Source organism: Procambarus clarkii, unplaced genomic scaffold (genome assembly GCF_040958095.1).
Source record: "Procambarus clarkii isolate CNS0578487 unplaced genomic scaffold, FALCON_Pclarkii_2.0 HiC_scaffold_126, whole genome shotgun sequence".
Taxonomy (NCBI): domain Eukaryota; kingdom Metazoa; phylum Arthropoda; class Malacostraca; order Decapoda; family Cambaridae; genus Procambarus; species Procambarus clarkii.
The window spans coordinates 1,722,189-1,866,367 of NW_027189159.1; positions in this window are offsets into that span (position 1 = coordinate 1,722,189).

Genomic DNA, 144,179 nt, shown 5'->3' on the forward strand with positions numbered 1-144,179 from the left:
GGGAGGTTTGGGAAATATGTGACCAAACGCCGCTTTCAGTACTTGGCATATGTTGGGTATAAAAGTCGTAATTTCAAACTGCGAATAAGTGCAGAGAACCTGAATTTGGCTCCAAAATATGGCTCATGCCTCGAATTTGGGATATTTGGGATATTTTGAAAACTGCAGGGGACTTTGTGCAAAATGTGACTCACTGCCGCCTTCAATACTTTGCATATGTTGGGTATAAAAAAGTCGTAATCCAAACTGCGAATACGTGCACAGAGCCAGAATTTGGTTCCAAAATATGGATCAGGCCTCGAAATTGGGATATTTGGGATATTTCGAAAGCTGCAGGGGAGTTTGTGCAAAATGTCACTCACTGCCTCTTTCAGGACTCGGCATGTGTTGGGTATAAAAAGTCGTAATTTCAAACTGGGAATACGTGCATAGAGCCAGAATTTTCCTCCAAAATATGGCTCAGGCCTCGAAATTGGTATGTTTGGGATATTTTGAAAACTGCAGGGGGGTTTGGGAAATATGTGACCAAACGCCGCTTTCAGTACTTGGCATATGTTGGGAATAAAAATTTGTAATTTTAAACTGCGAATACGTGCAGAGAGCCAGAATTTGGCTCCAAAATATGGCTCAGGCCTCGAAATTGTGATATTTGGGATATTTTGAAAACTGCAGGGGAGATTGGGACAAATGTGACCAAACGCAGCTTTCAGTACTTGGCATATGTTGGGTATAAAAAGTCGTAATTTCAAACTGCGAATACGTGCATAGAGCCAGAATTGGCCTCCAAAATATGGCTCAGGCCTCGAAATTGGTGTGTTTGGGATATTTTGAAAACTGAAGGGGTGTTTAGGACAAATGTGACCAAACGCCGCTTTCAGTACATGGCATATGTTGAGTATGAAAAGTCGTAATTTCAAACTGCGAATAAGGGCAGAGAGCCTGATTTTGGCTCCAAAATATAGCTCAGGCCTCGAAATTGGATGTTTGGTATATTTTGTAAACTGCAGGGAGGTTTGGGAAATATGTGACCAAACGCCGCTTTCAGTACTTGACATATGTTGGGTATAAAAGTCGTAATTTCAAACTGCGAATAAGTGCAGAGAACCTGAATTTGGCTCCAAAATATGGCTCATGCCTCGAATTTGGGATATTTGGGATATTTTGAAAACTGCAGGGGACTTTGTGCAAAATGTGACTCACTGCCGCCTTCAATACTTTGCATATGTTGGGTATAAAAAAGTCGTAATCCAAACTGCGAATACGTGCACAGAGCCAGAATTTGGTTCCAAAATATGGATCAGGCCTCGAAATTGGGATATTTGGGATATTTCGAAAACTGCAGGGGAGTTTGTGCAAAATGTCACTCACTGCCTCTTTCAGGACTTGGCATGTGTTGGGTATAAAAAGTCGTAATTTCAAACTGGGAATACGTGCATAGAGCCAGAATTTTCCTCCAAAATATGGCTCAGGCCTCGAAATTGGTATGTTTGGGATATTTTGAAAACTGTAGGGGGGTTTGGGAAATATGTGACCAAACGCCGCTTTCAGTACTTGGCATATGTTGAGTATGAAAAGTCGTAATTTCAAACTACGAATACGTGCAGAGAGCCTGAATTTGGCTCCAAATTATGGCTCAGGCCTCGAAATTGGGATGTTTGGGATATTTTGAAAACTGCAGGGAGGTTTGGGAAATATGTGACCAAACGCCGCTTTCAGTACTTGGCATATGTTGGGAATAAAAATTTGTAATTTTAAACTGCGAATACGTGCAGAGAGCCAGAATTTGGCTCCAAAATATGGCTCAGGCCTCGAAATTGGGATATTTGGGATATTTTGAATACTGCAGGGGGGTTTGGTACAAAAATGACCAAACACCGCTTACAGTACTTGGCATATGTTGGGTATAGAAAGTCGTAATTTCAAACTGCGACTACGTGCAGAGAGCCAGAATTTGGCTCCAAAATATGGCTCAGGCCTCGAAATTTAGATGTTTGGGATATTTTGAAAACTTAGGGGGGGGGGGGGTTTGAGCAAAATGTGACTCACCGCTGCTATCAGTACTTGGCATACGTTGCGTATAAAAAGTCGTAATTTCAAACTGCGAATACATGCACAGAACCAGAATTTGCCTCCAAAATATATCTCAGGCCTCGAAATTGGTATGTATGGGGTATTTTGAAAACTGCAGGGGAGTTTGGGACAAATATGACCAAACGCTGCTTTCAGTACTTGGCATATTTTGGGAATAAAATTCGTAATTTCAAACTGCGAATACGTGCAGAGAGCCTGAATTTGGCTCCAAAACATGGTTCAGGCCTCGAAATTGGCATGTTTGGGATATTTTGAAAACTGCAGGGGAGATTGGGACAAATGTGACCAAACGTAGCTTTCAGTATTTGGCATATGTTGGGTATAAAAATTCGTAATTTCAAACTGCGAATACATGCAGAGAGCCAGAATTTGGCTCCAAAATATGGCTCAGGCCTCGAAATTGGGATATTTGGTTTATTTTAAAAACTGCAGGGGGGTTTGGTACAAATATGACGAAACACCGCTTTCAGTACTTGGCATATGTTGGGTATAGAAAGTCGTAATTTTAAACTGCGAATACGTGCAGAGAGCCAGAATTTGGGTCCAAAATATTGCTCAGGCCTCGAAATTTAGATGTTTGGGATATTTTGAAAGCTGTGGGGGGGGGGTTGAGCAAAATGTGACTCACCGCTGCTTTCAGTACTTGGCATATGTTGGGTATAAAAAATTCGGAATTTATTACTGCGAATACGTGCAGAGAGCCAGAATTTGGCTCCAAAATATGGCTCAGGCCTCGAAATTGGGATATTTGGTTTATTTTGAAAACTGCAGGGGGGTTTGGTACAAAAATGACCAAACACCGCTTTCAGTACTTGGCATATGTTGGGTATAGATAGTCGTAAATTTATACTGCGAATACGTGCAGAGAGCCAGAATTTGGGTCCAAAATATTGCTCAGGCCTCGAAATTTAGAAGTTTGGGATATTTTGAAAACTGTGGGGGGGGGGGGGGTTGAGCAAAATGAGACTCACCGCTGCTTTCAGTACTTGGCATATATTGGGTAAAAAAAGTCGTAATTTCAAACTGCGAATACATGCACAGAACCAGAATTTGGCTCCAAAATAAGGCTCAGGCCTCGAAATTGGGATGTTTGGGATATTTTGAAAAGTGCAGGGGAGTTTGAGACAAATGTCACCAAACGCCGCTTTCAGTACTTGGCATATGTTGGATATAAAAAAATCGGAATTTCAAACTGCGAATACGCGCAGAGAGCCAGAATTTGGCTCCAAAATATGGCTCAGGCCTTGAAATTGGTATATTTGGTATATTTTGAAAACTACAAGGGGTTTGTGCAAAATGTGAATCACTGCCGCTTTCAGTACTTGGCATATGTTGGGAATAAAAAGTCGTAATATCAAACTGCGAATACGTGCAGAGAGCCTGACTTTGCCTCCAAAATATGGCTCAGGCCTCGAAATTGGGATGTATGGGATATTTTGAAAACTGCAGGGGAGTTTGGGACAAATATGACCAAACGCCACTTTCAGTACTTGGCATATTTTGGGTATAAAAGTCGTAATTTCAAACTGCGAATACGTGCAGAGAGCCTGAATTTGGCTCCAAAATATGGTTCAGGCCTCGAAATTGCGATGTTTGGAATATTTTGAAAACTGCAGGGGAGATTGGGACAAATGTGACCAAACGCCGCTTTCAGTACTTGGCATATGTTGGGTATAAAAAGTCGTAATTTCATACTTCGAATACGTGCAGAGAGCCAGAATTTGGCTCCAAAATATGGCTCAGGCCTCGAAATTGGGATATTTTGAAAACTGCAGGGGAGTTTGTGTAAAATGTGACTCACTGCCGCTTTCATTATTTGGCATATGTTGGGTATAAAAAAGTCGTAATTCCAAACTGCGAATACGTGCAGAGAGCCAGAATTTGGCTCCAAAATATGCCTCAGGCCTCGAAATTGGGATATTTGGGATATTTTGAAAACTGCAGGGGAGATTGGGACAAATGTGACCAAACGCAGCTTTCAGTACTTGGCATATGTTGGATATAAAAAATTCGGAATTTCAAACTGCGAAAACACGCAGAGAGCCTGAATTTAGCTCCAAAATATGGTTCAGGCCTTGAAATTGGTATATTTGGTATGTTTTGAAAACTACAAGGGGTTTGTGGAAAATGTGACTCACTGCCGCTTTCAGTACTTGGCATATTTTGGGTATAAAAGTCGTAATTTCAAACTGCGAATACGTGCAGAGAGCCTGAATTTGGCTCCAAAATAGGGTTCAGGCCTCAAAATTTGGATGTTTGGGATATTTTGAAAACTGCAGGGGAGATTGGGACAAATGTGACCAAAAGCCGCTTTCAGTACTTGGCGTATGTTGGGTATAAAAAGTCGTAATTTCAAACTGCGAATACGTGCAGAGAACCAGAATTTGGCTCCAAAATATGGCTCAGGCCTCGAAATCGGGATATTTGGGATATTTTGAAAACTGCAGGGGAGTTTGAGCAAAATGTGACTCACTGCCGCTTTCCGTACTTGGCATATGTTGGGGTATAAAAAGTCGTAATTTCAAACAGCGAATACGTGCAGAGAGCCAGAATTTTGCTCCAAAATATGGCTCAGGCCTCGAAATTCGGATGTTTGGGATATTTTGAAAACTGCAGGGAGGTTTGGGACAAATGTGACCAAACGCCGCTTTCAGTACTTGGCATATGTTGGGTATAAAAATTCGTAATTTCAAGCTGCGAATACGTGCAAAGAGCCAGAATTTGGCTCCAAAATATGGCTCAGGCCTCGAAATTGGGATATTTGGGATATTTCGAAAACTGCAGGGGAGTTTGTGCAAAATGTCACTCATTGCCGCTTTCAGGACTTGGCATGTGTTGGGTATAAAAAGTCGTAATTTCAAACTGCGAATACGTGCATAGAGCCAGAATTTGCCTCCAAAATATGGCTCAGGCCTCGAAATTGGTGTGTTTGGGATATTTTGAAAACTGCAGGGGTGTTTAGGACAAATGTGACCAAACGCCGCTTTCAGTACTTGGCATATGTTGAGTATGAATAGTCGTAATTTCAAACTGCGAATAAGTGCAGAGAGCCTGAATTTGGCTCCAAAATATAGCTCAGGCCTCGAAATTGGATGTTTGGTATATTTTGTAAACTGCAGGGAGGTTTGGGAAATATGTGACCAAACGCCGCTTTCAGTACTTGGCATATGTTGGGTATAAAAAAGTCGTAATTTCAAACTGCGAATACGTGCAGAGAGCCAGAATTTGGCTGCAAAATATGGCTCAGGCCTCGAAATTGGGATATTTGGGATATTTTGAAAACTGCAGGAAACTTTGTGCAAAATGTGACTCACTGCCGCTTTCAGTACTTGGCATATGTTGAGTATAAAAAAGTCGTAATTCCAAACTGCGAATACGTGCAGAGAGCCAGAATTTGGCTCCAAAATATGGCTCGGGCCTCGAAATTGGGATATTTGGTTAATTTTGAAAACTGCAGGGGGGTTTGGTACAAAAATGACCAAACACCGCTTACATTACTTGGCATATGCTGGGTATAGAAAGTCGTAATTTCAAACTGCGACTACGTGCAGAGAGCCAGAATTTGGCTCCAAAATATGGCTCAGGCCTCAAAAATTTAGATGTTTGGGATATTTTGAAAACTTAGGGGAGGGGGGGGGTTTGAGCAAAATGTGACTCACCGCTGCTATCAGTACTTGGCATACGTTGCGTATAAAAAGTCGTAATTTCAAGCTGCGAACACATGCACAGAACCAGAATTTGGCTCAAAAATAAGGCTCAGGCCTTGAAATTGGTATATTTGGTATATTTTGAAAACTACAAGGGGTTTGTGCAAAATGTGACTCACTGCCGCTTTCAGTACTTGGCATATGTTGGGAATAAAAAGTCGTAATATCAAACTGCGACTACGTGCAGAGAGCCAGTCTTTGCCTCCAAAATATGGCTCAGGCCTAGAAATTGGGATGTATGGGGTATTTTGAAAACTGCAGGGGAGTTTGGGACAAATATGACCAAACGCTGCTTTCAGTACTTGGCATATTTTGGGAATAAAATTCGTAATTTCAAACTGCAACTACGTGCAGAGAGCCAGACTTTGCCTCCAAAATATGGCTCTGGCCTCGAAATTGGGATGTATGGGGTATTTTGAAAACTGCAGGGGAGTTTGGGACAAATATGACCAAACGCTGCTTTCAGTACTTGGCATATTTTGGGAATAAAAGTCGTAATTTCAAACTGCAACTACGTGCAGAGAGCCAGACTTTGCCACCAAAATATGGCTCAGGCCTCGAAATTGGGATGTATGGGGTATTTTGAAAACTGCAGGGGAGTTTTGGACAAATATGACCAAACGCTGCTTTCAGTACTTGGCATATTTTGGGAATAAAATTCGTAATTTCAAACTGCGAATACGTGCAGAGAGCCTGAATTTGGCTCCAAAATATGGTTCAGGCCTCGAAATTGGGATGTTTGGGATATTTTGAAAACTGCAGGGGAGATTGGGACAAATGTGACCAAACGCCGCTTTCAGTACTTCGCATATGTTAGGTATAAAAAGTCGTAATTTCAAACTGCGAATACATGCAGAGAGCCAGAATTTGGCTCCAAAATATGGCTCAGGCCTCGAAATTGGGATATTTGGTTTATTTTAAAAACTGAAGGTGGGTTTGGTACAAATATGACGAAACACCGCTTTCAGTACTTGGCATATGTTGGGTATAGAAAGTCGTAATTTTAAACTGCGAATACGTGCAGAGAGCCAGAATTTGGGTCCAAAATATTGCTCAGGCCTCGAAATTTAGATGTTTGGGATATTTTGAAAACTGTGGGGGGGGGGGGTTTGAGCAAAATGTGATTCACCGCTGCTTTCAGTACTTGGTATATGTTGGGTATAAAAAATTCGGAATTTAAAACTGCGAATACGTGCAGAAAGCCAGAATTTGGCTCCAAAATATGGCTCAGGCCTCGAAATTGGCATATTTGTTTTATTTTGAAAGCTGCAGGGGGGTTTGGTACAAAAATGACCAAACACCGCTTTCAGTACTTGGCATATGTTGGGTATAGATAGTCGTAATTTTAAACTGCGAATACGTGCAGAGAGCCAGAATTTGGCTCCAAAATATGGCTCAGGCCTCGTAATTTAGATGTTTGGGATATTTTGAAAACTGAGGGGGGTGGGGGGTTTGAGCAAAATGTGACTCACCGCTGCTTTCAGTACTTGGCATACGTTGGGTATAAAAAGTCGTAATTTCAAACTGCGAATACATGCACAGAACCAGAACTTGGCTCCAAAATAAGGCTCAGTCCTCGAAATTGGGATGTTTGGGATATTTTGAAAACTGCAGGGGAGTTTGGGACAAATGTGACCAAACGCCGCTTTCAGTACTTGGCATATGTTTGATATAAAAAAATCGGAATTTCAAACTGCGAATACGCGCAGAGAGCCAGAATTTGGCTCCAAAATATGGCTCAGGCCTTGAAATTGGTATATTTGGTATATTTTGAAAACTACAAGGGGTTTGTGCAAAATGTGAATTACTGCCGCTTTCAGTACTTGGCATATGTTGCGAATAAAAAGTCGTAATATCAAACTGCGAATACGTGCAGAGAGCCAGACTTTGCCTCCAAAATATGGCTCAGGCCTCGAAATTGGGATGTATGGGATATTTTGAAAACTGCAGGGGAGTTTGGGACAAATATGACCAAACGCCACTTTCAGTACTTGGCATATTTTGGGTATAAAAGTCCTAATTTCAAACTGCGAATACGTGCAGAGAGCCAGAATTTGGCTCGAAAATATGGCTCACGCCTCGAAATTGGGATGTTTGGGATATTTTAAAAACTGCAGGGGGGTTTGGGCAAAATGTGACCCACCGCTTCTTTCAGTAATTGGTATATTTTCAGTATAAAAAGTCTGAATTTCAAACTGCAAATACGTGCAGAGACAAGAATTTGGCTTCAAAATATGGCTCAGGTATCGGATTTGGGATGTTTGGGATATTTTTAAAACGGCAAGTGGGTTTGGGCAAAATGTGACCCACCACCGCTTTCTGTAATTGGTATATTTTCAGTATAAAAAGTCGGAATTTCAAACTGCAAATACGTGCAGAGAGCCAGAACTTGGCTTCAAAATATGGCTCAGGAATCGGATTTGGGATGTTTGGGATATTTTGAAAACTGCAGGGGGGTTTGGGCAAAATGTGACCCACCGCCGCTCTCAGTAATTGGCATATTTTCAGTATAAAAAGTCGGAATTTCAAACTGCAAATACGTGCAGAGAGCCAGAATTTGGCTCCAAAATATGGCTCAGGTATCGGATTTGGAATGTTTGGGATATTTTAAAAACTGCAGCTGGGTTTGGGCAAAATGTGACCCACCGTTGCTTTCAGTAATTGGCATATTTTCGGTATAAAAATCCGGAGTTTCAAACTGCGAATACGTGCAGAGAGCCAGAATTTGGCTCTAAAATATTGTTCAGGTATCAGATTTGGGATGTTTGGGATATTTTGAAAACTGCAGGGGGGGGGGGGGTTTGGGCAAAATGTGACTCATCGCCGCTTTCAGTAATTGGCATATTTTCGGTATAAAAAGTCGGAATTTCAAACTGCAAATACGTGCAGAGAGCCAGAATTTGGCTCCAAAATATGACTCAGGTATCGGATTTGGGATGTCTGGTTAATTTTAAAAACTGCAGGGGGGTTTGGGCAAAATGTGACACACAGCCGCTCTCAGTAAATGGCATATTTTCGGTATAGAAAGCCGGAATTTCCAACTGCGAATACGTGCAGAGAGCCAGAATTTGGCTCCAAAATATGGCTCAGGTATCGGATTTGGGATGTTTGGGATATTTTGAAAGCTGCAGTGGGTTTGGGCAAAATGTGACCCACCGCCGCTTTCAGTAATTGGCATAATTTCGGTATAAAAAGCCGGAATTTCAAACTCCAAATTCGTGCAGAGAGCCAGAATTTGGCTCCAAAATATGACTCAGGTATCGGATTTGGGATGTTGGGGGGATTTTGAAAACTGCAGGGGAGTTTGGGCAAAATGTTACCCACCGCCGCTTTCAGTAATTGGCTTATTTTCGGTATAAAAAGACGGAATTTCAAACTGCGAATACGTGCAGAGAGCCAGATTTGGCTCTAAAATATTGCTCAGGTATCGGATTTGGGATGTTCGGGATATTTTGAAAACTGCAGGGGGGTTTGGGGAAAATGTGACTCACCACCGCTTTCAGTAATTGGCATATTTTCGGTATAAAAAGTCGGAATTTAAAACTGCAAATACGTGCAGAGAGCCAGAATTTGGCTTCAAAATATGGCTCAGGTATCGGATTTGGGATGCTTGGGATATTTTGAAAACTGCAGTGGGGTTTGTGCAAAATGTGACCCACCGTAGCTTTCAGTATTTGGTATATTTTCAGTATAAAAAGTCGGAATTTCAAACTGCAAATACGTGCAGTAATGCCAGAATTTGGCTCCAAGATATGGCTCAGGTATCGGATTTGGGATGTTTGGGATATGTTGAAAACGGCAGGGGGGTTTTGGCAAAATGTGACCCACCGCCGCTTTCAGTAATTGGTATATTTTCAGTATAAAAAGTCAGAATTTCAAACTGCAAATACGTACAGAGAGCCAGAATTTGGCTCCAAGATATGGCTCAGGTATCGGATTTGGGATGTTTATGATATTTTAAAAACTGCAGGGGTTTTTGGGCAAAATGTGACCCACCGCCTCTTTCAGTAATTGGTATATTTTCAGTATAAAAAGTCGGAATTTAAAACTGCAAATACATGCAGAGAGCCAGAATTTGGCTCCAAAATATGGCTCAGGTATCGGATTTGGGATGTTTGGGATATTTTGAAAACTGCAGGGGGGTTTCGGCAAAATGTGACCCACTGCCGCTTTCAGTAATTGGTATATTTTCAGGATAAAAAGTCGGAATTTCAAACTGCAAATACGTGCAGAGAGCCAGAAATTGGCTCCAAAATATGGCTCAGGTATCGGATTTGGGATGTTTGGGATATTTTGAAAACTGCAGGGGGGTTTGGGCAAAATGTGACCCACTGTTGCTTTCAGTAATTGGCATATTTTCGGTATAAAATTCCGGAATTTCAAACTGCGAATACGTGCAGAGAGACAGAATTTGGCTCTGAAATATTGCTCAGGTATCAGATTTGGGATGTTTGGGATATTTTGAAAACTGCAGGGGGGGGGGGCAAAATGTGACTCACCGCCGCTTTCAGTAATTGGCATATTTTCGGTAAAAAAAGTCGGAATTTCAAACTGCAAATACGTGCAGAGAGCCAGAATTTGGTTCCAAAATATGACTCAGGTATCGGATTTGGGATGTTTGGGTAATTTTAAAAACTGCAGGGGGGTTTGGGCTAAATGTGACCCACAGCCGCTCTAAGTAATTGGCATATTTTCGGTATAGAAAGCCGGAATTTCCAACAGCGAATACGTGCAGAGAGCCAGAATTTGGCTCCAAAATATGGGTCAGGTATCGGATTTGGGATGTTTGGGATATTTTGAAAACTGCAGGGGAGTTTGGGCAAAATGTGACCCACAGCCGCTTTCAGTAATTGGCTTATTTTCGGTATAAAATTCGGAATTTCAATCTGCGAATACGTGCAGAGAGCAAGAATTTGGCTCTAAAATATTGCTCAGGTATCGGATTTGGGATGTTTGGGATATTTTGAAAACTGCATGGGAGTTTGGGCAAAATGTGACCCACCGCCGCTTTCAGTAATTGGCTTATTTTCGGTATAAAAAGCCGGAATTTCAAACTGCGAATACGTGCAGAGAGCCAGAGTTTGGCTCTAAAATATTACTCAGGTATCGGATTTGGGATGTTTGGGATATTTTGAAAACTGCAGGGGGGTTTGGGCAAAATGTGACTCACCGCTGCTTTCAGTAATTGGCATATTTTCGGTATAAAATTCGTAATTTCAAACTGCGAATACGTGCAGAGAGCCTGAATTTGGCTCCAAATATGGTTCAGGCCTCGAAATTTGGATGTTTGGGATATTTTGAAAACTGCATGGGAGATTGGGACAAATGTGACCAAAAAGCCGCTTTCAGTACTTGGCGTATGTTGGGTATAAAAAGTCGTAATTTCAAACAGCGAATACGTGCAGAGAGGCAGAATTTTGCTCCAAAATATGGCTCAGGCCTCGAAATTCGGATGTTTGGGATATTTTGAAAACTGCAGGGGGGTTTGGTACAAAAATGACCAAACACCGCTTACAGTACTTGGCATATGTTGAGTATAAAAAGTCGTAATTTCAAACTGCGAATACATGCACAGAACCAGAATTTGGCTCCAAAATAAGGCTCAGGCCTTGAAATTGGTATATTTGGTATATTTTGAAAACTACAAGGGGTTTGTGCAAAATGTGACTCACTGCCGCTTTCAGTACTTGGCATATGTTGGGAATAAAAAGTCGTAATATCAAACTGCGAATACATGCAGAGAGCCAGACTTTGCCTCCAAAATATATCTCAGGCCTCGAAATTGGGGTGTTTGGGATATTTTGAAAACTGTAGGGGAGATTGGGACAAATGTGACCAAACGCAGCTTTCAGTACTTGGCATATGTTGGGTATAAAAAGTCGTAATTTCAAACTGCGAATATATGCAGAGAGCCAGAATTTGGGTCCAAAATATTGCTCAGGCCTCGAAATTTAGATGTTTGGGATATTTTAAAAGCTGTGGGGGGGGGGGGGGGTTGAGCAAAATTAGACTCACCGCTGCTTTCAGTACTTGGCATATGTTGGGTATAAAAAATTCGGAATTTAAAACTGCGAATACGTGCAGAGAGCCAGAATTTGGCTCCAAAATATAGCTCAGGCCTCGAAATTGGGATATTTGGTTTATTTTGAAAACTGCAAGGGGTTTATTTTGAAAACTGCAGCACAATCGACTTGAGAATGGTCCAGGACGGACCGAAACGTCGTCGTCCCTTCAATTTCTAGTGTGTTGTCTGGTCAACATACTTCAGCCACGTTATTGTGACTCATCGCCTGCACTGCAGGGGGGTTTGGTACAAAAATGACCAAACACCGCATCCAGTACTTGGCATATGTTGGGTATAGATAGTCGTAATTTTAAACTGCGAATACATGCACAGAACCAGAATTTGGCTCCAAAATAAGGCTCAGGCCTCGAAATTGGGATGTTTGGGATATTTTGAAAACTGCAGGGGAGTTTGAGACAAATGTGACCAAACGCTGCTTTCAGTACTTGGCATATTTTGGGAATAAAAGTCGTAATATCAAACTGCGAATACGTGCAGAGAGCCAGACTTTGCCTCCAACATATATCTCAGGCCTCGAAATTGGTATGTATGGGGTATTTTCAAAACTGCAGGGGAGTTTGGGACAAATATGACCAAACGCTGCTTTCAGTACTTGGCATATTTTGGGAATAAAAGTCGTAATTTCAAACTGCGAATACGTGCAGAGAGCCTGAATTTGGCTCCAAAATATGGTTCAGGCCTCGAAATTGGGATGTTTGGGATATTTTGAAAACTGCAGGGGAGATTGGGACAAATGTGACCAAACGCAGCTTTTAGTACTTGGCATATGTTGGGTATAAAAAGTCGTAATTTTAAACTGCGAATACGTGCAGAGAGCCAAAATTTGGGCCCAAAATATTGCTCAGGCCTCGAAATTTAGATGTTTGGGATATTTTGAAAACTGTGGGGGGGGGGGGGGTTTGAGCAAAATGTGACTCACCACTGCTTTCAGTACTTGGCATATGTTGGATATAAAAAATTCGGAATTTCAAACTGCGAAAACACGCAGAGAGCCTGAATTTGGCTCCAAAATATGGTTCAGGCCTTGAAATTGGTATATTTGGTATATTTTGAAAACTACAAGGGGTTTGTGCAAAATGTGACTCACTGCCGCTTTCAGTACTTGGCATATTTTGGGTATAAAAGTCGTAATTTCAAACTGCGAATACGTGCAGACAGCCTGAATTTGGCTCCAAAATATGGTTCAGGCCTCGAAATTTGGATGTTTGGGATATTTTGAAAACTGCAGGGGAGATTGGGACAAATGTGACCAAAAGCCGCTTTCAATACGTGGCGTATGTTGGGTATAAAAAGTCGTAATTTCAAACTGCGAATACGTGCAGAGAGCCAGAATTTGGCTCCAAAATATGGCTCAGGCCTCGAAATTGGGATATTTGGGATATTTCGAAAACTGCAGGGGAGTTTTTGCAAAATGTCACTCACTGCCGCTTTCAGGACTTGGCATGTGTTGGGTATAAAAATTCGTAATTTCAAACTGCGAATACGTGCATAGAGCCAGAATTTGCCTCCAAAATATGGCTCAGGCCTCGAAATTGGTGTGTTTGGGATATTTTGAAAACTGCAGGGGTGTTTGGGACAAATGTGACCAAACGCCGCTTTCAGTACTTGGCATATGTTGAGTATGAAAAGTCGTAATTTCAAACTGCGAATAAGTGCAGAGAGCCTGAATTTGGCTCCAAAATATGGCTCAGGCTTCGAAATTGGATGTTTGGTATATTTTAAAAACTGCAGGGAGGTTTGGGAAATATGTGACCAAACGCCGCTTTCAGTACTTGGCATATGTTGGTTATAAAAAAGTCGTAATTTCAAACTGCGAATACGTGCAGAGAGCCAGAATTTGGCTGCAAAATATGGCTGAGGCCTCGAAATTGGGATATTTGGGATATTTTGAAAACTGCAGGGGACTTTGTGCAAAATTTGACTCACAGCCGCTTTCAGTACTTGGCATATGTTGAGTATAAAAAAGTCGTAAATTCCAAACTGCGAATTCGTGCAGAGAGCCAGAATTTGGCTCCAAAATATGGCTCAGGCCTTGAAATTGGGATATTTGGTTTATTTTGAAAACTGCAGGGGGGTTTGGTACAAAAATGACCAAACACCGCTTACAGTACTTGGCATATGTTGGGTATAGAAAGTCGTAATTTCAAACTGCGACTACGTGCAGAGAGCCAGAATTTGGCTCCAAAATATGGCTCAGGCCTCGAAATTTAGATGTTTGGGATATTTTGAAAACTTAGGGGGTGGGGGGGTTTGAGCAAAATGTGACTCACCGCTGCTATCAGTACTTGGCATACGTTGCGTATAAAAAGTCGTAATTTCAAACTGCGAATACATGCACAGAACCAGAATTTGGCTCCAAAATAAGGCTCAGGCCTTGAAATTGGTATATTTGGTATATTTTGAAAACTACAAGGGGTATGTTCAAAATGTGACTCACTGCCGCTTTCAGTACTTGGCATATGTTGGGAATAAAAAGTCGTAATATCAAACTGCGAATACGTGCAGAGAGCCAGACTTTGCCTCCAAAATATATCTCAGGCCTCGAAATTGGTATGTATGGGGTATTTTGAAAACTGCAGGGGAGTTTGGGACAAATATGACCAAACGCTGCTTTCAGTACTTGGCATATTTTGGGAATAAAAGTCGTAATTTCAAACTGCGAATACGTGCAGAGAGCCTGAATTTGGCTCCAAAATATGGTTCAGGCCTCGAAATTGGGATGTTTGGGATATTTTGAAAACTGCAGGGGAGATTGGGACAAATGTGATCAAACGCAGCTTTCAGTACTTGGCATATGTTGGGTATATAAAGTCGTAATTTCAAACTGCGAATACATGCAGAGAGTCAGAATTTGGCTCCAAAATAAGGCTCAGGCCTCGAAATTGGGATGTTTGGGATATTTTGAAAACTGCAGGGGAGTTTGAGACATATGTGACCAAACGCCGCTTTCAGTACTTGGCATATGTTGGATATAAAAAAATCGGAATTTCAAACTGCGAATACGCGCAGAGAGCCAGAATTTGGCTCCAAAATATGGCTCAGGCCTTGAAATTGGTATATTTGGTATATTTTGAAAACTACAAGGGGTTTGTGCAAAATGTGAATCACTGCCGCTTTCAGTACTTGGCATATGTTGGGAATAAAAAGTCGTAATATCAAACTGCGAATACGTGCAGAATGCCTGACTTTGCCTCCAAAATATGGCTCAGGCCTCGAAATTGGGATGTACGGGATATTTTGAAAACTGCAGGGGAGTTTGGGACAAATATGACCAAACGCCACTTTCAGTACTTGGCATATTTTGGGTATAAAAATCGTAATTTCAAACTGCGAATACGTGCAGAGAGCCTGAATTTGGCTCCAAAATATGGTTCAGGCCTCGAAATTGGGATGTTTGGGATATTTTGAAAACTGCAGGGGAGATTGGGACAAATGTGACCAAACGCCGCTTTCAGTACTTGGCATATGTTGGGTATAAAAAGTCGTAATTTCATACTTCGAATACGTGCAGAGAGCCAGAATTTGGCTCCAAAATATGGCTCAGGCCTCGAAATTGGGATATTTGGGATATTTTGAAAACTGCAGGGGAGTTTGTGTAAAATGTGACTCACTGCCGCTTTCATTAATTGGCATATGTTGGGTATAAAAAAGTCGTAATTCCAAACTGCGAATACGTGCAGAGAGCCAGAATTTGGCTCCAAAATATGGCTCAGGCCTCGAGATTTAGATGTTTGGGATATTTTGAAAATTGTGTGGGGGGGGGGGGGGTTGAGCAAAATGTGACTCACCGCTGCTTTCAGTACTTGGCATACGTTGGGAATAAAAAGTCGTAATTTCAAACTGCGAATACATGCATAGAACCAGAATTTGGTTATGAAATATGGCTTAGGCCTCGAAATTGGGATGTTTGGGATATTTTGAAAACTGCAGGGAAGTTTGGGACAAATGTGACCAAACGCCGCTTTCAGTACTTGGCATATGTTGGATATAAAAAATTCGGAATTTCAAACTGCGAAAACACGCAGAGAGCCTGAATTTGGCTCCAAAATATGGTTCAGGCCTCAAAATTTGGATGTTTGGGATATTTTGAAAACTGCAGGGGAGATTGGGACAAATGTGACCAAAGGCCGCTTTCAGTACTTGGCGTATGTTGGGTATAAAAAGTCGTAATTTCAAACTGCGAATACGTGCAGAGAACCAGAACTTGGCTCCAAAATATGGCTCAGGCCTCGAAATGGGGATATTTGGGATATTTTGAAAACTGCAGGGGAGTTTGAGCAAAATGTGACTCACTGCCGCTTTCCGTACTTGGCATATGTTGGGTATAAAAAGTCGTAATTTCAAACAGCGAATACGTGCAGAGAGCCAGAATTTTGCTCCAAAATATGGCTCAGGCCTCGAAATTCGGATGTTTGGGATATTTTGAAAACTGCAGGGAGGTTTGGGACAAATGTGACCAATCGCCGCTTTCAGTACTTGGCATATGTTGGGTATAAAAAAGTCGTAATTTCAAACTGCGAATACGTGCAGAGAGCCAGAATTTGGCTGCAAAATATAGCTCAGGCCTCGAAATTGGGATATTTGGGATATTTTGAAAACTGCTGGAAACTTTGTGCAAAATGTGACTCACTGCCGCTTTCAGTACTTGGCATATGTTGAGTATAAAAAAGTCGTAATTCCAAACTGCGAATACGTGCAGAGAGCCAGAATTTGGCTCCAAAATATGGCTCAGGCCTCGAAATTGGGATATTTGGTTTATTTTGAAAACTGCAGGGGGGTTTGGTACAAAAATGACCAAACACCGCTTACAGTACTCTGCATATGTTGGGTATAGAAAGTCGTAATTTCAAACTGCGACTACGTGCAGAGAGCCAGAATTTGCCTCCAAAATATGGCTCAGGCCTCGAAATTTAGATGTTTGGGATATTTTGAAAACTTAGGGGGGGGGGGGGGTTTGAGCAAAATGTGACTCACCGCTGCTATCAGTACTTGGCATACGTTGCGTATAAAAATTCGTAATTTCAAGCTGCGAATACATGCACAGAACCAGAATTTGGCTCTAAAATTAGGCTCAGGCCTTGAAATTGGTATATTTGGTATATTTTGAAAACTACAAGGGGTTTGTGCAAAATGTGACTCACTGCCGCTTTCAGAACTTGGCATATGTTGGGAATAAAAAGTCGTAATATCAAACTGCGACTACGTGCAGAGAGCCAGACTTTGCCTCCAAAATATGGCTCAGGGCTCGAAATTGGGATGTATGGGGTATTTTGAAAACTGCAGGGGAGTTTGGGACAAATATGACCAAACGCTGCTTTCAGTACTTGGCATATTTTGGGAATAAAAGTCGCAATTTCGAACTGCAACTACGTGCAGAGAGCCAGACTTTGCCTCCAAAATATGGCTCAGGCCTCGAAATTGGGATGTATGGGGTATTTTGAAAACTGCAGGGGAGTTTGGGACAAATATGACCAAACGCTGCTTTCAGTACTTTGCATATTTTGGGAATAAAATTCGTAATTTCAAATTGCGAATACGTGCAGAGAGCCTGAATTTGGCTCCAAAATATGGTTCAGGCCTCGAAATTGGGATGTTTGGGATATTTTGAAAACTGCAGGGGAGATTGGGACAAATGTGACCAAAAGCCGCTTTCAGTACTTGGCGTATGTTGGGTATAAAAAGTCGTAATTTCAAACTGCGAATACGTGCAGAGAGCCAGAATTTGGCTCCATAATATGGCTCAGGCCTCGAAATTGAAATATTTGGGATATTTCGAAAACTGCAGGGGAGTTTTTGCAAAATGTCACTCACTGCCGCTTTCAGGACTTGGCATGTGTTGGGTATAAAAAGTCGTAATTTCAAACTGCGAATACGTGCATAGAGCTAGAATTTGCCTCCAAAATATGGCTCAGGCCTCGAAATTGGTGTGTTTGGGATATTTTGAAAACTGCAGGGGTGTTTGGGACAAATGTGACCAAACGCCGCTTTCAGTACTTGGCATATGTTGAGTATGAAAAGTCGTAATTTCAAACTGCGAATAAGTGCAGAGAGCCTGAATTTGGCTCCAAAATATGGTTCAGGCTTCGAAATTGGATGTTTGGTATATTTTGAAAACTGCAGGGAGGTTTGGGAAATATGTGACCAAACGCCGCTTTCAGTACTTGGCATATGTTGGGTATAAAAAAGTCGTAATTTCAAACTGCGAATACGTGCAGAGAGCCAGAATTTGGCTGCAAAATATGGCTGAGGCCTCGAAATTGGGATATTTGGGATATTTTGAAAACTGCAGGGGACTTTGTGCAAAATGTGACTCACTGCCGCTTTCAGTACTTTTCATATGTTGAGTATAAAAAAGTCGTAAATTCCAAACTGCGAATACGTGCAGAGAGCCAGAATTTGGCTCCAAAATATGGCTCAGGCCTCGAAATTGGGATATTTGGTTTATTTTGAAAACTGCAGGGGGGTTTGGTACAAAAATGACCAAACACCACTTACAGTACTTGGCATATGTTGGGTATAGAAAGTCGTAATTTCAAACTGCGACTATGTACAGAGAGCCAGAATTTGGCTCCAAAATATGGCTCAGGCCTCGAAATTTAGATGTTTGGGATATTTTGAAAACTTAGGGGGGGGGGGGTTTGAGCAAAATGTGACTCACCGCTGCTATCAGTACTTGGCATACGTTGCGTATAAAAAGTCGTAATTTCAAACTGCGAATACATGCACAGAACCAGAATTTGGCTCCAAAATAAGGCTCAGGCCTTGAAATTGGTATATTTGGTATATTTTGAAAACTACAAGGGGTTTGTGCAAAATGTGACTCACTGCCGCTTTCAGTACTTGGCATATGTTGGGAATAAAAAGTCGTAATATCAAACTGCGAATACGTGCAGAGAGCCAGACTTTGCCTCCAAAATATATCTCAGGCCTCGAAATTGGTATGTATGGGGTATTTTGAAAACTGCAGGGGAGTTTGGGACAAATATGACCAAACGATGCTTTCAGTAATTGGCATATTTTGGGAATAAAAGTCGTAATTTCAAACTGCGAATACGTGCAGAGAGCCTGAATTTGGCTCCAAAATATGGTTCAGGCCTCGAAATTGGGATGTTTGGGATATTTTGAAAACTGCATGGGAGATTGGGACAAATGTGACCAAACGCAGCTTTCAGTACTTGGCATATGTTGGGTATATAAAGTCGTAATTTCACACTACGAATACATGCAAAGAGCCAGAAATTGGCTCCAAAATATGGCTCAGGCCTCAAAATTGGAATATTTGGTTTATTCTAAAAACTGCAGGGGGGTTTGGTACAAATATGACGAAACACCGCTTTCAGTACTTAGCATATGTTGGGTATAAAAAGTCGTAATTTCAAACTGCGAATACATGCACAGAACCAGAATTTGGCTCCAAAATAAGGCTCAGGCCTCGAAATTGGGATGTTTGGGATATTTTGAAAACTGCAGGGGAGTTTGAGACAAATGTGACCAAACGCCGCTTTCAGTACTTGGCATATGTTGGATATAAAAAAATCGGAATTTCAAACTGCGAATACGCGCAGAGAGCCAGAATTTGGCTCCAAAATATGGCTCAGGCCTTGAAATTGGTATATTTGGTATATTTTGAAAACTACAAGGGGTTTGTGCAAAATGTGAATCACTGCCGCTTTCAGTACTTGGCATATGTTGGGAATAAAAAGTCGTAATATCAAACTGCGAATACGTGCAGAATGCCTGACTTTGCCTCCAAAATATGGCTCAGGCCTCAAAATTGGGATGTATGGGATATTTTGAAAACTGCAGGTGAGTTTGGGACAAATATGACCAAACGCCACTTTCAGTACTTGGCATATTTTGGGTATAAAAGTCGTAATTTCAAACTGCGAATACGTGCAGAGAGCCTGAATTTGGCTCCAAAATATGGTTCAGGCCTCGAAATTGGGATGTTTGGGATATTTTGAAAACTGCAGGGGAGATTGGGACAAATGTGACCAAAAGCCGCTTTCAGTACTTGGCATATGTTGAGTATGAAAAGTCGTAATTTCAAACTGCGAATACGTGCAGAGAGCCTGAATTTGGCTCCATAATATGGCTCAGGCCTCGAAATTGGAATATTTGGGATATTTCGAAAACTGCAGGGGAGTTTTTGCAAAATGTCACTCACTGCCGCTTTCAGGACTTGGCATGTGTTGGGTATAAAAAGTCGTAATTTCAAACTGCGAATACGTGCATAGAGCTAGAATTTGCCTCCAAAATATGGCTCAGGCCTCGAAATTGGTGTGTTTGGGATATTTTGAAAACTGCAGGGGTGTTTGGGACAAATGTGACCAAACGCCGCTTTCAGTACTTGGCATATGTTGAGTATGAAAAGTCGTAATTTCAAACTGCGAATAAGTGCAGAGAGCCTGAATTTGGCTCCAAAATATGGCTCAGGCTTCGAAATTGGATGTTTGGTATATTTTGAAAACTGCAGGGAGGTTTGGGAAATATGTGACCAAACGCCGCTTTCAGTACTTGGCATATGTTGGGTATAAAAAAGTCGTAATTTCAAACTGCGAATACGTGCAGAGAGCCAGAATTTGGCTGCAAAATATGGCTGAGGCCTCGAAATTGGGATATTTGGGTTATTTTGAAAACTGCAGGGGACTTTGTGCAAAATGTGACTCACTGCCGCTTTCAGTACTTTTCATATGTTGAGTATAAAAAAGTCGTAAATTCCAAACTGCGAATACGTGCAGAGAGCCAGAATTTGGCTCCAAAATATGGCTCAGGCCTCGAAATTGGGATATTTGGTTTATTTTGAAAACTGCAGGGGGGTTTGGTACAAAAATGACCAAACACCACTTACAGTACTTGGCATATGTTGGGTATAGAAAGTCGTAATTTCAAACTGCGACTATGTGCAGAGAGCCAGAATTTGGCTCCAAAATATGGCTCAGGCCTCGAAATTTAGATGTTTGGGATATTTTGAAAACTTAGGGGGGGGGGGGTTGAGCAAAATGTGACTCACCGCTGCTATCAGTACTTGGCATACGTTGCGTATAAAAAGTCGTAATTTCAAACTGCGAATACATGCACAGAACCAGAATTTGGCTCCAAAATAAGGCTCAGGCCTTGAAATTGGTATATTTGGTATATTTTGAAAACTACAAGGGGTTTGTGCAAAATGTGACTCACTGCCGCTTTCAGTACTTGGCATATGTTGGGAATAAAAAGTCGTAATATCAAACTGCGAATACGTGCAGAGAGCCAGACTTTGCCTCCAAAATATATCTCAGGCCTCGAAATTGGTATGTATGGGGTATTTTGAAAACTGCAGGGGAGTTTGGGACAAATATGACCAAACGATGCTTTCAGTAATTGGCATATTTTGGGAATAAAAGTCGTAATTTCAAACTGCGAATACGTGCAGAGAGCCTGAATTTGGCTCCAAAATATGGTTCAGGCCTCGAAATTGGGATGTTTGGGATATTTTGAAAACTGCAGGGGAGATTGGGACAAATGTGACCAAACGCAGCTTTCAGTACTTGGCATATGTTGGGTATATAAAGTCGTAATTTCAAACTGCGAATACATGCAGAGAGTCAGAATTTGGCTCCAAAATAAGGCTCAGGCCTCGAAATTGGGATGTTTGGAATATTTTGAAAACTGCAGGGGAGTTTGAGACAAATGTGACCAAACGCCGCTTTCAGTACTTGGCATATGTTGGATATAAAAAAATCGGAATTTCAAACTGCGAATACGCGCAGAGAGCCAGAATTTGGCTCCAAAATATGGCTCAGGCCTTGAAATTGGTATATTTGGTATATTTTGAAAACTACAAGGGGTTTGTGCAAAATGTGAATCACTGCCGCTTTCAGTACTTGGCATATGTTGGGAATAAAAAGTCGTAATATCAAACTGCGAATACGTGCAGAATGCCTGACTTTGCCTCCAAAATATGGCTCAGGCCTCGAAATTGGGATGTACGGGATATTTTGAAAACTGCAGGGGAGTTTGGGAAAAATATGACCAAACGCCACTTTCAGTACTTGGCATATTTTGGGTATAAAAATCGTAATTTCAAACTGCGAATACGTGCAGAGAGCCTGAATTTGGCTCCAAAATATGGTTCAGGCCTCGAAATTGGGATGTTTGGGATATTTTGAAAACTGCAGGGGAGATTGGGACAAATGTGACCAAACGCCGCTTTCAGTACTTGGCATATGTTGGGTATAAAAAGTCGTAATTTCATACTTCGAATACGTGCAGAGAGCCAGAATTTGGCTCCAAAATATGGCTCAGGCCTCGAAATTGGGATATTTGGGATATTTTGAAAACTGCAGGGGAGTTTGTGTAAAATGTGACTCACTGCCGCTTTCATTATTTGGCATATGTTGGGTATAAAAAAGTCGTAATTCCAAACTGCGAATACGTGCAGAGAGTCAGAATTTGGCTCCAAAATATGGCTCAGGCCTCGAGATTTAGATGTTTGGGATATTTTGAAAATTGTGTGGGGGGGGGGGGTTGAGCAAAATGTGACTCACCGCTGCTTTCAGTACTTGGCATACGTTGGGAATAAAAAGTCGTAATTTCAAACTGCGAATACATGCACAGAACCAGAATTTGGTTATGAAATATGGCTTAGGCCTCGAAATTGGGATGTTTGGGATATTTTGAAAACTGCAGGGGAGTTTGGAACAAATGTGACCAAACGCCGCTTTCAGTACTTGGCATATGTTGGATATAAAAAATTTGGAATTTCAAACTGCGAAAACACGCAGAGAGCCTGAATTTGGCTCCAAAATATGGTTCAGGCCTCAAAATTTGGATGTTTGGGATATTTTGAAAACTGCAGGGGAGATTGGGACAAATGTGACCAAAGGCCGCTTTCAGTACTTGGCATATGTTGGGTATAAAAAGTCGTAATTTCAAACAGCGAATACGTGCAGAGAGCCAGAATTTTGCTCCAAAATATGGCTCAGGCCTCGAAATTCGGATGTTTGGGATATTTTGAAAACTGCAGGGAGGTTTGGGACAAATGTGACCAAACGCCGCTTTCAGTACTTGGCATATGTTGAGTATGAAAAGTCGTAATTTCAAACTGCGAATAAGTGCAGAGAGCCTGAATTTGGCTCCAAAATATGGCTCAGGCCTCGAAATTGGATGTTTGGTATATTTTGAAAACTGCAGGGAGGTTTGGGAAATATGTGACCAAACGCCGCTTTCAGTACTTGGCATATTTTGGGTATAAAAAAGTCGTAATTTCAAACTGCGAATACGTGCAGAGAGCCAGAATTTGGCTGCAAAATATAGCTCAGGCCTCGAAATTGGGATATTTGGGATATTTTGAAAACTGCTGGAAACTTTGTGCAAAATGTGACTCATTGCCGCTTTCAGTACTTGGCATATGTTGAGTATAAAAAAGTCGTAATTCCAAACTGCGAATACGTGCAGAGAGCCAGAATTTGGCTCCAAAATATGGCTCAGGCCTCGAAATTGGGATATTTGGTTTATTTTGAAAACTGCAGGGGGGTTTGGTACAAAAATGACCAAACACCGCTTACAGTACTTGGCATATGTTGGGTATAGAAAGTCGTAATTTCAAACTGCGACTACGTGCAGAGAGCCAGAATTTGGCTCCAAAATATGGCTCAGGCCTCGAAATTTAGATGTTTGGGATATTTTGAAAACTTAGGGGGGGGGGGTTTGAGCAAAATGTGACTCACCGCTGCTATCAGTACTTGGCATACGTTGCGTATAAAAATTCGTAATTTCAAGCTGCGAATACATGCACAGAACCAGAATTTGGCTCTAAAATTAGGCTCAGGCCTTGAAATTGGTATATTTGGTATATTTTGAAAACTACAATGGGTTTGTGCAAAATGTGACTCACTGCCGCTTTCAGTACTTGGCATATGTTGGGAATAAAAAGTCGTAATATCAAACTGCGACTACGTGCAGAGAGCCAGACTTTGCCTCCAAAATATGGCTCAGGGCTCGAAATTGGGAGTTATGGGGTATTTTGAAAACTGCAGGGGAGTTTGGGACAAATATGACCAAACGCTGCTTTCAGTACTTGGCATATTTTGGGAATAAAAGTCGCAATTTCGAACTGCAACTACGTGCAGAGAGCCAGACTTTGCCTCCAAAATATGGCTCAGGCCTCGAAATTGGGATGTATGGGGTATTTTGAAAACTGCAGGGGAGTTTGGGACAAATATGACCAAACGCTGCTTTCAGTACTTTGCATATTTTGGGAATAAAATTCGTAATTTCAAACTGCGAATACGTGCAGAGAGCCTGAATTTGGCTCCAAAATATGGTTCAGGCCTCGAAATTGGGATGTTTGGGATATTTTGAAAACTGCAGGGGAGATTGGGACAAATGTGACCAAACGCCGCTTTCAGTACTTGGCATATGTTGGGTATAAAAAGTCGTAATTTCAAACTGCGAATACATGCAGAGAGCCAGAATTTGGCTCCAAAATATGGCTCAGGCCTCGAAATTGGGATATTTGGTTTATTTTAAAAACTGCAGGTGGGTTTGGTACAAATATGACGAAACACCGCTTTCAGTACTTGGCATATGTTGGGTATAGAAAGTCGTAATTTTAAACTGCGAATACGTGCAGAGAGCCAGAATTTGGGTCCAAAATATTGCTCAGGCCTCGAAATTTAGATGTTTGGGATATTTTGAAAACTGTGGGGGGGGGGGGGTTTGAGCAAAATGTGACTCACCGCTGCTTTCAGTACTTGGAATATGTTGGGTATAAAAAATTCGGAATTTAAAACTGCGAATACGTGCAGAGAGCCAGAATTTGGCTCCAAAATATGGCTCAGGCCTTGAAATTGGGATATTTGGTTTATTTTGAAAACTGCAGGGGGGTTTGGTACAAAAATGACCAAACACCGCTTTCAGTACTTGGCATATGTTGGGTATAGATAGTCGTAATTTTAAACTGCGAATACGTGCAGAGAGCCAGAATTTGGCTCCAAAATATGGCTCAGGCCTCGAAATTTAGATGTTTGGGATATTTTGAAAACTGAGGGGGGGGGGGGGGGTTGAGCAAAATGTGACTCACCGCTGCTTTCAGTACTTGGCATACGTTGGGTATAAAAAGTCGTAATTTCAAACTGCGAATACATGCACAGAACCAGAATTTGGCTCCAAAATAAGGCTCAGGCCTGGAAATTGGGATGTTTGGGATATTTTGAAAACTGCAGGGGAGTTTGGGACAAATGTGACCAAACGCCGCTTTCAGTACTTGGCATATGTTGGATATAAAAAAATCGGAATTTCAAACTGCGAATACGCGCAGAGAGCCAGAATTTGGCTCCAAAATATGGCTCAGGCCTTGAAATTGGTATATTTGGTATATTTTGAAAACTACAAGGGGTTTGTGCAAAATGTGAATTACTGCCGCTTTCAGTACTTGGCATATGTTGTGAATAAAAAGTCGTAATATCAAACTGCGAAAACGTGCAGAGAGCCAGAATTTGGCTCCAAAATATGAATCAGGTATCGGATTTGGGATGTTGGGGGTATTTTGAAAACTGCAGGGGAGTTTGGGCAAAATGTGACCCACAGCCGCTTTCAGTAATTGGCTTATTTTCGGTATAAAAAGCCGGAATTTCAAACTGCGAATACGTGCAGAGAGCAAGAATTTGGCTTCAAAATATGGCCCAGGTATCGGATTTGGGATGTTTGGGATATTTTGAAAACTGTAGTGGGGTTTGGGCAAAATTTGACCCACCGCCGCTCTCAGTAATTGGTGTATTTTCAGTATAAAAAATCGGAATTTCAAACTGCAAATACGTGCAGAGAGCCAGAATTTGGCTCCAAAATATGGCTCAGGTATCGGATTTGGGATGTTTGGGATATTTTGAAAACTGCAGATGGGTTTCGGCAAAATGTGACCCACCGCCGCTTTCAGTAATTGGTATATTTTCAGTATAAAAAGTCGGAATTTCAAACTGCAAGTACGTGCAGAGAGCCAGAAATTGGCTCCAAAATATGGCTCAGGTATCGGATTTGGGATGTTTGGGATATTTTAAAAACTGCAGGGGGGTTTGTGCAAAATGTGACCCACCGCCGCTTTCAGTAATTGGAATATTTTCAGTATAAAAAGTCTGAATTTCCAACTGCAAATACGTGCAGAGAGCCAGAATTTGGCTTCAAAATATGGCTCAGGTATCGGATTTGGGATGTTTGAGATATTTTAAAAACGGCAGGGGGGTTTGGGCAAAATATGACCTACCGCCGCTTTCAGTAATTTGTATATTTTCAGTATAAAAAGTCGGAATTTCAAACTGCAAATACGTGCAGAGAGCCAGAATTTGGTTTCAAAATATGGCTCAGGAATCGGATTTGGGATGTTTGGGTTATTTTGAAAACTGCAGGGGGGTTTGGGCAAAATGTGACCCACCGCCGCTTTCAGTAATTGGTATATTTTCAGTATAAAAAGTCGGAATTTCAAACTGCAAATACGTGCAGAGAGCCAGAATTTGGCTCCAAAATATGGATCAGGTATCGGATTTGGGATGTTTGGGATATTTAAAAAACTGCAGGGGGGTTTGGGCAAAATGTGACCCACCGTTGCTTTCAGTAACTGGCATATTTTCAGTATAAAAAGCCGGAATTTCAAACTGCGAATACATGCAGAGAGCCAGAATTTGGCTCTAAAATATGGCTCAGGTATCGGATTTGGGATGTTTGGGATATTTTGAAAACTGCAGGGGGGTTTGGGCAAAATGTGACCCACTCCCGCTTCTATTAATTGGCATATTTTCGGTATAAAAAGTCGGAATTTCAAACTGCAAATACGTGCAGAGAGCCTGAATTTGGCTCCAAAATATGGCTCAGGTATCGGATTTGGGATGTTTGGGATATTTTGAAAACTGCAGGGGGGTTTGGGCAAAATGTAACCCACCCCCGCTTCTAGTAATTGGCATATTTTCGGTATAAAAAGCCGGAATTTCAAACTGCAAATACGTGCAGAGAGCCTGAATTTGGCTCCAAAATATGGCTCAGGTATCGGATTTGGGATGTTTGAGGTATTTAAAAAACTGCAGGGGAGTTTGGGCAAAATGTGACCCACCGCCGTTTTCAGTAATTGGCATATTTTCGGTATAAAAAGCCGGAATTTCAAACTGCGAATACGTGCAGAGACCCAGAATTTGGCTCTAAAATATGGCTCAGGTATCGGATTTGGGATGTTTGGGATATTTTGAAAACTGCAGGGGGGTTTGGGCAAAATGTGACCCACCGCCCCTTTCAGTAATTGGTATATTTTCGGTATAAAAAGCCGGAATTAACAATTGCGAATACGTGCAGAGAGCCAGAATGTGGCTCCAAAATATGGCTCAATTATCGGATTTGAGATGTTTGGGATATTTTGAAAACTGCAGGGGGGATTGGGCAAAATGTGACCCACCGCCCCTTTCAGTAATTGGCATATTTTCGGTATAAAAAGCCGGAATTTCCAACTGCGAATACGTGCAGAGAGCCAGAATTTGGCTCCAAAATATGGCTCAGGTATCGGATTTGGGATGTTTGGGATATTTTGAAAACTGCAGGGGGGTTTCGGCAAAATGTGACCCACTGCCGCTTTCAGTAATTGGTATAATTTCATTATAAAAAGTCGGAATTTCAAACTGCAAATACGTGCAGAGAGCCAGAAATTGGCTCCAAAATATGGCTCAGGTATCGGATTTGGGATGTTTGGGATATTTTGAAAACTGCAGGGGGGTTTAGGCAAAATGTGACCCACCGCCGCTTTCAGTAATTGGTATATTTTCAGTATAAAAAGTCTGAATTTCAAACTGCAAATACGTGCAGAGAGCCAGAATTTGGTTTCAAAATATGGCTCAGGTATCGGATTTGGGATGTTTAGAATATTTTAAAGACGGCAGGTGGGTTTGGGCAAAATGTGACCCACCGCCGCTTTCAGTAATTGGTATATTTTCAGTATAAAAAGTCGGAATTTCAAACTGCAAATACGTGCAGAGAGCCAGAATTTGGCTTCAAAATATGGCTCAGGAATCGGATTTGGGATGTTTGGGATATTTTGAAAACTGCAGGGGGGTTTGGGCAAAATGTGACCCACCGCCGCTTTCAGTAATTGGTATATTTTCAGTATAAAAAGTCGGAATTTCAAACTGCAAATACGTGCAGAGAGCCAGAATTTGGCTCCAAAATATGGATCAGGTATCGGATTTGGGATGTTTGGGATATTTTAAAAACTGCAGGGGGGTTTGGGCAAAATGTGACCCACCGTTGCTTTCAGTAACTGGCATATTTTCGGTATAAAAAGCCGGAATTTCAAATTGCGAATACATGCAGAGAGCCAGAATTTGGCTCTAAAATATGGCTCAGGTATCGGATTTGGGATGTTTGGGATATTTTGAAAACTGCAGGGGGGTTTGGGCAAAATGTGACCCACCCCCGCTTCTAGTAATTGGCATATTTTCGGTATAAAAAGTCGGAATTTCAAACTGCAAATACGTGCAGAGAGCCTGAATTTGGCTCCAAAATATGGCTCAGGTATCGGATTTGGGATGTTTGAGGTATTTAAAAAACTGCAGGGGAGTTTGGGCAAAATGTGACCCACCGCCGTTTTCAGTAATTGGCATATTTTCGGTATAAAAAAACGGAATTTCAAACTGCGAATAAGTGCAGAGACCCAGAATTTGGCTCTAAAATATGGCTCAGGTATCGGATTTGGGATGTTTGGGATATTTTGAAAACTGCAGGGGGGTTTGGGCAAAATGTGACCCACCGCCGCTTTCAGTAATTGGCATATTTTCGGTATAAAAAGCCGGAATTAACAATTGCAAATACGTGCAGAGAGCCAGAATTTGGCTCCAAAATATGGCTCAATTATCGGATTTGGGATGTTTGGGATATTTTGAAAACTGCAGGGGGGATTGGGCAAAATGTGACCCACCGCCCCTTTCAGTAATTGGCATATTTTCGGTATAAAAAGTCGGAATTTAAAACTGCAAATACGTGCAGAGAGCCAGAATTTGGCTCTAAAATATGGCTCAGGTATCGTATTTGGGATGTTTGGGATATTTTAAAAACTGTAGTGGGGTTTGGGCAAAATTTGACCCACCGCCGCTCTCAGTAATTGGTGTATTTTCAGTATAAAAAGTCTGAATTTCAAACTGCAAATACGTGCTGAGAGCCAGAATTTGGCTCCAAAATATGGCTCAGGTATCGGATTTTGGATGTTTGGGATATTTTGAAAACTGCAGATGGGTTTCGGCAAAATGTGACCCACCGCCGCTTTCAGTAATTGGTATATTTTCAGTATAAAAAGTCGGAATTTCAAACTGCAAGTACGTGCAGAGAGCCAGAAATTGGCTCCAAAATATGGCTCAGGTATCGGATTTGGGATGTTTGGGATATTTTGAAAACTGCAGGGGGGTTTGGGCAAAATGTGACCCACCGCCGCTTTCAGTAATTGGTATATTTTCAGTATAAAAAGTCGGAATTTCAAACTGCGAATACATGCAGAGAGCCAGAATTTGGCTCTAAAATATGGCTCAGGTATCGGATTTGGGATGTTTGGGATATTTTGAAAACTGCAGGGGGGTTTGGGCAAAATGTGACCCACCCCCGCTTCTAGTAATTGGCATATTTTCGGTATAAAAAGTCGGAATTTCAAACTGCAAATACGTGCAGAGAGCCTGAATTTTTTCTCCAAAATATATCTCAGGTATCGGATTTGGGATGTTTGAGGTATTAAAAAAACTGCAAGGGAGTTTGGGCAAAATGTGACCCACCGCCGCTTTCAGTAATTGGTATATTTTCAGTATAAAAAGTCGGAATTTCAAACTGCAAATACGTGCAGAGAGCCAGAATTTGGCTCCAAAATATGGATCAGGTATCGGATTTGGGATGTTTGGGATATTTAAAAACTGCAGGGGGGTTTGGGCAAAATGTGACCCACCGTTGCTTTTAGTAACTGGCATATTTTCGGTATAAAAATCCGGAATTTCAAACTGCGAATACATGCAGAGAGCCAGAATTTGGCTCTAAAATATAGCTCAGGTATCGGATTTGGGATGTTTGGGATATTTTGAAAACTGCAGGGGGGTTTGGGCAAAATGTGACCCACCGCCCCTTTCAGTAATTGGCATTTTTTCGGTATAAAAAGCCGGAATTTCCAATTGCGAATACGTGCAGAGAGCCAGAATTTGGCTCCAAAATATGGCTCAGGTATCGGATTTGGGATGTTTGGGATATTTTGAAAACTGCAGGGGGGATTGGGCAAAATGTGACCCACCGCCGCTGTCAGTAATTCGTATATTTTCAGTATAAAAATTCGGAATTTCATACTGCAAATACGTCCAGAGAGCCAGAATTAGGCTCCAAAATAGGGCTCAGGTATCGGATTTGGGATGTTTGGGATATTTTAAAAACTGCAGGGGGGTTTGGACAAAATGTGACCCACCGCCGCTTTCAGTAATTGGCATACTTTCGGTATAAAAATTCGGAATTTCCAACTGCGAATGCGTGCAGAGAGCCAGAATTTGGCTCTAAAATATGGCTCAGGTATCGGATTTGGGATGGTTGGGATATTTTAAAAACTGCAGGGGGGTTTGGACAAAATGTGACCCACCGCCGCTTTCAGTAATTTGCATATTTTCGGTATAAAAAGTCGGAATTTCCAACTGCGAATGCGTGCAGAGAGCCAGAATTTGGCTCTAAAATATGGCTCAGGTATCGGATTTGGGATGTTTGGGATATTTTAAAAACTGCAGGGGGGTTTTTGCAAAATGTGACCCACCGCCGCTTTCAGTAATTGGCATATTTTCGGTATAAAAAGTCGGAATTTCCAACTGCGAATGCGTGCAGAGAGCCAGAATTTGGCTCCAAAATATGGCTCAGGAATCGGATTTGGGATGATTGGGATGTTTTAAAAACTGCAGGGGGGTTTGGGCAAAATGTGACCCACCGCCGCTTTCAGTAATTGGCATATTTTCGGTATAAAAAGCCGGAATTTCAAACTGCAAATACGTGCAGAGAGCCAGACTTTGGCTCCAAAATATAGCTCAGGTATCGGATTTGGGATGATTGGGATATTTTGAAAACTGCAGGCGGGTTTGGGCAAAATGTGACCCACCGCCGCTTTCAGTAATTGGGCTATTTTCGGTATAAAAAGTCGGAATTTCCAAATGCGAATACGTGCAGAGAGCCAGAATTTGGTTCCAAAATATAGCTCAGGTATCGGATTTGGGATGTTTGGGATATTTTGAAAACTGCAGGTGGGTTTGGGCAAAATGTGACCCAACGCCACTTTCAGTAATTGGTATATTTTCAGTATAAAAAGTCGGAATTTCAAACTGCAAATACGTGCAGAGAGCCAGAATTTGGCTCCAAAATATGGCTCAGGTATCGGATTTGGGATGTTTGGGATATTTTAAAAACTGCTGGGGGGTTTGGGCAAAATGTGACCCACCGCCGCTTTCAGTAATTGGCATGTTTTCGGTATAAAAAGCCGAAATTTCAAACTGCGAATACGTGCAGAGAGCCAGAATTTGGTTCCAAAATATGGCTCAGGTATCGGATTTGGGATGTTTGGGATATTTTGAGAACTGCAGGGGGGATTGGACAAAATGTGACCTACTGCCGCTTTCAGTAATTGGTATATTTTCAGTATAAAAATTCGGAATTTCATACTGCAAGTACGTGCAGAGAGCCAGAATTAGGCTCCAAAATAGGGCTCAGGTATCGGATTTGGGATGTTTGGGATATTTTAAAAACTGCAGGGGGGTTTGGACAAAATGTGACCCACCGCCGCTTTTAGTAATTGGCATATTTTCGGTATAAAAATCCGGAATTTCAAACTGCGAATACGTGCAGAGAGCCAGAATTTGGCTGTAAAATATGGCTCAGGTATCGGATTTGGGATGTTTGGGATATTTTGAAAATTCCAGGGGGGTTTGGGGAAAATGTGACTCACCGCCGCTTTCAGTAATTGGCATATTTTCGGTATAAAAAGTCGGAATTTAGAACTGCCAATAACGTGCAGAGTGCCAGAATTTGGCTCCAAAATATGGCTCAGGTATCGGATTTGGGATGTTTGGGATATTTTGAAAACTGCAGGGGGGTTTGGGCAAAATGTGACCCACCCCCGCTTCTAGTAATTGGCATATTTTCGGTATAAAAAGTCGGAATTTCAAACTGCAAATACGTGCAGAGAGCCTGAATACGGCTCCAAAATATATCTCAGGTATCGGATTTGGGATGTTTGAGGTATTTAAAAAACTGCAAGGGAGTTTGGGCAAAATGTGACCCACCGCCGCTTTCAGTAATTGGTATATTTTCAGTATAAAAATTCGGAATTTCAAACTGCAAATACGTGCAGAGAGCCAGAATTTGGCTCCAAAATATGGATCAGGTATCGGATTTGGGATGTTTGGGATATTTAAAAACTGCTGGGGGGTTTGGGCAAAATGTGACCCACCGTTGCTTTCAGTAACTGGCATATTTTCGGTATAAAAAGCCGGAATTTCAAACTGCGAATACATGCAGAGAGCCAGAATTTGGCTCTAAAATATAGCTCAGGTATCGGATTTGGGATGTTTGGGATATTTTGAAAACTGCAGGGGGGTTTGGGCAAAATGTGACCCACCGCCCCTTTCAGTAATTGGCATATTTTCGGTATAAAAAGCCGGAATTTCCAATTGCGAGTACGTGCAGAGAGCCAGAATTTGGCTCCAAAATAGGGCTCAGGTATCGGATTTGGGATGTTTGGGATATTTTAAAAACTGCAGGGGGGTTTGGACAAAATGTGACCCACCGCCGCTTTCAGTAATTGGCATACTTTCGGTATAAAAAGCCGGAATTTCCAATTGCGAGTACGTGCAGAGAGCCAGAATTTGGCTCTAAAATATGGCTCAGGTATCGGATTCGGGATGTTTGGGATATTTTAAAAACTGCAGGGGGGTTTGGACAAAATGTGACCCACCGCCGCTTTCAGTAATTTGCATATTTTCGGTATAAAAAGTCGGAATTTCCAACTGCGAATGCGTGCAGATAGCCAGAATTTGGCTCTAAAATATGGCTCAGGAATCGGATTTGGGATGTTTGGGATATTTTAAAAACTGCAGGGGGGTTTGGGCAAAATGTGACCCACCGCCGCTTTCAGTAATTGGCATATTTTCGGTATAAAAAGCCGGAATTTCAAACTGCAAATACGTGCAGAGAGCCAGAATTTGGCTCCAAAATATAGCTCAGGTATCGGATTTGGGATGTTTGGGATATTTTGAAAACTGCAGGCGGGTTTGGGCAAAATGTGACCCACCGCCGCTTTCAGTAATTGGGGTATTTTCGGTATAAAAAGTCGGAATTTCCAAATGCGAATACGTGCAGAGAGCCAGAATTTGGTTCCAAAATATAGCTCAGGTATCGGATTTGGGATCTTTGGGATATTTTGAAAACTGCAGGTGGGTTTGGGCAAAATGTGACCCAACGCCACTTTCAGTAATTGGTATATTTTCAGTATAAAAAGTCGGAATTTCAAACTGCAAATACGTGCAGAGAGCCAGAATTTGGCTCCAAAATATGGCTCAGGTATCGGATTTGGGATGTTTGGGATATTTTGAAAACTGCAGGGGTGGTTTGGGCAAAATGTAACCCTCTGCCGCTTTCAGTAATTTGCATATATTCGGTATAAAAAGTCGGAATTTCCAACTGCGAATACGTGCAGAGAGCCAGAATTTGGCTCCAAAATATAGCTCAGGTATCGGATTTGGGATGTTTGGGATATTTTGAAAACTGCAGGGGGGATTGGGCAAAATGTGACCCACTGCCGCTTTCAGTAATTGGTATATTTTCAGTATAAAAATTCGGAATTTCATACTGCAAGTACGTGCAGAGAGCCAGAATTAGGCTCCAAAATAGGGCTCAGGTATCGGATTTGGGATGTTTGGGATATTTTAAAAACTGCAGGGGGGTTTGGACAAAATGTGACCTACCGCCGCTTTTAGTAATTGGCATATTTTCGGTATAAAAAGTCGGAATTTCCAACTTTCGAATGCGTGCAGAGGGCCAGAATTTGGCTCCAAAATATGGCTCAAGTATCGGATTTGGGATGTTTGGGATATTTTAAAAACTGCTGGGGGGTTTGGGCAAAATGTGACCCACCGCCGCTTTTAGTAATTGGCATATTTTCGGTATAAAAAGCCGGAATTTCAAACTGCGAATACGTGCAGAGTGCCAGAATTTGGCTCCAAAATATGGCTCAGGTATCGGATTTGGGATGTTTGGGATATTTTGAAAACTGCAGGGGGGTTTGGGCAAAATGTGACTCACCGCCGCTTTCAGTAATTTGTATATTTTTAGTATAAAAGTCGGAATTTCAAACTGCAAATAAGTGCAGAGAGCCAGAATTTGCCTCCAAAATATGGCTCAGGTATCAAATTTGGGATGTTTGAGATATTTTAAAAACTGCAGGGGGGTTTGCGCCAAATGTGACCCAATGCCGATTTCAGTAATTGGCATATTTTCGGTATGAAAAGCCGGAATTTCAAACTGCGAATACGTGCAGAGAGCCAGAATTTGGCTCTAACATATGGCTAAGGTATCGGATTTAGGATGTTTGGGATATTTTGAAAACTGCAGGGGGGTTTGGGCAAAATGTGACCCACCGCCGTTTTCAGTAATTGGGGTATTTTCGGTATAAAAAGTAGGAATTTCAAACTGTAAATACGTGCAGAGAGCCAGAATTTGGCTCCAAAATATGGCTCAGGTATCGGATTTGGGATGTTTGGGATATTTTAAACACTGCAGGGGGGGTTTGGGCAAAATGCGACCCACTGCCACTTTCAGTAATTTGCATATTTTCGGTATAAAAAGTCGGAATTTCCAACTGCGAATGCGTGCAGAGAGCCAGAATTTGGCTCCAAAATATGGCTCAGGTATCGGATTTTGGATGTTTGGGATATTTTAAAAACTGCAGGGGGGTTTGAGCAAAATGTGACCCACCGCCGCTTTCAGTAATTGGCATATTTTCGGTATGAAAAGCCGGAATTTCCAACTGCGAATACGTGCAGAGAGCCAGAATTTGGCTCCTAAATATGGCTCAGGTATTGGATTTGGGATGTTTGGGATATTTTGAAAACTGCAGGGGGGATTGGGCAAAATGTGACCCACCGCCGCTTTCAGTAATTTGTATATTTTCAGTATAAAAATGCGGAATTTCATACTGCAAATACGTGCAGAGAGTCAGAATTTGGCTCCAAAATAGGGCTCCGGTATCGGATGTGGGATGTTTGGGATATTTTAAAAACTGCAAGGGGGTTTGGGCAAAATGTGACCCACTGCCACTTTCAGTAATTTGCATATTTTCGGTATAAAAAGTCGGAATTTCCAACTGCGAATGCGTGCAGAGAGCCAGAATTTGGCTCCAAAATATGGCTCAGGTATCGGATTTTGGATGTTTGGGATATATAAAACACTGCAGGGGGGTTTGAGCAAAATGTGACCCACCGCCGCTTTCAGTAATTGGCATATTTTCGGTATAAAAATTAGGAATTTCCAACTGCGAATACGTGCAGAGAGCCACAATTTGGCTCCAAAATATGGCTCAGTTATCGGATTTGGGATGTTTGGGATATTTTTAAAACTGCAGGGGGGGTTTGGGCAAAATGTAACCCACCGCCACTTTCAGTAATTGGCATATTTTCGGTATAAAAATTCGGAATTTCAAACTGCAAATACGTGCAGAGAGCCAGAATATGGCTCCAAATATGGCTAAGGTATCGGATTTGGGATGTTTGGAATACTTTTAAAACTGCAGGGGGGTTTGGGCAAAATGTGACCCACCGCCGCTTTCAGTAATTAGCATATTTTCGGTATAAAAAGCCGGAATTTCAAACTGCGATTACGTGCAGAGAGCCAGAATGTGGCTTTAAAATATGGCTCAGGTATCGGATTTGGGATGTTCGGGATATTTTGAAAACTGCAGGTGGGTTTGGGCAAAATGTGACCCACCGCCGCTTTCAGTATTTTGTATATTTTCAGTATAAAAAGTCGGAATTTCAAACTGAAAATACGTGCAGAGAGCCAGAATTTGGCTCCAAAATATGGCTCAGGTATCGGATTTGGGATGTTTGTTATATTTTAAAAACTGCAGCAGGGGTTTGGGTAAAATGTGACCCACCGCCGCTTTCAGTAATTGGCATATTTTCGGTATAAAAAGCCGGAATTTCAAACTGCGAGTACGTGCAGAGAGCCAGAATTTGGCTCCAAAATATGGCTTAGGTATCGGATTTGGGATGTTTGGGATATTTTAAAAACTGCAGGGGGGTTTGGACAAAATGTGACCCACCGCCGCTTTTAGTAATTGGCATATTTTCGGTATAAAAAGTCGGAATTTCCAACTTTCGAATGCGTGCAGAGAGCCAGAATTTGGCTCCAAAATATGGCTCAAGTATCGGATTTGGGATGTTTGGGATATTTTAAAAACTGCTGGGGGGTTTGGGCAAAATGTGACCCACCGCCGCTTTCAGTAATTGGCATATTTTCGGTATAAAAAGCCGGAATTTCAAACTGCGAATACGTGCAGAGAGCCAGAATTTGGCTGTAAAATATGGCTCAGGTATCGGATTTGGGATGTTTGGGATATTTTGAAAACTGCAGGGAGGGTTTGGTCAAAATGTGAACCACCGCCGCTTTCAGTAATTGGCATATTTTCGGTATGAAAAGCCGGAATTTCCAACTGCGAATACGTGCAGAGAGCCAGAATTGGGCTCCTAAATATGGCTCAGGTATCGGATTTGGGATGTTTGGGACATTTTGAAAATTCCAGGGGGGTTTGGGGAAAATGTGACTCACCGCCGCTTTCAGTAATTGGCATATTTTCGGTATAAAATGTCGGAATTTAGAACTGCAAATACGTGCAGAGTGCCAGAATTTGGCTCCAAAATATTGCTCAGGTATCGGATTTCGGATGTTTGGGATATTTTGAAAACTGCAGGGGGGTTTGGGCAAAATGTGACCCACCGCCGCTTTCAGTAATTTGTATATTTTCAGTATAAAAGTCGGAATTTCAAACTGCAAATACGTGCAGAGAGCCAGAATTTGGCTCCAAAATATGGCTCAGGTATCAAATTTGGGATGTTTGAGATTTTTTAAAAACTGCAGGGGGGTTTGCGCCAAATGTGACCCAATGCCGATTTCAGTAATTGGCATATTTTCGGTATGAAAAGCCGGAATTTCAAACTGCGAATACGTGCAGAGAGCCAGAATTTGGCTCTAACATATGGCTCAGGTATCGGATTTAGGATGTTTGGGATATTTTGAAAACTGCAGGGGGGTTTGGGCAAAATGTGACCCACCGCCGTTTTCAGTAATTGGCATATTTTCGGTATAAAAAGCCGGAATTTCAAACTGCGAATACGTGCAGAGAGCCAGAATTTGGCTCTAAAATATGGCTCAGGTATCGGATTTGGGATGTTTGGGATATTTTGAAAACTGCAGGGAGGGTTTGGTCAAAATGTGACCCACCGCTGCTTTCAGTAATTGGCATATTTTCGGTATGAAAAGCCGGAATTTCCAACTGCGAATACGTGCAGAGAGCCAGAATTTGGCTCCTAAATATGGCTCAGGTATTGGATTTGGGATGTTTGGGATATTTTGAAAACTGCAGGGGGGATTGGGCAAAATGTGACCCACCGCCGCTTTCAGTAATTGGTATATTTTCAGTATAAAAAGTCGGAATTTCAAACTGCGAATACATGCAGAGAGCCAGAATTTGGCTCTAAAATATGGCTCAGGTATCGGATTTGGGATGTTTGGGATATTTTGAAAACTGCAGGGAGGTTTGGGCAAAATGTGCCCCACTGCCACTTTCAGTAATTTGCATATTTTCGGTATAAAATTCGGAATTTCCAACTGCGAATGCGTGCAGAGAGCCAGAATTTGGCTCTAAAATAAGGCTCAGGTATCGGATTTGGGATGTTTGGGATATTTTGAAAACTGCAGGGGGGTTTGGGCAAAATGTGACCCACCCCCGCTTCTAGTAATTGGCATATTTTCGGTATAAAAAGTCGGAATTTCAAACTGCAAATACGTGCAGAGAGCCTGAATTTGGCTCCAAAATATGGCTCAGGTATCGGATTTGGGATGTTTGAGGTATTTAAAAAACTGCAGGGGAGTTTGGGCAAAATGTGACCCACCGCCGTTTTCAGTAATTGGCATATTTTCGGTATAAAAAACCGGAATTTCAAACTGCGAATAAGTGCAGAGACCCAGAATTTGGCTCTAAAATATGGCTCAGGTATCGGATTTGGGATGTTTGGGATATTTTGAAAACTGCAGGGGGGTTTGGGCAAAATGTGACCCACCGCCGCTTTCAGTAATTGGCATATTTTCGGTATAAAAAGCCGGAATTAACAATTGCAAATACGTGCAGAGAGCCAGAATTTGGCTCCAAAATATGGCTCAATTATCGGATTTGGGATGTTTGGGATATTTTGAAAACTGCAGGGGGGATTGGGCAAAATGTGACCCACCGCCCCTTTCAGTAATTGGCATATTTTCGGTATAAAAAGTCGGAATTTAAAACTGCAAATACGTGCAGAGAGCCAGAATTTGGCTCTAAAATATGGCTCAGGTATCGTATTTGGGATGATTGGGATATTTTAAAAACTGTAGTGGGGTTTGGGCAAAATTTGACCCACCGCCGCTCTCAGTAATTGGTGTATTTTCAGTATAAAAAGTCTGAATTTCAAACTGCAAATACGTGCTGAGAGCCAGAATTTGGCTCCAAAATATGGCTCAGGTATTGGATTTTGGATGTTTGGGATATTTTGAAAACTGCAGATGGGTTTCGGCAAAATGTGACCCACCGCCGCTTTCAGTAATTGGTATATTTTCAGTATAAAAAGTCGGAATTTCAAACTGCAAGTACGTGCAGAGAGCCAGAAATTGGCTCCAAAATATGGCTCAGGTATCGGATTTGGGATGTTTGGGATATTTTGAAAACTGCAGGGGGGTTTGGGCAAAATGTGACCCACCCCCGCTTCGAGTAATTGGCATATTTTCGGTATAAAAAGTCGGAATTTCAAACTGCAAATACGTGCAGAGAGCCTGAATTTGGCTCCAAAATATATCTCAGGTATCGGATTTGGGATGTTTGAGGTATTAAAAAAACTGCAAGGGAGTTTGGGCAAAATGTGACCCACCGCCTCTTTCAGTAATTGGTATATTTTCAGTATAAAAAGTCGGAATTTCAAACTGCAAATACGTGCAGAGAGCCAGAATTTGGCTCCAAAATATGGATCAGGTATCGGATTTGGGATGTTTGGGATATTTAAAAACTGCAGGGGGGTTTGGGCAAAATGTGACCCACCGTTGCTTTTAGTAACTGGCATATTTTCGGTATAAAAATCCGGAATTTCAAACTGCGAATACATGCAGAGAGCCAGAATTTGGCTCTAAAATATAGCTCAGGTATCGGATTTGGGATGTTTGGGATATTTTGAAAACTGCAGGGGGGTTTGGGCAAAATGTGACCCACCGCCCCTTTCAGTAATTGGCATATTTTCGGTATAAAAAGCCGGAATTTCCAATTGCGAATACGTGCAGAGAGCCAGAATTTGGCTCCAAAATATGGCTCAGGTATCGGATTTGGGATGTTTGGGATATTTTGAAAACTGCAGGGGGGATTGGGCAAAATGTGACCCACCGCCGCTGTCAGTAATTCGTATATTTTCAGTATAAAAATTCGGAATTTCATACAGCAAATACGTCCAGAGAGCCAGAATTAGGCTCCAAAATAGGGCTCAGGTATCGGATTTGGGATGTTTGGGATATTTTAAAAACTGCAGGGGGGTTTGGACAAAATGTGACCCACCGCCGCTTTCAGTAATTGGCATACTTTCGGTATAAAAAGTCGGAATTTCCAACTGCGAATGCGTGCAGAGAGCCAGAATTTGGCTCTAAAATATGGCTCAGGTATCGGATTTGGGATGGTTGGGATATTTTAAAAACTGCAGGGGGGTTTGGACAAAATGTGACCCACCGCCGCTTTCAGTAATTTGCATATTTTCGGTATAAAAAGTCGGAATTTCCAACTGCGAATGCGTGCAGAGAGCCAGAATTTGGCTCTAAAATATGGCTCAGGTATCGGATTTGGGATGTTTGGGATATTTTAAAAACTGCAGGGGGGTTTTTGCAAAATGTGACCCACCGCCGCTTTCAGTAATTGGCATATTTTCGGTATAAAAAGTCGGAATTTCCAACTGCGAATGCGTGCAGAGAGCCAGAATTTGGCTCCAAAATATGGCTCAGGAATCGGATTTGGGATGTTTGGGATGTTTTAAAAACTGCAGGGGGGTTTGGGCAAAATGTGACCCACCGCCGCTTTCAGTAATTGGCATATTTTCGGTATAAAATGCCGGAATTTCAAACTGCAAATACGTGCAGAGAGCCAGAATTTGGCTCCAAAATATAGCTCAGGTATCGGATTTGGGATGTTTGGGATATTTTGAAAACTGCAGGCGGGTTTGGGCAAAATGTGACCCACCGCCGCTTTCAGTAATTGGGCTATTTTCGGTATAAAAAGTCGGAATTTCCAAATGCGAATACGTGCAGAGAGCCAGAATTTGGTTCCAAAATATAGCTCAGGTATCGGATTTGGGATGTTTGGGATATTTTGAAAACTGCAGGTGGGTTTGGGCAAAATGTGACCCAACGCCACTTTCAGTAATTGGTATATTTTCAGTATAAAAAGTCGGAATTTCAAACTGCAAATACGTGCAGAGAGCCAGAATTTGGCTCCTAAATATGGCTCAGGTATCGGATTTGGGATGTTTGGGATATTTTAAAAACTGCTGGGGGGTTTGGGCAAAATGTGACCCACCGCCGCTTTCAGTAATTGGCATGTTTTCGGTATAAAAAGCCGAAATTTCAAACTGCGAATACGTGCAGAGAGCCAGAATTTGGTTCCAAAATATGGCTCAGGTATCGGATTTGGGATGTTTGGGATATTTTGAAAACTGCAGGGGGGATTGGACAAAATGTGACCTACTGCCGCTTTCAGTAATTGGTATATTTTCAGTATAAAAATTCGGAATTTCATACTGCAAGTACGTGCACAGAGCCAGAATTAGGCTCCAAAATAGGGCTCAGGTATCGGATTTGGGATGTTTGGGATATTTTAAAAACTGCAGGGGGGTTTGGACAAAATGTGACCCACCGCCGCTTTTAGTAATTGGCATATTTTCGGTATAAAAAGTCGGAATTTCCAACTTTCGAATGCGTGCAGAGAGTCAGAATTTGGCTCCAAAATATGGCTCAAGTATCGGATTTGGGATGTTTGGGATATTTTAAAAACTGCTGGGGGGTTTGGGCAAAATGTGACCCACCGCCGCTTTTAGTAATTGGCATATTTTCGGTATAAAAAGCCGGAATTTCAAACTGCGAATACGTGCAGAGAGCCAGAATTTGGCTGTAAAATATGGCTCAGGTATCGGATTTGGGATGTTTGGGATATTTTGAAAATTCCAGGGGGGTTTGGGGAAAATGTGACTCACCGCCGCTTTCAGTAATTGGCATATTTTCGGTATAAAAAGTCGGAATTTAGAACTGCCAATAACGTGCAGAGTGCCAGAATTTGGCTCCAAAATATGGCTCAGGTATCGGATTTGGGATGTTTGGGATATTTTGAAAACTGCAGGGGGGTTTGGGCAAAATGTGACCCACCCCCGCTTCTAGTAATTGGCATATTTTCGGTATAAAAAGTCGGAATTTCAAACTGCAAATACGTGCAGAGAGCCTGAATACGGCTCCAAAATATATCTCAGGTATCGGATTTGGGATGTTTGAGGTATTTAAAAAACTGCAAGGGAGTTTGGGCAAAATGTGACCCACCGCCGCTTTCAGTAATTGGTATATTTTCAGTATAAAAAGTCGGAATTTCAAACTGCAAATACGTCCAGAGAGCCAGAATTTGGCTCCAAAATATGGATCAGGTATCGGATTTGGGATGTTTGGGATATTTAAAAACTGCTGGGGGGTTTGGGCAAAATGTGACCCACCGTTGCTTTCAGTAACTGGCATATTTTCGGTATAAAAAGCCGGAATTTCAAACTGCGAATACATGCAGAGAGCCAGAATTTGGCTCTAAAATATAGCTCAGGTATCGGATTTGGGATGTTTGGGATATTTTGAAAACTGCAGGGGGGTTTGGGCAAAATGTGACCCACCGCCCCTTTCAGTAATTGGCATATTTTTGGTATAAAAAGCCGGAATTTCCAATTGCGAGTACGTGCAGAGAGCCAGAATTTGGCTCCAAAATAGGGCTCAGGTATCGGATTTGGGATGTTTGGGATATTTTAAAAACTGCAGGGGGGTTTGGACAAAATGTGACCCACCGCCGCTTTCAGTAATTGGCATAATTTCGGTATAAAAAGTCGGAATTTCCAACTGCGAATGCGTGCAGAGAGCCAGAATTTGGCTCTAAAATATGGCTCAGGTATCGGATTCGGGATGTTTGGGATATTTTAAAAACTGCAGGGGGGTTTGGACAAAATGTGACCCACCGCCGCTTTCAGTAATTTGCATATTTTCGGTATAAAAAGTCGGAATTTCCAACTGCGAATGCGTGCAGATAGCCAGAATTTGGCTCTAAAATATGGCTCAGGAATCGGATTTGGGATGTTTGGGATATTTTAAAAACTGCAGGGGGGTTTGGGCAGAATGTGACCCACCGCCGCTTTCAGTAATTGGCATATTTTCGGTATAAAAAGCCGGAATTTCAAACTGCAAATACGTGCAGAGAGCCAGAATTTGGCTCCAAAATATGGCTCAGGTATCGGATTTGGGATGTTTGGGATATTTTAAAAACTGCTGGGGGGTTTGGGCAAAATGTGACCCACCGCCGCTTTCAGTAATTGGCATGTTTTCGGTAAAAAACCCGGAATTTCAAACTGCGAATACGTGCAGAGAACCAGAATTTGGCTCTAAAATAGGGCTCAGGTATCGGATTTGGGATGTTTGGGATATTTTGAAAACTGCAGGGGTGGTTTGGGCAAAATGTAACCCTCTGCCGCTTTCAGTAATTTGCATATATTCGGTATAAAAAGTCGGAATTTCCAACTGCGAATACGTGCAGAGAGCCAGAATTTGGCTCCAAAATATAGCTCAGGTATCGGATTTGGGATGTTTGGGATATTTTGAAAACTGCAGGGGGGATTGGGCAAAATGTGACCCACTGCCGCGTTTAGTAATTGGTATATTTTCAGTATAAAAATTCGGAATTTCATACTGCAAGTACGTGCAGAGAGCCAGAATTAGGCTCCAAAATAGGGCTCAGGTATCGGATTTGGGATGTTTGGGATATTTTAAAAACTGCAGGGGGGTTTGGACAAAATGTGACCTACCGCCGCTTTTAGTAATTGGCATATTTTCGGTATAAAAAGTCGGAATTTCCAACTTTCGAATGCGTGCAGAGGGCCAGAATTTGGCTCCAAAATATGGCTCAAGTATCGGATTTGGGATGTTTGGGATATTTTAAAAACTGCTGGGGGGTTTGGGCAAAATGTGACCCACCGCCGCTTTTAGTAATTGGCATATTTTCGGTATAAAAAGCCGGAATTTCAAACTGCGAATACGTGCAGAGTGCCAGAATTTGGCTCCAAAATATGGCTCAGGTATCGGATTTGGGATGTTTGGGATATTTTGAAAACTGCAGGGGGGTTTGGGCAAAATGTGACTCACCGCCGCTTTCAGTAATTTGTATATTTTTAGTATAAAAGTCGGAATTTCAAACTGCAAATAAGTGCAGAGAGCCAGAATTTGGCTCCAAAATATGGCTCAGGTATCAAATTTGGGATGTTTGAGATATTTTAAAAACTGCAGGGGGGTTTGCGCCAAATGTGACCCAATGCCGATTTCAGTAATTGGCATATTTTCGGTATGAAAAGCCGGAATTTCAAACTGCGAATACGTGCAGAGAGCCAGAATTTGGCTCTAACATATGGCTAAGGTATCGGATTTAGGATGTTTGGGATATTTTGAAAACTGCAGGGGGGTTTGGGCAAAATGTGACCCACCGCCGTTTTCAGTAATTGGGGTATTTTCGGTATAAAAAGTAGGAATTTCAAACTGTAAATACGTGCAGAGAGCCAGAATTTGGCTCCAAAATATGGCTCAGGTATCGGATTTGGGATGTTTGGGATATTTTAAACACTGCAGGGGGGGTTTGGGCAAAATGCGACCCACTGCCACTTTCAGTAATTTGCATATTTTCGGTATAAAAAGTCGGAATTTCCAACTGCGAATGCGTGCAGAGAGCCAGAATTTGGCTCCAAAATATGGCTCAGGTATCGGATTTTGGATGTTTGGGATATTTTAAAAACTGCAGGGGGGTTTGAGCAAAATGTGACCCACCGCCGCTTTCAGTAATTGGCATATTTTCGGTATGAAAAGCCGGAATTTCCAACTGCGAATACGTGCAGAGAGCCAGAATTTGGCTCCTAAATATGGCTCAGGTATTGGATTTGGGATGTTTGGGATATTTTGAAAACTGCAGGGGGGATTGGGCAAAATGTGACCCACCGCCGCTTTCAGTAATTTGTATATTTTCAGTATAAAAATGCGGAATTTCATACTGCAAATACGTGCAGAGAGTCAGAATTTGGCTCCAAAATAGGGCTCAGGTATCGGATGTGGGATGTTTGGGATATTTTAAAAACTGCAAGGGGGTTTGGGCAAAATGTGACCCACTGCCACTTTCAGTAATTTGCATATTTTCGGTATAAAAAGTCGGAATTTCCAACTGCGAATGCGTGCAGAGAGCCAGAATTTGGCTCCAAAATATGGCTCAGGTATCGGATTTTGGATGTTTGGGATATATAAAAAACTGCAAGGGGGTTTGAGCAAAATGTGACCCACCGCCGCTTTCAGTAATTGGCATATTTTCGGTATAAAAATTAGGAATTTCCAACTGCGAATACGTGCAGAGAGCCACAATTTGGCTCCAAAATATGGCTCAGTTATCGGATTTGGGATGTTTGGGATATTTTTAAAACTGCAGGGGGGGTTTGGGCAAAATGTAACCCACCGCCACTTTCAGTAATTGGCATATTTTCGGTATAAAAATTCGGAATTTCAAACTGCAAATACGTGCAGAGAGCCAGAATATGGCTCCAAATATGGCTAAGGTATCGGATTTGGGATGTTTGGAATACTTTTAAAACTGCAGGGGGGTTTGGGCAAAATGTGACCCACCGCCGCTTTCAGTAATTAGCATATTTTCGGTATAAAAAGCCGGAATTTCAAACTGCGATTACGGGCAGAGAGCCAGAATGTGGCTTTAAAATATGGCTCAGGTATCGGATTTGGGATGTTCGGGATATTTTGAAAACTGCAGGTGGGTTTGGGCAAAATGTGACCCACCGCCGCTTTCAGTATTTTGTATATTTTCAGTATAAAAAGTCGGAATTTCAAACTGAAAATACGTGCAGAGAGCCAGAATTTGGCTCCAAAATATGGCTCAGGTATCGGATTTGGGATGTTTGTTATATTTTAAAAACTGCAGCAGGGGTTTGGGTAAAATGTGACCCACCGCCGCTTTCAGTAATTGGCATATTTTCGGTATAAAAAGCCGGAATTTCAAACTGCGAGTACGTGCAGAGGGCCAGAATTTGGCTCCAAAATATGGCTTAGGTATCGGATTTGGGTTGTTTGGAATATTTTTAAAACTGCAGGGGGGATTAGGCAAAATGTGACGCACCGCCGCTTTCAGTAATTGGTATATTTTCAGTATAAAAATTCGGAATTTCATACTGCAAAAACGTGCAGAGAGCCAGAATTTGGCTCCAAATAGGGCTCAGGTATCGGATTTGGGATGATTGGGATATTTTAGAAACTGCAGTGGAGTTTGGGCAAAATGTGACCCACTGCCGCTTTCAGTAATTGGCATATTTTCGGTATAAAAAGCCGGAATTTCAAACTGCGAATACGTGCAGAGAGCCAGAATTTGGCTCCAAAATATGGCTCAGGTATCGGATTTGGGATGTTTGGGATATTTTGAAAACTGCAGGGGGGTTTGGGCAAAATGCGACCCACCGCCGGTTTCATTAATTGGTATATTTTCAGTATAAAAAGTCGGAATTTCAAACTGCAAATACGTGCAGAGAGCCAGACTTTGGCTCCAAAATATGGCTCAGGTATCGGATTTGGGATGTTTGGGATATTTTAAGAACTGCTGGGGGGTTTGGGCAAAATGTGACCCACCGCCGCTTTCAGTAATTGGCATGTTTTCGGTATAAAAAGTCGGAATTTCCAACTGCGAATACGTGCAGAGAGCCAGAATTTGGCTCCAAAATATGGCTCAGGTATCGGATTTGGGATGTTTGGGATATTTTGAAAACTGCAGGGGGGATTGGGCAAAATGTGACCCACTGCCGCTTTCAGTAATTGGTATATTTTCAGTATAAAAATTCGGAATTTCATACTGCAAGTACGTGTAGAGAGCCAGAATTAGGCTCCAAAATAGGGCTCAGGTATCGGATTTGGGATGTTTGGGATATTTTAAAAACTGCAGGGGGGTTTGGACAAAATGTGACCCACCGCCGATTTTAGTAATTGGCATATTTTCGGTATAAAAAGTCGGAATTTCCAACTTTCGAATGCGTGCAGAGAGCCAGAATTTGGCTCCAAAATATGGCTCAAGTATCGGATTTGGGATGTTTGGGATATTTTAGAAACTGCTGGGGGGTTTGGGCAAAATGTGACCCACCGCCGCTTTCAGTAATTGGCATATTTTCGGTATAAAAAGCCGGAATTTCAAACTGCGAATACGTGCAGAGAGCCAGAATTTGTCTGTAAAATATGGCTCAGGTATCGGATTTGGGATGTTTGGGATATTTTGAAAATTCCAGGGGGGTTTGGGGAAAATGTGAATCACCGCCGCTTTCAGTAATTGGCATATTTTCGGTATAAAATGTCGGAATTTAGAACTGCAAATACGTGCAGAAAGCCAGAATTTGGCTCCAAAATATGGCTCAGGTATAAAATTTGGGATGTTTGAGATATTTTAAAAACTGCAGGGGGGTTTGCGTCAAATGTGACCCAATGCCGATTTCAGTAATTGGCATATTTTCGGTATGAAAAGCCGGAATTTCAAACTGCGAATACGTGCAGAGAGCCAGAATTTGGCTCTAACATATGGCTCAGGTATCGGATTTAGGATGTTTGGGATATTTTGAAAACTGCAGGGGGGTTTGGGCAAAATGTGACCCACCGCCGTTTTCAGTAATTGGCATATTTTCGGTATAAAAACCCGGAATTTCAAACTGCGAATACGTGCAGAGAGCCAGAATTTGGCTCTAAAATATGGCTCAGGTATCGGATTTGGGATGTTTGGGATATTTTGAAAACTGCAGGGGGGGTTTGGTCAAAATGTGACCCACCGCCGCTTTCAGTAATTGGCATATTTTCGGTATGAAAAGCCGGAATTTCCAACTGCGAATACGTGCAGAGAGCCAGAATTTGGCTCCTAAATATGGCTCAGGTATTGGATTTGGGATGTTTAGGATATTTTGAAAACTGCAGGGGGGATTGGGCAAAATGTGACCCACCGCCGCTTTCAGTAATTGGTATATTTTCAGTATAAAAATGCGGAATTTCATACTGCAAATACGTGCAGAGAGTCAGAATTTGGCTCCAAAATAGGGCTCAGGTATCGGATTTGGGATGTTTGCGATATTTTAAAAACTGCAGGGGGGTTTGGGCAAAATGTGACCCACTGCCACTTTCAGTAATTTGCATATTTTAGGTATAAAAATTCGGAATTTCCAACTGCGAATGCGTGCAGAGAGCCAGAATTTGGCTCCAAAATATGGCTCAGGTATCGGATTTTGGATGTTTGGGATATTTTAAAAACTGCAGGGGGGTTTGAGCAAAATGTGACCCACCGCCGCTTTCAGTAATTGGCATATTTTCGGTATGAAAAGCCGGAATTTCCAACTGCGAATACGTGCAGAGAGCCAGAATTTGGCTCCTAAATATGGCTCAGGTATTGGATTTGGGATGTTTGGGATATTTTGAAAACTGCAGGGGGGATTGGGCAAAATGTGACCCACCGCCGCTTTCAGTAATTGGTATATTTTCAGTATAAAAATGCAGAATTTCATACTGCAAATACGTGCAGAGAGTCAGAATTTGGCTCCAAAATAGGGCTCAGGTATCGGATTTGGGATGTTTGGGATATTTTAAAAAATGCAAGGGGGTTTGGGCAAAATGTGACCAACTGCCACTTTCAGTAATTTGCATATTTTCAGTATAAAAAGTCGGAATTTCCAACTGCGAATGCATCCAGAGAGCCAGAATTTGGCTCCAAAATATTGCTCAGGTATCGGATTTTGGATGTTTGGGATATTTTAAAAACTGCAGGGGGGTTTGAGCAAAATGTGACCCACCGCCGCTTTCAGTAATTGGCATATTTTCGGTATAAAAAGTAGGAATTTCCAACTGCGAATACGTGCAGAGAGCCAGAATTTGGCTCCAAAATATGGCTCAGGTATCGGCTTTGGGATGTTTGGGATATTTTTGAAACTGCAGGGGGGTTTGGGCAAAATGTAACCCACCGCCACTTTCAGTAATTGGCATATTTTCGGTATAAAAATTCGGAATTTCAAATTGCAAATACGTGCAGAGAGCCAGAATATGGCTCCAAATATGGCTAAGGTATCGGATTTGGGATGTTTGGGATACTTTTAAAACTGCAGGGGGGTTTGGGCAAAATGTGACCCACCGCCGCTTTCAGTAATTAGCATATTTTCGGTATAAAAAGCCGGAATTTCAAACTGCGATTACGTGCAGAGAGCCAGAATGTGGCTCTAAAATATGGTTCAGGTATCGGATTTGGGATGTTTGGGATATTTTGAAAACTGCAGGTGGGTTTGGGCAAAATGTGACCCACCGCCGCTTTCAGTATTTTGTATATTTTCAGTATAAAAAGTCGGAATTTCAAACTGGAAATACGTGCAGAGAGCCAGAATTTGGCTCCAAAATATGGCTCAGGTATCGAATTTGGGATGTTTGGGATATTTTAAAAACAGCAGCAGGGGTTTGGGCAAAATGTGACCCACCGCCGCTTTCAGTAATTGGCATATTTTCGGTATAAAAAGCCGGAATTTCAAACTGCGAGTACGTGCAGAGAGCCAGAATTTGGCTCCAAAATATGGCTTAGGTATCGGATTTGGGATGTTTGGGATATTTTAAAAACTGCAGGGGGGTTTGGACAAAATGTGACCCACCGCCGCTTTTAGTAATTGGCATATTTTCGGTATAAAAAGTCGGAATTTCCAACTTTCGAATGCGTGCAGAGAGCCAGAATTTGGCTCCAAAATATGGCTCAAGTATCGGATTTGGGATGTTTGGGATATTTTAAAAACTGCTGGGGGGTTTGGGCAAAATGTGACCCACCGCCGCTTTCAGTAATTGGCATATTTTCGGTATAAAAAGCCGGAATTTCAAACTGCGAATACGTGCAGAGAGCCAGAATTTGGCTGTAAAATATGGCTCAGGTATCGGATTTGGGATGTTTGGGATATTTTGAAAACTGCAGGGAGGGTTTGGTCAAAATGTGAACCACCGCCGCTTTCAGTAATTGGCATATTTTCGGTATGAAAAGCCGGAATTTCCAACTGCGAATACGTGCAGAGAGCCAGAATTGGGCTCCTAAATATGGCTCAGGTATCGGATTTGGGATGTTTGGGATATTTTGAAAATTCCAGGGGGGTTTGGGGAAAATGTGACTCACCGCCGCTTTCAGTAATTGGCATATTTTCGGTATAAAATGTCGGAATTTAGAACTGCAAATACGTGCAGAGTGCCAGAATTTGGCTCCAAAATATGGCTCAGGTATCGGATTTGGGATGTTTGGGATATTTTGAAAACTGCAGGGGGGTTTGGGCAAAATGTGACCCACCGCCGCTTTCAGTAATTTGTATATTTTCAGTATAAAAGTCGGAATTTCAAACTGCAAATACGTGCAGAGAGCCAGAATTTGGCTCCAAAATATGGCTCAGGTATCAAATTTGGGATGTTTGAGATTTTTTAAAAACTGCAGGGGGGTTTGCGCCAAATGTGACCCAATGCCGATTTCAGTAATTGGCATATTTTCGGTATGAAAAGCCGGAATTTCAAACTGCGAATACGTACAGAGAGCCAGAATTTGGCTCTAACATATGGCTCAGGTATCGGATTTAGGATGTTTGGGAAATTTTGAAAACTGCAGGGGGGTTTGGGCAAAATGTGACCCACCGCCGTTTTCAGTAATTGGCATATTTTCGGTATAAAAAGCCGGAATTTCAAACTGCGAATACGTGCAGAGAGCCAGAATTTGGCTCTAAAATATGGCTCAGGTATCGGATTTGGGATGTTTGGGATATTTTGAAAACTGCAGGGAGGGTTTGGTCAAAATGTGACCCACCGCCGCTTTCAGTAATTGGCATATTTTCGGTATGAAAAGCCGGAATTTCCAACTGCGAATACGTGCAGAGAGCCAGAATTTGGCTCCTAAATATGGCTCAGGTATTGGATTTGGGATGTTTGGGATATTTTGAAAACTGCAGGGGGGATTGGGCAAAATGTGACCCACCGCCGCTTTCAGTAATTGGTATATTTTCAGTATAAAAATGCGGAATTTCATACTGCAAATACGTGCAGAGAGTCAGAATTTGGCTCCAAAATAGGGCTCAGGTATCGGATTTGGGATGTTTGGGATATTTTAAAAACTGCAGGGGGGTTTGGGCAAAATGTGACCCACTGCCACTTTCAGTAATTTGCATATTTTCGGTATAAAATTCGGAATTTCCAACTGCGAATGCGTGCAGAGAGCCAGAATTTGGCTCCAAAATATGGCTCAGGTATCGGATTTTGGATGTTTGGGATATTTTAAAAACTGCAGGGGGGTTTGAGCAAAATGTGACCCACCGCCGCTTTCAGTAATTGGCATATTTTCGGTATGAAAAGCCGGAATTTCCAACTGCGAATACGTGCAGAGAGCCAGAATTTGGCTCCTAAATATGGCTCAGGTATTGGATTTGGGATGTTTGGGATATTTTGAAAACTGCAGGGGGGATTGGGCAAAATGTGACCCACCGCTGCTTTCAGTAATTGGTATATTTTCAGTATAAAAATGCGGAATTTCATATTGCAAATACGTGCAGAGAGTCAGAATTTGGCTCCAAAATAGGGCTCAGGTATCGGATTTGGGATGTTTGGGATATTTTAAAAACTGCAAGGGGGTTTGGGCAAAATGTGACCCACCGCCGCTTTCAGTAATTGGCATATTTTCGGTATAAAAAGTAGGAATTTCCAACTGCGAATACGTGCAGAGAGCCAGAATTTGGCTCCAAAATATGGCTCAGGTATCGGATTTGGGATGTTTGGGATATTTTTAAAACTGCAGGGGGGTTTGGGCAAAATGTAACCCACCGCCACTTTCAGTAATTGGCATATTTTCGGTATAAAAATTCGGAATTTCAAACTGCAAATACGTGCAGAGAGCCAGAATATGGCTCCAAATATGGCTAAGGTATCGGATTTGGGATGTTTGGGATATTTTTAAAACTGCAGGGGGGTTTGGGCAAAATGTGACCCACCGCCGCTTTCAGTAATTAGCATATTTTCGGTATAAAAAGCCGGAATTTCAAACTGCGATCACGTGCAGAGAGCCAGAATGTGGCTCTAAAATATGGCTCAGGTATCGGATTTGGGATGTTTGGGATATTTTGAAAACTGCAGGTGGGTTTGGGCAAAATGTGACCCACCGCCGATTTCAGTAATTGGTATATTTTCAGTATAAAAATGCGGAATTTCATACTGCAAATACATGCAGAGAGTCAGAATTTGGCTCCAAAATAGGGCTCAGGTATCGGATTTGGGATGTTTGGGATATTTTAAAAACTGCAGCAGGGGTTTGGGCAAAATGTGACCCACCGCCGCTTTCAGTAATTGGCATATTTTCGGTATAAAAAGCCGGAATTTCAAACTGCGAGTACGTGCAGAGAGCCAGAATTTGGCTCCAAAATATGGATTAGGTATCGGATTTGGGTTGTTTGGGATATTTTTAAAACTGCAGGGGGGATTGGGCAAAATATGACGCACCGCCGCTTTCAGTAATTGGTATATTTTCAGTATAAAGATTCGGAATTTCATACTGCAAAAACGTGCAGAGAGCCAGAATTTATCTCCAAATAGGGCTCAGGTATCGGATTTGGGATGTTTGGGATATTTTAAAAACTGCAGTGGAGTTTGGGCAAAATGTGACCCACTGCCGCTTTCAGTAATTGGCATATTTTCGGTATAAAATTCGGAATTTCCAACTGCGAATGCGTGCAGAGAGCCAGAATTTGGCTCCAAAATATGGCTCAGGTATCGGATTTTGGATGTTTGGGATATTTTAAAAACTGCAGGGGGGTTTGAGCAAAATGTGACCCACCGCCGCTTTCAGTAATTGGCATATTTTCGGTATGAAAAGCCGGAATTTCCAACTGCGAATACGTGCAGAGAGCCAGAATTTGGCTCCTAAATATGGCTCAGGTATTGGATTTGGGATGTTTGGGATATTTTGAAAACTGCAGGGGGGATTGGGCAAAATGTGACCCACCGCTGCTTTCAGTAATTGGTATATTTTCAGTATAAAAATGCGGAATTTCATACTGCAAATACGTGCAGAGAGTCAGAATTTGGCTCCAAAATAGGGCTCAGGTATCGGATTTGGGATGTTTGGGATATTTTAAAAACTGCAAGGGGGTTTGGGCAAAATGTGACCCACTGCCACTTTCAGTAATTTGCAAATTTTCGGTATAAAAAGTCGGAATTTCCAACTGCGAATGCGTGCAGAGAGACAGAATTTGGCTCCAAAATATGGCTCAGGTATCGGATTTTGGATGTTTGGGATATTTTAAAAACTGCAGGGGGGTTTGAGCAAAATGTGACCCACCGCCGCTTTCAGTAATTGGCATATTTTCGGTATAAAAAGTAGGAATTTCCAACTGCGAATACGTGCAGAGAGCCAGAATTTGGCTCCAAAATATGGCTCAGGTATCGGATTTGGGATGTTTGGGATATTTTTAAAACTGCAGGGGGGTTTGGGCAAAATGTAACCCACCGCCACTTTCAGTAATTGGCATATTTTCGGTATAAAAATTCGGAATTTCAAACTGCAAATACGTGCAGAGAGCCAGAATATGGCTCCAAATATGGCTAAGGTATCGGATTTGGGATGTTTGGGATATTTTTAAAACTGCAGGGGGGTTTGGGCAAAATGTGACCCACCGCCGCTTTCAGTAATTAGCATATTTTCGGTATAAAAAGCCGGAATTTCAAACTGCGATCACGTGCAGAGAGCCAGAATGTGGCTCTAAAATATGGCTCAGGTATCGGATTTGGGATGTTTGGGATATTTTGAAAACTGCAGGTGGGTTTGGGCAAAATGTGACCCACCGCCGCTTTCAGTAATTGGTATATTTTCAGTATAAAAATGCGGAATTTCATACTGCAAATACATGCAGAGAGTCAGAATTTGGCTCCAAAATAGGGCTCAGGTATCGGATTTGGGATGTTTGGGATATTTTAAAAACTGCAGCAGGGGTTTGGGCAAAATGTGACCCACCGCCGCTTTCAGTAATTGGCATATTTTCGGTATAAAAAGCCGGAATTTCAAACTGCGAGTACGTGCAGAGAGCCAGAATTTGGCTCCAAAATATGGATTAGGTATCGGATTTGGGTTGTTTGGGATATTTTTAAAACTGTAGGGGGGACTGGGCAAAATATGACGCACCGCCGCTTTCAGTAATTGGTATATTTTCAGTATAAAAATTCGGAATTTCATACTGCAAAAACGTGCAGAGAGCCAGAATTTATCTCCAAATAGGGCTCAGGTATCGGATTTGGGATGTTTGGGATATTTTAAAAACTGCAGTGGAGTTTGGGCAAAATGTGACCCACTGCCGCTTTCAGTAATTGGCATATTTTCGGTATAAAAAGCCGGAATTTCAAACTGCGAATACGTGCAGAGAGCCAGAATTTGGCTCCAAAATATGGCTCAGGTATCGGATTTGGGATGTTTGGAATATTTTGAAAACTGCAGGGGGGTTTGGGCAAAATGTGACCTATTGCTGCTTTCAGTAATTGGCATATTTTCGGTATAAAAAGCCGGAATTTCAAACTGCGAATACGTGCAGAGAGCCAGAATTTGGCTCTAAAATATGGCTCAGGTATCGGATTTGGGATGTTTAGGATATTTTGAAAACTGAAGGGGGGGTTTGGGCAAAATGTGACCCACCGCCGCTTTCAGTAATTGGCATATTTTCGGTATAAAAAGCCGGAATTTCCAACTGCGAATACGTGCAGAGAGCCAGAATTTGGCTCCAAAATATGGCTCAGGTATCGGATTTGGGATGTTTGGGATATTTTGAAAACTGCAGGGGGGATTGGGCAAAATGTGACACACCGCCGCTTTCAGTAATTGGTATATTTTCAGTATAAAAATTCGGAATTTCATACTGCAAATACGTGCAGAGAGCCAGAATTTGGCTCCAAAATAGGACTGAGGTATCTGATTTGGGGTGTTTGGGATATTTTAAAAACTGCAGGGGGATTTGGGCAAAATGTGACCTACTGCTGCTTTCAGTAATTTGCATATTTTCGGTATAAAAAGTGGGAATTTCAAACTGCGAATACGTGCAGAGAGCCAGAATTTGGCTCTAAAATATGGCTCAGGTATCGGATTTGGGATGTTTGGGATATTTTGAAAACTGCAGGGGGGTTTGGGCAAAATGTGACCCACCGCCGCTTTCAGTAATTGGCATATTTTCGGCTTAAAAAGTCGGAATTTAAACTGCAAATATGTGCAGAGAGCCAGAATTTGGCTCCAAAATATGGCTCAGGTACCGGATTTGGGATGTTTGGGATATTTTGAAAACTGCAGGGGGGTTTGGGCAAAATGTGACCCACCGCCGCTTTAAGTAATTGGTATATTTTCAGTATAAAATTCGGAATTTCAAACTGCAAATACGTGCAGAGAGCCAGAATTTGGCTCCAAAATATGGCTCAGGTATCGGATTTGGGATGTTTGGGATATTTTGAAAACTGCAGGGGGGATTGGGCAAAATGTGACGCACCGCCGCTTTCAGTAATTGATATATTTTCAGTATAAAAATTTGGAATTTCATACTGCAAATACGTGCAGAGAGCCAGAATTTGGCTTCAAAATACTGCTCAGTTATCGGTTTTGTGATGTTTGGGATATTTTAAAAACTGCAGGGGGGTTTGGGCAAAATGTGACCCACTGCCGCTTTCAGTAATTTGCATATTTTCGGTATAAAAATTCGGAATTTCCAACTGCGAATGCGTGCAGAGAGCCAGAATTTGGCTCCAAAATATGGCTCCGGTATCGGATTTGGGATGTTTGGGATATTTCAAAAACTGCCGGTGGGTTTGGGCAAAATGTGACCCACCGCTGCTTTCAGTAATTTGTATATTTTCAGTATAAAAATTCGGAATTTCAAACTGCAAATGCGTGCAGAGAGCTAGAATTTGGTTCCAAAATATGGCTAAGGTATCGGTTTTGGGATGTTTGGGATATTTTTAAAACTACAGGGGGGTTTGGGCAAAATGTGACCCACCGCCGCTTTCAGTAATTAGTATATTTTCAGTATAAATGTCGGAATTTCAAACTGCAAATACGTGCAGAGAGCCAGAATTTGGCTCCAAAATATGGCTCAGGTATCGGATTTGGGATGTTTGGGATATTTTTAAAACTGCAGGGGGGTTTGGGCAAAATGTAACCCACCGCCACTTTCAGTAATTGGCATATTTTCGGTATAAAAATTCGGAATTTCAAAATGCAAATACGTGCAGAGAGCCAGAATATGGCTCCAAATATGGGTAAGGTATCGGATTTGGGTTGTTTGGGATACTTTTAAAACTGCAGGGGGGTTTGGGCAAAATGTGACCCACCGCCGCTTTCAGTAATTAGCATATTTTCGGTATAAAAAGCCGGAATTTCTAACTGCGATTACGTGCAGAGAGCCAGAATGTGGCTCTAAAATGTGGATCAGGTATCGGATTTGGGATGTTTGGGATATTTTGAAAACTGCAGGTGGGTTTGGGCAAAATGTGACCCACCGCCGCTTTCAGTATTTTGTATATTTTCAGTATAAAAAGTCGGAATTTCAAACTGGAAATACGTGCAGAGAGCCAGAATTTGGCTCCAAAATATGGCTCAGGTATCAAATTTGGGATGTTTGAGATATTTTAAAAACTGCAGGGGGGTTTGCGCCAAATGTGACCCAATGCCGATTTCAGTAATTGCCATATTTTCGGTATGAAAAGCCGGAATTTCAAACTGCGAATACGTGCAGAGAGCCAGAATCTGGCTCTAACATATGGCTCAGGTATCGGATTTAGGATGATTGAGATATTTTGAAAACTGCAGGGGGGTTTGGGCAAAATGTGACCCACCGCCGTTTTCAGTAATTGGCATATTTTCGGTATAAAAAGTAGGAATTTCCAACTGCGAATACGTGCAGAGAGCCAGAATTTGGCTCCTAAATATGGCTCAGGTATTGGATTTGGGATGGTTGGGATATTTTGAAAACTGCAGGGGGGATTGGGCAAAATGTGACCCACCGCCGCTTTCAGTAATTGGTATATTTTCAGTATAAAAATGCGGAATTTCATACTGCAAATACGTGCAGAGAGTCAGAATTTGGCTCCAAAATAGGGCTCAGGTATCGGATTTGGCATGTTTGGGATATTTTAAAAACTGCAGGGGGGTTTGGGCAAAATGTGACCCACTGCCACTTTCAGTAATTTGCATATTTTCGGTATAAAAAGTCGGAATTTCCAACTGCGAATGGGTGCAGAGAGCCAGAATTTGGCTCCAAAATATGGGTCAGGTATCGGATTTTGGATGTTTGGGATATTTTAAAAACTGCAGGGGGGTTTCAGCAAAATGTGACCCACCGCCGCTTTCAGTAATTGGCATATTATCGGTATGAAAAGCCGGAATTTCCAACTGCGAATACGTGCAGAGAGCCAGAATTTGGCTCCTAAATATGGCTCAGGTATTGGATTTGGGATGTTTGGGATATTTTGAAAACTGCAGGGGGGATTGGGCAAAATGTGACCCACCGCCGCTTTCAGTAATTGGTATATTTTCAGTATAAAAATGCGGAATTTCATACTGCAAATACGTGCAGAGAGTCAGAATTTGGCTCCAAAATAGGGCTCAGGTATCGGATTTTGGATGTTTGGGATATTTTAAAAACTGCAGGGGGGTTTGAGCAAAATGTGACCCACCGCCGCTTTCAGTAATTGGCATATTTTCGGTATAAAAAGTAGGAATTTCCAACTGCGAATACGTGCAGAGAGCCAGAATTTGGCTCCAAAATATGGCTCAGGTATCGGATTTGGGATGTTTGGGATATTTTTAAAACTGCAGGGGGGTTTTGGCAAAATGTAACCCACCGCCACTTTCAGTAATTGGCATATTTTCGGTATAAAAATTCGGAATTTCAAACGGCAAATACGTGCAGAGAGCCAGAATATGGCTCCAAATATGGCTAAGGTATCGGATTTGGGATGTTTGGGATACTTTTAAAACTGCAGGGGGGTTTGGGCAAAATGTGACCCACCGGTGCTTTCAGTAATTAGCATATTTTCGGTATAAAAAGCCGGAATTTCAAACTGCGATTACGTGCAGAGAGCCAGAATGTGGCTCTAAAATATGGCTCAGGTATCGGATTTGGGATGTTTGGGATATTTTGAAAACTGCAGGTGGGTTTGGGCAAAATGTGACCCACCGCCGCTTTCAGTATTTTGTATATTTTCCGTATAAAAAGTCGGAATTTCAAACTGGAAATACGTGCAGAGAGCCAGAATTTGGCTCCAAAATATGGCTCAGGTATCGGATTTGGGATGTTTGGGATATTTTAAAAACTGCAGCAGGGGTTTGGGCAAAATGTGACCCACCGCCGCTTTCAGTAATTGGCATATTTTCGGTATAAAAAGCCGGAATTTCAAACTGCGAGTACGTGCAGAGAGCCAACATTTGGCTCCAAAATATGGCTTAGGTATCGGATTTGGGTTGTTTGGGATATTTTTAAAACTGCAGGGGGGATTGGGCAAAATGTGACGCACCGCCGCTTTCAGTAATTGGTATATTTTCAGTATAAAAAATCGGAATTTCATACTGCAAAAACGTGCAGAGAGCCAGAATTTGGCTCCAAATAGGGCTCAGGTATCGGATTTGGGATGTTTGGGATATTTTAAAAACTGCAGTGGAGTTTGGGCAAAATGTGACCCACCGCCGCTTTCAGTAATTGGCATATTTAAGGTATAAAAAGCCGGAATTTCAAACTGCGAATACGTGCAGAGAGCCAGAATTTGGCTCCAAAATATGGCTCAGGTATCGGATTTGGGATGTTTGGGATATTTTGAAAACTGCAGGGGGGTTTGGGCAAAATGCGACCCACCGCCGCTTTCATTAATTGGTATATTTTCAGTATAAAAAGTCGGAATTTCAAACTGCAAATACGTGCAGAGAACCAGAATTTGGCTCCAAAATAGGGCTCAGGTATCGGATTTGGGATGTTTGGGATATTTTAAAAACTGCAGGGGGGGTTTGGGCAAAATGTGACCCAACGCCGCTTTCAGTAATTGGCATATTTCCGGTATAAAAAGCCGGAATTTCAAACTGCGAATACGTGCATAGAGCCAGAATTTGGCTCTAAAATATGGCTCAGGTATCGGATTTGGGATGTTTGGAATATTTTGAAAACTGCAGGGGGGTTTGGGCAAAATGTGACTCCCCTCCGCTTTCAGTAATTGGCATATTTTCGGTATAAAAAGTCGGAATTTAGAACTGCAAATACGTGCAGAGAGCCAGAATTTGGCTCTAAAATAGGGCTCAGGTATCGGATTTGGGATGTTTGAGATATTTTAAAAACTGCAGGGGGGTTTGGGCAAAATGTGACCTATTGTCGCTTTCAGTAATTGGCATATTTTCGGTATAAAAAGCCGGAATTTCAAACTGCGAATACGTGCAGAGAGCCAGAATTTGGCTCTAAAATATGGCTCAGGTATCGGATTTGGGATGTTTAGGATATTTTGAAAACTGAAGGGGGGGTTTGGGCAAAATGTGACCCACCGCCGCTTTCAGTAATTGGCATATTTTCGGTATAAAAAGCCAGAATTTCCAACTGCGAATACGTGCAGAGAGCCAGAATTTGGCTCCAAAATATGGCTCAGGTATCGGATTTGGGATGTTTGGGATATTTTGAAAACTGCAGGGGGGATTGGGCAAAATGTGACACACCGCCGCTTTCAGTAATTGGTATATTTTCAGTATAAAAATTCGGAATTTAGAACTGGAAATATGTGCAGAGAGCCAGAATTTGGCTCCAAAATAGGGCTGAGGTATCGGATTTGGGGTGTTTGGGATATTTTAAAAACTGCAGGGGGATTTGGGCAAAATGTGACCCACTGCTGCTTTCAGTAATTTGCATATTTTCGGTATAAAAAGTGGGAATTTCAAACTGCGAATACGTGCAGAGAGCCAGAATTTGGCTCTAAAATATCTCTCAGGGATCGGATTTGGGATGTTTGGGATATTTTGAAAACTGCAGGGGGGTTTGGGCAAAATGTGACCCACCGCCGCTTTCAGTAATTGGCATATTTTCGGCATAAAAATTCGGAATTTAGAACTGGAAATATGTGCAGAGAGCCAGAATTTGGCTCCAAAATATGGCTCAGGTATCGGATTTGGGATGTTTGGGATATTTTGAAAACTGCAGGGGGGATTGGGCAAAATGTGACGCACCGCCGCTTTCAGTAATTGGTATATTTTCAGTATAAAAATTTGGAATTTCATACTGCAAATACGTGCAGAGAGCCAGAATTTGGCTCCAAAATACTGCTCAGTTATCGGTTTTGTGATGTTTGGGATATTTTAAAAACTGCAGGGGGGTTTAGGCAAAATGTGACCCACTGCCGCTTTCGGTAATTTGCATATTTACGGTATAAAAATTCGGAATTTCCAACTGCGAATGCGTGCAGAGAGCCAGAATTTGGCTCCAAAATATGGCTCCGGTATCGGATTTGGGATGTTTGGGATATTTTAAAAACTGCAGGTGGGTTTGGGCAAAATGTGACCCACCGCTGCTTTCAGTAATTTGTATATTTTCAGTATAAAAATTCGGAATTTCAAACTGCAAATGCGTGCAGAGAGCTAGAATTTGGTTCCAAAATATGGCTAAGGTATCGGTTTTGGGATGTTTGGGATATTTTTAAAACTGCAGGGGGGTTTGGGCAAAATGTGACCCACCGCCGCTTTCAGTAATTAGTATATTTTCAGTATAAAAGTCGGAATTTCAAACTGCAAATACGTGCAGAGAGCCAGAATTTGGCTCCAAAATATGGCTCAGGTATCGGATTTGGGATGTTTGGGATATTTTGAAAACTGCAAGGGGGGGATTGGGCAAAATGTGACCCACCGCCGCTCTCAGTAATTAGTATATTTTCAGTATAAAAATCGGAATTTCAAACTGCAAATACGTGCAGAGAGCCAGAATTTGGCTCCAAAATATGGCTCAGGTATCGGATTTGGGATGTTTGGGATATTTTGAAAACTGCAGGGGGGATTGGGCAAAATGTGACGCACCGCCGCTTTCAGTAATTGGTATAATTTCAGTATAAAAATTCGGAATTTCATACTGCAAATACGTACAGAGAGCCAGAATTTGGCTCCAAAATACTGCTCAGTCATCGGTTTTGGGATGTTTGGGATATTTTAAAAACTGCAGGGGGGTTTGGGCAAAATGTGACCCACTGCCGCTTTCAGTAATTTGCATATTTTCGGTATAAAAATTCGGAATTTCCAACTGCGAATGCGTGCAGAGAGCCAGAATTTGGCTCCAAAATATGGCTCCGGTATCGGATTTGGGATGTTTGGGATATTTTAAAAACTGCAGGGGGGTTTGAGCAAAATGTGACCCACCGCCGCTTTCAGTAATTGGTATATTTTCAGAATAAAAATTCGGAATTTCAAACTGCAAATACGTGCTGAGAGCCAGAATTTGGTTCCAAAATATGGCTAAAGTATCGGTTTTGGGATGTTTGAGATATTTTGAAAACTGCAGGGGGGTTTGGGCAAAATGTGACCCACCGCCGCTTTCAGTAATTGGCATATTTTCGGTATAAAAAGCCGGAATTTCAAACTGCGAATACGTGCAGAGAGCGAGAATTTGGCTCTAAAATATGGCTCAGGTATCGGATTTGGGATGTTTGGGATATTTTGAAAACTGCAGGGGGGTTTGGGCAAAATGTGACCCACCGCCGCTTTCAGTAATTGGTATATTTTCAGTATAAAAATTCGGAATTTCAAACTGCGAATACGTGCAGAGAGCCAGAATTTGGCTGCAAAATATGGCTAAGGTATCGGATTTGGGATATTTTTAAAACTGCAGGGGTGTTTGGGCAAAATGTGACCCACCGCCGCTTTCAATAATTGGCATATTTTCGGTATAAAAAGTCGGAATTTCAAACTGCGAATACGTGCAGAGAGCCAGAATTTGGCTCCAAAATATGGCTTAGGTATCGGATTGGGGATGTTTGGGATATTTTATAAACTGCTGGGGGGTTTGGGCAAAATGTGACCCACCGCCGCTTTCAGTAATTGGCATGTTTTCGGTATAAAAAGCCGGAATTTCAAACTGCGAATACGTGCAGAGAGCCAGAATTTGGTTCTAAAATAGGGCTCAGGTATCGGATTTGGGATGTTTGGGATATTTTGAAAACTGCAGGGGGGTTTGGGCAAAATGTGACCCACCGCCGCTTTCAATAATTGACATATTTTCGGTATAAAAAGCCGGAATTTCAAACTGCGAATACGTGCAGAGAGCCAGAATTTGGCTGTAAAATATGGCTCAGGTATCGGATTTGGGATGTTTGGGATATTTTGAAAATTCCAGGGGGGTTTTGGGGAAAATGTGACTCACCGCCGCTTTCAGTAATTGGCATATTTTCGGTATAAAAAGTCGGAATTTAGAACTGCAAATACGTGCAGAGTGCCAGAATTTGGCTCCAAAATATGGCTCAGGTATCGGATTTGGGATGTTTGGGATATTTTGAAAACTGCAGGGGAGTTTGGGAAAAATGTGACCCACCGCCGCTTTCAGTAATTTGTATATTTTCAGTATAAAAGTCGGAATTTCAAACTGCAAATACGTGCAGAGAGCCAGAATTTGGCTCCAAAATATGGCTCAGGTATCAAATTTGGGATGTTTGAGATATTTTAAAAACTGCAGGGGGGTTTGCGCCAAATGTGACCCAATGCCGATTTCAGTAATTGGCATATTTTCGGTATGAAAAGCCGGAATTTCAAACTGCGAATACGTGCAGAGAGCCAGAATTTGGCTCTAACATATGGCTCAGGTATCGGATTTAGGATGTTTGGGATATTTTGAAAACTGCAGGGGGGTTTGGGCAAAATGTGACCCACCGCCGTTTTCAGTAATTGGGGTATTTTCGGTATAAAAAGTAGGAATTTCAAACTGTAAATACGTGCAGAGAGCCAGAATTTGGCTCCAAAATATGGCTCAGGTATCGGATTTGGGATGTTTGGGATATTTTAAAACTGCAGGGGGGTTTGGGCAAAATGTGTCCCACCGCCGTTTTCAGTAATTGGCATATTTTCGGTATAAAATCCGGAATTTCAAACTGCGAATACATGCAGAGAGCCAGAATTTGGATCTAAAATATGGCTCAGGTATCGGATTTGGGATGTTTGGGATATTTTGAAAACTGCAGGGGGGGTTTGGTCAAAATGTGACCCACCGCCGCTTTCAGTAATTGGCATATTTTCGGTATGAAAAGCCTGAATTTCCAACTGCGAATACGTGCAAAGAGCCAGAATTTGGCTCCTAAATATGGCTCAGGTATTGGATTTGGGATGTTTGGGATATTTTGAAAACTGCAGGGGGGATTGGGCAAAATGTGACCCACCGCCGCTTTCAGTAATTGGTATATTTTCAGTAAAAAAAATCGGAATTTCATACTGCAAATACGTGCAGAGAGTCAGAATTTGGCTCCAAAATAGGGCTCAGGTATCGGATTTGGGATGTTTGGGATATTTTAAAAACTGCAGGGGGGTTTGGGCAAAATGTGACCCACCGCCGCTTTCAGTAATTGGTATATTTTCAGTATAAAAATTCGGAATTTCAAACTGCAAATACGTGCAGAGAGCCAGAATTTGGCTCCAAAATATGGCTAAGGTATCGGATTTGGGATATTTTTAAAACTGCAGGGGTGTTTGGGCAAAATGTGACCCACCGCCGCTTTTAGTAATTGGCATGTTTTCGGTATAAAAAGCCGGAATTTCAAACTGCGAATACGTGCAGAGAGCCAGAATTTGGCTCTAAAATAGGGCTCAGGTATCGGATTTGGGATGTTTGGGATATTTTGAAAACTGCAGGGGTGGTTTGGGCAAAATGTGACCCACTGACGCTTTCAGTAATTGGCATATTTTCGGTATAAAAAGTCGGAATTTCCAACTGCGAATACGTGCAGAGAGCCAGAATTTGGCTCCAAAATATGGCTCAGGTATCTGATTTGGGATGTTTGGGATATTTTGAAAACTGCAGGGGGGATTGGGCAAAATGTGACCCACTGCCGCTTTCAGTAATTGGTATATTTTCAGTATAAAAATTCGGAATTTCATACTGCAAGTACGTGCAGAGAGCCAGAATTAGGCTCCAAAATAGGGCTCAGGTATCGGAATTGGGATGTTTGGGATATTTTAAAAACTGCAGGGGGGTTTGGACAAAATGTGACCCACCGCCGCTTTCAGTAATTGGTATATTTTCGGTATAAAAAGTCGGAATTTCTAACTTTCGAATGCGTGCAGAGAGCCAGAATTTGGCTCCAAAATATAGCTCAAGTATCGGATTTGGGATGTTTGGGATATTTTAAAAACTGCTGGGGGGTTTGGGCAAAATGTGACCCACCGCCGCTTTCAATAATTGACATATTTTCGGTATAAAAACCGGAATTTCAAACTGCGAATACGTGCAGAGAGCCAGAATTTGGCTGTAAAATATGGCTCAGGTATCGGATTTGGGATGTTTGGGATATTTTGAAAATTCCAGGGGGGTTTTGGGGAAAATGTGACTCACCGCCGCTTTCAGTAATTGGCATATTTTCGGTATAAAAAGTCGGAACTTAGAACTGCAAATACGTGCAGAGTGCCAGAATTTGGCTCCAAAATATGGCTCAGGTATCGGATTTGGGATGTTTGGGATATTTTGAAAACTGCAGGGGAGTTTGGGAAAAATGTGACCCACCGCCGCTTTCAGTAATTTGTATATTTTCAGTATAAAAGTCAGAATTTCAAACTGCAAATACGTGCAGAGAGCCAGAATTTGGCTCCAAAATATGGCTCAGGTATCAAATTTGGGATGTTTGAGATATTTTAAAAACTGCAGGGGGGTTTGCGCCAAATGTGACCCAATGCCGATTTCAGTAATTGGCATATTTATGGTATGAAAAGCCGGAATTTCAAACTGCGAATACGTGCAGAGAGCCAGAATTTGGCTCTAACATATGGCTCAGGTATCGGATTTAGGATGTTTGGGATATTTTGAAAACTGCAGGGGGGGTTTGGTCAAAATGTGACCCACCGCCGCTTTCAGTAATTGGCATATTTTCGGTATGAAAAGTAGGAATTTCAAACTGTAAATACGTGCAGAGAGCCAGAATTTGGCTCCAAAATATGGCTCAGGTATCGGATTTGGGATGTTTGGGATATTTTAAAACTGCAGGGGGGTTTGGGCAAAATGTGTCCCACCGCCGTTTTCAGTAATTGGCATATTTTCGGTATAAAAAGCCGGAATTTCAAACTGCGAATACGTGCAGAGAGCCAGAATTTGGCTCTAAAATATGGCTCAGGTATCGGATTTGGGATGTTTGGGATATTTTGAAAACTGCAGGGGGGGTTTGGTCAAAATGTGACCCACCGCCGTTTTCAGTAATTGGGGTATTTTCGGTATAAAAAGTAGGAATTTCAAACTGTAAATACGTGCAGAGAGCCAGAATTTGGCTCCAAAATATGGCTCAGGTATCGGATTTGGGATGTTTGGGATATTTTAAAACTGCAGGGGGGTTTGGGCAAAATGTGTCCCACCGCCGTTTTCAGTAATTGGCATATTTTCGGTATAAAAAGCCGGAATTTCAAACTGCGAATACGTGCAGAGAGCCAGAATTTGGCTCTAAAATATGGCTCAGGTATCGGATTTGGGATGTTTGGGATATTTTGAAAACTGCAGGGGGGGTTTGGTCAAAATGTGACCCACCGCCGCTTTCAGTAATTGGCATATTTTCGGTATGAAAAGCCTGAATTTCCAACTGCGAATACGTGCAAAGAGCCAGAATTTGGCTCCTAAATATGGCTCAGGTATTGGATTTGGGATGTTTGGGATATTTTGAAAACTGCAGGGGGGATTGGGCAAAATGTGACCCACCGCCGCTTTCAGTAATTGGTATATTTTCAGTAAAAAAAATCGGAATTTCATACTGCAAATACGTGCAGAGAGTCAGAATTTGGCTCCAAAATAGGGCTCAGGTATCGGATTTGGGATGTTTGGGATATTTTAAAAACTGCAGGGGGGTTTGGGCAAAATGTGACCCACCGCCGCTTTCAGTAATTGGTATATTTTCAGTATAAAAATTCGGAATTTCAAACTGCAAATACGTGCAGAGAGCCAGAATTTGGCTCCAAAATATGGCTAAGGTATCGGATTTGGGATATTTTTAAAACTGCAGGGGTGTTTGGGCAAAATGTGACCCACCGCAGCTTTTAGTAATTGGCATGTTTTCGGTATAAAAAGCCGGAATTTCAAACTGCGAATACGTGCAGAGAGCCAGAATTTGGCTCTAAAATAGGGCTCAGGTATCGGATTTGGGATGTTTGGGATATTTTGAAAACTGCAGGGGTGGTTTGGGCAAAATGTGACCCACTGCCGCTTTCAGTAATTGGCATATTTTCGGTATAAAAATTCGGAATTTCCAACTGCGAATACGTGCAGAGAGCCAGAATTTGGCTCCAAAATATGGCTCAGGTATCGGATTTGGGATGTTTGGGATATTTTGAAAACTGCAGGGGGGATTGGGCAAAATGTGACCCACTGCCGCTTTCAGTAATTGGTGTATTTTCAGTATAAAAATTCGGAATTTCATACTGCAAGTACGTGCAGAGAGCCAGAATTAGGCTCCAAAATAAGGCTCAGGTGTCGGATTTGGGATGTTTGGGATATTTTAAAAACTGCAGGGGGGTTTGGACAAAATGTGACCCACCGCCGTTTTCAGTAATTGGTACATTTTCGGTATAAAAAGTCGGAATTTCCAACTTTCGAATGCGTGCAGAGAGCCAGAATTTGGCTCCAAAATATGGCTCAAGTATCGGATTTGGGATGTTTGGGATATTTTAAAAACTGCTGGGGGGTTTGGGCAAAATGTGACCCACCGCCGCTTTCAATAATTGACATATTTTCGGTATAAAAACCGGAATTTCAAACTGCGAATACGTGCAGAGAGCCAGAATTTGGCTGTAAAATATGGCTCAGGTATCGGATTTGGGATGTTTGGGATATTTTGAAAATTCCAGGGGGGTTTTGGGGAAAATGTGACTCACCGCCGCTTTCAGTAATTGGCATATTTTCGGTATAAAAAGTCGGAATTTAGAACTGCAAATACGTGCAGAGTGCCAGAATTTGGCTCCAAAATATGGCTCAGGTATCGGATTTGGGATTTTTGGGATATTTTGAAAACTGCAGGGGAGTTTGGGAAAAATGTGACCCACCGCCGCTTTCAGTAATTTGTATATTTTCAGTATAAAAGTCGGAATTTCAAACTGCAAATACGTGCAGAGAGCCAGAATTTGGCTCCAAAATATGGCTCAGGTATCAAATTTGGGATGTTTGAGATATTTTAAAAACTGCAGGGGGGTTTGCGCCAAATGTGACCCAATGCCGATTTCAGTAATTGGCATATTTTCGGTATGAAAAGCCGGAATTTCAAACTGCGAATACGTGCAGAGAGCCAGAATTTGGCTCTAACATATGGCTCAGGTATCGGATTTAGGATGTTTGGGATATTTTGAAAACTGCAGGGGGGTTTGGGCAAAATGTGACCCACCTCCGTTTTCAGTAATTGGGGTATTTTCGGTATAAAAAGTAGGAATTTCAAACTGTAAATACGTGCAGAGAGCCAGAATTTGGCTCCAAAATATGGCTCAGGTATCGGATTTGGGATGTTTGGGATATTTTAAAACTGCAGGGGGGTTTGGGCAAAATGTGTCCCACCGCCGTTTTCAGTAATTGGCATATTTTCGGTATAAAAAGCCGGAATTTCAAACTGCGAATACGTGCAGAGAGCCAGAATTTGGCTCTAAAATATGGCTCAGGTATCGGATTTGGGATGTTTGGGATATTTTGAAAACTGCAGGGGGGGTTTGGTCAAAATGTGACCCACCGCCGCTTTCAGTAATTGGCATATTTTCGGTATGAAAAGCCTGAATTTCCAACTGCGAATACGTGCAAAGAGCCAGAATTTGGCTCCTAAATATGGCTCAGGTATTGGATTTGGGATGTTTGGGATATTTTGAAAACTGCAGGGGGGATTGGGCAAAATGTGACCCACCGCCGCTTTCAGTAATTGGTATATTTTCAGTAAAAAAAATCGGAATTTCATACTGCAAATACGTGCAGAGAGTCAGAATTTGGCTCCAAAATAGGGCTCAGGTATCGGATTTGGGATGTTTGGGATATTTTAAAAACTGCAGGGGGGTTTGGGCAAAATGTGACCCACCGCCGCTTTCAGTAATTGGTATATTTTCAGTATAAAAATTCGGAATTTCAAACTGCAAATACGTGCAGAGAGCCAGAATTTGGCTCCAAAATATGGCTAAGGTATCGGATTTGGGATATTTTTAAAACTGCAGGGGTGTTTGGGCAAAATGTGACCCACCGCAGCTTTTAGTAATTGGCATGTTTTCGGTATAAAAAGCCGGAATTTCAAACTGCGAATACGTGCAGAGAGCCAGAATTTGGCTCTAAAATAGGGCTCAGGTATCGGATTTGGGATGTTTGGGATATTTTGAAAACTGCAGGGGTGGTTTGGGCAAAATGTGACCCACTGCCGCTTTCAGTAATTGGCATATTTTCGGTATAAAAAGTCGGAATTTCCAACTGCGAATACGTGCAGAGAGCCAGAATTTGGCTCCAAAATATGGCTCAGGTATCGGATTTGGGATGTTTGGGATATTTTGAAAACTGCAGGGGGGATTGGGCAAAATGTGACCCACTGCCGCTTTCAGTAATTGGTATATTTTCAGTATAAAAATTCGGAATTTCATACTGCAAGTACGTGCAGAGAGCCAGAATTAGGCTCCAAAATAAGGCTCAGGTGTCGGATTTGGGATGTTTGGGATATTTTAAAAACTGCAGGGGGGTTTGGACAAAATGTGACCCACCGCCGCTTTCAGTAATTGGTACATTTTCGGTATAAAAAGTCGGAATTTCCAACTTTCGAATGCGTGCAGAGAGCCAGAATTTGGCTCCAAAATATGGCTCAAGTATCGGATTTGGGATGTTTGGGATATTTTAAAAACTGCTGGGGGGTTTGGGCAAAATGTGACCCACCGCCGCTTTCAATAATTGACATATTTTCGGTATAAAAACCGGAATTTCAAACTGCGAATACGTGCAGAGAGCCAGAATTTGGCTGTAAAATATGGCTCAGGTATCGGATTTGGGATGTTTGGGATATTTTGAAAATTCCAGGGGGGTTTTGGGGAAAATGTGACTCACCGCCGCTTTCAGTAATTGGCATATTTTCGGTATAAAAAGTCGGAATTTAGAACTGCAAATACGTGCAGAGTGCCAGAATTTGGCTCCAAAATATGGCTCAGGTATCGGATTTGGGATTTTTGGGATATTTTGAAAACTGCAGGGGAGTTTGGGAAAAATGTGACCCACCGCCGCTTTCAGTAATTTGTATATTTTCAGTATAAAAGTCGGAATTTCAAACTGCAAATACGTGCAGAGAGCCAGAATTTGGCTCCAAAATATGGCTCAGGTATCAAATTTGGGATGTTTGAGATATTTTAAAAACTGCAGGGGGGTTTGCGCCAAATGTGACCCAATGCCGATTTCAGTAATTGGCATATTTTCGGTATGAAAAGCCGGAATTTCAAACTGCGAATACGTGCAGAGAGCCAGAATTTGGCTCTAACATATGGCTCAGGTATCGGATTTAGGATGTTTGGGATATTTTGAAAACTGCAGGGGGGTTTGGGCAAAATGTGACCCACCTCCGTTTTCAGTAATTGGGGTATTTTCGGTATAAAAAGTAGGAATTTCAAACTGTAAATACGTGCAGAGAGCCAGAATTTGGCTCCAAAATATGGCTCAGGTATCGGATTTGGGATGTTTGGGATATTTTAAAACTGCAGGGGGGTTTGGGCAAAATGTGTCCCACCGCCGTTTTCAGTAATTGGCATATTTTCGGTATAAAAAGCCGGAATTTCAAACTGTGAATACGTGCAGAGAGCCAGAATTTGGCTCTAAAATATGGTTCAGGTATCGGATTTGGGATGTTTGGGATATTTTGAAAACTGCAGGGGGGGTTTGGTCAAAATGTGACCCACCGCCGCTTTCAGTAATTGGCATATTTTCGGTATGAAAAGCCTGAATTTCCAACTGCGAATACGTGCAAAGAGCCAGAATTTGGCTCCTAAATATGGCTCAGGTATTGGATTTGGGATGTTTGGGATATTTTGAAAACTGCAGGGGGGATTGGGCAAAATGTGACCCACCGCCGCTTTCAGTAATTGGTATATTTTCAGTAAAAAAAATCGGAATTTCATACTGCAAATACGTGCAGAGAGTCAGAATTTGGCTCCAAAATAGGGCTCAGGTATCGGATTTGGGATGTTTGGGATATTTTAAAAACTGCAGGGGGGTTTGGGCAAAATGTGACCCACCGCCGCTTTCAGTAATTGGTATATTTTCAGTATAAAAATTCGGAATTTCAAACTGCAAATACGTGCAGAGAGCCAGAATTTGGCTCCAAAATATGGCTAAGGTATCGGATTTGGGATATTTTTAAAACTGCAGGGGTGTTTGGGCAAAATGTGACCCACCGCAGCTTTTAGTAATTGGCATGTTTTCGGTATAAAAAGCCGGAATTTCGAACTGCGAATACGTGCAGAGAGCCAGAATTTGGCTCTAAAATAGGGCTCAGGTATCGGATTTGGGATGTTTGGGATATTTTGAAAACTGCAGGGGTGGTTTGGGCAAAATGTGACCCACTGCCGCTTTCAGTAATTGGCATATTTTCGGTATAAAAAGTCGGAATTTCCAACTGCGAATACGTGCAGAGAGCCAGAATTTGGCTCCAAAATATGGCTCAGGTATCGGATTTGGGATGTTTGGGATATTTTGAAAACTGCAGGGGGGATTGGGCAAAATGTGACCCACTGCCGCTTTCAGTAATTGGTATATTTTCAGTATAAAAATTCGGAATTTCATACTGCAAGTACGTGCAGAGAGCCAGAATTAGGCTCCAAAATAAGGCTCAGGTGTCGGATTTGGGATGTTTGGGATATTTTAAAAACTGCAGGGGGGTTTGGACAAAATGTGACCCACCGCCGCTTTCAGTAATTGGTACATTTTCGGTATAAAAAGTCGGAATTTCCAACTTTCGAATGCGTGCAGAGAGCCAGAATTTGGCTCCAAAATATGGCTCAAGTATCGGATTTGGGATGTTTGGGATATTTTAAAAACTGCTGGGGGGTTTGGGCAAAATGTGACCCACCGCCGCTTTCAGTAATTGGCATATTTTCGGTATAAAAAGCCGGAATTTCAAACTGCGAATACGTGCAGAGAGCCAGAATTTGGCTGTAAAATATGGCTAAGGTATCGGATTTGGGATGTTTGGGATATTTTGAAAATTCCAGGGGGGTTTGGGGGAAATGTGACTCACCGCCGCTTTCAGTAATTGGCATATTTTCGGTATAAAAAGTCGGAATTGAGAACTGCAAATACGTGCAGAGTGCCAGAATTTGGCTCCAAAATATGGCTCAGGTATCGGATTTGGGATGTTTGGGATATTTTGAAAACTGCAGGGGGGTTTGGGAAAAATGTGACCCACCGCCGCTTTCAGTAATTTGTATATTTTCAGTATAAAAGTCGGAATTTCAAACTGCAAATACGTGCAGAGAGCCAGAATTTGGCTCCAAAATATGGCTCAGGTATCAAATTTGGGATGTTTGAGATATTTTAAAAACTGCAGGGGGGTTTGCGCCAAATGTGACCCAATGCCGATTTCAGTAATTGGCATATTTTCGGTTTAAAAAGCCGGAATTTCCAACTGCGAATACGTGCAGAGAGCCAGAATTTGGCTCCAAAATATGGCTCAGGTATCGGATTTGGGATGTTTGGGATATTTTGAAAACTGCAGGGGGGATTGGGCAAAATGTGACACACCGCCGCCTTCAGTAATTGGTATATTTTCAGTATAAAAATTCGGAATTTCATACTGCAAATACGTGCAGAGAGCCAGAATTTGGCTCCAAAATAGGGCTGAGGTATCGGATTTGGGGTGTTTGGGATATTTTAAAAACTGCAGGGGGATTTGGGCAAAATGTGACCCATTGCTGCTTTCAGTAATTTGCATATTTTCGGTATAAAAAGTGGGAATTTCAAACTGCGAATACGTGCAGAGAGCCAGAATTTGGCTCCAAAATATGGCTCAGGTTTCGGATTTGGGATGTTTGGGATATTTTAAAAACTGCAGGGGGGTTTGGGCAAAATGTGACCCACCGCCGATTTCAGTAATTTACATATTTTCGGTATAAAAAGCCGGAATTTCAAACTGCGAATACGTGCAGAGAGCCAGAATTTGGCTCTAAAATATGGCTCAGGTATCGGATTTGGGATGTTTGGGATATTTTGAAAACTGCAGGGGGGTTTGGGCAAAATGTGACCCACCGCCGCTTTCAGTAATTGGCATATTTTCGGCATAAAAAGTCGGAATTTAGAACTGCAAATATGTGCAGAGAGCCAGAATTTTGCTCCAAAATATGGCTCAGGTACCGGATTTGGGATGTTTGGGATATTTTGAAAACTGCAGGGGGGTTTGGGCAAAATGTGACCCACCGCCGCTGTAAGTAATTGGTATATTTTCAGTATAAAAGTCGGAATTTCAAACTGCAAATACGTGCAGAGAGCCAGAATTTGGCTCCAAAATATGGCTCAGGTATCGGATTTGGGATGTTTGGGATATTTTGAAAACTGCTGGGGGGATTGGGCAAAATGTGACGCACCGCCGCTTTCAGTAATTGGTTTATTTTCAGTATAAAAATTCGGAATTTCATACTGCAAATACGTGCAGAGAGTCAGAATTTGGCTCCAAAATACTGCTCAGTTATCGGTTTAGTGATGTTTGGGATATTTTAAAAACTGCAGGGGGGTTTGGGCAAAATGTGACCCACTGCCGCTTTCAGTAATTTGCATATTTTCGGTACAAAAATTCGGAATTTCCAACTGCGAATGCGTGCAGAGAGCCAGAATTTGGCTCCAAAATATGGCTCCGGTATCGGATTTGGGATGTTTGGGATATTTTAAAAACTGCAGGTGGGTTTGGGCAAAATGTGACCCACCGCTGCTTTCAGTAATTTGTATATTTTCAGTATAAAAATTCGGAATTTCAAACTGCAAATGCGTGCAGAGAGCTAGAATTTGGTTCCAAAATATGGCTAAGGTATCGGTTTTGGGATGTTTGGAATATTTTTAAAACTGCAGGGGGGTTTGGGCAAAATGTGACCCACCGCCGCTTTCAGCAATTGGTATATTTTCAGTATAAAAGTCGGAATTTCAAACTGCAAATACGTGCAGAGAGCCAGAATTTGGCTCCAAAATATGGCTCAGGTATCGGATTTTGGATGTTTGGGATATTTTGAAAACTGCAGGGGGGTTTGGGCAAAATGTGACCCACTGCCGCTTTCAGTAATTGGTATATTTTCAGTAAAAAAATCTGAATTTCAAACTGCAAATACGTGCAGTGAGCCAGAATTTGGCTCCAAAATATGGCTAAGGTATCGGATTTGGGATGTTTGGGATATTTTTATAACTGCAGGGGGGTTTGGGCAAAATGTGACCCACCGCCGCTTTCAGTAATTGGTATATTTTCAGTATAAAAATTCGGAATTTCAAACTGCAAATACGTGCAGAGAGCCAGAATTTGGCTCCAAAATATGGCTAAGGTATCGGATTTGGGATATTTTTAAAACTGCAGGGGTGTTTGGGCAAAATGTGACCCACCGCCGCTTTTAATAATTGGCATATTTTCGGTATAAAAAGTCGGAATTTCAAACTGCGAATACGTGCAGAGAGCCAGAATTTGGCTCCAAAATATGGCTCATTTATCGGATTTGGGATGTTTGGGATATTTTAAAAACTGCTGGGGGGTTTGGGCAAAATGTGACCCACCGCCGCTTTCAGTAATTGGCATGTTTTCGGTATAAAAAGCCGGAATTTCAGACTGCGAATACTTGCAGAGAGCCAGAATTTGGCTCTAAAATAGGGCTCAGGTATCGGATTTGGGATGTTTCGGATATTTTGAAAACTGCAGGGGTGGTTTGGGCAAAATGTGACCCACTGCCGCTTTCAGTAATTGGCATATTTTCGGTATAAAAAGTCGGAATTTCCAACTGCGAATACGTGCAGAGAGCCAGAATTTGGCTCCAAAATATGGCTCAGGTATCGGATTTGGGATGTTTGGGATATTTTGAAAACTGCAGGGGGGATTGGGCAAAATGTGACCCACTGCCGCTTTCAGTAATTGGTATATTTTCTGTATAAAAATTCGGAATTTCATACTGCAAGTACGTGCAGAGAGCCAGAATTAGGCTTCAAAATAGGGCTCAGGTATCGGATTTGGGATGTTTGGGATATTTTAAAAACTGCAGGGGGGTTTGGACAAAATGTGACCCACCGCCGCTTTCAGTAATTGGCATATTTTCGGTATAAAAAGTCGGAATTTCCAACTTTCGAATGCGTGCAGAGAGCCAGAATTTGGCTCCAAAATATGGCTCAAGTATCGGATTTGGGATGTTTGGGATATTTTAAAAACTGCTGAGGGGTTTGGGCAAAATGTGACCCACCGCCGCTTTCAGTAATTGGCATATTTTCGGTATAAAAAGCCGGAATTTCAAACTGCGAATACGTGCAGAGAGCCAGAATTTGGCTGTAAAATATGGCTCAGGTATCGGATTTGGGATGTTTGGGATATTTTGAAAATTCCAGGGGGGTTTGGGGAAAATGTGACTCACCGCCGCTTTCAGTAATTGGCATATTTTCTGTATAAAAAGTCGGAATTTAGAACTGCAAATACGTGCAGAGTGCCAGAATTTAGCTCCAAAATATGACTCAGGTATCGGATTTGGGATGTTTGGGATATTTTGAAAACTGCAGGGGGATTTGGGCAAAATGTGACCCACCGCCGCTTTCAGTAATTTGTATATTTTCAGTATAAAAGTCGGAATTTCAAACTGCAAATACGTGCAGAGAGCCAGAATTTGGCTCCAAAATATGGCTCAGGTATCAAATTTGGGATGTTTGAGATATTTTAAAAACTGCAGGGGGGTTTGGGCAAAATGTGACCCACCGCCGATTTCAGTAATTGGGGTATTTTCGGTATAAAAAGTAGGAATTTCAAACTGTAAATACGTGCAGAGAGCCAGAATTTGGCTCCAAAATATGGCTCAGGTATCGGATTTGGGATGTTTGGGATATTTTAAAAACTGCAGGGGGGTTTGGGCAAAATGTGACCCACCGCCGTTTTCAGTAATTGGCCTATTTTCGGTATAAAAAGCCGGAATTTCAAACTGCGAATATGTGCAGAGAGCCAGAATTTGGCTTTAAAATATGACTCAGGTACTGGATTTGGGATGTTTGGGATATTTTGAAAACTGCAGGGGGGATTGGGCAAAATGTGACCCACCGCCGCTTTCAGTAATTGGTATATTTTCAGTATAAAAATGCGGAATTTCATACTGCAAATACGTGCAGAGAGTCAGAATTTGGCTCCAAAATAGGGCTCAGGTATCGGATTTGGGATGTTTGGGATATTTTAAAAACTGCAGGGGGGTTTGAGCAAAATGTGACCCACCGCCGCTTTCAGTAATTGGCATATTTTCGGTATGAAAAGCCGGAATTTCCAACTGCGAATGCGTGCAGAGAGCCAGAATTTGGTTCCAAAATATAGCTCAGGTATCGGATTTGGGATGTTTGGGATATTTTGAAAACTGCAGGCGGGTTTGGGCAAAATGTGACCCACCGCCGCTTTCAGTAATTGGCATGTTTTCGGTATAAAAAGCCGGAATTTCAGACTGCGAATACGTGCAGAGAGCCAGAATTTGGCTCTAAAATAGGGCTCAGGTATCGGATTTGGGATGTTTGGGATATTTTGAAAACTGCAGGGGTGGTTTGGGCAAAATGTGACCCACTGCCGCTTTCAGTAATTGGCATATTTTCGGTATAAAAAGTCGGAATTTCCAACTGCGAATACGTGCAGAGAGCCAGAATTTGGCTCCAAAATATGGCTCAGGTATCGGATTTGGGATGTTTGGGATATTTTGAAAACTGCAGGCGGGTTTGGGCAAAATGTGACCCACCGCCGCTTTCAGTAATTGGGGTATTTTCGGTATAAAAAGTCGGAATTTCCAAATGCGAATACGTGCAGAGAGCCAGAATTTGGTTCCAAAATATAGCTCAGGTATCGGATTTGGGATGTTTGGGATATTTTAAAAACTGCAGGGGGGTTTGGGCAAAATGTGACCCACTGCCACTTTCAGTAATTTGCATATTTTCGGTATAAAAAGTCGGAATTTCCAACTGAGAATGCGTGCAGAGAACCAGAATTTGGCTCCAAAATATGGCTCAGGTATCGGATTTTGGATGTTTGGGATATTTTAAAAACTGCTGGGGGGTTTGGGCAAAATGTGACCCACCGCCGCTTTCAGTAATTGGCATGTTTTCGGTATAAAAAGCCGGAATTTCAGACTGCGAATACGTGCAGAGAGCCAGAATTTGGCTCTAAAATAGGGCTCAGGTATCGGATTTGGGATGTTTGGGATATTTTGAAAACTGCAGGGGTGGTTTGGGCAAAATGTGACCCACTGCCGCTTTCAGTAATTGGCATATTTTCGGTATAAAAAGTCGGAATTTCCAACTGCGAATACGTGCAGAGAGCCAGAATTTGGCTCCAAAATATGGCTCAGGTATCGGATTTGGGATGTTTGGGATATTTTGAAAACTGCAGGCGGGTTTGGGCAAAATGTGACCCACCGCCGCTTTCAGTAATTGGGGTATTTTCGGTATAAAAAGTCGGAATTTCCAAATGCGAATACGTGCAGAGAGCCAGAATTTGGTTCCAAAATATAGCTCAGGTATCGGATTTGGGATGTTTGGGATATTTTAAAAACTGCAGGGGGGTTTGGGCAAAATGTGACCCACTGCCACTTTCAGTAATTTGCATATTTTCGGTATAAAAAGTCGGAATTTCCAACTGAGAATGCGTGCAGAGAACCAGAATTTGGCTCCAAAATATGGCTCAGGTATCGGATTTTGGATGTTTGGGATATTTTAAAAACTGCTGGGGGGTTTGGGCAAAATGTGACCCACCGCCGCTTTCAGTAATTGGCATGTTTTCGGTATAAAAAGCCGGAATTTCAGACTGCGAATACGTGCAGAGAGCCAGAATTTGGCTCTAAAATAGGGCTCAGGTATCGGATTTGGGATGTTTGGGATATTTTGAAAACTGCAGGGGTGGTTTGGGCAAAATGTGACCCACTGCCGCTTTCAGTAATTGGCATATTTTCGGTATAAAAAGTCGGAATTTCCAACTGCGAATACGTGCAGAGAGCCAGAATTTGGCTCCAAAATATGGCTCAGGTATCGGATTTGGGATGTTTGGGATATTTTGAAAACTGCAGGGGGGATTGGGCAAAATGTGACCCACTGCCGCTTTCAGTAATTGGTATATTTTCTGTATAAAAATTCGGAATTTCATACTGCAAGTACGTGCAGAGAGCCAGAATTAGGCTTCAAAATAGGGCTCAGGTATCGGATTTGGGATGTTTGGGATATTTTAAAAACTGCAGGGGGGTTTGGACAAAATGTGACCCACCGCCGCTTTCAGTAATTGGCATATTTTCGGTATAAAAAGTCGGAATTTCCAACTTTCGAATGCGTGCAGAGAGCCAGAATTTGGCTCCAAAATATGGCTCAAGTATCGGATTTGGGATGTTTGGGATATTTTAAAAACTGCTGAGGGGTTTGGGCAAAATGTGACCCACCGCCGCTTTCAGTAATTGGCATATTTTCGGTATAAAAAGCCGGAATTTCAAACTGCGAATACGTGCAGAGAGCTAGAATTTGGCTGTAAAATATGGCTCAGGTATCGGATTTGGGATGTTTGGGATATTTTGAAAATTCCAGGGGGGTTTGGGGAAAATGTGACTCACCGCCGCTTTCAGTAATTGGCATATTTTCTGTATAAAAAGTCGGAATTTAGAACTGCAAATACGTGCAGAGTGCCAGAATTTAGCTCCAAAATATGACTCAGGTATCGGATTTGGGATGTTTGGGATATTTTGAAAACTGCAGGGGGATTTGGGCAAAATGTGACCCACCGCCGCTTTCAGTAATTTGTATATTTTCAGTATAAAAGTCGGAATTTCAAACTGCAAATACGTGCAGAGAGCCAGAATTTGGCTCCAAAATATGGCTCAGGTATCAAATTTGGGATGTTTGAGATATTTTAAAAACTGCAGGGGGGTTTGGGCAAAATGTGACCCACCGCCGATTTCAGTAATTGGGGTATTTTCGGTATAAAAAGTAGGAATTTCAAACTGTAAATACGTGCAGAGAGCCAGAATTTGGCTCCAAAATATGGCTCAGGTATCGGATTTGGGATGTTTGGGATATTTTAAAAACTGCAGGGGGGTTTGGGCAAAATGTGACCCACCGCCGTTTTCAGTAATTGGCATATTTTCGGTATAAAAAGCCGGAATTTCAAACAGCGAATATGTGCAGAGAGCCAGAATTTGGCTTTAAAATATGACTCAGGTATTGGATTTGGGATGTTTGGGATATTTTGAAAACTGCAGGGGGGATTGGGCAAAATGTGACCCACCGCCGCTTTCAGTAATTGGTATATTTTCAGTATAAAAATGCGGAATTTCATACTGCAAATACGTGCAGAGAGTCAGAATTTGGCTCCAAAATAGGGCTCAGGTATCGGATTTGGGATGTTTGGGATATTTTAAAAACTGCAGGGGGGTTTGAGCAAAATGTGACCCACCGCCGCTTTCAGTAATTGGCATATTTTCGGTATGAAAAGCCGGAATTTCCAACTGCGAATGCGTGCAGAGAGCCAGAATTTGGTTCCAAAATATAGCTCAGGTATCGGATTTGGGATGTTTGGGATATTTTGAAAACTGCAGGCGGGTTTGGGCAAAATGTGACCCACCGCCGCTTTCAGTAATTGGGGTATTTTCGGTATAAAAAGTCGGAATTTCCAAATGCGAATACGTGCAGAGAGCAAGAATTTGGTTCCAAAATATAGCTCAGGTATCGGATTTGGGATGTTTGGGATATTTTAAAAACTGCAAGGGGGTTTGGGCAAAATGTGACCTACTGCCACTTTCAGTAATTTGCATATTTTCGGTATAAAAAGTCGGAATTTCCAACTGCGAATGCGTGCAGAGAACCAGAATTTGGCTCCAAAATATGGCTCAGGTATCGGATTTTGGATGTTTGGGATATTTTAAAAACTGCTGGGGGGTTTGGGCAAAATGTGACCCACCGCCGCTTTCAGTAATTGGCATGTTTTCGGTATAAAAAGCCGGAATTTCAGACTGCGAATACGTGCAGAGAGCCAGAATTTGGCTCTAAAATAGGGCTCAGGTATCGGATTTGGGATGTTTGGGATATTTTGAAAACTGCAGGGGTGGTTTGGGCAAAATGTGACCCACTGCCGCTTTCAGTAATTGGCATATTTTCGGTATAAAAAGTCGGAATTTCCAACTGCGAATACGTGCAGAGAACCAGAATTTGGCTCCAAAATATGGCTCAGGTATCGGATTTGGGATGTTTGGGATATTTTGAAAACTGCAGGGGGGATTGGGCAAAATGTGACCCACTGATGCTTTCAGTAATTGGTATATTTTCTGTATAAAAATTCGGAATTTCATACTGCAAGTACGTGCAGAGAGCCAGAATTAGGCTTCAAAATAGGGCTCAGGTATCGGATTTGGGATGTTTGGGATATTTTAAAAACTGCAGGGGGGTTTGGACAAAATGTGACCCACCGCCGCTTTCAGTAATTGGCATATTTTCGGTATAAAAAGTCGGAATTTCCAACTTTCGAATGCGTGCAGAGAGCCAGAATTTGGCTCCAAAATATGGCTCAAGTATCGGATTTGGGATGTTTGGGATATTTTAAAAACTGCTGAGGGGTTTGGGCAAAATGTGACCCACCGCCGCTTTCAGTAATTGGCATATTTTCGGTATAAAAAGCCGGAATTTCAAACTGCGAATACGTGCAGAGAGCCAGAATTTGGCTGTAAAATATGGCTCAGGTATCGGATTTGGGATGTTTGGGATATTTTGAAAATTCCAGGGGGGTTTGGGGAAAATGTGACTCACCGCCGCTTTCAGTAATTGGCATATTTTCTGTATAAAAAGTCGGAATTTAGAACTGCAAATACGTGCAGAGTGCCAGAATTTAGCTCCAAAATATGACTCAGGTATCGGATTTGGGATGTTTGGGATATTTTGAAAACTGCAGGGGGATTTGGGCAAAATGTGACCCACCGCCGCTTTCAGTAATTTGTATATTTTCAGTATAAAAGTCGGAATTTCAAACTGCAAATACGTGCAGAGAGCCAGAATTTGGCTCCAAAATATGGCTCAGGTATCAAATTTGGGATGTTTGAGATATTTTAAAAACTGCAGGGGGGTTTGGGCAAAATGTGACCCACCGCCGATTTCAGTAATTGGGGTATTTTCGGTATAAAAAGTAGGAATTTCAAACTGTAAATACGTGCAGAGAGCCAGAATTTGGCTCCAAAATATGGCTCAGGTATCGGATTTGGGATGTTTGGGATATTTTAAAAACTGCAGGGGGGTTTGGGCAAAATGTGACCCACCGCCGTTTTCAGTAATTGGCATATTTTCGGTATAAAAAGCCGGAATTTCAAACTGCGAATATGTGCAGAGAGCCAGAATTTGGCTTTAAAATATGACTCATGTATTGGATTTGGGATGTTTGGGATATTTTGAAAACTGCAGGGGGGATTGGGCAAAATGTGACCCACCGCCGCTTTCAGTAATTGGTATATTTTCAGTATAAAAATGCGGAATTTCATACTGCAAATACGTGCAGAGAGTCAGAATTTGGCTCCAAAATAGGGCTCAGGTATCGGATTTGGGATGTTTGGGATATTTTAAAAACTGCAGGGGGGTTTGAGCAAAATGTGACCCACCGCCGCTTTCAGTAATTGGCATATTTTCGGTATGAAAAGCCGGAATTTCCAACTGCGAATGCGTGCAGAGAGCCAGAATTTGGTTCCAAAATATAGCTCAGGTATCGGATTTGGGATGTTTGGGATATTTTGAAAACTGCAGGCGGGTTTGGGCAAAATGTGACCCACCGCCGCTTTCAGTAATTGGGGTATTTTCGGTATAAAAAGTCGGAATTTCCAAATGCGAATACGTGCAGAGAGCCAGAATTTGGTTCCAAAATATAGCTCAGGTATCGGATTTGGGATGTTTGGGATATTTTGAAAACTGCAGGTGGGTTTGGGCAAAATGTGACCCAACGCCACTTTCAGTAATTGGTATATTTTCTGTATAAAAATTCGGAATTTCATACTGCAAGTACGTGCAGAGAGCCAGAATTAGGCTTCAAAATAGGGCTCAGGTATCGGATTTGGGATGTTTGGGATATTTTAAAAACTGCAGGGGGGTTTGGACAAAATGTGACCCACCGCCGCTTTCAGTAATTGGCATATTTTCGGTATAAAAAGTCGGAATTTCCAACTTTCGAATGCGTGCAGAGAGCCAGAATTTGGCTCCAAAATATGGCTCAAGTATCGGATTTGGGATGTTTGGGATATTTTAAAAACTGCTGAGGGGTTTGGGCAAAATGTGACCCACCGCCGCTTTCAGTAATTGGCATATTTTCGGTATAAAAAGCCGGAATTTCAAACTGCGAATACGTGCAGAGAGCCAGAATTTGGCTGTAAAATATGGCTCAGGTATCGGATTTGGGATGTTTGGGATATTTTGAAAATTCCAGGGGGGTTTGGGGAAAATGTGACTCACCGCCGCTTTCAGTAATTGGCATATTTTCTGTATAAAAAGTCGGAATTTAGAACTGCAAATACGTGCAGAGTGCCAGAATTTAGCTCCAAAATATGACTCAGGTATCGGATTTGGGATGTTTGGGATATTTTGAAAACTGCAGGGGGATTTGGGCAAAATGTGACCCACCGCCGCTTTCAGTAATTTGTATATTTTCAGTATAAAAGTCGGAATTTCAAACTGCAAATACGTGCAGAGAGCCAGAATTTGGCTCCAAAATATGGCTCAGGTATCAAATTTGGGATGTTTGAGATATTTTAAAAACTGCAGGGGGGTTTGGGCAAAATGTGACCCACCGCCGATTTCAGTAATTGGGGTATTTTCGGTATAAAAAGTAGGAATTTCAAACTGTAAATACGTGCAGAGAGCCAGAATTTGGCTCCAAAATATGGCTCAGGTATCGGATTTGGGATGTTTGGGATATTTTAAAAACTGCAGGGGGGTTTGGGCAAAATGTGACCCACCGCCGTTTTCAGTAATTGACATATTTTCGGTATAAAAAGCCGGAATTTCAAACTGCGAATATGTGCAGAGAGCCAGAATTTGGCTTTAAAATATGACTCAGGTATTGGATTTGGGATGTTTGGGATATTTTGAAAACTGCAGGGGGGATTGGGCAAAATGTGACCCACCGCCGCTTTCAGTAATTGGTATATTTTCAGTATAAAAATGCGGAATTTCATACTGCAAATACGTGCAGAGAGTCAGAATTTGGCTCCAAAATAGGGCTCAGGTATCGGATTTGGGATGTTTGGGATATTTTAAAAACTGCAGGGGGGTTTGAGCAAAATGTGACCCACCGCCGCTTTCAGTAATTGGCATATTTTCAATATGAAAAGCCGGAATTTCCAACTGCGAATGCGTGCAGAGAGCCAGAATTTGGTTCCAAAATATAGCTCAGGTATCGGATTTGGGATGTTTGGGATATTTTGAAAACTGCAGGCGGGTTTGGGCAAAATGTGACCCACCGCCGCTTTCAGTAATTGGGGTATTTTCGGTATAAAAAGTCGGAATTTCCAAATGCGAATACGTGCAGAGAGCAAGAATTTGGTTCCAAAATATAGCTCAGGTATCGGATTTGGGATGTTTGGGATATTTTAAAAACTGCAAGGGGGTTTGGGCAAAATGTGACCTACTGCCACTTTCAGTAATTTGCATATTTTCGGTATAAAAAGTCGGAATTTCCAACTGCGAATGCGTGCAGAGAACCAGAATTTGGCTCCAAAATATGGCTCAGGTATCGGATTTTGGATGTTTGGGATATTTTAAAAACTGCTGGGGGGTTTGGGCAAAATGTGACCCACCGCCGCTTTCAGTAATTGGCATGTTTTCGGTATAAAAAGCCGGAATTTCAGACTGCGAATACGTGCAGAGAGCCAGAATTTGGCTCTAAAATAGGGCTCAGGTATCGGATTTGGGATGTTTGGGATATTTTGAAAACTGCAGGGGTGGTTTGGGCAAAATGTGACCCACTGCCGCTTTCAGTAATTGGCATATTTTCGGTATAAAAAGTCGGAATTTCCAACTGCGAATACGTGCAGAGAACCAGAATTTGGCTCCAAAATATGGCTCAGGTATCGGATTTGGGATGTTTGGGATATTTTGAAAACTGCAGGGGGGATTGGGCAAAATGTGACCCACTGCCGCTTTCAGTAATTGGTATATTTTCTGTATAAAAATTCGGAATTTCATACTGCAAGTACGTGCAGAGAGCCAGAATTAGGCTTCAAAATAGGGCTCAGGTATCGGATTTGGGATGTTTGGGATATTTTAAAAACTGCAGGGGGGTTTGGACAAAATGTGACCCACCGCCGCTTTCAGTAATTGGCATATTTTCGGTATAAAAAGTCGGAATTTCCAACTTTCGAATGCGTGCAGAGAGCCAGAATTTGGCTCCAAAATATGGCTCAAGTATCGGATTTGGGATGTTTGGGATATTTTAAAAACTGCTGAGGGGTTTGGGCAAAATGTGACCCACCGCCGCTTTCAGTAATTGGCATATTTTCGGTATAAAAAGCCGGAATTTCAAACTGCGAATACGTGCAGAGAGCCAGAATTTGGCTGTAAAATATGGCTCAGGTATCGGATTTGGGATGTTTGGGATATTTTGAAAATTCCAGGGGGGTTTGGGGAAAATGTGACTCACCGCCGCTTTCAGTAATTGGCATATTTTCTGTATAAAAAGTCGGAATTTAGAACTGCAAATACGTGCAGAGTGCCAGAATTTAGCTCCAAAATATGACTCAGGTATCGGATTTGGGATGTTTGGGATATTTTGAAAACTGCAGGGGGATTTGGGCAAAATGTGACCCACCGCCGCTTTCAGTAATTTGTATATTTTCAGTATAAAAGTCGGAATTTCAAACTGCAAATACGTGCAGAGAGCCAGAATTTGGCTCCAAAATATGGCTCAGGTATCAAATTTGGGATGTTTGAGATATTTTAAAAACTGCAGGGGGGTTTGGGCAAAATGTGACCCACCGCCGATTTCAGTAATTGGGGTATTTTCGGTATAAAAAGTAGGAATTTCAAACTGTAAATACGTGCAGAGAGCCAGAATTTGGCTCCAAAATATGGCTCAGGTATCGGATTTGGGATGTTTGGGATATTTTAAAAACTGCAGGGGGGTTTGGGCAAAATGTGACCCACCGCCGTTTTCAGTAATTGGCATATTTTCGGTATAAAAAGCCGGAATTTCAAACTGCGAATATGTGCAGAGAGCCAGAATTTGGCTTTAAAATATGACTCATGTATTGGATTTGGGATGTTTGGGATATTTTGAAAACTGCAGGGGGGATTGGGCAAAATGTGACCCACCGCCGCTTTCAGTAATTGGTATATTTTCAGTATAAAAATGCGGAATTTCATACTGCAAATACGTGCAGAGAGTCAGAATTTGGCTCCAAAATAGGGCTCAGGTATCGGATTTGGGATGTTTGGGATATTTTAAAAACTGCAGGGGGGTTTGAGCAAAATGTGACCCACCGCCGCTTTCAGTAATTGGCATATTTTCGGTATGAAAAGCCGGAATTTCCAACTGCGAATGCGTGCAGAGAGCCAGAATTTGGTTCCAAAATATAGCTCAGGTATCGGATTTGGGATGTTTGGGATATTTTGAAAACTGCAGGCGGGTTTGGGCAAAATGTGACCCACCGCCGCTTTCAGTAATTGGGGTATTTTCGGTATAAAAAGTCGGAATTTCCAAATGCGAATACGTGCAGAGAGCCAGAATTTGGTTCCAAAATATAGCTCAGGTATCGGATTTGGGATGTTTGAGATATTTTGAAAACTGCAGGTGGGTTTGGGCAAAATGTGACCCAACGCCACTTTCAGTAATTGGTATATTTTCAGTATAAAAAGTCGGAATTTCAAACTGCAAATACGTGCAGAGAGCCAGAATTGGGCTCCAAAATATGGCTCAGGTATCGGATTTGGGATGTTTGCAATATTTTAAAAACTGCTGGGGGGTTTGGGCAAAATGTGACCCACCGCCGCTTTCAGTAATTGGCATGTTTTCGGTATAAAAAGCCGGAATTTCAAACTGCGAAAACGTGCAGAGAGCCAGAATTTGGCTCTAAAATAGGGCTCAGGTATCGGATTTGGGATGTTTGGGATATTTTGAAAACTGCAGGGGTGGTTTGGGCAAAATGTGACCCACTGCCGCTTTCAGTAATTGGCATATTTTCGGTATAAAAATTCGGAATTTCAAACTGCGAATACGTGCAGAGAGCCAGAATTTGGCTGCAAAATATGGCTCAAGTATCGGATTTGGGATGTTTGGGATATTTTAAAAACTGCTGGGGGGTTTGGGCAAAATGTGACCAACCGCCGCTTTCAGTAATTGGCATATTTTCGGTATAAAAAGCCGGAATTTCAAACTGCGAATACGTGCAGAGAGCCAGAATTTGGCTGTAAAATATGGCTCAGGTATCGGATTTGGGATGTTTAAGATATTTTGAAAATTCTAGGGGGGGTTTGGGGAAAATGTGACTCACCGCCGCTTTCATTAATTGGCATATTTTCGGTATAAAAAGTCTGTATTTAGAACTGCAAATACGTGCAGAGTGCCAGAATTTGGCTCCAAAATATGGCTCAGGTATCAAATTTGGGATGTTTGAGATATTTTAAAAACTGCAGGGGGGTTTGCGCCAAATGTGACCCAATGCCGACTTCAGTAATTGGCATATTTTCGGTATGAAAAGCCGGAATTTCAAACTGGGAATACGTGCAGAGAGCCAGAATTTGGCTCTAACATATGGCTCAGGTATCGGATTTAGGATGTTTGGGATATTTTGAAAACTGCAGGGGGGTTTGGGCAAAATGTGACCCACCGCCGTTTTCAGTAATTGGGGTATTTTCGGTATAAAAATTAGGAATTTCAAACTGTAAATACGTGCAGAGAGCCAGAATTTGGCTCAAAAATACGGCTCAGGTATCAGATTTGGGATGTTTGGGATATTTTAAAAACTGCAGGGGGGTTTGGGCAAAATGTGACCCACCGCCGTTTTCAGTAATTGGCATATTTTCGGTATAAAAAGCCAGAATTTCAAACTGCGAATACGTGCAGAGAGCCAGAATTTGGCTCTAAAATATTGCTCTGGTATCGGATTTGGGATGTTTGGGTTATTTTGAAAACTGCAGGGGGGGTTTGGTCAAAATGTGACCCACCGCCGCTTTCAGTAATTGGTATATTTTCAGTATAAAAATGCGGAATTTCATACTGCAAATACGTGCAGAGAGTGAGAATTTGGCTCCAAAATAGGGCTCAGGTATCGGATTTGGGATGTTTGGGATATTTTAAAAACTGCAGGGGGGTTTGGGCAAAATGGGACCCACTGCCACTTTCAGTAATTTGCATATTTTCGGTATAAAAAGTCGGAATTTCCAACTGCGAATGCGCGCAGAGAGCCAGAATTTGGCTCCAAATTATGGCTCAGGTATCGGATTTTGGATGTGTGGGATATATTAAAAACTGCAGGGGGGTTTGAGCAAAGTGTGACCCACCGCCGCTTTCAGTAATTGGCATATTTTCGGTATAAAAAGTAGGAATTTCCAACTGCGAATACGTGCAGAGAGCCAGAATTTGGCTCCAAAATATGGCTCAGGTATCGGATTTGGGATGTTTGGGATATTTTTAAAACTGCAGGGGGGTTTGGGCAAAATGTAACCCACCGCCACTTTCAGTAATTGGTATATGTTCGGTATAAAAATTCGGAATTTCAAACTGCAAATACGTGCAGAGAGCCAGAATATGGCTCCAAATATGGCTAAGGTATCGGATTTGGGATGTTTGGGATACTTTTAAAACTGCAGGGGGGTTTGGGCAAAATGTGACCCACCGCCGCTTTCAGTAATTAGCATATTTTCGGTATAAAAAGCCGGAATTTCAAACTGCGATTACGGGCAGAGAGCCAGAATGTGGCTCTAAAATATGGCTCGGGTATCGGATTTGGGATGTTTGGGATATTTTAAAAACTGCAGGTGGGTTTGGGCAAAATGTGACCCACCGCTGCTTTCAGTAATTTGTATATTTTCAGTATAAAAATTCGGAATTTCAAACTGCAAATGCGTGCAGAGAGCTAGAATTTGGTTCCAAAATATGGCTAAGGTATCGGTTTTGGGATGTTTGGGATATTTTTAAAACTGCAGGGGGGTTTGGGCAAAATGTGACCCACCGCCGCTTTCAGCAATTGGTATATTTTCAGTATAAAAGTCGGAATTTCAAACTGCAAATACGTGCAGAGAGCCAGAATTTGGCTCCAAAATATGGCTCAGGAATCGGATTTGGGATGTTTGGGATATTTTGAAAACTGCAGGGGTGGTTTGGGCAAAATGTGACCCACTGCCGCTTTCAGTAATTGGCATATTTTCGGTATAAAAATTCGGAATTTCAAACTGCGAATACGTGCAGAGAGCCAGAATTTGGCTGCAAAATATGGCTCAAGTATCGGATTTGGGATGTTTGGGATATTTTAAAAACTGCTGGGGGGTTTGGGCAAAATGTGACCAACCGCCGCTTTCAGTAATTGGCATATTTTCGGTATAAAAAGCCGGAATTTCAAACTGCGAATACGTGCAGAGAGCCAGAATTTGGCTGTAAAATATGGCTCAGGTATCGGATTTGGGATGTTTAAGATATTTTGAAAATTCTAGGGGGGGTTTGGGGAAAATGTGACTCACCGCCGCTTTCAGTAATTGGCATATTTTCGGTATAAAAAGTCTGTATTTAGAACTGCAAATACGTGCAGAGTGCCAGAATTTGGCTCCAAAATATGGCTCAGGTATCAAATTTGGGATGTTTGAGATATTTTAAAAACTGCAGGGGGGTTTGCGCCAAATGTGACCCAATGCCGACTTCAGTAATTGGCATATTTTCGGTATGAAAAGCCGGAATTTCAAACTGGGAATACGTGCAGAGAGCCAGAATTTGGCTCTAACATATGGCTCAGGTATCGGATTTAGGATGTTTGGGATATTTTGAAAACTGCAGGGGGGTTTGGGCAAAATGTGACCCACCGCCGTTTTCAGTAATTGGGGTATTTTCGGTATAAAAATTAGGAATTTCAAACTGTAAATACGTGCAGAGAGCCAGAATTTGGCTCAAAAATACGGCTCAGGTATCAGATTTGGGATGTTTGGGATATTTTAAAAACTGCAGGGGGGTTTGGGCAAAATGTGACCCACCGCCGTTTTCAGTAATTGGCATATTTTCGGTATAAAAAGCCAGAATTTCAAACTGCGAATACGTGCAGAGAGCCAGAATTTGGCTCTAAAATATTGCTCAGGTATCGGATTTGGGATGTTTGGGATATTTTGAAAACTGCAGGGGGGGTTTGGTCAAAATGTGACCCACCGCCGCTTTCAGTAATTGGTATATTTTCAGTATAAAAATGCGGAATTTCATACTGCAAATACGTGCAGAGAGTGAGAATTTGGCTCCAAAATAGGGCTCAGGTATCAGATTTGGGATGTTTGGGATATTTTAAAAACTGCAGGGGGGTTTGGGCAAAATGTGACCCACCGCCGTTTTCAGTAATTGGCATATTTTCGGTATAAAAAGCCAGAATTTCAAACTGCGAATACGTGCAGAGAGCCAGAATTTGGCTCTAAAATATTGCTCAGGTATCGGATTTGGGATGTTTGGGTTATTTTGAAAACTGCAGGGGGGGTTTGGTCAAAATGTGACCCACCGCCGCTTTCAGTAATTGGTATATTTTCAGTATAAAAATGCGGAATTTCATACTGCAAATACGTGCAGAGAGTGAGAATTTGGCTCCAAAATAGGGCTCAGGTATCGGATTTGGGATGTTTGGGATATTTTAAAAACTGCAGGGGGGTTTGGGCAAAATGGGACCCACTGCCACTTTCAGTAATTTGCATATTTTCGGTATAAAAAGTCGGAATTTCCAACTGCGAATGCGCGCAGAGAGCCAGAATTTGGCTCCAAATTATGGCTCAGGTATCGGATTTTGGATGTGTGGGATATATTAAAAACTGCAGGGGGGTTTGAGCAAAGTGTGACCCACCGCCGCTTTCAGTAATTGGCATATTTTCGGTATAAAAAGTAGGAATTTCCAACTGCGAATACGTGCAGAGAGCCAGAATTTGGCTCCAAAATATGGCTCAGGTATCGGATTTGGGATGTTTGGGATATTTTTAAAACTGCAGGGGGGTTTGGGCAAAATGTAACCCACCGCCACTTTCAGTAATTGGTATATGTTCGGTATAAAAATTCGGAATTTCAAACTGCAAATACGTGCAGAGAGCCAGAATATGGCTCCAAATATGGCTAAGGTATCGGATTTGGGATGTTTGGGATACTTTTAAAACTGCAGGGGGGTTTGGGCAAAATGTGACCCACCGCCGCTTTCAGTAATTAGCATATTTTCGGTATAAAAAGCCGGAATTTCAAACTGCGATTACGGGCAGAGAGCCAGAATGTGGCTCTAAAATATGGCTCGGGTATCGGATTTGGGATGTTTGGGATATTTTAAAAACTGCAGGTGGGTTTGGGCAAAATGTGACCCACCGCTGCTTTCAGTAATTTGTATATTTTCAGTATAAAAATTCGGAATTTCAAACTGCAAATGCGTGCAGAGAGCTAGAATTTGGTTCCAAAATATGGCTAAGGTATCGGTTTTGGGATGTTTGGGATATTTTTAAAACTGCAGGGGGGTTTGGGCAAAATGTGACCCACCGCCGCTTTCAGCAATTGGTATATTTTCAGTATAAAAGTCGGAATTTCAAACTGCAAATACGTGCAGAGAGCCAGAATTTGGCTCCAAAATATGGCTCAGGAATCGGATTTGGGATGTTTGGGATATTTTGAAAACTGCAGGGGTGGTTTGGGCAAAATGTGACCCACTGCCGCTTTCAGTAATTGGCATATTTTCGGTATAAAAATTCGGAATTTCAAACTGCGAATACGTGCAGAGAGCCAGAATTTGGCTGCAAAATATGGCTCAAGTATCGGATTTGGGATGTTTGGGATATTTTAAAAACTGCTGGGGGGTTTGGGCAAAATGTGACCAACCGCCGCTTTCAGTAATTGGCATATTTTCGGTATAAAAAGCCGGAATTTCAAACTGCGAATACGTGCAGAGAGCCAGAATTTGGCTGTAAAATATGGCTCAGGTATCGGATTTGGGATGTTTAAGATATTTTGAAAATTCTAGGGGGGGTTTGGGGAAAATGTGACTCACCGCCGCTTTCAGTAATTGGCATATTTTCGGTATAAAAAGTCTGTATTTAGAACTGCAAATACGTGCAGAGTGCCAGAATTTGGCTCCAAAATATGGCTCAGGTATCAAATTTGGGATGTTTGAGATATTTTAAAAACTGCAGGGGGGTTTGCGCCAAATGTGACCCAATGCCGACTTCAGTAATTGGCATATTTTCGGTATGAAAAGCCGGAATTTCAAACTGGGAATACGTGCAGAGAGCCAGAATTTGGCTCTAACATATGGCTCAGGTATCGGATTTAGGATGTTTGGGATATTTTGAAAACTGCAGGGGGGTTTGGGCAAAATGTGACCCACCGCCGTTTTCAGTAATTGGGGTATTTTCGGTATAAAAATTAGGAATTTCAAACTGTAAATACGTGCAGAGAGCCAGAATTTGGCTCAAAAATACGGCTCAGGTATCAGATTTGGGATGTTTGGGATATTTTAAAAACTGCAGGGGGGTTTGGGCAAAATGTGACCCACCGCCGTTTTCAGTAATTGGCATATTTTCGGTATAAAAAGCCAGAATTTCAAACTGCGAATACGTGCAGAGAGCCAGAATTTGGCTCTAAAATATTGCTCAGGTATCGGATTTGGGATGTTTGGGATATTTTGAAAACTGCAGGGGGGGTTTGGTCAAAATGTGACCCACCGCCGCTTTCAGTAATTGGTATATTTTCAGTATAAAAATGCGGAATTTCATACTGCAAATACGTGCAGAGAGTGAGAATTTGGCTCCAAAATAGGGCTCAGGTATCGGATTTGGGATGTTTGGGATATTTTAAAAACTGCAGGGGGGTTTGGGCAAAATGGGACCCACTGCCACTTTCAGTAATTTGCATATTTTCGGTATAAAAAGTCGGAATTTCCAACTGCGAATGCGCGCAGAGAGCCAGAATTTGGCTCCAAATTATGGCTCAGGTATCGGATTTTGGATGTGTGGGATATATTAAAAACTGCAGGGGGGTTTGAGCAAAGTGTGACCCACCGCCGCTTTCAGTAATTGGCATATTTTCGGTATAAAAAGTAGGAATTTCCAACTGCGAATACGTGCAGAGAGCCAGAATTTGGCTCCAAAATATGGCTCAGGTATCGGATTTGGGATGTTTGGGATATTTTTAAAACTGCAGGGGGGTTTGGGCAAAATGTAACCCACCGCCACTTTCAGTAATTGGTATATGTTCGGTATAAAAATTCGGAATTTCAAACTGCAAATACGTGCAGAGAGCCAGAATATGGCTCCAAATATGGCTAAGGTATCGGATTTGGGATGTTTAGGATACTTTTAAAACTGCAGGGGGGTTTGGTCAAAATGTGACCCACCGCCGCTTTCAGTAATTAGCATATTTTCGGTATAAAAAGCCGGAATTTCAAACTGCGATTACGGGCAGAGAGCCAGAATGTGGCTCTAAAATATGGCTCGGGTATCGGATTTGGGATGTTTGGGATATTTTAAAAACTGCAGGTGGGTTTGGGCAAAATGTGACCCACCGCTGCTTTCAGTAATTTGTATATTTTCAGTATAAAAATTCGGAATTTCAAACTGCAAATGCGTGCAGAGAGCTAGAATTTGGTTCCAAAATATGGCTAAGGTATCGGTTTTGGGATGTTTGGGATATTTTTAAAACTGCAGGGGGGTTTGGGCAAAATGTGACCCACCGCCGCTTTCAGCAATTGGTATATTTTCAGTATAAAAGTCGGAATTTCAAACTGCAAATACGTGCAGTGAGCCAGAATTTGGCCCCAAAATATGGCTAAGGTATCGGATTTGGGATGTTTGGGATATTTTTATAACTGCAGGGGGGTTTGGGCAAAATGTGACCCACCGCCGCTTTCAGTAATTGGTATATTTTCAGTATAAAAATTCGGAATTTCAAACTGCAAATACGTGCAGAGAGCCAGAATTTGGCTCCAAAATATGGCTAAGGTATCGGATTTGGGATATTTTTAAAACTGCAGGGTTGTTTGGGCAAAATGTGACCCACCGCCGCTTTTAATAATTGGCATATTTTCGGTATAAAAAGTCGGAATTTCAAACTGCGAATACGTGCAGAGAGCCAGAATTTGGCTCCAAAATATGGCTCATTTATCGGATTTGGGATGTTTGGGATATTTTAAAAACTGCTGGGGGGTTTGGGCAAAATGTGACCCACCGCCGCTTTCAGTAATTGGCATGTTTTCGGTATAAAAAGCCGGAATATCAGACTGCGAATACGTGCAGAGAGCCAGAATTTGGCTCTAAAATAGGGCTCAGGTATCGGATTTGGGATGTTTGGGATATTTTGAAAACTGCAGGGGTGGTTTGGGCAAAATGTGACCCACTGCCGCTTTCAGTAATTGGCATATTTTCGGTATAAAAAGTCGGAATTTCCAACTGCGAATACGTGCAGAGAGCCAGAATTTGGCTCCAAAATATGGCTCAGGTATCGGATTTGGGATGTTTGGGATATTTTGAAAACTGCAGGGGGGATTGGGCAAAATGTGACCCACTGCCGCTTTCAGTAATTGGTATATTTTCAGTATAAAAATTCGGAATTTCATACTGCAAGTACGTGCAGAGAGCCAGAATTAGGCTTCAAAATAGGGCTCAGGTATCGGATTTGGGATGTTTGGGATATTTTAAAAACTGCAGGGGGGTTTGGACAAAATGTGACCCACCGCCGCTTTCAGTAATTGGCATATTTTCGGTATAAAAAGTCGGAATTTCCAACTTTCGAATGCGTGCAGAGAGCTAGAATTTGGCTCCAAAATATGGCTCAAGTATCGGATTTGGGATGTTTGGGATATTTTAAAAACTGCTGAGGGGTTTGGGCAAAATGTGACCCACCGCCGCTTTCAGTAATTGGCATATTTTCGGTATAAAAAGCCGGAATTTCAAACTGCGAATACTTGCAGAGAGCCAGAATTTGGCTGTAAAATATGGCTCAGGTATCGGATTTGGGATGTTTGGGATATTTTGAAAATTCCAGGGGGGTTTGGGGAAAATGTGACTCGCCGCCGCTTTCAGTAATTGGCATATTTTCTGTATAAAAAGTCGGAATTTAGAACTGCAAATACGTGCAGAGTGCCAGAATTTAGCTCCAAAATATGACTCTGGTATCGGATTTGGGATGTTTGGGATATTTTGAAAACTGCAGGGGGATTTGGGCAAAATGTGACCCACCGCCGCTTTCAGTAATTTGTATATTTTCAGTATAAAAGTCGGAATTTCAAACTGCAAATACGTGCAGAGAGCCAGAATTTGGCTCCAAAATATGGCTCAGGTATCAAATTTGGGATGTTTGAGATATTTTAAAAACTGCAGGGGGGTTTGGGCAAAATGTGACCCACCGCCGATTTCAGTAATTGGGGTATTTTCGGTATAAAAAGTAGGAATTTTAAACTGTAAATACGTGCAGAGAGCCAGAATTTGGCTCCAAAATATGGCTCAGGTATCGGGTTTGGGATGTTTGGGATATTTTAAAAACTGCAGGGGGGTTTGGGCAAAATGTGACCCACCGCCGTTTTCAGTAATTGGCATATTTTCTATATAAAAAGCCGGAATTTCAAACTGCGAATATGTGCAGAGAGCCAGAATTTGGCTTTAAAATATGACTCAGGTATTGGATTTGGGATGTTTGGGATATTTTGAAAACTGCAGGGGGGATTGGGCAAAATGTGACCCACCGCCGCTTTCAGTAATTGGTATATTTTCAGTATAAAAATGCGGAATTTCATACTGCAAATACGTGCAGAGAGTCAGAATTTGGCTCCAAAATAGGGCTCAGGTATCGGATTTGGGATGTTTGGGATATTTTAAAAACTGCAGGGGGGTTTGGGCAAAATGTGACCCACTGCCACTTTCAGTAATTTGCATATTTTCGGTATAAAAAGTCGGAATTTCCAACTGCGAATGCGTGCAGAGAACCAGAATTTGGCTCCAAAATATGGCTCAGGTATCGGATTTTGGATGTTTGGGATATTTTAAAAACTGCAGGGGGGTTTGAGCAAAATGTGACCCACCGCAGCTTTCAGTAATTGGCATATTTTCGGTATGAAAAGCCGGAATTTCCAACTGCGAATGCGTGCAGAGAGCCAGAATTTGGTTCCAAAATATAGCTCAGGTATCGGATTTGGGATGTTTGGGATATTTTGAAAACTGCAGGCTGGTTTGGGCAAAATGTGACCCACCGCCGCTTTCAGTAATTGGGGTATTTTCGGTATAAAAAGTCGGAATTTCCAAATGCGAATACGTGCAGAGAGCCAGAATTTGGTTCCAAAATATAGCTCAGGTATCGGATTTGGGATGTTTGGGATATTTTGAAAACTGCAGGTGGGTTTGGGCAAAATGTGACTCAACGCCACTTTCAGAAATTGGTATATTTTCAGTATAAAAAGTCGGAATTTCAAACTGCAAATACGTGCAGAGAGCCAGAATTGGGCTCCAAAATATGGCTCAGGTATCGGATTTGGGATGTTTGCAATATTTTAAAAACTGCAGGGGTGGTTTGGGCAAAATGTGACCCACTGCCGCTTTCAGTAATTGGCATATTTTCGGTATAAAAATTCGGAATTTCAAACTGCGAATACGTGCAGAGAGCCAGAATTTGGCTGCAAAATATGGCTCAAGTATCGGATTTGGGATGTTTGGGATATTTTAAAAACTGCTGGGGGGTTTGGGTAAAATGTGACCAACCGCCGCTTTCAGTAATTGGCATATTTTCGGTATAAAAAGCCGGAATTTCAAACTGCGAATACGTGCAGAGAGCCAGAATTTGGCTGTAAAATATGGCTCAGGTATCGGATTTGGGATGTTTGGGATATTTTGAAAATTCTAGGGGGGGTTTGGGGAAAATGTGACTCACCGCCGCTTTCAGTAATTGGCATATTTTCGGTATAAAAAGTCTGTATTTAGAACTGCAAATACGTGCAGAGTGCCAGAATTTGGCTCCAAAATATGGCTCAGGTATCGGATTTGGGATGTTTGGGATATTTTGAAAACTGCAGGGGGGTTTGGGCAAAATGTGACCCACCGCCGCTTTCAGTAATTTGTATATTTTCAGTATAAAAGTCGGAATTTCAAACTGCAAATACGTGCAGAGAGCCAGAATTTGGCTCCAAAATATGGCTCAGGTATCAAATTTGGGATGTTTGAGATATTTTAAAAACTGCAGGGGGGTTTGCGCCAAATGTGACCCAATGCCGACTTCAGTAATTGGCATATTTTCGGTATGAAAAGCCGGAATTTCAAACTGGGAATACGTGCAGAGAGCCAGAATTTGGCTCTAACATATGGCTCAGGTATCGGATTTAGGATGTTTGGGATATTTTGAAAACTGCAGGGGGGTTTGGGCAAAATGTGACCCACCGCCGTTTTCAGTAATTGGGGTATTTTCGGTATAAAAATTAGGAATTTCTAACTGTAAATACGTGCAGAGAGCCAGAATTTGGCTCTAAAATATGGCTCAGGTTTCGGATTTGGGATGTTTGGGATATTTTGAAAACTGCAGGGGGGGTTTGGTCAAAATGTGACCCACCGCCGCTTTCAGTAATTGGTATATTTTCAGTATAAAAATGCGGAATTTCATACTGCAAATACGTGCAGAGAGTGAGAATTTGGCTCCAAAATAGGGCTCAGGTATCGGATTTGGGATGTTAGGGATATTTTAAAAACTGCAGGGGGGTTTGGGCAAAATGGGACCCACTGCCACTTTCAGTAATTTGCATATTTTCGGTATAAATATCGGAATTTCCAACTGCGAATGCGCGCAGAGAGCCAGAATTTGGCTCCAAATTATGGCTCAGGTATCGGATTTTGGATGTGTGGGATATATTAAAAACTGCAGCGGGGTATGAGCAAAGTGTGACCCACCGCCGCTTTCAGTAATTGGCATATTTTCGGTATAAAAAGTAGGAATTTCCAACTGCGAATACGTGCAGAGAGCCAGAATTTGGCTCCAAAATATGGCTCAGGTATCGGATTCGGGATGTTTGGGATATTTTTAAAACTGCAGGGGGGTTTGGGCAAAATGTAACCCAGCGCCACTTTCAGTAATTGGTATATGTTCGGTATAAAAATTCGGAATTTCAAACTGCAAATACGTGCAGAGAGCCAGAATATGGCTCCAAATATGGCTAAGGTATCGGATTTGGGATGTTTGGGATACTTTTAAAACTGCAGGGGGGTTTGGGCAAAATGTGACCCACCGCCGCTTTCAGTAATTAGCATATTTTCGGTATAAAAAGCCGGAATTTCAAACTGCGATTACGGGCAGAGAGCCAGAATGTGGCTCTAAAATATGGCTCGGGTATCGGATTTGGGATGTTTGGGATATTTTGAAAACAGCGGGGGGGTTTGGGCAAAATGTGACCCTCCGCCGCTTTCAGTAATTGGGGTATTTTCGGTATAAAAAGTCGGAATTTCCAAATGTGAATACGTGCAGAGAGCCATAAATTGGCTCCAAAATATAGCTCAGGTATCGGATTTGGGTTGTTTGGGATATTTTTAAAACTGCAGGGGGGATTGGGCAAAATGTGACGCACCGCCGCTTTCAGTAATTGGTATATTTTCAGTATAAAAATTCGGAATTTCATACTGCAAAAACGTGCAGAGAGCCAGAATTTGGCTCCAAATAGGGCTCAGGTATCGGATTAGCGATGTTTGGGATATTTTAAAAACTGCAGTGGAGTTTGGGCAAAATGTGACCCAATGCCGCTTTCAGTAATTGGCATATTTTCGGTGTAAAAAGCCGGAATTTCAAACTGCGAATACGTGCAGAGAGCCAGAATTTGGCTCCAAAATATGGCTCAGGTATCGGATTTGGGATGTTTGGAATATTTTGAAAACTGCAGGGGGGTTTGGGCAAAATGTGACTCCCCGCCGCTTTCAGTAATTGGCATATTTTCTGTATAAAAAGTCGAAATTTAGAACAGCAAATACGTGCAGAGAGCCAGAATTTGGATCTAAAATAGGGCTCAGGTATCGGATTTCGAATGTTTGAGACATTTTAAAAACTGCAGGGGGGTTTGGGCAAAATGTGACCCATTGCCGCTTTCAGTAATTGGCATATTTTCGGTATAAAAAGCCGGAATTTCAAACTGCGAATACGTGCAGAGAGCCAGAATTTGGCTCCAAAATATGGCTCAGGTATCGGATTTGGGATGTTTAGGATATTTTGAAAACTGAAGGGGGGTTTGGGCAAAATGTGACACACCGCCGCTTTCAGTAATTGGCATATTTTCGGTATAAAAAGCCGGAATTTCCAACTGCGAATACGTGCAGAGAGCCAGAATTTGGCTCCAAAATATGGCTCAGGTATCGGATTTGGGATGTTTGGGATATTTTGAAAACTGCAGGGGGGATTGGGCAAAATGTTACACACCGCCGCTTTCAGGAATTGGTATATTTTCAGTATAAAAATTCGGAATTTCATACTGCAAATACGTGCAGAGAGCCAGAATTTGGCTCCAAAATAGGGCTGAGGTATCGGATTTGGGGTGTTTGGGATATTTTAAAAACTGCAGGGGGATTTGGGCAAAATGTGACCCACTGCTGCTTTCAGTAATTGGGGTATTTTCGGTATAAAAAGTCGGAATTTCCAAATGCGAATACGTGCAGAGAGCCAGAATTTGGTTCCAAAATATAGCTCAGGTATCGGATTTGGGATGTTTGGGATATTTTGAAAACTGCTGGTGGGTTTGGGCAAAATGTGACCCAACGCCACTTTCAGTAATTGGTATATTTTCAGTATAAAAAGTCGAAATTTCAAACTGCAAATACGTGCAGAGAGCCAGAATTTGGCTCCAAAATATGGCTCAGGTATCGGATTTTGGATGTTTGGGATATTTTAAAAACTGCTGGGGGGTTTGGGCAAAATGTGACCCACCGCCGCTTTCAGTAATTGGCATGTTTTCGTTATAAAAAGCCGGAATTTCAAACTGCGAATACGTGCAGAGAGCCAGAATTTGGCTCTAAAATAGGGCTCAAGTATCGGATTTGGGATGTTTGGGATATTTTGAAAACTGCAGGGGTGGTTTTGGGCAAAATGTGACCCACTGCCGCTTTCAGTAATTGGCATATTTTCGGTATAAAAAGTCGGAATTTCAAACTGCGAATACGTGCAGAGAGCCATAATTTGGCTCCAAAATATGGCTCAGGTATCGGATTTGGGATGTTTGGGATATTTTAAAAACTGCAGGGGGGTTTGGACAAAATGTGACCCACCGCTGCTTTCAGTAATTGGCATATTTTCGGTATAAAAAGTCGGAATTTCCAACTTTCGAATGCGTGCAGAGAGCCAGAATTTGGCTCAAAAATATGGCTCAAGTATCGGATTTGGGATGTTTGGGATATTTTAAAAACTGCTGGGGGGTTTGGGCAAAATGTGACCCACCGCCGCTTTCAGTAATTGGCATATTTTCGGTATAAAAAGCCGGAATTTCAAACTGCGAATACGTGCAGAGTGCCAGAATTTGGCTGTAAAATATGGCTCAGGTATAGGATTTGGGATGTTAGGGATATTTTGAAAATTCCAGGGGGGGTTTGGGGAAAATGTGACTCACCGCCGCTTTCAGTAATTGGCATATTTTCGGTATAAAAAGTCGGAATTTAGAACTGCAAATACGTGCAGAGTGCCAGAATTTGGCTCCAAAATATGGCTCAGGTATCGGATTTGGGATGTTTGGGATATTTTGAAAACTGCAGGGGGGTTTGGGCAAAATGTGACCCACCGCCGCTTTCAGTAATTTGTATATTTTCAGTATAAAAGTCGGAATTTCAAACTGCAAATACGTGCAGAGAGCCAGAATTTGGCTCCAAAATATGGCTCAGGTATCAAGTTTGGGATGTTTGACATATTTTAAAAACTGCAGAGGGGTTTGCGCCAAATGTGACCCAATGCCGATTTCAGTAATTGGCATATTTTCGGCATGAAAAGCCGGAATTTCAAACTGCGAATACGTGCAGAGAGCCAGAATTTGGCTCTAACATATGGCTCAGGTATCGGATTTAGGATGTTTGGGATATTTTGAAAACTGCAGGGGGGTTTGGGCAAAATGTGACCCACCGCCGTTTTCAGTAATTGGGGTATTTTCGGTATAAAAAGTAGGAATTTCAAACTGTAAATACGTGCAAAGAACCAGAATTTGGCTCCAAAATATGGCTCAGGTATCGGATTTGGGATGTTTGGGATATTTTAAAAACTGCAGGGGGGTTTGGGCAAAATGTGACCCACCGCCATTTTCAGTAATTGGCATATTTTCGGTATAAAAAGCTGGAATTTCAAACTGCGAATACGTGCAGAGAGCCAGAATTTGGCTCTAAAATATGGCTCAGGTATCGGATTTGGGATGTTTGGGATATTTTGAAAACTGCAGGGGGGGTTTGGTCAAAATGTGACCCACCGCCGCTTTCAGTAATTGGCATATTTTCGGTATGAAAAGCCGGAATTTCCAACTGCGAATACGTGCAGAGAGCCAGAATTTGGCTCCTAAATATGGCTCAGGTATTGGATTTGGGATGTTTGGGATATTTTGAAAACTGCAGGGGGGATTGGGCAAAATGTGACCCACCGCCGCTTTCAGTAATTGGTATATTTACAGTATAAAAATGCGGAATTTCATACTGCAAATACGTGCAGAGAGTCAGAATTTGGCTCCAAAATAGGGCTCAGGTATCGGATTTGGGATGTTTGGGATATTTTAAAAACTGCAGGGGGGTTTGGGCAAAATGTGACCCACTGCCACTTTCAGTAATTTGCATATTTTCGGTATAAAAAGTCGGAATTTCCAACTGCGAATGCGTGCAGAGAGCCAGAATTTGGCTCCAAAATATGGCTCAGGTATCGGATTTTGGATGTTTAGGATATTTTAAAAACTGCAGGGGGGTTTGAGCAAAATGTGACCCACCGCCGCTTTCAGTAATTGGCATATTTTCGGTATAAAAAGTAGGAATTTCCAACTGCGAATACGTGCAGAGAGCCAGAATTTGGCTCCAAAATATGGCTCAGGTATCGGATTTGGGATGTTTGGGATATTTTTAAAACTGCAGGGGAGGTTTGGGCAAAATGTAACCCACCGCCACTTTCAGTAATTGGCATATTTTCGGTATAAAAATTCGGAATTTCAAACTGCAAATACGTGCAGAGAGCAAGAATATGGCTCCAAATATGGCTAAGGTATCGGATTTGGGATGTTTGGGATACTTTTAAAACTGTAGGGGGGTTTGGGCAAAATGTGACCCACCGCCGCTTTCAGTAATTAGCATATTTTCGGTATAAAAAGCCGGAATTTCAAACTGCGATTACGTGCAGAGAGCCAGAATGTGGCTCTAAAATATGGCTCGGGTATCGGATTTGGGATGTTTGGGATATTTTGAAAACTGCGGGGGGGTTTGGGCAAAATGTGACCCTCCGCCGCTTTCAGTAATTGGGGTATTTCCGGTATAAAAAGTCGGAATTTCCAAATGTGAATACGTGCAGAGAGCCATAAATTGGCTCCAAAATATAGCTCAGGTATCGGATTTGGGATGTTTGGGATATTTTGAAAACTGCACGTGGGTTTGGGCAAAATGTGACCCACCCCCGCTTTCAGTATTTTGTATATTTTCAGTATAAAAAGTCGGAATTTCCAACTTTCGAATGCGTGCAGAGAGCCAGAATTTCGCTCCAAAATATGGCTCAAGTATCGGATTTGGGATGTTTGGGATATTTCAAAAACTGCTGGGGGGTTTGGGCAAAATGTGACCCACCGCCGCTTTCAGTAATTGGCATATTTTCGGTATAAAAAGCCGGAATTTCAAACTGCGAATACGTGCAGAGAGCCAGAATTTGGCTGTAAAATATGGCTCAGGTATCGGATTTGGGATGTTTGGGATATTTTGAAAATTCCAGGGGGGGTTTGGGGAAAATGTGACTCACCGCCGCTTTCAGTAATTGGCATATTTTCGGTATAAAAAGTCGGAATTTAGGACTGCAAATACGTGCAGAGTGCCAGAATTTGGCTCCAAAATATGGCTCAGGTATCGGATTTGGGATGTTTGGGATATTTTGAAAGTTGCAGGGGGGTTTGGGCAAAATGTGACCCACCGCCGCTTTCAGTAATTTGTATATTTTCAGTATAAAAGTTGGAATTTCAAACTGCAAATACGTGCTGAGAGCCAGAATTTGGCTCCAAAATATGGCTCAGGTATCAAGTTTGGGATGTTTGAGATATTTTAAAAACTGCAGAGGGGTTTGCGCCAAATGTGACCCAATGCCGATTTCAGTAATTGGCATATTTTCGGCATGAAAAGCCGGAATTTCAAATTGCGAATACGTGCAGAGAGCCAGAATTTGGCTCTAACATATGGCTCAGGTATCGGATTTAGGATGTTTGGGATATTTTGAAAACTGCAGGGGGGTTTGGGCAAAATGTGACCCACCGCCGTTTTCAGTAATTGGGGTATTTTCGGTATAAAAATTAGGAATTTCAAACTGTAAATACGTGCAAAGAGCCAGAATTTGGCTAAAAAATATGGCTCAGGTATCGGATTTGGGATGTTTGGGATATTTTAAAAACTGCAGGGGGGTTTGGGCAAAATGTGACCCACCGCCGTTTTCAGTAATTGGCATATTTTCGGTATAAAAAGCCGGAATTTCAAACTGCGAATACGTGCAGAGAGCCAGAATTTGGCTCTAAAATATGGCTCAGGTATCGGATTTGGGATGTTTGGGATATTTTGAAAACTGCAGGGGGGGTTTGGTCAAAATGTGACCCACCGCCGCATTCAGTAATTGGCATATTTTCGGTATGAAAAGCCGGAATTTCCAACTGCGAATACGTGCAGAGAGCCAGAATTTGGCTCCTAAATATGGCTCAGGTATTGGATTTGGGATGTTTGGGATATTTTGAAAACTGCAGGGGGGATTGGGCAAAACGTGACCCACCGCCGCTTTCAGTAATTGGTATATTTTCAGTATAAAAATGCGGAATTTCATACTGCAAATACGTGCAGAGAGTCAGAATTTGGCTCCAAAATAGGGCTCAGGTATCGGATTTGGGATGTTTGGGATATTTTAAAAACTGCAGGGGGGTTTGGGCAAAATGTGACCCACTGCCACTTTCAGTAATTTGCATATTTTCGGTATAAAAAGTCGGAATTTCCAACTGCGAATGCGTGCAGAGAGCCAGAATTTGGCTCCAAAATATGGCTCAGGTATCGGATTTTGGATGTTTGGGATATTTTTAAAACTGCAGGGGGTTTGGGCAAAATGTAACCCACCGCCACTTTCAGTAATTGGCATATTTTCGGTATAAAAATTCGGAATTTCAAACTGCAAATACGTGCAGAGAGCCAGAATATGGCTCCAAATATGGCTAAGGTATCGGATTTGGGATGTTTGGGATACTTTTAAAACTGCAGGGGGGTTTGGGCAAAATGTGACCCACCGCCGCTTTCAGTAATTAGCATATTTTCGGTATAAAAAGCCGGAATTTCAAACTGCTATTACGTGCAGAGAGCCAGAATGTGGCTCTAAAATATGGCTCGGGTATCGGATTTGGGATGTTTGGGATATTTTGAAAACTGCGGGGGGGTTTGGGCAAAATGTGACTAACCGCCGCTTTCAGTATTTTGTATATTTTCAGTATAAAAAGTCGGAATTTCAAACTGGAAATACGTGCAGATAGCCAGAATTTGGCTCCAAAATATGGCTCAGGTATCGGATTTGGGATGTTTGGGATATTTTAAAAACTGCAGCAGGGGTTTGGGCAAAATGTGACCCACCGCTGCTTTCAGTAATTGGCTTATTTTCGGTATAAAAACCCGGAATTTCAAACTGCGAGTACGTGCAGAGAGCCAGAATTTGGCTCTAAAATATGGCTTAGGTATCGGATTTGGGTTGTTTGGGATATTTTTAAAACTGCAGGGGGGATTGGGCAAAATGTGACGCACCGCCGCTTTCAGTAATTGGTATATTTTCAGTATAAAAATTCGGAATTTCATACTGCAAAAACGTGCAGAGAGCCAGAATTTGGCTCCAAATAGGGCTCAGGTATCGGATTTGGGATGTTTGGGATATTTTAAAAACTGCAGTGGAGTTTGGGCAAAATGTGACCCACTGCCGCTTTCAGTAATTGGCATATTTTCAGTATAAAAAGCCGGAATTTCAAACTGCGAATACGTACAGAGAGCCAGAATTTGGCTCCAAAATATGGCTCAGGTATCGGATTTAGGATGTTTGGGATATTTTGAAAACTGCAGGGGGGTTTGGGCAAAATGCGACCCACCGCCGCTTTCATTAATTGGTATATTTTCAGTATAAAAAGTCGGAATTTCAAACTGCAAATACGTGCAGAGAACCAGAATTTGGCTCCAAAATAGGGCTCAGGTATCGGATTTGGGATGTTTGGGATATTTTAAAAACTGCAGGGGGGTTTGGGCAAAATGTGACCCACCGCCGCTTTCAGTAATTGGCATATTTCCGGTATAAAAAGCCGGAATTTCAAACTGCGAATACGTGCATAGAGCCAGAATTTGGCTCTAAAATATGGCTCAGGTATCGGATTTGGGATGTTTGGAATATTTTGAAAACTGCAGGGGGGTTTGGGCAAAATGTGACTCCCCGCCGCTTTCAGTAATTGGCATATTTTCGGTATAAAAAGTCGGAATTTAGAACAGCAAATACGTGCAGAGAGCCAGAATTTGGATCTAAAATAGGGCTCAGGTATCGGATTTGGGATGTTTGAGATATTTTAAAAACTGCATTGGGGTTTGGGCAAAATGTGACCCATTGCCGCTTTCAGTAATTGGCATATTTTCGGTATAAAAAGCCGGAATTTCAAACTGCGAATACGTGCAGAGAGCCAGAATTTGGCTCTAAAATATGGCTCAGGTATCGGATTTGGGATGTTTAGGATATTTTGAAAACTGAAGGGGGTGTTTGGGCAAAATGTGACACACCGCCGCTTTCAGTAATTGGCATATTTTCGGTATAAAAAGCCGGAATTTCCAACTGCGAATACGTGCAGAGAGCCAGAATTTGGCTCCAAAATATGGCTCAGGTATCGGATTTGGGATGTTTGGGATATTAAAAAACTGTAGGGGGGATTGGGCAAAATGTGACACACCGCCGCTTTCAGTAATTGGCATATTTTCGGTATAAAAAGCCGGAATTTCAAACTGCAAATACGTGCAGGGAGCCAGAATTTGGCTCAAAAATATGGCTCAGGTATCGGATTTGGGATGTTTGGGATATTTTAAAAACTGCAGGGGGGTTTGAGCAAAATGTGACCCACCGCCGCTTTCAGTAATTGGTATATTTTCAGAATAAAAATTCGGAATTTCAAACTGCAAATACGTGCAGAGAGCCAGAATTTGGTTCCAAAATATGGCTAAAGTATCGGTTTTGGGATGTTTGGGATATTTTGAAAACTGCAGGGGGGTTTGGGCAAAATGTGACCCACCGCCGCTTTCAGTAATTGGCATATTTTCGGTATAAAAAGCCGGAATTTCAAACTGCGAATACGTGCAGAGAGCCAGAATTTGGCTCTAAAATATGGCTCAGGTATCAGATTTGGGATGTTTGGGATATTTTGAAAACTGCAGGGGGGTTTGGGCAAAATGTGACCCACCGCCGCTTTCAGTAATTGGTATATTTTCAGTAAAAAAAATCGGAATTTCAAACTGCAAATACGTGCAGTGAGCCAGAATTTGGCTCCAAAATATGGCTAAGGTATCGGATTTGGGATGTTTGGGATATTTTTATAACTGCAGGGGGGTTTGGGGCAAAATGTGACCCACCGCCGCTTTCAGTAATTGGTATATTTTCAGTATAAAAATTCGGAATTTCAAACTGCAAATACGTGCAGAGAGCCAGAATTTGGCTCCAAAATATGGCTAAGGTATCGGATTTGGGATATTTTTTGAAACTGCAAGGGTGTTTGGGAAAAATGTGACCCACCGCCGCTTTCAATAATTGGCATATTTTCGGTATAAAAAGTCGGAATTTCAAACTTCGAATACGTGCAGAGAGCCAGAATTTGGCTCCAAAATATGGCGCAGGTATCGGATTTGGGATGTTTGGGATATTTTAAAAACTGCTGGGGGGTTTGGGCAAAATGTGACCCACCGCCGCTTTCAGTAATTGGCATGTTTTCGGTATAAAAAAACGGAATTTCAAACTGCGAATACGTGCAGAGAGCCAGAATTTGGCTCTAAAATAGGGCTCAGGTATCGGATTTGGGATGTTTGGGATATTTGGAAAACTGCAGGGGTGGTTTGGGCAAAATGTGACCCACTGCCGCTTTCAGTAATTGGCATATTTTCGGTATAAAAAGTCGGAATTTCCAACTGCGAATACGTGCAGAGAGCCAGAATTTGGCTCCAAAATATGGCTCAGGTATCGGATTTGGGATGTTTGGGATATTTTGAAAACTGCAGGGGGGATTGGGCAAAATGTGACCCACTGCCGCTTTCAGTAATTGGTATATTTTCAGTATAAAAATTCGGAATTTCATACTGCAAGTACGTGCAGAGAGCCAGAATTAGGCTTCAAAATAGGGCTCAGTTATCGGATTTGGGATGTTTGGGATATTTTAAAAACTGCAGGGGGGGTTTGGACAAAATGTGACCCACCGCCGCTTTCAGTAATTGGCATATTTTCGGTATAAAAAGTCGGAATTTCCAACTTTCGAATGCGTGCAGAGAGCCAGAATTTGGCTCCAAAATATGGCTCAAGTATCGGATTTGGGATGTTTGGGATATTTTAAAAACTGCTGGGGGGTTTGGGCAAAATGTGACCCACCGCCGCTTTCAGTAATTGGCATATTTTCGGTATAAAAAGCCGGAATTTCAAACTGCGAATACGAGCAGAGAGCCAGAATTTGGCTGTAAAATATGGCTCAGGTATCGGATTTTGGATGTTTGGGATATTTTTAAAACTGCAGGGGTGTTTGGGCAAAATGTGACCCACCGCCGCTTTCAATAATTGGCATATTTTCGGTATAAAAAGTCGGAATTTCAAACTTCGAATACGTGCAGAGAGCCAGAATTTGGCTCCAAAATATGGCTCAGGTATCGGATTTGGGATGTTTGGGATATTTTGAAAACTGCAGGGGGGTTTGGGCAAAATGTGACCCACGGCCGCTTTCAGTAATTTGTATATTTTCAGTATAAAAGTCGGAATTTCAAACTGCAAATACGTGCAGAGAGCCAGAATTTGGCTCCAAAATATGGCTCAGGTATCAAATTTGGGATGTTTGAGATATTTTAAAAACTGCAGGGGGGTTTGCGCCAAATGTGACCCAATGCCGATTTCAGTAATTGGCATATTTTCGGTATGAAAAGCCGGAATTTCAAACTGCGAATACGTGCAGAGAGCCAGAATTTGGCTCTAACATATGGCTCAGGTATCGGATTTAGGATGTTTGGGATATTTTGAAAACTGCAGGGGGGATTGGGCAAAATGTGACCCACCGCCGCTTTCAGTAATTGGTATATTTTCAGTATAAAAATGCGGAATTTCATACTGCAAATACGTGCAGAGAGTCAGAATTTGGCTCCAAAATAGGGCTCAGGTATCGGATTTGGGATGTTTGGGATATTTAAAAACTGCAGGGGGGTTTGGGCAAAATGTGACCCACTGCCACTTTCAGTAATTTGCATATTTTCGGGATAAAAATTCGGAATTTCTAACTGCGAATGCGTGCAGAGAGCCAGAATTTTGCTCCAAAATATGGCTCAGGTATCGGATTTTGGATGTTTGGGATATTTTAAAAACTGCAGGGGGGTTTGAGCAAAATGTGACCCACCGCAGCTTTCAGTAATTGGCATATTTTCGGTATGAAAAGCCGGAATTTCCAACTGCGAATACGTGCAGAGAGCCAGAATTTTGCTCCTAAATATGGCTCAGGTATTGGATTTGGGATGTTTGGGATATTTTGAAAACTGCAGGGGGGATTGGCCAAATGTGACCCACCGCCGCTTTCAGTAATTGGCATATTTTCTGTATAAAAATGCGGAATTTCATACTGCAAATACGTGCAGAGAGTCAGAATTTGGCTCCAAAATAGGGCGCAGGTATCGGATTTGGGATGTTTGAGATATTTTAAAAACTGCAGGGGGGTTTGGGCAAAATGTGACCCACTGCCACTTTCAGTAATTTGCATATTTTCAGTATAAAAAGTCGGAATTTCCAACTGCGAATGCGTGCAGAGAGCCAGAATTTGGCTCCAAAATATGGCTCAGGAATCGGATTTGGGATGTTTGGGATATTTTAAAAACTGCAGGGGGGTTTGGGCAAAATGTGACCCACCGCCGCTTTCAGTAATTGGCATATTTTCGGTATAAAAAGCCGGAATTTCAAACTGCGAATACGTGCAGAGAGCCAGAATTTGGCTCTAAAATATGCCTCAGGTATCGGATTTGGGATGTTTGGGATATTTTGAAAACTGCAGGGGGGGTTTGGTCAAAATGTGACCCACCGCAGCATTCAGTAATTGGCATATTTTCGGTATGAAAAGCCGGAATTTCCAACTGCGAATACGTGCAGAGAGCCAGAATTTTGCTCCTAAATATGGCTCAGGTATCGGATTTTGGATGTTTGGGATATTTTAAAAACTGCAGGGGGGTTTGAGCAAAATGTGACCCACCGCCGCTTTCAGTAATTGGCATATTTTCGGTATAAAAAGTAGGAATTTCCAACTGCGAATACGTGCAGAGAGCCAGAATTTGGCTCCAAAATATGGCTCAGGTATCGGATTTGGGATGTTTGGGATATTTTTAAAACTGCAGGGGGGTTTGGGCAAAATGTAACCCACCGCCACTTTCAGTAATTGGCATATTTTCGGTATAAAAATTCGGAATTTCAAACTGCAAATACATGCAGAGAGCCAGAATATGGCTCCAAATATGGCTAAGGTATCGGATTTGGGATGTTTGGGATACTTTTAAAACTGCAGGGGGGTTTGGGCAAAATGTGACCCACCGCCGCTTTCAGTAATTAGCATATTTTCGGTATAAAAAGCCGGAATTTCAAACTGCGATTACGTGCAGAGAGCCAGAATGTGGCTCTAAAATATGGCTCGGGTATCGGATTTGGGATGTTTGGGATATTTTGAAAACTGCGGGGGGGTTTGGGCAAAATGTGACCCTCCGCCCCTTTCAGTAATTGGGGTATTTTCGGTATAAAAAGTCGGAATTTCCAAATGTGAATACGTGCAGAGAGCCATAAATTGGCTCCAAAATATAGCTCAGGTATCGGATTTGGGATGTTTGGGATATTTTGAAAACTGCACGTGGGTTTGGGCAAAATGTGACCCACCGCCGCTTTCAGTATTTTGTATATTTTCAGTATAAAAAGTCGGAATTTCAAACTGGAAATACGTGCAGAGAGCCAGAATTTGGCTCCAAAATATGGCTCAGGTATCGGATTTGGGATGTTTGGGTTATTTTAAAAACTGCAGCAGGGGTTTGGGCAAAATGTGACCCACCGCCGCTTTCAGTAATTGGCATATTTTCGGTATAAAAACCCGGAATTTCAAACTGCGAGTACGTGCAGAGAGCCAGAATTTGGCTCCAAAATATGGCTTAGGTATCGGATTTATGTTGTTTGGGATATTTTTAAAACTGCAGGGGGGATTGGGCAAAATGTGACGCACCGCCGCTTTCAGTAATTGGTATATTTTCAGTATAAAAATTCGGAATTTCATACTGCAAAAACGTGCAGAGAGCCAGAATTTGGCTCAAATAGGGCTCAGGTATCGGATTTGGGATGTTTGGGATATTTTAAAAACTGCAGTGGAGTTTGGGCAAAATGTGACCCACTGCCGCTTTCAGTAATTGGCATATTTTCGGTATAAAAAGCCGGAATTTCAAACTGCGAATACGTGCAGAGAGCCAGAATTTGGCTCCAAAATATGGCTCAGGTATCGGATTTGGGATGTTTGGGATATTTTGAAAACTGCAGGGGGGTTTGGGCAAAATGCGACCCACCGCCGCTTTCAATAATTGGTATATTTTCAGTATAAACAGTCGGAATTTCAAACTGCAAATACGTGCAGAGAACCAGAATTTGGCTCCAAAATAGGGCTCGGGTATCGGATTTGGGATGTTTGGGATATTTTAAAAACTGCAGGGGGGTTTGGGCAAAATGTGACCCACCGCCGCTTTCAGTAATTGGCATATTTCCGGTATAAAAAGCCGGAATTTCAAACTGCGAATACGTGCATAGAGCCAGAATTTGGCTCTAAAATATGGCTCAGGTATCAGATTTGGGATGTTTGGAATATTTTGAAAACTGCAGGGGGGTTTGGGCAAAATGTGACTCCCCGCCGCTTTCAGTAATTGGCATATTTTCGGTATAAAAAGTCGGAATTTAGAACAGCAAATACGTGCAGAGAGCCAGAATTTGGCTCTAAAATATGGCTCAGGTATCGGATTTGGGATGTTTAGGATATTTTGAAAACTGTAGGGGGGATTGGGCAAAATGTGACACACCGCCGCTTTCAGTAATTGGCATATTTTCGGTATAAAAAGCCGGAATTTCAAACTGCGAATACGTGCAGGGAGCCAGAATTTGGCTCAAAAATATGGCTCAGGTATCGGATTTGGGATGTTTGGGATATTTTAAAAACTGCAGGGGGGTTTGAGCAAAATGTGACCCACCGCCGCTTTCAGTAATTGGTATATTTTCAGAATAAAAATTCGGAATTTCAAACTGCAAATACGTGCAGAGAGCCAGAATTTGGTTCCAAAATATGGCTAAAGTATCGGTTTTGGGATGTTTGGGATATTTTGAAAACTGCAGGGGGGTTTGGGCAAAATGTGACCCACCGCCGCTTTCAGTAATTGGCATATTTTCGGTATAAAAAGCCGGAATTTCAAACTGCGAATACGTGCAGAGAGCCAGAATTTGGCTCTAAAATATGGCTCAGGTATCGGATTTGGGATGTTTAGGATATTTTGAAAACTGTAGGGGGGATTGGGCAAAATGTGACACACCGCCGCTTTCAGTAATTGGCATATTTTCGGTATAAAAAGCCGGAATTTCAAACTGCGAATACGTGCAGGGAGCCAGAATTTGGCTCAAAAATATGGCTCAGGTATCGGATTTGGGATGTTTGGGATATTTTAAAAACTGCAGGGGGGTTTGAGCAAAATGTGACCCACCGCCGCTTTCAGTAATTGGTATATTTTCAGAATAAAAATTCGGAATTTCAAACTGCAAATACGTGCAGAGAGCCAGAATTTGGTTCCAAAATATGGCTAAAGTATCGGTTTTGGGATGTTTGGGATATTTTGAAAACTGCAGGGGGGTTTGGGCAAAATGTGACCCACCGCCGCTTTCAGTAATTGGCATATTTTCGGTATAAAAAGCCGGAATTTCAAACTGCGAATACGTGCAGAGAGCCAGAATTTGGCTCTAAAATATGGCTCAGGTATCGGATTTGGGATGTTTGGGATATTTTGAAAACTGCAGGGGGGTTTGGGCAAAATGTGACCCACCGCCGCTTTCAGTAATTGGTATATTTTCAGTATAAAAATTCGGAATTTCAAACTGCAAATACGTGCAGAGAGCCAGAATTTGGCTCCAAAATATGGCTAAGGTATCGGATTTGGGATATTTTTAAAACTGCAGGGGTGTTTGGGCAAAATGTGACCCACCGCCGCTTTCAATAATTGGCATATTTTCGGTATAAAAAGTCGGAATTTCAAACTTCGAATACGTGCAGAGAGCCAGAATTTGGCTCCAAAATATGGCTCAGGTATCGGATTTGGGATGTTTGGGATATTTTAAAAACTGCTGGGGGGATTGGGCAAAATGTGACCCACCGCCGCTTTCAGTAATTGGCATGTTTTCGGTATAAAAAACCGGAATTTCAAACTACGAATACGTGCAGAGAGCCAGAATTTGGCTCTAAAATAGGGCTCAGGTATCGGATTTGGGATGTTTGGGATATTTTGAAAACTGCAGGGGTGGTTTGGGCAAAATGTGACCCACTGCCGCTTTCAGTAATTGGCATATTTTCGGTATAAAAAGTCGGAATTTCCAACTGCGAATACGTGCAGAGAGCCAGAATTTGGCTCCAAAATATGGCTCAGGTATCGGATTTGGGATGTTTGGGATATTTTGAAAACTGCAGGGGGGATTGGGCAAAATGTGACCCAATGCCGCTTTCAGTAATTGGTATATTTTCAGTATAAAAATTCGGAATTTCATACTGCAAGTACGTGCAGAGAGCCAGAATTAGGCTTCAAAATAGGGCTCAGGTATCGGATTTGGGATGTTTGGGATATTTTAAAAACTGCAGGGGGGTTTGGACAAAATGTGACCCACCGCCGCTTTCAGTAATTGGCATATTTTCGGTATAAAAAGTCGGAATTTCCAACTTTCGAATGCGTGCAGAGAGCCAGAATTTGGCTCCAAAATATGGCTCAAGTATCGGATTTGGGATGTTTGGGATATTTTAAAAACTGCTGGGGGGTTTGGGCAAAATGTGACCCACCGCCGCTTTCAGTAATTGGCATATTTTCGGTATAAAAAGCCGGAATTTCAAACTGCGAATACGTGCAGAGAGCCAGAATTTGGCTGTAAAATATGGCTCAGGTATCGGATTTGGGATGTTTGGGATATTTTGAAAATTCCAGGGGGGATTGGGCAAAATGTGACCCACCGCCGCTTTAAGTAATTTGTATATTTTCAGTATAAAAGTCGGAATTTAGAACTGCAAATACGTGCAGAGTGCCAGAATTTAGCTCCAAAATATCGCTCAGGTATCGGATTTGGGATGTTTGGGATATTTTGAAAACTGCAGGGGGGATTGGGCAAAATGTGACCCACCGCCGCTTTCAGTAATTTGTATATTTTCAGTATAAAAGTCGGAATTTCAAACTGCAAATACGTGCAGAGAGCCAGAATTTGGCTCCAAAATATGGCTCAGGTATCGGATTTAGGATGTTTGGGATATTTTGAAAACTGCAGGGGGGTTTGGGCAAAATGTGACCCACCGCCGTTTTCAGTAATTGGGGTATTTTCGGTATAAAAAGCAAGAATTTCAAACTGTCAATACGTGCAGAGAGCCAGAATTTGGCTCTAAAGCATGGCTCAGGTATCGTATTTGGGATGTTTGGGATATTTTGAAAACTGCAGGGGGGGTTTGGTCAAAATGTGACCCACTGCCGCTTTCAGTAATTGGCATATTTTCGGTATGAAAAGCCGGAATTTCCAACTGCGAATACGTGCATAGAGCCAGAATTTGGCTCTAAAATATGGCTCAGGTATCGTATTTGGGATGTTTGGAATATTTTGAAAACTGCAGGGGGGTTTGGGCAAAATGTGACTCCCCGCCGCTTTCAGTAATTGGCATATTTTCGGTATAAAAAGTCGGAATTTAGAACAGCAAATACGTGCAGAGAGCCAGAATTTGGATCTAAAATAGGGCTCAGGTATCGGATTTGGGATGTTTGAGATATTTTAAAAACTGCATTGGGGTTTGGGCAAAATGTGACCCATTGCCGCTTTCAGTAATTGACATATTTTCGGTATAAAAAGCCGGAATTTCAAACTGCGAATACGTGCAGAGAGCCAGAATTTGGCTCTAAAATATGGCTCAGGTATCGGATTTGGGATGTTTAGGATATTTTGAAAACTGTAGGGGGGATTGGGCAAAATGTGACACACCGCCGCTTTCAGTAATTGGCATATTTTCTGTATAAAAAGCCGGAATTTCAAACTGCGAATACGTGCAGGGAGCCAGAATTTGGCTCAAAAATATGGCTCAGGTATCGGATTTGGGATGTTTGGGATATTTTAAAAACTGCAGGGGGGTTTGAGCAAAATGTGACCCACCGCCGCTTTCAGTAATTGGTATATTTTCAGAATAAAAATTCGGAATTTCAAACTGCAAATACGTGCAGAGAGCCAGAATTTGGTTCCAAAATATGGCTAAAGTATCGGTTTTGGGATGTTTGGGATATTTTGAAAACTGCAGGGGGGTTTGGGCAAAATGTGACCCACCGCCGCTTTCAGTAATTGGCATATTTTCGGTATAAAAAGCCGGAATTTCAAACTGCGAATACGTGCAGAGAGCCAGAATTTGGCTCTAAAATATGGCTCAGGTATCGGATTTGGGATGTTTGGGATATTTTGAAAACTGCAGGGGGGTTTGGGCAAAATGTGACCCACCGCCGCTTTCAGTAATTGGTATATTTTCAGTAAAAAAAATCGGAATTTCAAACTGCAAATACGTGCAGTGAGCCAGAATTTGGCTCCAAAATATGGCTAAGGTATCGGATTTGGGATGTTTGGGATATTTTGAAAACTGCAGGGGGGTTTGGGCAAAATGTGACCCACCGCCGCTTTCAGTAATTGGTATATTTTCAGTATAAAAATTCGGAATTTCAAACTGCAAATACGTGCAGAGAGCCAGAATTTGGCTCCAAAATATGGCTAAGGTATCGGATTTGGGATATTTTTAAAACTGCAGGGGTGTTTGGGCAAAATGTGACCCACCGCCGCTTTCAATAATTGGCATATTTTCGGTATAAAAAGTCGGAATTTCAAACTTCGAATACGTGCAGAGAGCCAGAATTTGGCTCCAAAATATGGCTCAGGTATCGGATTTGGGATGTTTTGGATATTTTAAAAACTGCTGGGGGGATTGGGCAAAATGTGACCCACCGCCGCTTTCAGTAATTGGCATGTTTTCGGTATAAAAAAACGGAATTTCAAACTACGAATACGTGCAGAGAGCCAGAATTTGGCTCTAAAATAGGGCTCAGGTATCGGATTTGGGATGTTTGGGATATTTTGAAAACTGCAGGGGTGGTTTGGGCAAAATGTGACCCACTGCCGCTTTCAGTAATTGGCATATTTTCGGTATAAAAAGTCGGAATTTCCAACTGCGCATACGTGCAGAGAGCCAGAATTTGGCTCCAAAATATGGCTCAGGTATCGGATTTGGGATGTTTGGGATATTTTGAAAACTGCAGGGGGGATTGGGCAAAATGTGACCCACTGCCGCTTTCAGTAATTGGTATATTTTCAGTATAAAAATTCGGAATTTCATACTGCAAGTACGTGCAGAGAGCCAGAATTAGGCTTCAAAATAGGGCTCAGGTATCGGATTTGGGATGTTTGGGATATTTTAAAAACTGCAGGGGGGTTTGGACAAAATGTGACCCACCGCCGCTTTCAGTAATTGGCATATTTTCGGTATAAAAAGTCGGAATTTCCAACTTTCGAATGCGTGCAGAGAGCCAGAATTTGGCTCCAAAATATGGCTCAAGTATCGGATTTGGGATGTTTGGGATATTTTAAAAACTGCTGGGGGGTTTGGGCAAAATGTGACCCACCGCCGCTTTCAGTAATTGGCATATTTTCGGTATAAAAAGCCGGAATTTCAAACTGCGAATACGTGCAGAGAGCCAGAATTTGGCTGTAAAATATGGCTCAGGTATCGGATTTGGGATGTTTGGGATATTTTGAAAATTCCAGGGGGGATTGGGCAAAATGTGACCCACCGTCGCTTTAAGTAATTTGTATATTTTCAGTATAAAAGTCGGAATTTAGAACTGCAAATACGTGCAGAGTGCCAGAATTTAGCTCCAAAATATGGCTCAGGTATCGGATTTGGGATGTTTGGGATATTTTGAAAACTGCAGGGGGGATTGGGCAAAATGTGACCCACCGCCGCTTTCAGTAATTTGTATATTTTCAGTATAAAAGTCGGAATTTCAAACTGCAAATACGTGCAGAGAGCCAGAATTTGGCTCCTAAATATGGCTCAGGTATCAAATTTGGGATGTTTGAGATATTTTAAAAACTGCAGGGGGGTTTGCGCCAAATGTGACCCAATGCCGATTTCAGTAATTGGCATATTTTCGGTATGAAAAGCCGGAATTTCAAACTGCGAATACGTGCAGAGAGCCAGAATTTGGCTCTAACATATGGCTCAGGTATCGGATTTAGGATGTTTGGGATATTTTGAAAACTGCAGGGGGGTTTGGGCAAAATGTGACCCACCGCCGTTTTCAGTAATTGGGGTATTTTCGGTATAAAAAGCAAGAATTTCAAACTGTCAATACGTGCAGAGAGCCAGAATTTGGCTCTAAAGCATGGCTCAGGTATCATATTTGGGATGTTTGGGATATTTTGAAAACTGCAGGGGGGGTTTGGTCAAAATGTGACCCACTGCCGCTTTCAGTAATTGGCATATTTTCGGTATGAAAAGCCGGAATTTCCAACTGCGAATACGTGCAGAGAGCCAGAATTTGGCTCCTAAATATGGCTCAGGTATTGGATTTGGGATGTTTGGGATATTTTGAAAACTGCAGGGGGGATTGGGCAAAATGTGACCCACCGCCGCTTTCAGTAATTGGTATATTTTCAGTATAAAAATGCGGAATTTCATACTGCAGATACGTGCAGAGAGTCAGAATTTGGCTCCAAAATAGGGCTCAGGTATCGGATTTGGGATGTTTGGGATATTTTAAAAACTGCAGGGGGGTTTGGGCAAAATGTGACTCACTGCCACTTTCATTAATTTGCATATTTTCGGTATAAAAATTCGGAATTTCCAACTGCGAATGCGTGCAGAGAGCCAGAATTTGGCTCCAAAATATGGCTCAGGTATCGGATTTTGGATGTTTGGGATATTTTAAAAACTGCAGGGGGGTTTGAGCAAAATGTGACCCACCGCAGCTTTCAGTAATTGGCATATTTTCGGTATTAAAAGCCGGAATTTCCAACTGCGAATACGTGCAGAGAGCCAGAATTTGGCTCCTAAATATGGCTCAGGTATTGGATTTGGGATGTTTGGGATATTTTGAAAACTGCAGGGGGGATTGGGCAAAATGTGACCCACCGCCGCTTTCAGTAATTGGTATATTTTCTGTATAAAAATGCGGAATTTCATACTGCAAATACGTGCAGAGAGTCAGAATTTGGCTCCAAAATAGGGCTCAGGTATCGGATTTGGGATGTTTGGGATATTTTAAAAACTGCAGGGGGGTTTGGGCAAAATGTGACCCACTGCCACTTTCAGTAATTTGCATATTTTCAGTATAAAAAGTCGGAATTTCCAACTGCGAATGCGTGCAGAGAGCCAGAATTTGGCTCCAAAATATGGCTCAGGAATCGGATTTGGGATGTTTGGGATATTTTAAAAACTGCAGGGGGGTTTGGGCAAAATGTGACCCACCGCCGCTTTCAGTAATTGGCATATTTTCGGTATAAAAAGCCGGAATTTCAAACTGCAAATACGTGCAGAGAGCCAGAATTTGGCTCCAAAATATAGCTCAGGTATCGGATTTGGGGTGTTTGGGATATTTTGAAAACTGCAGGCGGGTTTAGGCAAAATGTGACCCACCGCCGCTTTCAGTAATTGGGGTATTTTCGGTATAAAAAGTCGGAATTTCCAAATGCGAATACGTGCAGAGAGCCAGAATTTGGTTCCAAAATATAGCTCAGGTATCGGATTTGGGATGTTTGGGATATTTTGAAAACTGCAGGCGGGTTTGGGCAAAATGTGACCCACCGCCGCTTTCAGTAATTGGGGTATTTTCGGTATAAAAAGTCGGAATTTCCAAATGCAAATACGTGCAGAGAGCCAGAATTTGGTTCCAAAATATAGCTCAGGTGTCGGATTTGGGATGTTTGGCATATTTTGAAAACTGCAGGTGGGTTTGGGCAAAATGTGACCCAACGCCACTTTCAGTAATTGGTATATTTTCAGTATAAAAAGTCGGAATTTAAAACTGCAAATACGTGCAGAAAGCCAGAATTTGGCTCCAAAATATGGCATAGGTATCGGATTTGGGATGTTTGGGATATTTTGAAAACTGCAGGGGGGATTGGGCAAAATGTGACCCACTGCCGCTTTCAGTAATTGATATATTTTCAGTATAAGAATTCGGAATTTCATACTGCAAGTACGTGCAGAGAGCCAGAATTAGGCTTCAAAATAGGGTTCAGGTATCTGATTTGGGATGTTTGAGATATTTTAAAAACTGCAGGGGGGTTTGGACAAAATGTGACCCACCGCCGCTTTCAGTAATTGGCATATTTTCGGTATAAAAAGTCGGAATTTCCAACTTTCGAATGCGTGCAGAGAGCCAGAATTTGGCTCCAAAATATGGCTCAAGTATCGGATTTGGGATGTTTGGGATATTTTAAAAACTGCTGGGGGGTTTGGGCAAAATGTGACCCACCGCCGCTTTCAGTAATTGGCATATTTTCGGTATAAAAAGCCGGAATTTCAAACTGCGAATACGTGCAGAGAGCCAGAATTTGGCTGTAAAATATGGCTCAGGTATCGGATTTGGGATGTTTGGGATATTTTGAAAATTCCAGGGGGGTTTGGGGAAAATGTGACTCACCGCCGCTTTCAGTAATTGGCATATTTTCGGTATAAAAAGTCGGAATTTAGAACTGCAAATACGTGCAGAGTGCCAGAATTTAGCTCCAAAATATGGCTCAGGTATCGGATTTGGGATGTTTGGGATATTTTGAAAACTGCAGGGGGGTTTGGGCAAAATGTGACCCACCGCCGCTTTCAGTAATTTGTATATTTTCAGTATAAAAGTCGGAATTTCAAACTGCAAATACGTGCAGAGAGCCAGAATTTGGCTCTAAAGCATGGCTCAGGTATCATATTTGGGATGTTTGGGATATTTTGAAAACTGCAGGGGGGGTTTGGTCAAAATGTGACCCACTGCCGCTTTCAGTAATTGGCATATTTTCGGTATGAAAAGCCGGAATTTCCAACTGCGAATACGTGCAGAGAGCCAGAATTTGGCTCCTAAATATGGCTCAGGTATTGGATTTGGGATGTTTGGGATATTTTGAAAACTGCAGGGGGGATTGGGCAAAATGTGACCCACCGCCGCTTTCAGTAATTGGTATATTTTCAGTATAAAAATGCGGAATTTCATACTGCAGATACGTGCAGAGAGTCAGAATTTGGCTCCAAAATAGGGCTCAGGTATCGGATTTGGGATGTTTGGGATATTTTAAAAACTGCAGGGGGGTTTGGGCAAAATGTGACTCACTGCCACTTTCATTAATTTGCATATTTTCGGTATAAAAATTCGGAATTTCCAACTGCGAATGCGTGCAAAGAGCCAGAATTTGGCTCCAAAATATGGCTCAGGTATCGGATTTTGGATGTTTGGGATATTTTAAAAACTGCAGGGGGGTTTGAGCAAAATGTGACCCACCGCAGCTTTCAGTAATTGGCATATTTTCGGTATTAAAAGCCGGAATTTCCAACTGCGAATACGTGCAGAGAGCCAGAATTTGGCTCCTAAATATGGCTCAGGTATTGGATTTGGGATGTTTGGGATATTTTGAAAACTGCAGGGGGGATTGGGCAAAATGTGACCCACCGCCGCTTTCAGTAATTGGTATATTTTCTGTATAAAAATGCGGAATTTCATACTGCAAATACGTGCAGAGAGTCAGAATTTGGCTCCAAAATAGGGCTCAGGTATCGGATTTTGGATGTTTGGGATATTTTAAAAACTGCAGGGGGGTTTGGGCAAAATGTGACCCACTGCCACTTTCAGTAATTTGCATATTTTCAGTATAAAAAGTCGGAATTTCCAACTGCGAATGCGTGCAGAGAGCCAGAATTTGGCTCCAAAATATGGCTCAGGAATCGTATTTGGGATGTTTGGGATATTTTAAAAACTGCAGGGGGGTTTGGGCAAAATGTGACCCACCGCCGCTTTCAGTAATTGGCATATTTTCGGTATAAAAAGCCGGAATTTCAAACTGCAAATACGTGCAGAGAGCCAGAATTTGGCTCCAAAATATAGCTCAGGTATCGGATTTGGGGTGTTTGGGATATTTTGAAAACTGCAGGCGGGTTTAGGCAAAATGTGACCCACCGCCGCTTTCAGTAATTGGGGTATTTTCGGTATAAAAAGTCGGAATTTCCAAATGCGAATACGTGCAGAGAGCCAGAATTTGGTTCCAAAATATAGCTCAGGTATCGGATTTGGGATGTTTGGGATATTTTGAAAACTGCAGGCGGGTTTGGGCAAAATGTGACCCACCGCCGCTTTCAGTAATTGGGGTATTTTCGGTATAAAAAGTCGGAATTTCCAAATGCAAATACGTGCAGAGAGCCAGAATTTGGTTCCAAAATATAGCTCAGGTGTCGGATTTGGGATGTTTGGCATATTTTGAAAACTGCAGGTGGGTTTGGGCAAAATGTGACCCAACGCCACTTTCAGTAATTGGTATATTTTCAGTATAAAAAGTCGGAATTTCAAACTGCAAATACGTGCAGAGAGCCAGAATTTGGCTCCAAAATATGGCTCAGGTATCGGATTTGGGATGTTTGGGATATTTTGAAAACTGCAGGGGGGATTGGGCAAAATGTGACCCACTGCCGCTTTCAGTAATTGATATATTTTCAGTATAAGAATTCGGAATTTCATACTGCAAGTACGTGCAGAGAGCCAGAATTAGGCTTCAAAATAGGGTTCAGGTATCGGATTTGGGATGTTTGAGATATTTTAAAAACTGCAGGGGGGTTTGGACAAAATGTGACCCACCGCCGCTTTCAGTAATTGGCATATTTTCGGTATAAAAAGTCGGAATTTCCAACTTTCGAATGCGTGCAGAGAGCCAGAATTTGGCTCCAAAATATGGCTCAAGTATCGGATTTGGGATGTTTGGGATATTTTAAAAACTGCTGGGGGGTTTGGGCAAAATGTGACCCACCGCCGCTTTCAGTAATTGGCATATTTTCGGTATAAAAAGCCGGAATTTCAAACTGCGAATACGTGCAGAGAGCCAGAATTTGGCTGTAAAATATGGCTCAGGTATCGGATTTGGGATGTTTGGGATATTTTGAAAATTCCAGGGGGGTTTGGGGAAAATGTGACTCACCGCCGCTTTCAGTAATTGGCATATTTTCGGTATAAAAAGTCGGAATTTAGAACTGCAAATACGTGCAGAGTGCCAGAATTTAGCTCCAAAATATGGCTCAGGTATCGGATTTGGGATGTTTGGGATATTTTGAAAACTGCAGGGGGGTTTGGGCAAAATGTGACCCACCGCCGCTTTCAGTAATTTGTATATTTTCAGTATAAAAGTCGGAATTTCGAACTGCAAATACGTGCAGAGAGCCAGAATTTGGCTCCAAAATATGGCTCAGGTATCAAATTTGGGATGTTTGAGATATTTTAAAAACTGCAGGGGGGTTTGCGCCAAATGTGACCCAATGCCGATTTCAGTAATTGGCATATTTTCGGTATGAAAAGCCGGAATTTCAAACTGCGAATACGTGCAGAGAGCCAGAATTTGGCTCTAACATATGGCTCAGGTATCGGATTTAGGATGTTTGGGATATTTTGAAAACTGCAGGGGGGTTTGGGCAAAATGTGACCCACCGCCGTTTTCAGTAATTGGGGTATTTTCGGTATAAAAAGTAGGAATTTCAAACTGTAAATACGTGCAGAGAGCCAGAATTTGGCTCCAAAATATGGCTCAGGTATCGGATTTGGGATGTTTGGGATATTTTAAAAACTGCTGGGGGGTTTGGGCAAAATGTGACCCACCGCCGCTTTCAGTAATTGGCATGTTTTCGGTATAAAAAGCCGGAATTTCAAACTGCGAATACGTGCAGAGAGCCAGAATTTGGCTCTAAAATAGGACTCAGGTATCGGATTTGGGATGTTTGGGATATTTTGAAAACTGCAGGGGTGGTTTGGGCAAAATGTGACCCACTGCCGCTTTCAGTAATTGGCATATTTTCGGTATAAAAATTCGGAATTTCAAACTGCGAATACGTGCAGAGAGCCATAATTTGGCTCCAAAATATGGCTCAGGTATCGGATTTGGGATGTTTGGGATATTTTGAAAACTGCAGGGGGGATTGGGCAAAATGTGACCCACTGCCGCTTTCAGTAATTGATATATTTTCAGTATAAAAATTCGGAATTTCATACTGCAAGTACGTGCAGAGAGCCAGAATTAGGCTTCAAAATAGGGCTCAGGTATCGGATTTGGGATGTTTGGGATATTTTAAAAACTACAGGGGGGTTTGGACAAAATGTGACCCACCGCCGCTTTCAGTAATTGGCATATTTTCGGTATAAAAAGTCGGAATTTCCAACTTTCGAATGCGTGCAGAGAGCCAGAATTTGGCTCCAAAATACGGCTCAAGTATCGGATTTGGGATGTTTGGGATATTTTAAAAACTGCTGGGGGGTTTGGGCAAAATGTGACCCACCGCCGCTTTCAGTAATTGGCATATTTTCGGTATAAAAAAACGGAATTTCAAACTGCGAATACGTGCAGAGAGCCAGAATTTGGCTGTAAAATATGGCTCAGGTATCGGATTTGGGATGTTTGGGATATTTTGAAAATTCCAGGGGGGTTTGGGGAAAATGTGACTCACCGCCGCTTTCAGTAATTGGCATATTTTCGGTATAAAAAGTCGGAATTTAGAACTGCAAATACGTGCAGAGAGCCAGAATTTGGCTCCAAAATATGGCTCAGGTATCAAATTTGGGATGTTTGAGATATTTTAAAAACTGCAAGGGGGTTTGCGCCAAATGTGACCCAATGCCGATTTCAGTAATTGGCATATTTTCAGTATGAAAAGCCGGAATTTCAAACTGCGAATACGTGCAGAGAGCCAGAATTTGGCTCTAACATATGGCTCAGGTATCGGATTTAGGATGTTTGGGATATTTTGAAAACTGCAGGGGGGTTTGGGCAAAATGTGACCCACCGCCGTTTTCAGTAATTGGGGTATTTTCGGTATAAAAAGTAGGAATTTCAAACTGTAAATACGTGCAGAGAGCCAGAATTTGGCTCCAAAATATGGCTCAGGTATCGGATTTGGGATGTTTGGGATATTTTAAAAACTGCAGGGGGGTTTGGGCAAAATGTGACCCACCGCCGTTTTCAGTAATTGGCATATTTTCGGTATAAAAAGCCGGAATTTCAAACTGCGAATACGTGCAGAGAGCCAGAATTTGGCTCTAAAGTATGGCTCAGGTATCGGATTTGGGATGTTTGGGATATTTTGAAAACTGCAGGGGGGGTTTGGTCAAAATGTGACCCACCGCCGCTTTCAGTAATTGGCATATTTTCGGTATGAAAAGCCGGAATTTCCAACTGCGAATACGTGCAGAGAGCCAGAATTTGGCTCCTAAATATGGCTCAGGTATTGGATTTGGGATGTTTGGGATATTTTGAAAACTGCAGGGGGGATTGGGCAAAATGTGACCCACCGCCGCTTTCAGTAATTGGTATATTTTCAGTATAAAAATGCGGAATTTCATACTGCAAATACGTGCAGAGAGTCAGAATTTGGCTCCAAAATAGGGCTCAGGTATCGGATTTGGGATGTTTGGGATATTTTGAAAACTGCAGGGGGGTTTGGGCAAAATGTGACCCACCGCCGTTTTCAGTAATTGGGGTATTTTCGGTATAAAAAGTAGGAATTTCAAACTGTAAATACGTGCAGAGAGCCAGAATTTGGCTCCAAAATATGGCTCAGGTATCGGATTTGGGATGTTTGGGATATTTTAAAAACTGCTGGGGGGTTTGGGCAAAATGTGACCCACCGCCGCTTTCAGTAATTGGCATGTTTTCGGTATAAAAAGCCGGAATTTCAAACTGCGAATACGTGCAGAGAGCCAGAATTTGGCTCTAAAATAGGGCTCAGGTATCGGATTTGGGATGTTTGGGATATTTTGAAAACTGCAGGGGTGGTTTGGGCAAAATTTGACCCACTGCCGCTTTCAGTAATTGGCATATTTTCGGTATAAAAATTCGGAATTTCAAACTGCGAATACGTGCAGAGAGCCATAATTTGGCTCCAAAATATGGCTCAGGTATCGGATTTGGGATGTTTGGGATATTTTGAAAACTGCAGGGGGGATTGGGCAAAATGTGACCCACTGCCGCTTTCAGTAATTGATATATTTTCAGTATAAAAATTCGGAATTTCATACTGCAAGTACGTGCAGAGAGCCAGAATTAGGCTTCAAAATAGGGCTCAGGTATCGGATTTGGGATGTTTGGGATATTTTAAAAACTGCAGGGGGGTTTGGACAAAATGTGACCCACTGCCGCTTTCAGTAATTGGCATATTTTCGGTATAAAAAGTCGGAATTTCCAACTTTCGAATGCGTGCAGAGAGCCAGAATTTGGCTCCAAAATATGGCTCAAGTATCGGATTTGGGATGTTTGGGATATTTTAAAAACTGCTGGGGGGTTTGGGCAAAATATGACCCACCGCCGCTTTCAGTAATTGGCATATTTTCGGTATAAAAAGCCGGAATTTCAAACTGCGAATACGTGCAAAGAGCCAGAATTTGGCTGTAAAATATGGCTCAGGTATCGGATTTAGGATGTTTGGGATATTTTGAAAATTCCAGGGGGGTTTGGGGAAAATGTGACTCACCGCCGCTTTCAGTAATTGGCATATTTTCGGTATAAAAAGTCGGAATTTAGAACTGCAAATACGTGCAGAGTGCCAGAATTTAGCTCCAAAATATGGCTCAGGTATCGGATTTGGGATGTTTGGGATATTTTGAAAACTGCAGGGGGGTTTGGGCTAAATGTGACCCACCGCCGCTTTCAGTAATTTGTATATTTTCAGTATAAAAGTCGGAATTTCAAACTGCAAATACGTGCAGAGAGCCAGAATTTGGCTCCAAAATATGGCTCAGGTATCAAATTTGGGATGTTTGAGATATTTTAAAAACTGCAGGGGGTTTGCGCCAAATGTGACCCAATGCCGATTTCAGTAATTGGCATATTTTCGGTATGAAAAGCCGGAATTTCAAACTGCGAATACGTGCAGAGAGCCAGAATTTGGCTCTAACATATGGCTCAGGTATCGGATTTAGGATGTTTGGGATATTTTGAAAACTGCAGGGGGGTTTGGGCAAAATGTGACCCACCGCCGTTTTCAGTAATTGGGGTATTTTCGGTATAAAAAGTAGGAATTTCAAACTGTAAATACGTGCAGAGAGCCAGAATTTGGCTCCAAAATATGGCTCAGGTATCGGATTTGGGATGTTTGGGATATTTTAAAAACTGCAGGGGGGTTTGGGCAAAATGTGACCCACCCCCGTTTTCAGTAATTGGCATATTTTCGATATAAAAAGCCGGAATTTCAAACTGCGAATACGTGCAGAGAGCCAGAATTTGGCTCTAAAGTATGGCTCAGGTATCGGATTTGAGATGTTTGGGATATTTTGAAAACTGCAGGGGGGGTTTGGTCAAAATGTGACCCACCGCCGCTTTCAGTAATTGGCATATTTTCGGTATGAAAAGCCGGAATTTCCAACTGCGAATACGTGCAGAGAGCCAGAATTTGGCTCCTAAATATGGCTCAGGTATTGGATTTGGGATGTTTGGGATATTTTGAAAACTGCAGGGGGGATTGGGCAAAATGTGACCCACCGCCGCTTTCAGTAATTGGTATATTTTCAGTATAAAAATGCGGAATTTCATACTGCAAATACGTGCAGAGAGCCAGAATTTGGCTCCAAAATAGGGCTCAGGTATCGGATTTGGGATGTTTGGGATATTTTGAAAACTGCAGGGGGGTTTGGGCAAAATGTGACCCACCGCCGTTTTCAGTAATTGGGGTATTTTCGGTATAAAAAGTAGGAATTTCAAACTGTAAATACGTGCAGAGAGCCAGAATTTGGCTCCAAAATATGGCTCAGGTATCGGATTTGGGATGTTTGGGATATTTTAAAAACTGCAGGGGGGTTTGGGCAAAATGTGACCCACTGCCACTTTCAGTAATTTGCATATTTTCGGTATAAAAATTCGGAATTTCCAACTGCGAATGCGTGCAGAGAGCCAGAATTTGGCTCCAAAATATGGCTCAGGTATCGGATTTTGGATGTTTGGGATATTTTAAAAACTGCAGGGGGGTTTGAGCAAAATGTGACCCACCGCAGCTTTCAGTAATTGGCATATTTTTAGTATGAAAAGCCGGAATTTCCAAATGCGAATACGTGCAGAGAGCCAGAATTTGGCTCTTAAATATGGCTCAGGTATTGGATTTGGGATGTTTGGGATATTTTGAAAACTGCAGGGGGGATTGGGCAAAATGTGACCCACCGCCGCTTTCAGTAATTGGTATATTTTCTGTATAAAAATGCGGAATTTCATACTGCAAATACGTGCAGAGAGTCAGAATTTGGCTCCAAAATAGGGCTCAGGTATCGGATTTGGGATGTTTGGGATATTTTAAAAACTCCAGGGGGGTTTGGGCAAAATGTGACCCACTGCCACTTTCAGTAATTTGCATATTTTCAGTATAAAAAGTCGGAATTTCCAACTGCGAATGCGTGCAGAGAGCCTGAATTTGGCTCCAAAATATGGCTCAGGAATCGGATTTGGGATGTTTGGGATATTTTAAAAACTGCAGGGGGGTTTGGGCAAAATGTGACCTACCGCCGCTTTCAGTAATTGGCATATTTTCGGTATAAAAAGCCGGAATTTCAAACTGCAAATACGTGCAGAGAGCCAGAATTTGGCTCCCAAATATAGCTCAGGTATCGGATTTGGGGTGTTTGGGATATTTTAAAAACTGCAGGCGGGTTTGGGCAAAATGTGACCCACCGCCGCTTTCAGTAATTGGGGTATTTTCGGTATAAAAAGTCGGAATTTCCAAATGCGAATACGTCCAGAGAGCCAGAATTTGGTTCCAAAATATAGCTCAGGTATCGGATATGGGATGTTTGGGATATTTTGAAAACTGCAGGGGGGTTTGGGCAAAATGTGACCCACCGCCGCTTTCAGTAATTGGGGTATTTTCGGTATAAAAAGTCGGAATTTCCAAATGCGAATACGTGCAGAGAGCCAGAATTTGGTTCCAAAATATAGCTCAGGTGTCGGATTTGGGATGTTTGGGTTATTTTGAAAACTGCAGGTGGGTTTGGGCAAAATGTGACCCAACGCCACTTTCAGTAATTGGTATATTTTCAGTATAAAAAGTCGGAATTTCAAACTGCAAATACGTGCAGAGAGCCAGAATTTGGCTCCAAAATATTGCTCAGGTATCGGATTTGGGATGTTTGGGATATTTTAAAAACTGCTGGGGGGTTTGGGCAAAATGTGACCCACCGCCGCTTTCAGTAATTGGCATGTTTTCGGTATAAAAAGCCGGAATTTCAAACTGCGAATACGTGCAGAGAGCCAGAATTTGGCTCTAAAATAGGGCTCAGGTATCGGATTTGGGATGTTTGGGATATTTTGAAAACTGCAGGGGTGGTTTGGGCAAAATGTGACCCACTGCCGCTTTCAGTAATTGGCATATTTTCGGTATAAAAATTCGGAATTTCAAACTGCGAATACGTGCAGAGAGCCATAATTTGGCTCCAAAATATGGCTCAGGTATCGGATTTGGGATGTTTGGGATATTTTGAAAACTGCAGGGGGGATTGGGCAAAATGTGACCCACTGCCGCTTTCAGTAATTGGTATATTTTCAGTATAAAAATTCGGAATTTCATACTGCAAATACGTGCAGAGAGCCAGAATTAGGCTCCAAAATAGGGCTCAGGTATCGGATTTGGGATGTTTGGGATATTTTGAAAACTGCAGGGGGGTTTGGACAAAATGTGACCCACCGCCGCTTTCAGTAATTGGCATATTTTCGGTATAAAAGTCGGAATTTCCAACTTTCGAATGCGTGCAGAGAGCCAGAATTTGGCTCCAAAATATGGCTCAAGTATCGGATTTGGGATGTTTGGGATATTTTAAAAACTGCTGGGGGGTTTGGGCAAAATGTGACCCACCGCCGCTTTCAGTAATTGGCATATTTTCGGTATAAAAAGCCGGAATTTCAAACTGCGAATACGTGCAGAGAGCCAGAATTTGGCTGTAAAATATGGCTCAGGTATCGGATTTGGGATGTTTGGGATATTTTGAAAATTCCAGGGGGGGTTTGGGGAAAATGTGACTCACCGCCGCTTTCAGTAATTGGCATATTTTCGGTATAAAAAGTCGGAATTTAGAACTGCAAATACGTGCAGAGTGCCAGAATTTGGCTCCAAAATATGGCTCAGGTATCGGATTTGGGATGTTTGGGATATTTTGAAAACTGCAGGGGGGTTTGGGCAAAATGTGACCCACCGCCGCTTTCAGTAATTTGTATATTTTCAGTTAAAAAGTCGGAATTTCAAACTGCAAATACGTGCAGAGAGCCAGAATTTGGCTCCAAAATATGGCTCAGGTATCAAATTTGGGATGTTTGAGATATTTTAAAAACTGCAGGGGGGTTTGCGCCAAATGTGACCCAATGCCGATTTCAGTAATTGGCATATTTTCGGTATGAAAAGCCGGAATTTCAAACTGCGAATACGTGCAGAGAGCCAGAATTTGGCTCCAAAATATGGCTCAGGTATCGGATTTGGGATGTTTGGGATATTTTAAAAACTGCAGGGGGGTTTGGGCAAAATGTGACCCACCGCCGTTTTCAGTATTTGGCATATTTTCGGTATAAAAAGCCGGAATTTCAAACTGCGAATACGTGCAGAGAGCCAGAATTTGGCTCTAAAATATGGCTCAGGTATCGGATTTGGGATGTTTGGGATATTTTGAAAACTGCAGGGGGGGGGGTTTGGCCAAAATGTGACCCACCGCCGCTTTCAGTAATTGGCATATTTTCGGTATGAAAAGCCGGAATTTCCAACTGCGAATACGTGCAGAGAGCCAGAATTTGGCTCCTAAATATGGCTCAGGTATTGGATTTGGGATGTTTGGGATATTTTGAAAACTGCAGGGGGGATTGGGCAAAATGTGACCCACCGCCGCTTTCAGTAATTGGTATATTTTCAGTATAAAAATGCGGAATTTCATACTGCAAATACGTGCAGAGAGTCAGAATTTGGCTCCAAAATAGGGCTCAGGTATCGGATTTGGGATGTTTGGGATATTTTAAAAACTGCAGGGGGGTTTGGGCAAAATGTGACCCACTGCCACTTATAGTAATTTGCATATTTTCGGTATAAAAAGTAGGAATTTCCAACTGCGAATACGTGCAGAGAGCCAGAACTTGGCTCCAAAATAAGGCTCAGGTATCGGATTTGGGATGTTTGGGATATTTTTAAAACTGCAGGGGGGTTTGGGCAAAATGTAACCCACCGCCACTTTCAGGAATTGGCATATTTTCGGTATAAAAATTCGGAATTTCAAACTGCAAATACGTGCAGAGAGCCAGAATATGGCTCCAAATATGGCTAAGGTATCGGATTTGGGATGTTTGGGATACTTTTAAAACTGCAGGGGGGTTTGGGCAAAATGTGACCCACCGCCGCTTTCAGTAATTAGCATATTTTCGGTATAAAAAGCCGGAATTTCAAACTGCGATTACGTGCAGAGAGCCAGAATGTGGCTCTAAAATGTGGCTCAGGTATCGGATTTGGGATGTTTGGGATATTTTGAAAACTGCAGGGGGGATTGGGCAAAATGTGACACACCGCCGCTTTCAGTAATTGGTATATTTTCAGTATAAAAATTCGGAATTTCATACTGCAAATACGTGCAGAGAGCCAGAATTTGGCTCCAAAATAGGGCTGAGGTATCGGATTTGGGGTGTTTGAGATATTTTAAAAACTGCAAGGGGGGTTTGGGCAAAATGTGACCCATTGCCTCTTTCAGTAATTGGCATATTTTCGGTATAAAAAGACGGAATTTCAAACTGCGAATACGTGCAGAGAGCCAGAATTTGGCTCTAAAATATGGCTCAGGTATCGGATTTGGGATGTTTGGGATATTTTGAAAACTGCAGGGGGGATTGGGCAAAATGTGACACACCGCCGCTTTCAGTAATTGGTATATTTTCAGTATAAAAATTCGGAATTTCATACTGCAAATACGTGCAGAGAGCCAGAATTTGGCTCCAAAATAGGGCTGAGGTATCGGATTTGGGGTGTTTGGGATATTTTAAAAACTGCAGGGGGATTTGGGCAAAATGTGACCCACTGCTGCTTTCAGTAATTTGCATATTTTCGGTATAAAAAGTGGGAATTTCAAACTGCGAATACGTGCAGAGAGCCAGAATTTGGCTCCAAAATATGGCTCAGGTTTCGGATTTGGGATGTTTGGGATATTTTAAAAACTGCAGGGGGGTTTGGGCAAAATGTGACCCACCGCCGCTTTCAGTAATTTACATATTTTCGGTATAAAAAGCCGGAATTTCAAACTGCGAATACGTGCAGAGAGCCAGAATTTGGCTCTAAAATATGGCTCAGGTATCGGATTTGGGATGTTTGGGATATTTTGAAAACTGCAGGGGGGTTTGGGCAAAATGTGACCCACCGGCGCTTTCAGTAATTGGCATATTTTCGGCATAAAAAGTCGGAATTTAGAACTGCAAATAAGTGTGGAGAGCCAGAATTTGGCTCCAAAATATGGCTCAGGTACCGGATTTGGGATGTTTGGGATATTTTGAAAACTGCAGGGGGGTTTGGGCAAAATGTGACCCACCGCCGCTTTAAGTAATTGGTATATTTTCAGTATAAAAGTCGGAATTTCAAACTGCAAATACGTGCAGAGAGCCAGAATTTGGCTCCAAAATATGGCTCAGGTATCGGATTTGGGATGTTTGGGATATTTTGAAAACTGCAGGGGGGATTGGGCAAAATGTGACCCACCACCGCTTTCAGTAGTTGGTATATTTTCAGTATAAAAATTCGGAATTTCATACTGCAAATACGTGCAGAGAGCCAGAATTTGGCTCCAAAATACAGCTCAGTTATCGGTTTTGTGATGTTTGGGATATTTTAAAAACTGCAGGGGGGTTTGGGCAAAATGTGACCCAATGCCGCTTTCAGTAATTTGCATATTTTCGGTATAAAAATTCGGAATTTCCAACTGCGAATGCGTGCAGAGAGCCAGAATTTGGCTCCAAAATATGGCTCCGGTATCGGATTTGGGATGTTTGGGATATTTTAAAAACTGCAGGGGGGTTTGGACAAAATGTGACCCACCGCCGCTTTCAGTAATTGGCATATTTTCGGTATAAAAGTCAGAATTTCAAACTTTCGAATGCGTGCAGAGAGCCAGAATTTGGCTCCAAAATATGGCTCAAGTATCGGATTTGGGATGTATGGGATATTTTAAAAACTGCTGGGGGGTTTGGGGAAAATGTGACTCACCGCTGCTTTCAGTAATTGGCATATTTTCGGTATAAAAAGTCGGAATTTAGAACTGCAAATACGTGCAGAGTGCCAGAATTTAGCTCCAAAATATGGCTCAGGTATCGGATTTGGGATTTTGGGATATTTTGAAAACTGCAGGGGGGTTTGGGCAAAATGTGACCCACCGCCGCTTTCAGTAATTTGTATATTTTCAGTATAAAAGTCGGAATTTCAAACTGCAAATACGTGCAGAGAGCCAGAATTTGGCTCCTAAATATGGCTCAAGTATCAAATTTGGGATGTTTGAGATATTTTAAAAACTGCAGGGGGGTTTGCGCCAAATGTGACCCAATGCCGATTTCAGTAATTGGCATATTTTCGGTATGAAAAGCCGGAATTTCAAACTGCGAATACGTGCAGAGAGCCAGAATTTGGCTCTAACATATGGCTCAGGTATCGGATTTAGGATGTTTGGGATATTTTGAAAACTGCAGGGGGGTTTGGGCAAAATGTGACCCACCGCAGTTTTAAGTAATTGGGGTATTTTCGGTATAAAAAGTAGGAATTTCATACTGTAAATACGTGCAGAGAGCCAGAATTTGGCTCCAAAATATGGCTCAGGTATCGGATTTGGAATGTTTGGGATATTTTAAAAACTGCAGGGGGGTTTTGGGCAAAATGTAACCCACCGCCGTTTTCAGTAATTGGCATATTTTCGGTATAAAAAGCCGGAATTTCAAACTGCGAATACGTGCAGAGAGCCAGAATTTGGCTCTAAAATATGGCTCAGGTATCGGATTTGGGATGTTTGGGATATTTTGAAAACTGCAGGGGGGGTTTGGTCAAAATGTGACCCACCGCCGCTTTCAGTAATTGGCATATTTTCGGTATGAAAAGCCGGAATTTCCAACTGCGAATACGTGCAGAGAGCCAGAATTTGGCTCCTAAATATGGCTCAGGTATTGGATTTGGGATGGTTGGGATATTTTCAAAACTGCAGGGGGGATAGGGCAAAATGTGACCCACCGCCGCTTTCAGTAATTGGTATATTTTCAGTATAAAAATGCGGAATTTCATACTGTAAATACGTGCAGAGAGTCAGAATTTGGCTCCAAAATAGGGCTCAGGTACCGGATTTTGGATGTTTGGGATATTTTAAAAACTGCAGGGGGGTTTGAGCAAAATGTGACCCACCTCAGCTTTCAGTAATTGGCATATTTTCGGTATGAAAAGCCGGAATTTCCAACTGCGAATACGTGCAGAGAGACAGAATTTGGCTCCTAAATATGGCTCAGGTATTGGATTTGGGATGTTTGGGATATTTTGAAAACTGCAGGGGGGATTGGGCAAAATGTGACCCACCGCCGCTTTCAGTAATTGGTATATTTTCAGTATAAAAATGCGGAATTTCATACTGCAAATACGTGCAGAGAGTCAGAATTTGGCTCCAAAATAGGGCTAAGGTATCGGATTTGGGATGTTTTGGATATTTTAAAAACTGCCGGGGGGTTTGGGCAAAATGTGACCCACTGCCACTTTCAGTAATTTGCATATTTTCAGTATAAAAAGTCGGAATTTCCAACTGCAAATACGTGCAGAGAGCCAGAATTTGGCTCCAAAATATAGCTCAGGTATCGGATTTGGGGTGTTTGGGATATTTTGAAGACTGCAGGCGGGTTTGGGCAAAATGTGACCCACCGCCGCTTTCAGTAATTGGGGTATTTTCGGTATAAAAAGTCGGAATTTCCAAATGCGAATACGCGCAGAGAGCCAGAATTTGGTTCCAAAATATAGCTCAGGTATCGGATTTGGGATGTTTGGGATATTTTGAAAACTGCAGGCGGGTTTGGGCAAAATGTGACCCACCGCCGCTTTCAGTAATTGGGGTATTTTCGGTATAAAAAGTCGGAATTTCCAAATGCGAATACGAGCAGAGAGCCAGAATTTGGTTCCAAAATATAGCTCAGGTATCGGATTTGGGATGTTTGGGATATTTTGAAAACTGCAGGTGGGTTTGGGGAAAATGTGACCCAACGCCACTTTCAGTAATTGGTATATTTTCAGCATAAAAAGTCGGAATTTCAAACTGCAAATACGTGCAGAGAGCCAGAATTTGGCTCCAAAATATGGCTCAGGTATCGGATTTGGGATGTTTGGGATATTTTAAAAACTGCTGGGGGGTTTGGGCAAAATGTGACCCACCGCCGCTTTCAGTAATTGGCATGTTTTCGGTATAAAAAGCCGGAATTTCAAACTGCGAATACGTGCAGAGAGCCAGAATTTGGCTCTAAAATAGGGCTCAGGTATCGGATTTGGGATATTTTGAAAACTGCAGGGTTGGTTTGGGCAAAATGTGACCCACTGCCGCTTTCAGTAATTGGTATATTTTCAGTATAAAAATTCGGAATTTCATACTGCAAGTACGTGCAGAGAGCCAGAATTAGGCTCCAAAATAGGGCTCAGGTATCGGATTTGGGATGTTTGGGATATTTTAAAAACTGCAGGGGGGTTTGGACAAAATGTGACCCACCGCCGCTTTCAGTAATTGGCATATTTTCTGTATAAAAGTCGGAATTTCCAACTTTCGAATGCGTGCAGAGAGCCAGAATTTGGCTCCAAAATATGGCTCCAGTATCGGATTTGGGATGTTTGGGATATTTTAAAAACTGCTGTGGGGCTTGGGCAAAATGTGACCCACCGCCGCTTTCAGTAATTGGCATATTTTCGGTATAAAAAACCGGAATTTCAAACTGCGAATACGTGCAGAGAGCCAGAATTTGGCTGTAAAATATGGATCAGGTATCGGATTTGGGATGTTTGGGATATTTTGAAAATTCCAGGGGGGGTTTGGGGAAAATGTGACTCACCGCCGCTTTCAGTAATTGGCATATTTTCGGTATAAAAAGTCGGAATTTAGAACTGCAAATACGTGCAGAGTGCCAGAATTTGGCTCCAAAATATGGCTCAGGTATCGGATTTGGGATGTTTGGGATATTTTAAAAACTGCAGGGGGGTTTGGGCAAAATGTGACCCACCGCCGTTTTCAGTAATTGGCATATTTTCGGTATAAAAAGCCGGAATTTCAAACTGCGAATACGTGCAGAGAGCCAGAATTTGGCTCTTAAATATGGCTCAGGTATCGGATTTGGGATGTTTGGGATATTTTGAAAACTGCAGGGGGGGTTTGGTCAAAATGTGACCCACCGCCGCTTTCAGTAATTGGCATATTTTCGGTATGAAAAGCCGGAATTTCCAACTGCGAATACATGCAGAGAGCCAGAATTTGGTTCCTAAATATGGCTCAGGTATCGGATTTGGGATGTTTGGGATATTTTAAAAACTGCAGGGGGGTTTGGGCAAAATGTGACCCACCGCCGCTTTCAGTAATTAGCATATTTTCGGTATAAAAAGCCGGAATTTCAAACTGCGATTACGTGCAGAGAGCCAGAATATGGCTCCAAAATAAGGCTCAGGTATCGGATTTGGGATGTTTGGGATATTTTTAAAACTGCAGGGGGGTTTGGGCAAAATGTAACCCACCGCCACTTTCAGTAATTGGCATATTTTCGATATAAAAATTCGGAATTTCAAACTGCAAATACGTGCAGAGAGCCAGAATGTGGCTCCAAATATGGCTAGGGTATCGGATTTGGGATGTTTGGGATACTTTTAAAACTGCAGGGGGGTTTGGGCAAAATGTGACCCACCGCCGCTTTCAGTAATTAGCATATTTTCGGTATAAAAAGCCGGAATTTCAAACTGCGATTACGTGCAGAGAGCCAGAATATGGCTCTAAAATATGGCTCGGGTATCGGATTTGGGATGTTTTAGATATTTTGAAAACTGCGGGAGGGTTTGGGCAAAATGTGACCCTCCGCCGCTTTCAGTAATTGGGGTATTTTCGGTATAAAAAGTCGGAATTTCCAAATGTGAATACGTGCAGAGAGCCATAAATTGGCTCCAAGATATAGCTCAGGTATCGGATTTGGGATGTTTGGGATATTTTGAAAACTGCACGTGGGTTTGGGCAAAATGTGACCCACCGCCGCTTTCAGTATTTTGTATATTTTCAGTATAAAAAGTCGGAATTTCAAACTGGAAATACGTGCAGAGAGCCAGAATTTGGCTCCAAAATATGGCTCAGGTATCGGATTTGGGATGTTTGGGATATTTTAAAAACTGCAGCAGGGGTTTCGGCAAAATGTGACCCACCGCCGCTTTCAGTAATTGGCATACTTTCGGTATAAAAAGCCGGAATTTCAAACTGCGAGTACGTGCAGAGAGCCAGAATTTGGCTCCAAAATATGGCTTAGGTATCGGATTTGGGTTTTTTGGGATATTTTTAAAACTGCAGGGGGGATTGGGCAAAATGTGACGCACCCCCGCTTTCAGTAATTGGTATATTTTCAGTATAAAAATTCGGAATTTCATACTGCAAAAACGTGCAGAGAGCCAGAATTTGGCTCCAAATAGGGCTCAGGTATCGGATTTGGGATGTTTGGGATATTTTAAAAACTGCAGTGGAGTTTGGGCAAAATGTGACCCACTGCCGCTTTCAGTAATTGGCATATTTTCGGTATAAAAAGCCGGAATTTCAAACTGCGAATACGTGCAGAGAGCCAGAATTTGGCTCCAAAATATGGCTCAGGTATCGGATTTGGGATGTTTGGGATATTTTGAAAACTGCTGGGGGGATTTGGCAAAATGTGACGCACCGCCGCTTTCAGTAATTGGCATATTTCCGGTATAAAAAGCCGGAATTTCAAACTGCGAATACGTGCATAGAGCCAGAATTTGGCTCTAAAATATTACTCAGGTATCGGATTTGGGATGTTTGGAATATTTTGAAAACTGCAGGGGGGTTTGGGCAAAATGTGACTCCCCGCCGCTTTCAGTAATTGGCATATTTTCGGTATAAAAAGTCGGAATTTAGAACTGCAAATACCTGCAGAGAGCCAGAATTTGGATCTAAAATAGGGCTCAGGTATCGGATTTGGAATGTTTGAGATATTTTAAAAACTGCAGGGGGTTTTGGGCAAAATGTGACCCATTGCCTCTTTCAGTAATTAGCATATTTTCGGTATAAAAAGCCGGAATTTCAAACTGCGAATACGTGCAGAGAGCCAGAATTTGGCTCTAAAATATGGCTCAGGTATCGGATTTGGGATGTTTAGGATATTTTGAAAACTGAAGGGGGGGTTTGGGCAAAATGTGACACACAGCCGCTTTCAGTAATTGGCATATTTTCGGTATAAAAAGCCGGAATTTCCAACTGCGAATACGTGCAGTGAGCCAGAATTTGGCTCCAAAATATGGCTCAGGTATCGGATTTGGGATGTTTGGGATATTTTGAAAACTGCAGGGGGGATTGGGCAAAATGTGACACACCGCCGCTTTCAGTAATTGGCATATTTTCAGTATAAAAAGTGGGAATTTCAAACTGCGAATACGTGCAGAGAGCCAGAATTTGGCTCCAAAATATGGCTCAGGTTTTGGATTTGGGATGTTTGGGATATTTTAAAAACTGCAGGGGGGTTTGGGCAAAATGTGACCCACCGCCGCTTTCAGTAATTTACATATTTTCGGTATAAAAAGACGGAATTTCAAACTGCGAATACGTGCAGAGAGCCAGAATTTGGCTCTAAAATATGGCTCAGGTATCGGATTTGGGATGTTTGGGATATTTTGAAAACTGCAGTGGGGTTTGGGCAAAATGTGACCCACCGCCGCTCTCAGTAATTGGCATATTTTCGGCATAAAAAGTCGGAATTTAGAACTGCAAATAAGTGCGGAGAGCCAGAATTTGGCTCCAAAATATGGCTCAGGTACCGGATTTGGGATGTTTGGGATATTTTGAAAACTGCAGGGGGGTTTGGGCAAAATGTGACCCACCGCCTCTTTAAGTAATTGGTATATTTTCAGTATAAAAGTCGGAATTTCAAACTGCAAATACGTGCAGAGAGCCAGAATTTGGCTCCAAAATATGGCTCAGGTATCGGATTTGGGATGTTTGGGATATTTTGAAAACTGCTGGGGGGATTTGGCAAAATGTGACGCACCACCGCTTTCAGTAATTGGTATATTTTCAGTATAAAAATTCGGAATTTCATACTGCAAATACGTGCAGAGTGCCAGAATTTGGCTCCAAAATATGGCTCAGGTATCGGATTTGGGATGTTTGGGATATTTTAAAAACTGCAGGGGGGATTGGGCAAAATGTGACGCACCGCCGCTTTCAGTAATTGGTATATTTTCAGTATAAAAATTCGGAATTTCATACTGCAAATACGTGCAGAGAGCCAGAATTTGGCTCCAAAATACTGCTCAGTTATCGGTTTTGGGATGTTTGGGATATTTTAAAAACTGCAGGGGGGTTTGGGCAAAATGTGACCCCTGCCGCTTTCAGTAATTTGCATATTTTCGGTATAAAAATTCGGAATTTCCAACTGCGAATGCGTGCAGAGAGCCAGAATTTGGCTCCAAAATATGGCTCCGGTATCGGATTTGGGATGTTTGGGATATTTTGAAGACTGCAGGGTGGTTTGGGCAAAATGTGACCCACCGCCGCTTTCAGTAATTGGCATATTTTCGGTATAAAAAGCCGGAATTTTAAACTGCAAATATGTGCAGAGAGCCAGAATTTGGCTCTAAAATATGGCTCAGGTATTTGATTTGGGATGTTTGGGATATTTTAAAAACTGCAGGGGGGTTTGGGCAAAATGTGACCCACCGCCGCTTTCAGTAATTTACATATTTTCGGTATAAAAAGACGGAATTTCAAACTGCGAATACGTGCAGAGAGCCAGAATTTGGCTCTAAAATATGGCTCAGGTATCGGATTTGGGATGTTTGGGATATTTTGAAAACTGCAGTGGGGTTTGGGCAAAATGTGACCCACCGCCGCTCTCAGTAATTGGCATATTTTCGGCATAAAAAGTCGGAATTTAGAACTGCAAATAAGTGCGGAGAGCCAGAATTTGGCTCCAAAATATGGCTCAGGTACCGGATTTGGGATGTTTGGGATATTTTGAAAACTGCAGGGGGGTTTGGGCAAAATGTGACCCACCGCCTCTTTAAGTAATTGGTATATTTTCAGTATAAAAGTCGGAATTTCAAACTGCAAATACGTGCAGAGAGCCAGAATTTGGCTCCAAAATATGGCTCAGGTATCGGATTTGGGATGTTTGGGATATTTTGAAAACTGCTGGGGGGATTTGGCAAAATGTGACGCACCACCGCTTTCAGTAATTGGTATATTTTCAGTATAAAAATTCGGAATTTCATACTGCAAATACGTGCAGAGTGCCAGAATTTGGCTCCAAAATATGGCTCAGGTATCGGATTTGGGATGTTTGGGATATTTTAAAAACTGCAGGGGGGATTGGGCAAAATGTGACGCACCGCCGCTTTCAGTAATTGGTATATTTTCAGTATAAAAATTCGGAATTTCATACTGCAAATACGTGCAGAGAGCCAGAATTTGGCTCCAAAATACTGTTCAGTTATCGGTTTTGGGATGTTTGGGATATTTTAAAAACTGCAGGGGGGTTTGGGCAAAATGTGACCCCTGCCGCTTTCAGTAATTTGCATATTTTCGGTATAAAAATTCGGAATTTCCAACTGCGAATGCGTGCAGAGAGCCAGAATTTGGCTCCAAAATATGGCTCCGGTATCGGATTTGGGATGTTTGGGATATTTTGAAAACTGCAGGGTGGTTTGGGCAAAATGTGACCCACCGCCGCTTTCAGTAATTGGCATATTTTCGGTATAAAAAGCCGGAATTTTAAACTGCAAATATGTGCAGAGAGCCAGAATTTGGCTCTAAAATATGGCTCAGGTATTTGATTTGGGATGTTTGGGATATTTTAAAAACTGCAGGGGGGTTTGGGCAAAATGTGACCCACCGCCGCTTTCAGTAATTTACATATTTTCGGTATAAAAAGACGGAATTTCAAACTGCGAATACGTGCAGAGAGCCAGAATTTGGCTCTAAAATATGGCTCAGGTATCGGATTTGGGATGTTTGGGATATTTTGAAAACTGCAGTGGGGTTTGGGCAAAATGTGACCCACCGCCGCTCTCAGTAATTGGCATATTTTCGGCATAAAAAGTCGGAATTTAGAACTGCAAATAAGTGCGGAGAGCCAGAATTTGGCTCCAAAATATGGCTCAGGTACCGGATTTGGGATGTTTGGGATATTTTGAAAACTGCAGGGGGGTTTGGGCAAAATGTGACCCACCGCCTCTTTAAGTAATTGGTATATTTTCAGTATAAAAGTCGGAATTTCAAACTGCAAATACGTGCAGAGAGCCAGAATTTGGCTCCAAAATATGGCTCAGGTATCGGGTTTGGGATGTTTGGGATATTTTGAAAACTGCTGGGGGGATTTGGCAAAATGTGACGCACCACCGCTTTCAGTAATTGGTATATTTTCAGTATAAAAATTCGGAATTTCATACTGCAAATACGTGCAGAGTGCCAGAATTTGGCTCCAAAATATGGCTCAGGTATCGGATTTGGGATGTTTGGGATATTTTAAAAACTGCAGGGGGGATTGGGCAAAATGTGACGCACCGCCGCTTTCAGTAATTGGTATATTTTCAGTATAAAAATTCGGAATTTCATACTGCAAATACGTGCAGAGAGCCAGAATTTGGCTCCAAAATACTGCTCAGTTATCGGTTTTGGGATGTTTGGGATATTTTAAAAACTGCAGGGGGGTTTGGGCAAAATGTGACCCCTGCCGCTTTCAGTAATTTGCATATTTTCGGTATAAAAATTCGGAATTTCCAACTGCGAATGCGTGCAGAGAGCCAGAATTTGGCTCCAAAATATGGCTCCGGTATCGGATTTGGGATGTTTGGGATATTTTGAAAACTGCAGGGTGGTTTGGGCAAAATGTGACCCACCGCCGCTTTCAGTAATTGGCATATTTTCGGTATAAAAAGCCGGAATTTTAAACTGCAAATATGTGCAGAGAGCCAGAATTTGGCTCTAAAATATGGCTCAGGTATTTGATTTGGGATGTTTGGGATATTTTGAAAACTGCAGGGGGTTTGGGCAAAATGTGACCCACCGCCGCTTTCAGTAATTGGTATATTTTCAGTAAAAAAAATCGGAATTTCAAACGGCAAATACGTGCAGTGAGCCAGAATTTGGCTCCAAAATATGGCTAAGGTATCGGATTTGGGATGTTTGGGATATTTTTATAACTGCAGGGAGGTTTGGGCAAAATGTGACCCACCGCCGGTTTCAGTAATTGGTATATTTTCAGTATAAAAATTCGGAATTTCAAACTGCAAATACGTGTAGAGAGCCAGAATTTGGCTCCAAAATATGGCTAAGGTATCGGATTTGGGATATTTTTAAAACTGCAGGGGGGTTTGGGCAAAATGTGACCCACCGCCGCTTTCAGTAATTGGCATATTTCCGGTATAAAAAGCCGGAATTTCAAACTGCGAATACGTGCAGAGAGCCAGAATTTGGCTCTAAAATATGGCTCAGGTATCGGATTTGGGATGTTTGGGATATTTTGAAAACTGCAGGGGGGTTTGGGCAAAATGTGACCCACCGCCGCTTTCAGTAATTGGCATATTTTCGGTATAAAAAGCCGGAATTTTAAACTGCAAATATGTGCAGAGAGCCAGAATTTGGCTCTAAAATATGGCTCAGGTATTTGATTTGGGATGTTTGGGATATTTTGAAAACTGCAGGGGGTTTGGGCAAAATGTGACCCACCGCCGCTTTCAGTAATTGGTATATTTTCAGTAAAAAAAATCGGAATTTCAAACTGCAAATACGTGCAGTGAGCCAGAATTTGGCTCCAAAATATGGCTAAGGTATCGGATTTGGGATGTTTGGGATATTTTTATAACTGCAGGGAGGTTTGGGCAAAATGTGACCCACCGCCGGTTTCAGTAATTGGTATATTTTCAGTATAAAAATTCGGAATTTCAAACTGCAAATACGTGTAGAGAGCCAGAATTTGGCTCCAAAATATGGCTAAGGTATCGGATTTGGGATATTTTTAAAACTGCAGGGGGGTTTGGGCAAAATGTGACCCACCGCCGCTTTCAGTAATTGGCATATTTCCGGTATAAAAAACCGGAATTTCAAACTGCGAATACGTGCAGAGAGCCAGAATTTGGCTCTAAAATATGGCTCAGGTATCGGATTTGGGATGTTTGGGATATTTTGAAAACTGCAGGGGGGTTTGGGCAAAATGTGACCCACCGCCGCTTTCAGTAATTGGCATATTTTCGGTATAAAAAGCCGGAATTTTAAACTGCAAATATGTGCAGAGAGCCAGAATTTGGCTCTAAAATATGGCTCAGGTATTTGATTTGGGATGTTTGGGATATTTTGAAAACTGCAGGGGGTTTGGGCAAAATGTGACCCACCGCCGCTTTCAGTAATTGGTATATTTTCAGTAAAAAAAATCGGAATTTCAAACTGCAAATACGTGCAGTGAGCCAGAATTTGGCTCCAAAATATGGCTAAGGTATCGGATTTGGGATGTTTGGGATATTTTTATAACTGCAGGGAGGTTTGGGCAAAATATGACCCACCGCCGGTTTCAGTAATTGGTATATTTTCAGTATAAAAATTCGGAATTTCAAACTGCAAATACGTGTAGAGAGCCAGAATTTGGCTCCAAAATATGGCTAAGGTATCGGATTTGGGATATTTTTAAAACTGCAGGGGGGTTTGGGCAAAATGTGACCCACCGCCGCTTTCAGTAATTGGCATATTTCCGGTATAAAAAGCCGGAATTTCAAACTGCGAATACGTGCAGAGAGCCAGAATTTGGCTCTAAAATATGGCCCAGGTATCGGATTTGGGATGTTTGGGATATTTTGAAAACTGCAGGGGGGTTTGGGCAAAATGTGACCCACCGCCGCTTTCAGTAATTGGCATATTTTCGGTATAAAAAGCCGGAATTTTAAACTGCAAATATGTGCAGAGAGCCAGAATTTGGCTCTAAAATATGGCTCAGGTATTTGATTTGGGATGTTTGGGATATTTTGAAAACTGCAGGGGGTTTGGGCAAAATGTGACCCACCGCCGCTTTCAGTAATTGGTATATTTTCAGTAAAAAAAATCGGAATTTCAAACTGCAAATACGTGCAGTGAGCCAGAATTTGGCTCCAAAATATGGCTAAGGTATCGGATTTGGGATGTTTGGGATATTTTTATAACTGCAGGGAGGTTTGGGCAAAATGTGACCCACCGCCGGTTTCAGTAATTGGTATATTTTCAGTATAAAAATTCGGAATTTCAAACTGCAAATACGTGTAGAGAGCCAGAATTTGGCTCCAAAATATGGCTAAGGTATCGGATTTGGGATATTTTTAAAACTGCAGAGGGGTTTGGGCAAAATGTGACCCACCGCCGCTTTCAGTAATTGGCATATTTCCGGTATAAAAAGCCGGAATTTCAAACTGCGAATACGTGCAGAGAGCCAGAATTTGGCTCTAAAATATGGCTCAGGTATCGGATTTGGGATGTTTGGGATATTTTGAAAACTGCAGGGGGGTTTGGGCAAAATGTGACCCACCGCCGCTTTCAGTAATTGGCATATTTTCGGTATAAAAAGCCGGAATTTTAAACTGCAAATATGTGCAGAGAGCCAGAATTTGGCTCTAAAATATGGCTCAGGTATTTGATTTGGGATGTTTGGGATATTTTGAAAACTGCAGGGGGTTTGGGCAAAATGTGACCCACCGCCGCTTTCAGTAATTGGTATATTTTCAGTAAAAAAAATCGGAATTTCAAACTGCAAATACGTGCAGTGAGCCAGAATTTGGCTCCAAAATATGGCTAAGGTATCGGATTTGGGATGTTTGGGATATTTTTATAACTGCAGGGAGGTTTGGGCAAAATGTGACCCACCGCCGGTTTCAGTAATTGGTATATTTTCAGTATAAAAATTCGGAATTTCAAACTGCAAATACGTGTAGAGAGCCAGAATTTGGCTCCAAAATATGGCTAAGGTATCGGATTTGGGATATTTTTAAAACTGCAGGGGGGTTTGGGCAAAATGTGACCCACCGCCGCTTTCAGTAATTGGCATATTTCCGGTATAAAAAGCCGGAATTTCAAACTGCGAATACGTGCAGAGAGCCAGAATTTGGCTCTAAAATATGGCTCAGGTATCGGATTTGGGATGTTTGGGATATTTTGAAAACTGCAGGGGGGTTTGGGCAAAATGTGACCCACCGCCGCTTTCAGTAATTGGCATATTTTCGGCATAAAAAGTCGGAATTTAGAACTGCAAATAAGTGCGGAGAGCCAGAATTTGGCTCCAAAATATGGCTCAGGTACCGGATTTGGGATGTTTGGGATATTTTGAAAACTGCAGGGGGGTTTGGGCAAAATGTGACCCACCGCCTCTTTAAGTAATTGGTATATTTTCAGTATAAAAGTCGGAATTTCAAACTGCAAATACGTGCAGAGAGCCAGAATTTGGCTCCAAAATATGGCTCAGGTATCGGATTTGGGATGTTTGGGATATTTTGAAAACTGCTGGGGGGATTTGGCAAAATGTGACGCACCACCGCTTTCAGTAATTGGTATATTTTCAGTATAAAAATTCGGAATTTCATACTGCAAATACGTGCAGAGTGCCAGAATTTGGCTCCAAAATATGGCTCAGGTATCGGATTTGGGATGTTTGGGATATTTTAAAAACTGCAGGGGGGATTGGGCAAAATGTGACTCCCCGCCGCTTTCAGTAATTGGCATATTTTCGGTATAAAAAGTCGGAATTTAGAACTGCAAATACGTGCAGAGAGCCAGAATTTGGATCTAAAATAGGGCTGAGGTATCGGATTTGGAATGTTTGAGATATTTTAAAAACTGCAGGGGGTTTTGGGCAAAATGTGACCCATTGCCTCTTTCAGTAATTAGCATATTTTCGGTATAAAAAGCCGGAATTTCAAACTGCGAATACGTGCAGAGAGCCAGAATTTGGCTCTTAAATATGGCTCAGGTATCGGATTTGGGATGTTTAGGATATTTTGAAAACTGAAGGGGGGGTTTGGGCAAAATGTGACACACAGCCGCTTTCAGTAATTGGCATATTTTCGGTATAAAAAGCCGGAATTTCCAACTGCGAATACGTGCAGTGAGCCAGAATTTGGCTCCAAAATATGGCTCAGGTATCGGATTTGGGATGTTTGGGATATTTTGAAAACTGCAGGGGGGATTGGGCAAAATGTGACACACCGCCGCTTTCAGTAATTGGCATATTTTCAGTATAAAAAGTGGGAATTTCAAACTGCGAATACGTGCAGAGAGCCAGAATTTGGCTCCAAAATATGGCTCAGGTTTCGGATTTGGGATGTTTGGGATATTTCAAAAACTGCAGGGGGGTTTGGGCAAAATGTGACCCACCGCCGCTTTCAGTAATTTACATATTTTCGGTATAAAAAGACGGAATTTCAAACTGCGAATACGTGCAGAGAGCCAGAATTTGGCTCTAAAATATGGCTCAGGTATCGGATTTGGGATGTTTGGGATATTTTGAAAACTGCAGTGGGGTTTGGGCAAAATGTGACCCACCGCCGCTCTCAGTAATTGGCATATTTTCGGCATAAAAAGTCGGAATTTAGAACTGCAAATAAGTGCGGAGAGCCAGAATTTGGCTCCAAAATATGGCTCAGGTACCGGATTTGGGATGTTTGGGATATTTTGAAAACTGCAGGGGGGTTTGGGCAAAATGTGACCCACCGCCTCTTTAAGTAATTGGTATATTTTCAGTATAAAAGTCGGAATTTCAAACTGCAAATACGTGCAGAGAGCCAGAATTTGGCTCCAAAATATGGCTCAGGTATCGGATTTGGGATGTTTGGGATATTTTGAAAACTGCTGGGGGGATTTGGCAAAATGTGACGCACCACCGCTTTCAGTAATTGGTATATTTTCAGTATAAAAATTCGGAATTTCATACTGCAAATACGTGCAGAGTGC